We start from the raw sequence: 144,179 nt of genomic DNA, 5'->3' as shown, positions 1-144,179 counted from the left end.
CATGAGACAATAAAAGTTTACAGGGAAGAGAGAGAAAAGCAGGTCACCTATAAAGGTCTAAAAGTCAGTTACACCAAATACTAGAAGATAATGGAGCAATGGCTCCAAGGAATGAGGGAAATGCCTTTGAATTCTAGAATTTTATCCTCAATTAATCATTCAAGAAGAAGAGTAAATTAAGGTATCTTTGACATGTAAGGTTCAGAAATTTGAGCACCCACGATTCTTATTTGTGTGTATTTGAGGATATACTCCAGGAAAATTAAGGATAAAACCAATATACAGGAAGACATAGCTGGGAAACTGTAGGCAGAAAGACTAGAGCTTAAAAAGCCCAAAGAAGGGGGAGGGGATTTCATGTAATGGAAAACATGGTTGAATTGGATAAATTTGACTAAATTGCTTAATATTAAGTAATTAATATTATTAATATATGACTGACCTATCTGAATCTAAGCTAGGTTCAGAATATAGCTGAACCTGTCCAGCCCACAAACTGGTGGCTCCCAGACATCCCTTTGACTTGAAATGCACTGTGATACTTTAGGATGTAAGCAATGTTGCTGCAGTGTCCCAGAGACAGTGTCAGAAGAATCCCTATTTCTTCATGAAATTCAATATAGAACTGGTAGTGTAGAAAAGTTTCAAAAATTCACAGAGATACTTAGTGTTTTGAGGGCTTTCATCTGTAGGCATCTGTGGTATGAATCCATAATAAACTTTCTCTCTTTCAAGAGAATCATTCCTATAAAAGGAACTGCCAGTAGAAGAGAGAGGATGACCACACACCTTTCTCAACATCAGCAAGGAGACCAGAGAGGAAAGCCATGAGATTAATTCTTCCTAAACACCCACTAAATACCTTCTGAAAACAAGAAATCACTAAAGTTTGGGGTAGGGTAGTATCAGGTTAGAACTATCAGTGAAGCAGTGTTCCTGATCAATGAGCCATCAACCTTTAGATTATCAATATGAACATAGCTTAAATCATACTCACAAGCTCATGAAAATAAGGAACATTCATTTTACATTAGGGAATTTATTAAAGATTACATTGCAAGAGTAATTAAAAGGAAAAAACATATTTTTCCTTCTCAGATGATGGCAAAAAAAGCATTTGATAAAAATTAAACACCTGCTCCTGGCTAAAACTCTTAGAAAGCAAAGAAAAGGATACTTACTTAGGAACAAAAATCATAAATCCATACCTAATATGATACTTAATGAAACACTGGAGTCATTCCCACTGACATCAAAAGCAAGACAATGATGTGGACTATTTCCATTATTAGTTAGCATTTTCCTGGAAGTTCTATCCAAATTTAATAAAATGTTGAACAGAAAGGGGTAGAAAAATTATCATTTTTTGAAAATATAAGATTATGTGCCCAGAAACTCCAAGAAAAATAGACTTAAAATTCCTAGAATCAGGGCTTCCCTGGTGGTGCAGTGGTTGGGAATCTGCCTGCTAATGCAGGGGACACGGGTTCAAGCCCTGGTCTGGGAGGATCCCACATGCCGTGGAGCAACTAGGCCCGTGAGCCACAACTACTGAGCCTGCGCATCTGGAGCCTGTGCTCTGCAACAAGAGAGGCCGCGATAATGAGAGGCCCGTGCACTGCGATGAAGAGTGGCCCCCGCTTGCCACAACTAGAGAAAGCCCTTGCACAGAAAGGAAGACCCAACACAGCAAAAATAAATTAATTAATTAATAAACTCCTATCCCCAACATCTTCTTTAAAAAAAAAAAAATTCCTAGAATCAGTGAGAGTTGAGCATGTAAAAATTTTTTTAAATTAACAGATATCTACATTTTTATATAAAACAATGATAACCAGTTAGGAAATACAAAAGAAAAAGTTTTGAATTACAATAGTGTCAGTACTTTTTACTTTTTCTATGAGTAGGCAAAACTCTTATAATGAAAGAAAGGTGATAACTGTACTGAAGGAAAAATAACTCAGTGAGATACAGTTGTGATTCATTGTGTGCTCTGCCCAACATGAATGATGAACAGAAACTGTGATGTAGGAAGATCATCTAAGGGTGTATGTATGGTGAACCCGAGGGGGAAGAGACCAGAGTATGAAATGCCAGCAAGAGTACAGCTGTGGCAAGAACTAAGAAAAAAAAGAAGGGGGAAAGTGAAAAGGAGAAACATCTTTGAGAAAGAATTGATAGAATTTTATGAGAATAGAATAGAGACTGAAAGGGAGAAAAGGTCTAAGGTGACCGCAAGTATTTCTTCTCCCTGATGGACTGGAGTATGGAGTGGGAGAAAACCAATGTGAGGAAACAGGAAGAAAAGCAGATCATGAGAACCAGTTCGGATATAGTGTGTTTCAGAAGTGGTAGGGTGTTCTTAACAAGTTCAGGGTATTAGATATGCTGTTTATGTCGATGTGTAAGTTAGGTACGATGATAGCTGCACTTAAAATACAAACCTCATGCAGCAAGTAAAAGAGCCTTCAAAGAAAGAGGGCAATAGACAAGGTGGTGCCTAGATGCTAGTGATAATGAGAAATAGAGGACTGTATACTCAAATATTATACGTTTCAAAAGGAAGAAGCAATTGTGGTCTGTAAGACAAATATGGGGGCTATCGATTAACAAAACAATTGTTATTTCAAAAAATATTGTATTTTAATACAAAATACATTATGATTCTGGTTTAAAAATGTAGTCTCCATATGACCCAAACAATTGTAAGTCTCAAAGTCAGTCTGTTTTATAATTCTATTAGATTAGACACTCCTAGAGGGATAAGGGTAATTCTATTTGGACTTCATAAATTCTATATTCTATAGCGCAGGGCTACATTTCCTTCTGAATCGTAATGAAGAAAATCTGGCAATGCAAGTCCCGCGTACTTATAATATCTTTGAGTCATCACAGCAAAAACTCACAAAGTTATTTAGCACAGGTGCTTCTGAAGTTGAGACACGTTTGGGGAGTTCAAAGTGCCTGTGGTCCTCAGACTCTTACCTTTCTCCTGGAGTGATTCTGTTCTAAAGTTAGTACACAGAGATATAACATTAATTGTGCCATATTTCTGGGTGACCCATTAGCTGCTAGGAATTTGTTGTAGAGAGCCAAAGCTTTCCAAAATGTCTATATTTATTTGGTAGTTTCTATATTTCTTCATTTAAAGAAAATTTAAGAGAATATGGAATCACATGGAAATCATATGAATGGATTAAAGTCTTATACACCACATACTATTTTGATATACTCCTAACACTGAAAGTAGAAACTCCCTTGTCTATGTTCCTAAAACCTAAACCTATCTTTGCACTTAGATGATACTATATTTAACCACATCTAACTTTTATACTATACTGAAAGACCCTTGGGGCAGGGACAATGTTTCATTCATTTCTATATTATTGTTTACAAAAACACTGTCTTGCTATCGTAAGCATTCATTAAATATTTCTCAACTCAGTGGATGAATTAATCAAGTTGATAATTTTAAAGTTGCATTCTTATGAAGCAATTCAGTAAGAATCCCTAAGATAAACTATATTAATTATTCAATTTACTGAAATGTAGAGTTTGATTAAGGAGTTTTCTGGCTACCTCATCATTCTAATTTCCAAATATCATTTGGTTTGAATCCCAGTTTAGAAATTCTTTTTGTATCCTGCTTTCTTGCCTTGAACTCTTCAAGCAAGAGCAATGTATTAAGGTGTTTACTTATTTTATAACTACTAATTTTGTAGACTCTCAGGGTTCACTATTCTTGGCCATAACTTTTAGTTGTAAATGATATGAGATAAAGATACAAATTGTGAAGGAGAAAGAGATTTGAGTGAGATTCTATGCTATGTGAGTCATGAGAGTCAATGACGTCAGATTTTTGTAGAAAAAATATTTTTTATATATATATATATTATGAACTTATATAGTACTGAATGAGTTTTCTTGGTATTTGTATCACTCTGAATAAATCTGACTGTCCATATGCACAAAATGGAGGACTTAAGTTTGAAATTCAGTTCAATAATCGTTCATTCAGCGCCCATATGGGAAGGTCTGTGCTGGGTGTCATGGTGTGCAAAGATGCAAGCCCTGTTAGAGCTTAACGTTTATTGGGGAAATGGGGCATGTGAATTACAACTAAAACTAATAAGTAATACAAAATGTTCTATCTCTGTGACTATGAGTTGTTTAACATCTATGATCCTGAATTTACTCATTTACAAAATAATGAAAGTAGTAGAACCTATTTCAGATTATTTTTATGAGAACAAAGTAAGATAATTTATATAAAGCTCTTAGCATAGTACATGGCACATTAAAATCACTCAACAATGATATCTATTACTAGTAATTATTTTAAATGATGCAGAGAGAGGTGTCATAGACAAGAAAATGATTAGCTCTGTTTGTAAGATTAGGGTTTGGGGATTGAATCAAACAGGGAATAGTTTATGGAAGAAGGGATATAAATTTTAAAAAGATGAAGAGATCACAGACACCCAGGTACTAACATTGGGTTTCCCACTTACTAGCTATGAGGTTCCATAAACTTTCTGAGACTGTTTCCTCACCTGTAAAATGAAAATTATAATATATTTTATAGGGCTGAATGAGGGTTAAATAAGACAATGTATGTGAAAGTATTGCATGACTTATAGCAAGCATTGACAAAAAGGAAAGAAAGAAAGGGAAAATAGGGACTTCCCTGGCAGTCAGTGGTTAAGGCTCCACGTTTCCAATGCAGGGGGCATGGGTTTGATCCCTGCTAGGGGAACTAAGATCCCACATGCAGCATGGTGCGGCCAAAAAAAAAAAAAGAAGGAAAATAATAAATAATAAAAGTGCTAGAGTGTTGTATCAGTTCTCTACGACTGTGTAACAAATCACTCCAAAACTTAGTGGCTTAAAATATCTATTATTTCACAGTTTTGGTGAGGAATCCAGGTGCCATGTATCTGGGTCCTTCAGCTCAGGTTCTCCCACAGGAGAGGACAATTGCAAGAGAACAATTACAGTGTTGGCTTAGTCTGCAGTCTTTACAAGGCCCAACTGTGGAAGGATCCACTTCCAAGCTCACTCACATGGTTGTTGGCAAGATTGAGTTCTTCACTAGATATTGGACTGAAAACGTTAGTTTGTCGATGGCTGTTGGCTGTAAGCCACCCTTAGTTCTTTGCCAAATAGGCTACTCCATAGGACTGCTCACAACATGACAACTTGCTTCATCAGAAGGAAGAGCCAGAGAGAGAGAATAAGATGGAAGATTACAGAGTCCTGTAATCTGATCACAGAAGTGATTATCTCCTCACTTTACCATATTCTATCTATTTGAAGCAAGTCATTAGGTCCAGTCTTTACACAAAGGGAAGAAATTACAGAAGGGTTGAATGTCAGAAGTCAGGGATCATTGGGGGTCATTTTAGATGTTGCTTACCACAGGTGTTCACACTGAGGATGGATGTTTATAAACATAGTGGTTAGGTGCACGGACTCTGGAGCCATACTGCCTGCGTTCAAATCCTGCCTCTATTACATGATAATTTGTTATTCAGAACAAGTTATTTAACCTCTTTATTCCTCTGTAAGGGTAGAAGAAAATAATTCCTACAACATTAGGAATAAATAAGTTAATACATGTAAAGTTTTTAAACAGTACCCAAGACAAAGTAAACCCTCATAAAATATTAGCTTTTGTTGTTGTTGTGCTCGTTATTGTTCTAACTGTAGAAAATAGAGGCAACATGTACCAAGTCACAGAATGATGGAAAATAAAGGAGAAAAATGACTCAAGTGAGCCTATCTACTCTCGTAACACATCTCCCCAAGTCATCATGGGAAGACTTGTTGTGTGGATCAGGCTGGCTGCTTGAAACAAGGCCTGCAAATTGGGAAGTGCATTATGTTTTGTTGTAACAGGAACTCATATGGGGGCAAGGAGGCAAAACTTCCCCACTACCGGGTGATGGGATGAGCCATATCACCATAGGCAAAGGAGAGCTTTCCTGGTAATACCTCTGAAGCAAGTCCACAATTTTAATTAAATAGATCAAATCAGAATATTGCACACTCCCAACCTCCTCCTTCAGAATAAAAAAATCTAGAAATATGGGAGAAGAAGTTGCAGTTTTTATAAATGGTAAAAGCTGTTAATTCTGCAGTGAATTTTATACATGTTTTATCACAGCAGAGAAATCGTGTTATTTCCAGCTCTTCTTTTTATTGCTAGTAAGCCTCACAGAATTACAACCAGTGAAATATTCCCCATTTCTCTTGGGTGGTAATGAATTTCCCAGTGGAAAAGGAGTAATTTCTTGTTCTCACTACATAATAACTCAAATATTTGGCCATGTTGTAGCATAATATTTTTAATTGTCTAGTCAAGATGGTGTCTTATATGCTAAAAAAAATCTAGATATAGTTCTTCTCTACACTAACAGAGAATTGTATAGGTAAAGCGGACTCTTCACATGAAATAGCCTAATGCTCTCATTTTTTTAAAATAAATAAATTAATTAATTTATCTTTGGCTGTGTTGGGTCTTCGTTGCTGTGTGCGGACTTTCTCTAGTTGCAGTGAGCGGGGGCTTCTCTTCGATGTGGTGCACAGACTCCTCACTGCGGTGGCTTCTCTTGTTGTAAAGCATGGGCTCTAGGCATGCGGGCTTCAGCAGTTGTGGTTCATGGGCTCTAGAGTGCAGGCTCAGTACCTGTGGTGTACGGGCTTAGTTGCTCTGTGGCATGTGGGATCTTCCCAGACCAGGGATTGAACCCATGTCCCCTGCATTGGCAGGCAGATTCTTAACGACTGCGCCACCAGGGAAGCCCAGTTCATGTACTTCTAATGATAACATCAAGCCTGAGTCGGGCCCTCTGCCAGATCCTTCCCATTTCTATAATATCTCACCTAAATCTCACTCCAAGTGTTATTATTATCACCTTTACAGAGGAAGCAAGTGAGGCTGGGAAATGCAATTGTCCAGTGATTTAATTTATATATTTATATATATATATATATATATATATATATATATATATGGGGTGGGGTCAATATGGCAGACCAGGAGGTTGTGGAATTCAGGTCTCCACACAACTAGAGCATTTACCAGGCACTGGTGGGGGACCACAGACACCTAAGGGGATGGGAGGAACCCCCAGCAACCAGGTAGGACGTGAGAGGGAGTGAGGGGCAGGAGAAATGGACATGAGGTGGAACAGGTCTGGCGCCCCTGAGAGGCAGCTGGGGGAGGGGAGGGGATCCCATGCCTGGAGGGGAAAAGGGCGGGGGGGACCACTGGGAGGGCAGAGGATCAGAAAGGAGCAACATGGCCAGCTTTTACCCTGCCCACTTGGGCCCTGGGAGGCCTGCTGAGATGCTCTCCTGATCCTCTGCCCACTGAGGTCCCCTGCAGCTGCGGGGGTCCTGAGAGAGTGGGAGGGGAGCAAAACTAAAGGCTGGACCAACAGGACCAGCAACCCTGAGGGGCGGGGGGGGGAGGGGGGAGTTCCCACACCCGGTGGGACCCACCCACAGTTCAGCGGTGAGGGGGGAGACACTCGGGAAAGTGGAGGAACAAAAGGGAGCACAGCCAGCACTTTCCCTGGCCAGTTGGGCACTGGGGAGCCTCGTGGGCTCCTGGGCCTAATCCTCTACCCTCAGAGGCTCCCTCCAAAATTGCAGAGCCTAAGCCCCACCCCTACACACCCACCCAGTGCCCTATCTCTACAGGCTGCACTCTAAGACCCCCCTCTGAGACCTCTCCAACAGGGCTGGGCCTAAACCCTGCCCACACACCCTCACCCAGGGCCTTACCTCCAAACTCAAGAACTCCACAATCCTGAGACCCGCCCCCCCTCAGAACGTGCTGCCTTTCCCCTGCCATACAAGTCCTAAGCCTAGGCCCTGGCCCGTGCTTAAACGTCACCCCCACCTAGGCCTCATCCCCATCCTAGATCCCACCCCTGCCTAAGTCCCACCCCCAGCCTAAGCTCTGCCCCCCACAGCCAATGCCTTTTCTGGCCTTGCTTTTTTTTCTTTTTCTTCTTTTAGGTTGTGGTTCTGTTTTACCTTATTGCTGTTGATTCATTTATATTTTTATTTTTTCTAATAAATCGTTTATTTTTCTAATTTTATTTTATTCTTTATACTTTGTTATTGTTCTGCTCTTTTTGACACGTTCCCTTTTTTTCCTTTCTTTTTTCTGTTGTGGTTCTGTTATACCATGTTGTAGTTTCAATTATAATTTTATTCTTCCTAATATATTTTTTATCTTTCAAATATTATTATTATTTTTTTTTTGGCGGTACACGGGCCCCTCACCGTTGTGGCCTCCCCCGTTGTGGAGCACAGGCTCTGGACGCGCAGGCCCAGCAGCCATGGCTCACGGGCCCAGCCACTCCGCGGCACGTGGGATCCTCCCGGACCGGGGCACGAACCCGTGTCCCCTGCATCGGCAGGCGGACTCCCAACCACTGCGCCACCAGGGAAGCCCCAAATATTATTTTATTTTTTATTCTTTGTTATTGTATTGCTCCTTTTTTTTCTTTTCTTTTGTCATGCCATGCGACTTGCAGGATCTTGGTTCCCAGACCAGGAGTTTGGCTTGAGCTCCTGTGGTGGGAGCACCAAGTCCAAACCACTGGACTAACAGAGAGCCTCAGAGCCCACGGAATATTAACCAGAGTGAGGCTTCCTGGAGGTCCTCATCTCAGCACCAAGACCTGGCTCTACCCAGCTGCCTGCAAACTCCAGTGCTGGACGCCTCAGGTCAAACAACCAGTAAGACAGGAATACAGACCCACCTATCAAAAAAATAAATAAACAACAAAAAAATATGTTACAGATGAAATTGCAAGGTAAAAATCTACAAGACCAGATAAATGAAGAGGAAATAGGTAAACTACCTGAAAAATAATTCAGAGTAATGATAGTAAAGATGATCCAAAATCTTGGAAATAGAATGGAGAAAATACATGAAATGTTTAACAAGAACCTAGACGAACTAAAGAGCAAACAAACAGTGATGAACAATACAATAACTGAAATTAAAAATACTCTAGAAGGGATCAATAGCAGAATAACTGAGGCAGAAGAACAGATAAGTGAGCTGGAAGATAAAATGGTGGAAATAACTACCTCAGAGCAGAATAAAGAAAAAAGAATGAAAAGAATTGAGGACAGTCTCAGAAACCTCTGGGACAACATGAAATGCAACAACATTCGAATTATAGGAGTCCCAGAAGAAGAAAAGAAACAGAAAGTGTGTGAGAAAATATTTGAAGAGATTATAGATGAAAACTTCCCTAACATGGAAAAGGAAATAGCCACCCAAGTCCAGGAAGCACAGAGAGTACCATACAGGATAAATCCTAGGAGAAACACACCAAGACACATATTAATCAAACTGACAAAAATTAAAGACAAAGAAAAATATTAAAAGCAGTAAGGGAAAAGCAGCAAATAGCATACAAGGGATTCCGCATAATGTTATCAGCTGACTTCTCAGCAGAAACTCTGCAGGCCAGAAAAGAGTGATAGGATATATTTAAAGTGATGAAAAGGAAAAACCTACAACCAAGATTACCTAGCAAGGATCTCATTCAGATTTGATGGAGAAATTAAAAGATTTACAGGCAAGTTATGAGAATTCAGCACCACTAAACCAGCTTTACAACAAATGTTAAAGGAACTTCTCTAAGCAGGAAACACTAGAGAAGAAAAAGCCCCACAAAAACAAACCGAAATCAATTAAGAAAATGGTAACAGGAACATACATATCAATAATCACCTTGAATGTAAATGGATTAAATGTTCCATCCAAAAGACACAGACTGGCTGAATGGATACAAAAACAAGGCTCTCATATATGCTGTCTACAAGAAACCCACTTCAGACCTAGGGACACATACAGACTGAAATGGAGGGGATGGAAAAAGATATTCCATGTAAATGGGGATCACAGAAATGCTGAAGTAGCAATACCCATATCAGATAAAATAGATTTTAAAATAAAAACTGTTACAAGAGATAAGGAAGGACAAAACATAATGATCAAAGGATCAATCCAAGAAGAAAACATAACAATTATAAATATTTATGCACTCAACATAGGAGCACATCAATACATAAAGCAAATGCTAACAGCCATAAAAGGGGAAATCAAGAGTAACATAATAATAGTGGGGGACTTTAACACCCCACTTACACCAATAGAGAGATCAGCAATACAGAAAATAAATAAGCAAACACAAGCTGTAAATGACACAGTAGACCAGATAGACTTAATTGATATTTATAGGACATTCCAACGAAAAGCAGAAGAATAGAGTTTCTTCTAAAGTGCACACGAAACATTTTCCAAAACAGATCACATCTTCGGTCACAAATCAAGCCTTGGAAAATTTAAGAAAATTGAAATCATATCAAGCATCTTTTCTGAACACAATGCTATGAGATCAGAAATCAGTTATACAAAAAAACTGTAAAAACACAAACACATGGAGGCTAAATAGTGTGCTACTAAATAACCAAGAGATCACTGAAGAAGTCAAAGAAGAAATTTAAAAATACCTAGGAAAAAAAAAAAGAAAAAAAATACCTAGAAAAAAATGACAATGAAAACATGACAATCCAAAATCTATGGGATGCAGCAAAAGCAGTTCTAAGAGGGAAGTTTATAGCAATTCAAGCCCACCTCAAGAAACAAGAAAACTCTCAAATAAGCAATCTAACCTTACACCTAAAGTAACTAGAAAAAGAAGAAGAAAACCTGAAGTTAGTAGAAGGAAAGGAATCGTAAAGATCAGAGCAGAAATAAATGAAATAGAAACAAAGAGCAGAATAGCAAAAATCAATAAAACTAAAATTTGGTTCTTTGAGAAGATAAACAAAATTGGTAAACCTTTAGCCAGACTCATCAAGAAAAAAAAGGAGAGGACTCAAATCAATATAATTAGAAATGAAAAAGGGGAAATTACAACTGACACCACAGAAATACGAAGGATAATAAGAGACTACTACAAACAACTATATGCCAATAAAATGGACAACCTGGAAGAAATGGACAAATTCTTGGAAAGGTACAACTTTCCAAGACTGAACCAGGAAGAATTAGAAAGTATAAACAAACTAATCACAGGTAATGAAGTTGAAACTATAATTAAAAATCTTCCAACAAACAAAACCCAGGGCCAGATGGCTTCACAGGCAAATTCTATCAATCACTTAGGGAAGAGTTAACTAACTCCTATCCTTCTAACACTCTTCCAAAAAACTGCAGAGAGAGGAACACTCCCAAACACATTTTAAAAGACCACCATCACCCTGATACTAAAACCAGACAAAGATATCACAAAAAAAGAAAATTACAGACTAATATCACTGATGAACATAGATGCAAAAATCCTCAACAAAATACTAGCAAACAGAATCCAACAACAAATTAAAAATATCATACACTATGATCAAGTGGGATTTATCCCAGGGATGCAAGAATTCTTCAATATAGAGAAAACAGTCAATGTGATATACCATATTAACAAAATAAAGAATAAAGACCATATGATCATCTCAACAGATGTAGAAAAAGCTGTTGACAAAATTCAACACCGATTTATGATAAAAACTCTCCAGAAAGTGGGCAAAGAGGGAACATACCTCAACATAATAAAGGCTATATATGAAAAACCCACAGCAAACATCATTCTCAATGGTGAAAAACTGAAACCATTTCCTCTAAGATCAGGAAGAAGACAAGGATATTTGCTCTCGCCACTATTATTCAACATAGTATTGGAAGTCCTAGCTATGGTAATCAGAGTAGAAAAAGAAATAAAAGGAATACAAACTGGAAAAGAAGTAGTAAAACTGTCACTGTTTGCAGATGACATGATACTATACATAGAAAATCCTAAAGATGCTACCAGAAAACTACTAGACTAATCAATGAATTTGGTAAGGTTGCAGGATACAAAATTAATGCACAGAAGTCTCTTGCATTCCTATACACTAACCACAAAAGATCAGAAAGAGAAATTAAGGGAACAATCCCATTTACCATTGCAACAAAATGAATAAAATACCTAGGAATAAACCTACCTAAGGAGGCAAAAACCTGTACTAAAAAAACTATAAAACCCTGATGAAAGAAATCAAACATGACATAAACAGATAGATACCATGCTCCTGGATTGGAAGAATCAATACTGTGAAAATGACTATACTACCCAAAGCAATCTACAGGTTCAATGCAATCCCTACCAAATTACCAATGGCATTTTTCACAGAATTAGAACAAAAAAATTATATAATTTGTATGGAAACATGAAGGACCCTGAATAGCCAAAGCAATCTTGAGAAAGAAAATTGGAGCTGGAGGACTCAGGCTCCCTAACTTCAGACTATACTACAAAGCTACAGTAATCAAGACAGTATGGTACTGACACAAAAACAGAAATATCAGTGGTACAGGATAGAAAGCACAGAGATAAACCCACTCACCTATGGTCAACTAAGCTATGACAAAGCAGGCAAGAATATACAATGGAGACAAGGCAGCCTCTTTAATAAATGGTGCTAGGAAAACTGGACAACTACCTGTAAAAGAATGAAATTAGAACACTCCCTAACACCATACACAAAAATAAACTAAAATAGATTAAAGACCTAAATGTAAGATTGGATACTATAAAACCCTTAGAGGAAAACATAGGAAAAACACTCTTTGACGTAAATCATAGCAAGATCTTTTATGACCCACCTCCTAGAGCAATGAAAATAAAAACAAAAATAAACAAATGGGACCTAATTAAACTTAAAAGCTTTTGCACAGCAAAGGAAACCATACGCAAGATGAAAAGACAACCCACAGAATGGGAGAAGATATTTGCAACAAGACAACCAACAAAGGATTAATCTCCAAAATATACAAACAGCTCATGCAGCTCAATATCAGAAAAACAAACAACCCAATCCAAAAATGGGCAGAAGACCTACATAGACATTTCTCCAAAGAAGATATACAGATTGCCAACAAACACATGAAAGCATGCTCAACATCATTAATCATTAGAGAAATGAAAATGAAAACTACAATGAGATATCATCTCACACCAGTCAGAATGGTCATCATCAGAAAATCTACAAACAATAAATGCTGGAGAGGGTGTGGAGAAAAGGGAACCCTCCTGCACTGTTGGTGGGAATGTAAGTTGATACTGCCACTGTGGAGAACAGTATGGAGGTTCCTTAAAAAACTAAAAATAGAACTACCATATGACCTAGCAATCCAACTACTGGGCATATACCCTGAGAAAACCATAAATCAAAAAGACACGTGTACCCCAATGTTTATTATAGAACTATTTACAGTAGCCAGGACATGGAAACAACCTAAATGTCCATAGACAGATGAATGGATAAAGAAGATGTGGTCCACATGTATAATGGAATATTACTCAGCCATAAAAAGAAATGAAATTGGGTCATTCGTACCAATGTGGATGGACCTAGAGTCTGTCATACAGAGTGAAGTAAGTCAGAAAGAGAAAAACAAATATCGTATATTAATGCATATATGTGGAATCTAGAAAAATGGTACAGATGAACCTATCTGCAGGGCCGGAATAGAAAGGCAAACATAGAGAACAGACATGTGGACTTGTGGGGGAAGGTGAGGGTGGGATGAACTGGGAGATTAGGTTTGACAAATATACACTACCATGTGTAAAATAGATAGCTAGTGAGGACCTGCTGTATAGCACACCGAGAGCTCAGCTCAGTGCTGTGTGATCGCCTAGTTGGGTGGGATGGGTGGCGGGAGGGAGGTCAAAGATGTGTGTTGCTGATTCACTTTGCTGTGTAGCAGAAATTAACACAACATTGTAAAGCAATTATACTCCAATAAAAATATATTTATATATTTATATATATATAAATATATATACAAATATATATATATATATTTGGCTGCCCCATGTGGCTTGTGGGATCTTAATCTTAGTTCCCCAGCCAGGGATTGATCCTGTGCCCTCAGCAGTGAAAGCACAGAGTCCTAACCACTGGACCGCCAGGGAATTCCCTTTAATATTTTCGAGCCCCTTCCGTATGTCACTATGAGAGGCATTGGGTTTAGGGTTGTGAGATAGACCTAGTTTCTGTCCTCAAGGAGTTTGTCTTAGTGTAGAGTTTGGGAGGGTAAATAAACCAATAAACCAATAAATATGTTCATTCAAATCGTGATAGGTGAAGAAAGCAGCCAGAGAGCAGTGGTTAACTGAAGGAGGAAGGGAGGTCAACCCGAAACCTGTCTTTCTGAAAGAGTAATACTTAAGCTGAGCCTGGAAAGGTGAGAAATGGTCAGTCAGGAGAAGAGGGGTGGGGGGCGTTACAGAGAAGGAACGGAGCGGACAAAGGACCTAAGACAGGAAAGAATCTGACTGTTCGAAGAACTGGAAGAAGTCTGCTCTGGGCTGAGTGACTTGCCTGAAGGCACTAAGATACGTAGCATAGTGGGAGACACCCAGGTTGCCGGGCTCTGATATCCATGCTCTTCCTTCACTGTGTCCCCAAGTGAACTAGATCCCAGGCAAGGGGGGTAGGGAGTAAAAGGACTATAATCCTAAATCTTTGAGTGCTCATAAGTTTACCTCCTAAAATTCTTAAGAGACAACAGTGATCCTAACAAAAATCTTCACTTTTACAACTGACCAAGAGGAACAAACAGCCATTAATGTGGTTTCCTCACGAACACAAATTCCTAACATGACTGTAAAGGAGAACGGGCTTCCTTTTACATACCTCTATACACTGTATACACTATACAAGAGGTGACAACAACAGCAGAGTGACCTTCTCCTCTCTCCCTGAGGCACACCCGTTCAAGATAATGCTAGTTCCTCAAAATTCAAGGCTGGGGCGACTACTATCAAAAAATTTTTGGTGGGCTCCCCTGGTGGCGCAGTGGTTGAGAGTCCGCCTGCTGATGCAGGGGACGCGGGTTCGTGCCCCGGTCCGGGAAGATCCCACATGCCGCGGAGCGGCTGGGCCCGTGAGCCATGGCCGCTGAGCCTGCGCGTCCGGAGCCTGTGCTCCGCAACGGGAGAGGCCACAACAGTGAGAGGCCCACGTACCGCAAAAAAAAAAAAAAAAATTTTTTTGGATGCCCAGTGGCAGTTTTGGTTGCAAGAGTAACAAGTGAGTTTTAACACTGAGGAGAGAAGAGCATGAATATTTCTTGACTACCTATGCTCATATCATCTCACTTTCTCCTCACAGCAAACTTAAGATATAGGTCTTTTAAAAATGTAGCTCAGAAAAAGTAAGATTTATTTTACTCAAACTGACACAAGTTAAAATTTAAACTCATGCCTAATTTACTCCAGGTTATAGTTTTTACATTTTCTCAATACAACTGCATTTTCTGAGGTAAAATATTGGGGTAACATGGCAGAGTTCACAGCATGGATGGGGGAGGATTACATTGCATATTACAGTAGACAAATAGCCTCCTGTTTAGTAATCCCTTTGTTGGGAACATTAACAAGAGAAGGTCAGTGATGGATTATATTCCACCTAATTGGCTAACAACTGGATACATTTGATATATCATGATTATTGGTGGGTGATTATATCTGGGCAGTCATAGATAAAATGGAGAGAAACCCTGTGCTATAACTTAGCATTGAAATAAAGGCTCCCTAAATTCCAATCTGCAAGCAAAGGCAGATACAACAAATCTCTTAGGACAGCCTCTGGTGTAGGCAAACAATCTGGCGCTGAGGCAAACACCCCCATACATCCCACATTTGTGTTCTGAGTCAAAATGCTATGGGGATATAAATTCCTGCCCAGCAGACTCTGGGGCTCCGTGCTTGCTTTCAGAGATCATTTTATAAGGTGCTGCCCCAATTCTCCTTTCCTACACTAATGGGCAGATTGCCTTACAAGTACAAATCATTATCAAAATAGACCAGGGATTTGACAGTACCTTTCATCAGCAATTTCAAATGCACTAGCTGGACGCTAGTAAAATGAATCAACCTGTTCCTAAAAGCAGGTGAGCTGAGCTACAAGTTACCTTCTGGAAAAGGCAAGTGTAAATGAGGCCCACCGTCCTCTGAACTGAAGGAAAACAAAAAAGCATTTTAATGTAGAAAGGTGTTATTTTTCTCCATTCCACCAAGCAGTTCTTAAAATTTAGATTTACTTTTTTTTACCCTCTTTTAGCTTTCTTACTCATTTAAAAAATGCCAGAATATGAGTGTTAGATTTAAATAACCCCTTAAAAAGTTATATAAGTAGTTGCATTACAGGAATACCCAATTGAGACTTTGCAAGTAAAAGTAAAAAAAAAAAAAACAACAACAATACAATGAACATTTCTGAGTCCCATAATATGCCAGGCACTGTGCTATGAAGTTCACATACGAGCCTGAGTGTAAATGGAATGTTTACTGTTATCTGAGCATCTTGGCTAAAATTACATACTATTCATTAACAGACAGTGGGAGACAAGTCCCTCTGCATTCTGAAGGGAGCAGTAAAGGAGGCATATTAGTGGCCACACCAGCCCAACCTTCAACTTATCACTCCATTCAACTCATGTAAGGTCAGGTGGAGGAGAATTGTCAGGCTAGTTGGCAGTGTGTCCACTGCTTCTCCCTAGTGGGAGAGAGGAGGTAGGTGGTTCTCGAATGCCCACCAGTTAAGAGATGCAGAACAACAAAATGTAAACTCACAGACATCTAGAACACTGGAAAAAAAGAAAAGATGGACATCTCCCTCCAAGACTGGATGCTTGATGACCTAGATAAATCCTTAGGCCCAGCTCAGTGCTGTCATGAGAGTACAGTGTGGGGATAAATGCCTTAGGACCTTGACATGTATCCTCTAGAGTTCTGTCCTAAATCAAGATTAGTATCTTCTTTCCATCAGAAAATTCTGACTGTGGGAGGATGACTAGAGATGCTTTAGAGTCTAAGACAAGAAGAGAGGGTAGCAGTGATTGTGCATGTCCACATTTGTCATGGAAGAAATGAAGGAGTCTCTTTGGGTCAGTTGGATCCCACAGAAGATAACCAGCTTGAGCTGTGTTACTGAGACTCCCCAAGACAAAGGGGTACTATAAGTATCTTGGGGTGAACTGCTATACAAGAGGTAGACTGGTTAGTGGATATGACAGGCCAGGTGTCAAATGCATCTTCTACATCAGTAGCTGCCCAGTATGGAAGTCTAGGATGGGCATTTAACCACTCATGGTTAAAACCACTCACGGTTTTGTGCCTTACACAAACAGAAACATTTAAACATTTGCCAAGACAGAGGGAATGACAAGTAATACAAGCCAAGATAGAACTTCAAACAGGACAAGATAAATAAAAAAAAACTTTGACCATTTTCCTCCTCTTCTTCTTAACCCTGGAGGAGTTGGAAGGTGAAAAGTGGGGGAGTTTGGGAATGAAAGAAATATTGAGGAATGCTAAAAGGAGAAACCATGCTATCTCCCCAATATAGATGGAATGGAATGGAGACTGAAGTTTAGAATTTAGATTTAAGTCTAGATGAAACATTTTAAATGCCTGAAATTTAATCTTTATGATCAAAATGGAATTGATTCCTATTAAAATGAGCTAAAGTTGTAAAGTCTTGCCTAAATATTGTTGGAATAAGGGAAGTACAACAGAGCACATCTGAAGACTGCAGAAAAATAAAACATTGATAGTTTCTGATTGATCCAAACCATCTTCGCCCTACTCAATAAATGTCATGTGTTACCTTATATCGACGTTACAACATTCCTACTACATAGGGTTGAAAGCAATAAAGAAATTCATTCAAGGTCACATGCTTTGTCAATGATTGCTCTAGGGTTCACACTTAGGTCCTTCTTATTCCCGATTCTCTTCTTTTCCCATTACACAGTGGAATCCACAAAAAGAGATATGAAATAAAACCTGGTATATCTAGAATTTAGGTCTATGTGGGCAAGTGGTTAAGAGATGTATTTGGAGAAGTAAGCAAGGAAAATCATAAAGAGTTTATACATTATGTAAGAAGACTTTATTCTGTCCTCATCTTATTCTTTCAATAAAACAGAAATGGAGGTGGCCTAGGAATGGGGACAGGAAGAGAGAAGGGCCAGATATGGCAGAAGGTGGGGGGACACTCCAGGAAGAACAAACAGCAAGAGCCAATGAGACATGGGGATCTCCCCTTTCTACCTTTTCTTCATTTTTAACTGAAATGCCATCCCCACCCTGCCCTTACCCATCACATCCAAAGTTCATATTTGCAGTGAAGTTTTTCTGACCTTCTCAACCAGAGTTAGGGCTTGTCTCTCTAATTTTATAGTTCATAGTACTTTACTTTAAACCATATTGTTATTCTTTTTTGAAATTTATTTATTTGTTTATTTATTTATTATTTTGGTTGTGCCAGGTCTTATTTGGTCTTTGTTGCGGCATGAGGGACCTTTTTTTATTTTTTTTTTTAGTTACAGCATGATGTGGGCTTCTTAGTTATGGCATGCCTGTGGGATCTATTTCCCTGACCAGGGATAGATCCCCGGCCTCCTGCGTCGGGAGCGCGGAGTCTTATCCACTGAATCACCAGGGAAGTCCCCATGTTGTTATTCTTTAATTTTATGTCCTCTTCTCTGTCTTCAGATCCTGTTTAAGCAGTAGTGACTATGTGTTCTATCCATCTTTGAATATCCTGTACCTAGCAGAGTATCTGACACATGGTGGACTTGTTGAACATGAGAATGAATGTATAGGGATAGGGTGGGAGGAAGGGTGAAGACATGAATGTAAAATTACTGAGGCAATTGAATTCATTTTTAAGAAGCAAAATCTCCCTTAAGAATTCAAAACTAATGAATTCAGATATTATTCCAGGAAAAGCAGGCATATTTTTGAGAAAGAGGCATTAATAGGTTTAGTTGGTTGATTGGTTGGTAGATTAAAGTTTGAGAATCATGGAGTAATGCAGCATCTGCACATGTCCTAAAGCTTGGATGATGTGGTCTCCTCTGTCAAGACACATTTGAATTAAAAATGCTCTGCATGTAAATAAGTTAATTTAATATTCAGTTATATGTTGTGCTGGTCAAAATAATTCTCTTGAAAGATGTTCATGTCTTCATCTCTGAGCCCTGTGAATATGTTATGCTACACGACAAGACAGAATTAACTTGACAGATGAAATTAAGTTTGTTAATCAACTGACCTTAGAATAAGGAGATTATTCTGAATTATTCAATGTGCCCAATATAATCACAAGTGTCCTTTGAAGTGAAAGAAGGTGATAGAAAAGGAAGTCAGAGTCAAAGAGATATTAGAAGATGCTATGCTGCTGGTTTGAAGGTTGGGGGGCGGTGTCTGTAAGCCAGAGGATGCAGTTAGGTTCTGTAAGCTGAAAAAGGCAAAGAAACAAATTCTCTCCTAAAGCTTCCAGAAGGAACTTTGGTTTTAGCTCATTGAGTCCCATTCGGACTTCTGACCTCTAGAACTGAAAGATAATAAATGCGTGTTGTTTTAAGCCACTAAATGTGTGGTAATTTGTTACAGCAGCAATATGTAACTAATAGAGACAGTAAATTCCACATTAATGTAACTAAATGGTAATGCTTGATGGAAACCTAAAGACAAGAAAATAGTCATTTTCCATATTACTAATTGATTTACAAAGTTAATCACGTAAGAGAATCTCAAAAAGAATTTGCACCGCAGGTGGCAATGTGTGTGTGTGTGTGTGTGTGTGTGTGTGTGTGTGTGTTTCCTTTATCAATGGTTGGCCATTGCCTATCCAGAATCCTCCTCTCTTTCTTATCTATAACACCGAATCTAAACTTGAGGACCTGGCTATGCTGATTCCAGATAATGGTATCCTTTTCTTTGCTGTACATGCAATCACTAACTCACTTGCTGTTTTTGGATAATTCTTTCGTTATCTCCAAATCAAAATCCATATTTTTAGCTGAACATCAAAGCCATTTTCCAGCTCGCTAGGCCTTTTCTTTGTTTGGCTCTAAAAAACAATTCCTGGAATAATTGGAATCCATTGTGTATATAGAATAATGTGAAGAGATGTCCCCAAACTAGGTCATGCTTTATTACCATGTGCATGAAGCTAAATTGACTGGCCTACTCCCAGTCCATCCTGAGGACAAGTGTCCAGAGAAACTGGAGGAAAAATGGCAAACTAAAGCACATCTTGGTAGAGTGCACAACTAGGCTCAGACTCTATCCCATTTCGTAAGGGGGCCCTAGGAGAGCTAAAGGAACTGCGTTACTTTTGCAACATCTAGGTACATAATAACTGTTTCTGTTTGTTCTGATTACCTAAAATCCAACCTATCCCAGAACAAACTGGATATCCACACAAAGCGTGCTGACTCATTTCTTTTCCTTCTGTGCAGTATCTCACTGATGTCATTTTAAGTCCTCTATGGTCTTTCTTATTGTCATTATAGCTCCCTGAGAACGTTTGTTCTTACTCTAGACAGTAACCTGTAACATTTTGTCATGGTTTAGGTTGGTTTGTGGTCCTGTTGGGAAGCCTTATTAATCATTTAGGTTCCACAAAGTACCATCTCTTTTTTTTTTTTTCCTTTTGCGGTACGCGGGCCTCCCACTGCTGCGGCTCCTCCCGTTGCGGAGCACAGGCTCCGGACGCACAGGCTCAGCGGCCGTGGTTCACGGGCCCAGCCGCTCCGTGGCATGTGGGATCTTCCCGGACCGGGGCACGAACCCGCGTCTCCTGCATCGGCAGGCGACTCCCAACCACTGCGCCACCAGGGAAGCCCCACAAAGTACCATCTCTTGAGTTGGGTTGAATAAAAAGGTTGGCAGGAAACGACCTGAGCAGAAACATTCGATCCCGTTCCTGCCTCTCACTTCACACACATGGCCACTCTTTTTTTCCCATAAGCATCTCGAATGTGCAACTTACAGCTCCCTCTCCATCTCTTTCCACCAATGAAAGACACCATCAAATTTAAAATGTTAGTATCTCCTATAACCAAGTGCCCACATTCATTCTACGTGCAATAAATGGTGAACCCTCAGATAGTACCCGTTCTAGAGTTTGCGGGAAGAGAACAATTTCATGACAGCAAAATATATGAGCATTTTCCCCAACACGCTTCTGACCTTTACACTGAGACAGGCATTTTGGTGGTAATGAAATCCTTAGTCTCTATTGACAGGAAAAGCATCTACAAATGACAGTTTTTATGACACAGTAAATTGTCCCAAATGCAGCTAAGCTAGTAGTACTCTTGTCAAGTAGAAGTCTCAGAATTGAGCTTAACTGCCAATAAAATCTTTAAAAATAAAATAAAGTAAAAACAGTAAAGCCATCCTTGGCACTTATTTAGCTTTATGCCATCTGCTCTGAGGTTCAAATACCGAAAGATGCTTTATGCCTAAAGAAATTGCTCCTTGCCATGAATGGGATGGCTGAGTGCAAGGAATGCCACTTCCTTCGTAAAGGCCTCTACGAGTTTCCACTGAAAACAAGTCAGTATAACATCACTCTATGTGTGTCTCCCATACTGCACTTTATACTTTGGTTATTTATATGATGTCTTATCTCTCCTGTTAAACTTAACCTTCCTTTTTGGCACAGGGACTTAAAGAGTGATAGTTGTGATGGAAAAATAGTTTTGGCTGTATGCTTAAGAGACACTTGTGAGACTAGGCTGAACAATTAACTGAATACTTAGTCTTCAGGAGATCACCGTGACTTCTGAGACTCACTTTATCCTGTTTCTGTTATAGGTTATTTTAGTCAGAATTGGGGGAGCTACTCTGGTGTCCCTTACCACTCCGTGATGATTTGCATTTACTTTTCATTACAATGTCTTGACTTAACTTTTGTTTTTCTAGTTGACCTATATAATCTGTACTCTTCTGTTGCTACAGGACATGGTGGAAGACCCCATTATATCTTTTACATGATATAATTAAATATGAATTAAAACCTGGACTCCTTAGTATTTTGTGGTGTATGCTGGCGGTCGCAGGATGAATCCCCAAGGAGAGAGTATCAGAGAAGATGTCTGGGGAAGAATGTCTCTGGCAGATATCCTAGCGAAAGGCCTTTAGCCCTATTACTTCCAGTTGTAATGCTGATAGGACACAACTAAAACTCAGAGAAGACCAAGGAATGTTACAGTGAGAGAAATTGCTGTTCCTATTGTTCTTGCAATTATTTTAATCACATATGCTTTGCTCATAATTGAGCCTTTGGACTGGGCAAGGTGAATTCTTAACTTAGTTCCCATGGTTCAGTCGACTGTTAACAAAATTGCTTTATCCTCCATAAGCCAGAGAGGTCTCTGCCTTTATTCTAGTTCCCCCAAAGGCCACGGTTTTCAAAAAGACAGTCCTTATCATCCATGTAAGATATGTTTAAGGATATCTATTTGCAGAGTCTTGTTTTTTGGTGTAGTTGCACTAGTATCTGATTTTTTAAAAATGACTTATAAACTATTAAGTGCAAAATTAATTTATTGGAGGTATTATATTACTTGTTTCTGTTTCTCTCATAGTGCTTCAAACCTTGAACTTTAATATGTTGGATAAATAAACAAACAGATATATACAAATGTTGTTTACCTTTTCCTATAAACAGGCATTTTCACACACCACAGAGCACTTAGTATCATTTGAGCTATTTACCTTAATTATCACTTCCTTGACCTCCCTGACTAGGTTAAGTTTCCCATTTTAAATGTTGTCATAGCAAACTGCATTTTTCCTTTCTAGCACTTTACACAGATCTAATTAATTACTTTGCTAGATTATCATTTTAATAAATTATCTTTCCTACTAGATTGTTTGCACCCAAAGTACAATAATCATATTTAGCTTGTTATGACTAATAAGATTCCAATATACTGTTAAATATTTATTGAATGAATAAATACATGTACAATTTGACTCTGCAAAATAGTGAAAGAAACATATGGTATGTTGCTTCTATTTTTGTTTTGGGATTTTATTAGTCTTTGAAATACAATTAATACCTCTTGTACTTACCAAGATGTTCATCACACCTGCATGAAGTCCTAGTAGGAGAAAAACAACCTCCTAGCATGGCATGTAAATCTTCATGAACACATCCTGAACCGGCCTCTGCAAACTTTGACTTCCCATCCTGCTTCTAATTTTCTAGCCACACTAGGCTATTATTCTCTAAACACTTCACACTTTTTTGTTCTTCTGTGAACTACTTCAAATTCTTTGTGGAATAAGGAATATAAATAAGTAAGTGAAGTTATTTAGATAAACTGGTGTCCTTGTTAAGCCATTTCCTCTGCTTTCCTTCCCTCCTTCTCTCCGCTAACCTTGAAGGTCTAGCTCAGATACCCTCTTCTCTGTGAAAGCTTTTCCTGATATTTAGCCCACACTGCCCCTGGAAAACCAGGCAGAATGATTCATTCCCTTTTACTTTTCCATGTTTCCATGGCACTAAGATGCTTCTATGTTTTAACACATCATGTCATAGTCTGTTGTTAATTAATCAATTTCTCTCTCTCTCTCTTTTTCTCTCTCTTGGTTGAGAAAGCCAACGACAAGAAGGTGTTGTATCTACCACCACAGTACCAACCACAGTCATGGGCACATAATGTATGCTCAATAAATTACTGAAGCACCATCATCCATCCAGGACTAAAGGCAGAAATGTGTTCCTCATCTTTAACCCCTCCCTTTTCCTTATCCCAGCTGTTTCAGCACATCCAGTTATTCTTCCTCCACAATAGACCTGTCGTCTATCCATCACTCTATCTCCTCTGTCTCCACCCTGGTCGAGGCCATCATTGTCACTCACTCGGCATACTGCAATTACCTCCTCATTGATCTCTTCTTATCCACGTCTATCCATTTCAGACCATTCTCTGCACAGCAGCCAATGCATTTCCCTGTGTAAAACACCCTGTGTATTTCACTAAGAATAAAGTAAACTTCTTTGAATGATCCGACCCTCACATCCTGCTCCAATATCACCAGTGCTCATTGAAGTCTGGTGGCACTGGCCTTCTGTTGGCTCCTAGAATATGCCAACTTTTTCTCTATTAATGAATTTTTCCCTTTTGTTCATTCTTCCAGAACTGCACTTCCCCTGGCTATTTGCATCTTTGGGTTCTTCTCATCTATCACATAATAACTAAAGTTAATCTCAGAGAAGAATTCCTGATCACCCCACCCAAAGTAGGTCCCCCTGTTTAAGACCATAAACTCTGGGGCAAGATGGCCAAAGTTTAACTCTCAGGTCTGCCACTGACTCATTGGGAAAGCTTGGACAAGTTGTTTAATCTATCAGCCCCTTAGTTTCTTCATCTATAAGATGAAAGTGCTAATAGAAATACTATAAAAAAAGTATTAATTTACTTAAAATGCTAGAAATTAATTTACATTCCTAAAATAGAGTACAGATTAATACATTTTTTTGAAAAAAGTACTCGACATAAGTACTCAATGATTATTAACTATTATTATTGTTATTTACCACCATATCCTATTTATGTGTTTTATAATATTTATCAAAGCCTACGGTTATTGGCTTTGATTATTATTAGCATTTTCACAGCCTATAACTATTACTCCCTCTTACTGAATTGTTCAAACTGGACAGTTCACTTCCTTCTTTGTGTTTCTACTGGACACGCCCAAACTCCGTTCATAGTACCTATATGACATGATGGTATTTCCCTCATCTTCTAGACCAGGACACCTTGCAGCCTTATGCATCACAAGACCTTTATAAATATTTGTGCAATAAATGACTAAACAAATGAACCCTGATATAAGGAACAAACATTCTAATAGAGGCCACTGTTTTAGTGATCTATTACTAGTGGCACTATTACTACAAACTTGTCTAAGACAATACATATTTTGGGTTTTGTTTGTTTTTTTGTTTTTTTGCGGTACGCGGGCCTCTCACTGTTGTGGCCTCTCCCGTTGCGGAGCACAGGCTCCGGACGTGCAGGCTCAGCGGCCATGGCTCACGGGCCCAGCCGCTCCGCGGCATGTGGGATCTTCCCGGACCAGGGCACAAACCTGTGTCCCCTGCATCAGCGGGCGGACTCTCAACCACTGCGCCACCAGGGAAGCCTAACAATACATATTTATTTTCTCACAGTTTCTATGGGTCAAGAGTTCAAGCACAGCTTATTTGGGTCTTCTGCTTCAGGGTCTCCCAAAGCTGCCATCAGGGTATCAGCTAGGGCCGTGGTCTCATCCGAGACTCAAATGGGGAAAAGATCCACTTCTATGCTCACATGATGTTAGCAGAATCCAGTTCCTTGCAGGCTGTTAATGGATGGTCTCAAGATTCTTGCTGGTTGTCAGCTAATGGTGGACCTCAGTCCCTTGTCACAGGACCTTCTCCATTTAGCAGCTTAGAGCATTGCATGCATCTTCAAAGCCAACAAGGAATAAAAAAATGTCTCAGCAAGGTAGGTGTTACAGTCTTATGTAATGTAATTATGTACACATCATCATATACACCCCTTTGTCTTTGCTGTATTCTATCATTTAGAAGTAAGTCATGTCCTGCATATACTCTGGAGGAGGGGATTATACAAGGGTGTGACCATCAGGAGATAGGAATCATGGGACAACCCTAGAGACTCTCTGTCACAGCCTCCCTGGGAAAGGAACAGCATGGGCCGGAGGAAATGATTCTGGAGTCTGAATAATTCAACATAATGAATCTAAACCAGGCCAAAAAAGAGATATCCCAAACCAAACAAGCTAAAAGTCTTTCAAGTTCATTATCTAGTGCTCATATCTGTGTAGATAATCATGCTTAATTTAGATACAAACAGTACCCAGTTTTCATTCCTTAGTGTGACAGAGAAATCATTATTATTTATCAGTTTTAATCTATAATAAAATTCTGTATTAATCTATAATTGTTTTATTTTTATATGTATATTTTACATTTACTATTCAGAATTTTGTTTTAATTTAATGAAAAACAACTTTATAGTCTCTGGTGTGGAGCTATAAACAGGGAATTTTCTCCCTTAAATTAGTTTTTTTTAAAAAGAGCACAAACCAGGTTCATCTCTGAGAGAAATAATTATTTGGCTGCTCCTTAATGGGTCCACGTAGGTATAGTTCAGAAGTACCCTGGCATTTTAGGGATGGACCATACAGACACAAGAAGCTCCCAGTCTCCCCAGCTTCCCACCCTGGCCTCCCCGTGTCCTCAAGTCCATTCTTCATGCCTATATCTCCATTCCTGCCCTGCCACTAGGTTCATCAGTACCATTTTTTTTTTTTTAGATTCCCTATATATATGTTAGCATACGGTATTTGTTTTTCTCTTTCTAACTTACTTCACTCTGTATGACAGACTCTAGGTCCTTCCAAGAGGGAGGGAATATGGGGATATAGGTATGCATATGGATGATTCACTTTGCCGTATAGCAGACACAAACACAGTACTGTGAAGCAATTATACTCCAATAAAGATGTATTAGAAAAAAGGAGGGCTTCCCTGGTGGCACAGTGGTTGAGAGTCCGCCTGCCGATGCAGGGGACACGGGTTTGTGTCCTGGTCTGGGAAGATCCCACATGCTGCAGAGCGGCTGGGCCCGTGAGCCATGGCCGCTGAGCCTGCACGTCCGGAGCCTGTGCTCCGCAAGGGCAGAGGCCACAACAGTGAGAGGCCCGCATACCGCAAAAAAAAAAAAAAAAAAAAGGAAAAATGAAAAGGAAAGAAAGGTCACAGTCTCTTGCAAACATGTAGGCACATAACAGTCTCAATCATACCTTTCAAACATAACCTTTGTGCCTAAATGCCAACTACTATGTGATGATCAAGTTGCAACTGCTAGTTTCTATATTAAAGTCCAGAATTTTAAAATAATTCAGGGGAGAATCCAATGACCAAATAAATGAGAACTTTTGTTAAAAAGAGGTATTTTCTTGGGAGAGAGGAATTTAGTTTCAGGACTTCTAAAAAGATATTTGTCCCCAGAAACCTCTTACTAGGGCAAGCACTAAGTTAAATATCCCTTCAGGTATTACTAAAAATAGAAATAACACCAAATAGTAACCAAATAGCTATTGCAGTTCAGAGGATATGCTGAGGATGAACAATACTGGATAAAGTGTGCATGTTTATATTTATGGGTGTATACTTAACGGGTGTGTGTTTTAATGGTCATTTAAAAGTCTTAATTCCATCTAGATATACCATGTTAAAATGACTGAATTTTTCATAGTATGTCAAGTCAGTTTAAACATCCTAAGATTTCTTCCCTTGGTTCCCTGGATATTGAAATGATGTTTATACTATAAAGAATGGTGGAAACATAAAATGTAGCGTTGAAAATGCCCCGGGCTTAGAATAAGGAGCCTGGGATGTGACTTCTAACGCTTCCACTAATTAGTCTTCTGATTTTATCAAACTCCTCCTCTGAATAGTAGATGAAGAATTGAACTTCAAAAATCACAAAGGCCATTTTCTGCTCTAAAAGGCGACTGATAACACTTTATACCAAAAGTTATCTTGGAAATACTCAAACATCATATTTTGAAATATGTCAATATTTATGAAACTGCAGAAGTTGTCCCACACATGCATTTTAAAACCTCCTTATCTGATAAATTCCATGACTCACATTCACTGTAACAACACGGTAGTAAGAATTCTTTTTACTTATTTATTTACTTTTACTTTTTCCCAAGTAAATTTTCTTTCCCTACTGCTGGCTAATCCTTTCAAATAAAGTATCTTAAAAAGGAGTTTTCCTTATAACCAGCTCAGAAACACTTTGGCATCAAATTCCTTGGAGAATATCAGATATGGGATTATTATGTTTTACTTTCCTCCCCACAAGGCCATTGCAGGGTAATTTAGTAGAGAATAACCAGCAATGCCCATGTGAGTGGGTGTTTTCTTGGCATCTTCACTGTGGAGTAAAAAATTGTGGAGGCCCATAACAGCCATCTTAGGAATCAAGGTGCACAAAAGGCTTATCACTAATGTATTGAAAAACCATTCTATTTCATCCCCTAAGAAAACAGTCTTTTTTTTTTTTATGTACTTGTCATCTGCTTCAGAACCGAAAGCCAAATAGCAGAATTTGACATAAAGCCACAGAAAATTAGTCCTACTAATTGAATGGCCTTTGACACACAGAAGTAGAGCAACACTTGATGCTCAATTTATAAACGCGAAAATTATACGTACAACCTGTGAAGAGACACAACCCAATTTTTCTCCTATTCTAAGGTTGCTTAGACTGTATATTCCTAAACAAAAGAAACCACTAATTGATACACAGGAAAATTACTCTTGCTTCAAATAAACTATATGACTAGCAAGCGAGACTTAAAAATACTGAAATGCTTATGGTGTACTCTCAAGATAGACACCGAAGATCAAGTAACTTTGAGAAAATGAGTCCCATTTAACTTAGGAACATTAAATTCACAGGGTCTAAATAAAATGTAGATAGGTCAACACTGATAATATGCATTTATAGTTAGAGAGATCAAACATCTCACTTTACACCTCCTGCTGAGAGCACCCCCTTTTCTCCCCAGATGTGCCCATGTTTGATTGCTAAAATATATGGTCAGCCTGTTTACAGATACCAAAGTCTTACACGCCAGTAGCTAACAAAGGTTAGAAAACATTCTTAGGCATTGATTAGATGTTTTCATGAGCTACTTCTTCATTTTTCCAATTGTTAACCTTTATGTATAGTAGCACAGAATGTCAAAATTACTCATCCAGGAATCTATGGGGAGAATCTACTCATGAATATGGAAATGGAAGATTACAGTAGTGGGTCCAACCAGCGATCTTCCTGCTCCAGGACTGTTCTCATCATGGATGCTGAAGCAGATGTTGCAAATTGGCAGCCTGTGAGCTGAAAAAATCCATAGACACTTTTCGTGAAGCTTGGAACATTTTAAAATTGGCAGATTTCATATAAAATACATATTGATATCTGTCAACATTGACCCAAATTCCCACAGGGCAATAATAGGCGGGACCTAGATAGCAGCTTCGACTTGTGGACAGGGTGCTCTCTGCCATATGACAGTCCCCATGTTTATCCTACACCCAAGCTTCTCTGCTCATTAAATTACATGCCTGGTTCCTATGGGCCATTGAATTTGCTACTTCAGGGTTAGAAAACGAGAGTAGCAGTTGCTGCAATGTTTGCTTCATATCCTAAAGCTATTCCCTTATTTCTTCCTATTTTACCAGGCTTTAGACCTTTTAGTTGTGTGTCTTCCTTTTATTTTTAATTTTTTTCCTCTAAAGAGTAATATTCTTTAGACATTCATACTAAACTATTTCACTCTTCTTACTTCTCTTGGACATATCTAATCATACCTATGGCCTCAATTCTTAGTGAATATTTAATAAATATATGTATCTCTATGCCAGGCTTCTCTTCTGACCCCCCAGGCCAATATATCCAACTATATAGATGACATTTCCATTGCAATATCCTATAGGTACTATCAGCTAAATAGGTCCAAAAACTTATTCATTATCCTTTTCACAAAAACTGCCTGTTTTCTTGTATTCCCCATTTTAGTCACTACATTATCATCTACCTGAAATAAATCCTTGACTCTTCTCTTTTACTTCACTTCTCCTGTTTTGTTGAACCTACATCCCTATCCTTATTTTGCCACACATACTCATGCCTATTTCTATTCTCTTAGTCAGTATCCTTATTACTTAATTGGACTACTGCAATAGTATTTTAGTTAGTTGTTTTCCCTGTATGTAATCTCTCTACCATCTAATCCAGTCTTGATATGCCACCAGATTGATTTTTTTTCAAGTCACAGATATTATTTTATTCCTTATACTTGAATTCATTGAATTCAGAATGAAAGTCCAATTCTCTAACACAAAAAGTCATTCACAACTTAGTGCTAGTCGGCCTCAAAGCCTATCACTCTATCTTGCCATGTGAAATAGTTCCCTGGAAAAATTATGCCAGTCTGTACTTTTGACAGTGATGTGAACTCTTAACAGAGGCAATTGCTACTTTTCCTTGAAGTCTCAGGCCAAGCAGTACACACAGGAAGCCCTACCTTCTTGTCCATTTTGAAGTTAGGTGTTCTCATACTATATATATTCCTCCACCATAGTACATATTATCATTGTATACGCTTTTTTTTTTGCTTGTTTATTTATATGATTTTCAACTGGACTCTCAAAAGTCTTAAGAGACAAGAGTGGTATCTTATTTATATTTGCATTTCAAAACATTTACCAGAGTGCTTGACACAGAGTAAGAACTCAATATAAATATTTTCATTTGATTGATGAATAGGTATTTTAACATTAAATAGTTCAATGGTCTTCGAAAATTGGAAGAACTTACTTGACGATGCTACTTAAGTCTGCCAACCCATTCTCTGAAAATGCTAGCCTATTTAGAGTTCCCTTTTAGAAAAACAAAAATCCTAAAATTACTTCTTTAAAATTTTAGGAGTGAGGATGGTGCCTTTACTCATATGATAATATTTGTCAATAATATTTATAGGCCCCCTACACATAACAAAAGTGATTTTATAGAGATAAATCATATATCCATTCTCAGTTCTTATTTTTACTGACTGAATAGCTCTAACTAGTTTTTTTTTTTTTTTTTTTTTTTTGGTACGCGGGCCTCTCACAGTTGTGGCCTCTACCGTTGCAGAGCGCAGGCTCAATAGCCATGGCTCACGGGCCTAGCCGCTCCGCGGCATGTGGGATCTTCCCGGACCGGGGCACGAACCCGTGTCTCCTGCATCGGCAGGCGGACGCTTAACCACTGCGCCACTAGGGAAGCCCTTTTTGTTTTTAATTTTTGGCCATGCCCTGTGGCATGTGGGATCTTAGTTCCCAGACCAAGGATTGAACCTGTGCCCCCTGCAGTGGAATCACGAAGTCTTAACCATTGGACCACCAGGGAAATCCCAGCCCTAACTAGTTTATGTTCACCCATGCAAGATGATCTCTTTACAGTCATGCTTTTTCTCAACTCTGGCTTTAGAGTGGTTATGGCGCCTGCAACCTTGGATTATAAACTTAATCTGGTGCACTTTCTTTCTTTATCCAAAAAATGTCATTATATAAAACGAATCTAAGCTGAAGCAAAATTGCTTTTTACTCTCATTGTTTTGTAAAATAAAACTTAAAATATGGGGTTGAGGATAAGTGGTCATCTGAGTACATTTTTCAAAACAACACTTTGAAAAATGTAGCTCAAATTTGATTCAGCCAAAAACGTTAAGGAATATTTATTCTTCTCCTTAAAGTTCTTATCATGGTTTTCCTTTAACCCAGTAATACTTACAGTCTAACATTTGTTGTCTTGAATCTCTTGACATGTTTAGATGAGTACTGTATCCTAAGTAGGCATCTTTCTGGCAATAAAATTGGTAATTAACAAATATCAGATCTTACAGCAGCCTTGGTAAGCAAGTATTTGGGTAGAGAGAGTGAAAGATGAAAGGGTATCAAGAGTTTTATAGAAATTTTCTCTATGCCCTTTAAATTTATGCTATTTAGAACGTTTTCAAAATAACATGACTTAGTATCTTTTAATCTAAACCTTGTATTGTAGGCTGACTAATGCCTCCTTGGTGAGGTCCATGTTCTAATTCCCAGAAACTGTGAATATGTTGCCTTACAAGGGAACTTTGCAGATGAGATTAACTTCAGGATCTTGCTACAGGAAGATTATCTTGGATTATCCAGGTAGACCCAGCATAATTACAAGGATCTTTATAAGAAGGAGGTAGGAGGGTCAGAAAGCGTGAAGGCAATGTGATGATGAAAGCAAATATCTGAGTGATATACTTTGAACAAACAGAAAGGGGCCATAAGCCAAGGAATGCAAATGACCTCAAGAAGCTAGAAAAGGCAAGAAAACAGAGTCTCCCCTAGAGCTTCCAGTAGGATCCAGCCTGCAGACACCATGTCTTTATCCCAGTGAAACTGATTCCAGACTTCTGGCCTCCAGAATCGTAAGAGAAATAAATTTCTCTTACAAGCTGCTAAGTTTATGGCAATTTTTACAGTAACAATAAAAAATTAATATATCTTGTTTTTTCTTAAAAAGTGTGTTGAAATAAAACTTGTATAGCTTGTAACTTAGTATAAAAATTATAAATAAATGACTTAGAATAATACCATGACCTGATTTTTTAAAATTAAAATTTGAACATTAATTCAAGTGGCATTGAATGTCTAATGACATAGGTGGCACACGCTAACAACGGGAGAAACTTCAAAACAGTATCATGTAGAATACATACTTCGGAGTGAAAGTCATAGTGCTTTATGCCTGGCCGTACTGCTTACTAGCTGAATGACATTGTGCAAGTTATTTGCCTTTTGTGTGTGTCAATTTTCCCATCTGTAAAATTAAAACATTAGCTACCATTAATAATGTTATAGGAATTAAATTATAATAATGACAACTTAAACATAAATAGTAATTTTTATGTGCCAGGGAGTGTTCTAAGCTCTTTCTATCTATGAACTCAATTGATATTAACAAAAACTTTATCATGTAGGGACTATTTTTATTCCCATTTTACAGAAGAGGAAACTGAGGTGTTTAGTAACTCTTCCAAGGTCACATAACTAGTAAGTAACAAAGGGAGTATTCTAAACCAAAGTTTGGTAGCATACTCCATGCTATTAACCACTGCATTAAACTTGGGCCAGTACCCATACAAAGAGCATAACTAGCTGCATTATTAAAGTTCCTTATGTCTGAACTTAAGAGTTCTTTACCTTTTTCACCTAAACCCACTTTAAGGAAAACATTTTCAGAATCACAGAGATCTTTAAATAATCCCTGCTAGGTTGATCTCCAAGGTCCTTACGGGCTCAATGAGCCTATAAAATGGTCACTGTCAGCTCTCAAAGGTGTTGGGTGGTCAAAGTTCCCTATCCAAGGAGATAAAACTCTTGTATGTCCAGATGTTTTGATTAACTGACCACTTCTATCCTTTCCAGGCCACTGAATCTATAATTAATCTACCCAGAGAAACATTTTTAAAAATCTTAATTTAAAATATCATTGTTCCAAAGGATAAAAATGATTTGTCATTGGAAAAATACTTGTTCATGAATTAATTCCAGCTTGTCTTTTCTAGAAGTATGCTTATTTTAACATAAGTCAAAAGTTCCACTTCAGTACAAGATGTAGAAGGAAAAATACAACCACCCCTAAAAAGGTCTTAATGGGATTTTTAGCAGTTTATTTTTATCTTCAAAGGAACTGAGAGAATATTTCTAAAGGAAAGCATAAAATGTTTCCCATTCTACCCAAAGCATTTGTATTTTCAGAGTGGCACTTTAGCCCACTGAGTTCGTATTAATTTTCAGTGCTGTGAGCAAGAATGGCAGTGTATATTAACACCTCATCTATAAAGGGAATGCTGAGGCCTTTCTCAAGGTATTAGTCACCGCACCTTGGGAACACTGTTGTGCTTCTGCTGTTGGCTTCAACGCGGAAGGATGCACATGCTTTGATTCTTAATGAAACATGCATATGATCAAATTCGTCACCAAGAGCCCTGAAGCTTCAACAACTTTTCCCAAGCTCAGAAGGATTTTCCAGGCATCTTCTGTTGTTTAAACACCATTGTTCTATCCTGTATAAAACATCACTTCCCAAATAGAATGTTGGAAAGAGAATTATAATGTGAAGGAGGGAGGTCTTTCTTAAAGGGTTTTGTATGTTTAGCACCCTTATTAAGATCTTCAAACCTGATATTCCCTAAGGTTTCGTTTTCACAAATCAGAATTTAAAACTTCAGTTCAGCTTATTTGTCTCTCTCATTTTCTAGGTTGTAAATTATTAAGGGTAAAGACTATATCATATTCATTTTTGTAACCCAAGCACTAAGAATTAAAGATTCCACCATAAAAGTCATTCAACAACATTAAGTGTAAAGAAGAAAGAAACCAGAATCAAAGAAATCTCCCTTCCTTAGGTATTTGCTATCTATTAGATATTGATTTATATATTCTCTGCCTAAATAAATATTCAGATCTTTCCAGTCTAAAAAATATTCATAAGCTTTCCTTAACACTGACAACTTTTTGGTTGACTCAGTTCCATTTCCTTTTCCTTTCACTATCGAATTCCTGAAAAGAGTAGTCTCTATTCTTTGGTTTTTTTCTTCAAAATGTGTTCACTTCTTAGCTCCTGCCAACTGTTTCCTTCTCTCAATTTTCTACACAATTGTTCTACTCAAGTTTACCAACTACTTCCTGGTTATTATTTTTATTTCTACTCCTTAATCATTATTTCATAACATTTCACACTGTTGCTCACACATTTCTCTTGGAACTATTTCCTCTTGGCTCTTCATCTTTGCTATCTCAGCCCCCCCTCACCCCGCAACTTTCATAAAAGAGCAATCTTTCTACTGGTATCTTTAAAGCTCTTACTTCAGTCTTTTGTTCTTACTCTGTAACCTCTCCCTTGGCAATCTCATTTATCGTTTTCTATCTCCTGACTTTTTCTACCAAGTTTCAATGCCATATTGTGAACTGGCTACTTCTCCTTTGCCTCTCCCAATTATAGAAGCTGAAACATTAAAATATTCATCTTGCATAGTCCCAGTGCTGGTTTTATAAGTGACAGTCTTTGCTGACACACCTTTTCAGCTTTTTTTTTTCGTCCTTCTCCCTTTTTTTGCTCTAAATATGGATGTGATGGTTGAAGACACAGTGGTCATTTTGTGGCCATGGAGACAAAGGCTAGGAATGGTGGAACAGGAAGACATATAGTACTTGTGTCCCAATGTAAAAGGTGAGGATCACTCAGCTTTTAATCCAATTCATGTATTTCAAAGCCTTTCAATCCGTAAGGCTAAAGCAAAGGCTTGAATAACAAAATCAGATTAACACTGAAGCACTTACACCAAGCGCAAAGAATTTTTCACACAAAGAATACAAAACTCAAAGATCTTTCTGTTTTGGATTGGCTACCCAAGCTGGGGATTGTGTACTGCAGATGAGTCCCATGTCATTAGTCCAGTACCCATACAGACCAAGTGAACATTTACATATGAAAAATTGTATGCTGTATCTTCAGATTAAAGCCATATCCAAGCTTGTCTCCTTCTTTTTTTTTTTTTTAATTTCTTCACTGATCAAACTTGTCTTCTTCAAAGGTTGTGCCACTGACTACAATGAATGCTACAGATTATTTGTTTTATTAGTTCATAAATTCCTTCAACAAACATTGAACACATGCCATTAGACTATATGCTAGGTAGTGAGGATACAGAAATGAGTAAAGCATGGTCTCCTCAACCACAGCGGGCAACTCACTTTAGCTTATGTAACGTATTGATAAAGTGGTGAAGGAGTATTATTGACTGAACGTTGATGTGCTTGTGTAAATTCTGGGCTTAGTGGATGACCATACATAACCCAGTACTGCTAAGGGAACTTCATATTTCCCCAACTACATTGATTCAGCCCAGATACGTTTAAATTTACTATTTCTGTTTAGTTGTTTTATGAGAACATCAAGTTCACATACCAATAAAAAATAAAGAGGTGGGTTGGGAACAGATTTGGGTCAGAGGAGAAAAAGCAATTGTTATTTATGAAGATTGATCTATCCATTTATCTATCATCTACATATCCTGTAACTTCTTGGGGTCGGCGTATTTCTTTACTCAGTTCTGAATATGAAGAATTTCAAAACTTCCCACTACTATTCTTTTCATTTTCTTCATCTCTGTATGAAATAGATTTGCTGTCTCCACTGAGTTATTAGATCTTGCAGACAAGCTCACTAAAAAATGTTGTCAAGAGAGGGGAACTTGACTATACCATGAACTCTCTCTATATATCCTCAGCCTGTTAATATAGTGGCTCATACTCTAGAGGGAAAATGGCCGGATTGATATGCTATCTTCCTTGCATAGTTGTCCATGTATGAATTTATCTGTCTTCAAGTATTAGATGTTGAATCAGAACAAGAATGAGTATTGCATAGTAATTAACAATTGCAGGTGAAACTTTATTTTTGATGATGGAAATGACAATGATGGTCATCCCTAAAACAAAAGACTTATGATTTGTGATTATATAACCATCTCATTTGTTTACCTCTTCCATAAAGCTTGCCCAATGATGGCAGTTCCAAGTATTATTTCTCTTTTCTGACTTCATGGCACCGATTTCTTATAACTCGTCATTGACAACCATAGTTACTAGCACTTCTCTTCAAACCAATGAATATATATTCATTGTCACTTTTAAGCAAGGGAGTTTGCTAGGCACTGTGGGGAATATGGGTTGACCAATTAAGGAGTAAATTGACATATTCATAAAATATTAACCTAAAATGGATTATGAAATATGATATAAAATATACAAAAGGGGGCTTCCCTGGTGGCGCAGTGGTTGAGAATCTGCCTGCCAATGCAGGGGACACGGGTTTGAGCCCTGGTCTGGGAGGATCCCACATGCCGCGGAGCAACTAGGCCCGTGAGCCACAACAACTAAGCCTGTGCGTCTGGAGCCTGTGCTCCGCAACAAGAGAGGCCACCATAGTGAGAGGCCCGCGCACCGCGATGAAGAGTGGCCCCCACTTGCCACAACTAGAGAAAGCCCTCACACAGAAACGAAGACCCAACACAGCCAAAAATAAATTAATTAATTAACAAAATCCTACCCCCAACATCTTCTAAAAAAAATAAAATTTACAGAAGGGGCACTTGACTTTATAGAGAAAGACAATGCAGAGTCAAAATGTACACTTAGAAAACACATTCATTGTAGATATGATTCCATTTCCTGAGAGCTTTACTCCAAGTATATTTAATCTTATGTTAAACACAGTCATAAGTAACTGGTTCACTTGAAATTTGGACTGGCGAAAACTCATGATATCTAATAATACTCAAATGCTGTCCCTTTCTAAGGGTTTCTATTTCAATGAATAGCCAAGTTGGCACCAAGCCACTTTCTCGTCTTTTATTGCACAATTGTTGGTAGATTCCCTTAGGCACGATCATCTGGGAGACGTTTCTGCCTTTGTTATTTTCACATGCACATAATGAAAAATCCTCTAGAATTTTAGATATAACAAGTGTTTCAGTTCCTTGAGCTAAAGGAATCCAATAGACATATACAAATACACACACACACACACACACACACACACACACACACAAACACACACAGATATACTCACACATTTATATATAAACACCCACTCCCACATCACACCTTATTTCCTAGTCCAAAGAAGAACAAGTAGAAGATACTCAAGGAGCACATCAGGAGACAGAAAAACTGCAACAACAAAAAGAGACACAACCACTAAAATATTGTCATTAGGAGTTACTAAAGATAAAGGACATACCAGTCCCTGTTTTATAACATTGACATTTACGACCACAATTTTGAACCACCAAGGAAAATGTAACTTATGGTCATTGTTATGGTTACAAAGTAAGGGAGAGGTATGTGTATAACACTTCAGCTAGAATGCCATCAAACTATTATAAAATTAAGAATACTTCACTACTCAAAATAATAAAAATTACTTATAATATTTAGGAGATTATTTCCCAAATTTTCCACATAAAGGAGGTTTTAATATACTGCCTTGAGCTTATCTTATCATTTTGAGTTTTTACTGCTCTCCTGTGTATTTATAGCTTGGCCCTCTGAATTCGATTTTGAGCTCTCTGGGCAGGAACTAATATATATTTACATCATTCCTCTTTAAGAGAAAGTATAGAAATGTTTATTTTTTAATATTCTCTTACAGAGATATAAAAACATAAAACCCGTATTTTATATTATTTTAAAGCACAAAACTCTGAAATAAACTCCAGTTCAAACATAAGAGAGAATACTTTTTAATCATTAGATTAAGGCTGCTCATTCTCAGTGACATGAGGGTGAGATTGGAAATAGAATATCATTAAGTCAATGATTTAGATGAAGGATAATAATTTGCATTTGTAGTGCAGAGCACATTTCATTCACGAAGAGGATGAGTAACTAGATTTGTTTTCCTTCCCCATAAATTACTAGAATTCAAGTGGCATAGTAATTATGAGTGGACTGACTGCTTTTCATGTTTGCCACCTTGGTTTTCAGAGCTACTTGCAGCATTTAATATAGCATTTATGTGAGCTCCCAAATTTGGGTTTCAATGATACTTTCCACGTTTTGAAAAAATCCAACTTTAAGTCAGTTGTACAGTAAAATATTTGGTCCCAAGTATCAACTATGTGCTTTGTTTATATAGTTTAGGCTGGGCTTTTTAAAGGCCTGAGTGTTTAAATAACGTAATTTATGAGATAAGTTTCTCTCTACCTCCTTAGTACAGTAAGGAATGAGTGAAATTAGAATATTAACAGAGACAAAAATTGGGTCATCAATGCATAGATAACCCCTTTTGTAATCCAAAGACATTTTCCAAAAGCAATCAGAACATGTTAAGTTTTGAACTGAAATCAAATTGCTTGATTTTCCAAGGTGAATTGAATGTTTAAGAGATATTTGTAAAACTCTGCCATAGTTTTTCCCCTGTATATTTTACCAGAATTTTACTTTGTATCCCAAAATTGCAATAGCTTTTGGATTTGAGTTCCTGGGGTCAGTGAGGTGGCATTATAAAACATATGTGCAATAGTGGCATAAACTGAGGTGCACCTGCAAAAGGAGGTAACCATCTCTTGCTGCTCTTAGGTCTCAAATTATTTCTCAGCTTCTCTGAAAAATAAAGAGCAGCTCCACGAAGGTTTGTTTTAATTTCCACTTTAGTTTCCAATGGACATCCTTCATTATTATGTTACTTACACATACGCTATACCACATAGCATGATTTAAAAATACATTAATATAGAAGCTATTGTTTTACTAAAATAGGGCTTTGTGACATGGGCATTTCTCATTATTTACTTCTCCCTGTCTAAATATATTATACATAATTGACTCCTTTTATAGAAACACTATTTTCCTCTTTGAAGCCTGAGATAGTAATTTTCAAATCTCTCTGAGATCTGCACATCTTAGTCAATGGTTGATATCAGTTAAAGTCATTATTGGGATAAATCTAAAGATGAAGACCTAAACTTGAATAAAAGAAAATCATTACAAGAGAATCTGTTCTCTTAAATTCACTGAAAAAAATATATAAAATTTACATTTTCCTATTTTTTTTAACGTTTGGTGAGAAAAGAGAAATACATGAGTCCAAGAGGAAAATCTTTTGAAAATAAACTTTGTGCCAATAGGATAATAATTTGAATTAAGTAGGATTAACACTATCAAAAGGTGATGTTTAAATGTTAGTTTTTAAAGTGTTATGTAAAAAATCATGATGTATTGACCCTAAGAAACCATCCAAAACAAAAACAATAAGAAAAAATAGAATTGTAATTTCATCTTTAATGAAACTAGAACAAATTTATAACTCTCAATATATAAAAAAGGGTTGCAAATGCAGTGAAGATCAAACAGGTAAGAAAAGTGTACCTGCAGCTGCAGATTTCGGAAAATCAAAGGCATCAGAATATAATTCTCCAAAGTTGATGGCACACCATGAGGGGATGAAACTAATGACTCCTTGTTTTATACAACAGGAATGAAATTTACCAGTCAGCAGTGGAATCCCCAGAAGCTCAACTTGATACCAACCTAAAGCACAGGGAGATGGGCTGAAAGAGAACTCAAAACTACACCCACTATTTGCCCAAAACAGTATCAATAGAGTGAAGGTTAGATACTCTTTAAGCCAGTATCTTTGGACTGAGAGGGAATAATGGCTTAAAGAACTCACTAACGGTCAATGCTCTGTCTTGGGGAAGTTAAGTTTAAATACTTCCCAGCATAGAACACAGTCCTGGCTTTGAAATAACACAAAAGCCAGCCCTTTGCTGTCTATAAGAGAGACACCTAAAACAGAGTAACACAGAATGACTGAAAATAAAAGGCATATCTGGAAAAGAAAAACCACTCCTCCCCCCAAAAAAGCATGGGTTACCCTTAATAACAGTTCAAGGTAAACAGTAAAAAACAAGTCAAAGAAAGGTTCTATAAAATGATAAAGAGTAAAATCTCCAATAAGTACTTTGGAATATTTATTCGCCTAATAACATACGATCCAAATACATAAAATAAAAACTTAAGAAATGTAAGGATAATTGTCAAAAGTACCTTAGAAGTAGGAATATTTAATTTACTTCACTTTGTCTGAGATAAATCAATGAGTTAATATATGTTAAAAAGCAGATGATCAAAAGCAAACTTCACATGCAGATGTGAAAAGTGTATGAGCTCTTAAAATTAAGGCCTCATTTTTAAGTGCTCATGGAATATTCAAACACACACACCTAAATTTTGCCTATATATGAGTAATAAAAAAACCTATAAAGAATTTTTTTGAAATAGTACTAAGACAGTTATGGTAAGTAAAGTAAGTCAGACAGAGAAAGACAAATACTGTGTGATTTCACTTATATATGGAATCTTAAAACAAAATATGTAGAATTTTTAAAAACAAAATAAACAAACAAACAACAAAACAGAAACAGACTCATAATACAGAGAGCAAATGGGTGTTTGCCAGAGGGGAAGTGGGTGGGGGGATGGGCAAAATAGGTGAAGGGGATTAAGAGGTACAAACTTTCAGTTATAAAATAAATATGGGGGCGTAGTGTACAGCATAGGGAATGCAGTCAATAATATTGTAAAAGCTTTGTATGGTGACAGATGGTAACTAGACTTATTGTGGTGATCATTTTATAATGTATAAAAATATCAAATTAATATGTTGTACACCTGAAACTAATATAATGTAACTCATTTATACTTCAATAAAAATAAATTAAAAAAAACCTCGTCAACCATGAATTACAAGCCCGATAATAATAATAACAAAATACTATCTTGACATTTTATTACTGTTTCTTAAACAACTCTTCTGTCAAAAAGAAGATAATATTAAAATTATGACATATTTCAAAATACTTATAATGAAATAATAAATATCAAATGATACGGGTTATAGCTAAAGAAGTATTAGAAGAAAAATCATAGCCTTAAAACATATTTATAAACAGTATAGGATAAAAATAAATATAATAATCATCCAACTTAGAATGTTTCAAATAAAGAAACATAAATAAACTAAGAAAACAAAGTGAAGGCATTAACACCAATAATTAATAAATGAAGAACAGAAAATATAACATATCTAATAATTTGTCTTAAAAATACTTTGCTTAACCTGATCAAAAAGTGAGCAAACACAAATGCATAAAATCAGTAATGGGGAGAAAACCACAAATGAAGAGGAAATTAAGGGAGTCATAAAGGGACTAATTTATAAACTTCATATATATAAGCTCTAAAGTAGATAATTTTCTAGGAAAAAATAATTACCAAAACTGACTTTATACCTTATTTCATGGGAAAATATAGCTGTCAAAGAGCAATACCACCTCCAACACACCCCCTCATGCCAGGACTAAAAGTTGCAAGGAAGATTTCTAGCAATTATTTAAAGAACAATTAATGGCAAAGTCATTTCCAGAACACAGAGAAAGAAGCAATACATTTTCAATTTTTTAATAAAACTAACATAACATTAATATCAAGACCACACACACACACACACACACACAAAAACAACTACAAGGAAATTTCATCTGCGAATGTCAATGTAAAAGTCTTAAATAAAATACTGACAAACAGAATCCAACAGAACATTAAAAAATTAACATAGGGTCCCTTTGGCAGCACGTATACTAAAATGGGAAACATACAGAGATTAGCATGGTCACTGCACAAAGATGACATGGAAATTCATGAAGCATTCCATATTTTTCTTTTACAAGAGAACTCCCATAAGTGCATCAGCAAATCCCTCAACAGAAACCTTGCAGGCCAGGGGAAAGTGTGATGATGCCTTCAAAGTGCTGAAAGAAAATGACTGCCAACTAAGAATACTTTACCAGAAAAGCTGTTTTTCAGAAATGAAGGACAGATAAAGACTTTCTCAGACAAACAAAAGATGAGGGAATTCAACACTGGACCCGCCTTACAAGAAATGCTAAAAGGAGTTGTTCAAGCTGATATGAAAGACACTAATTAGTAACATGAAAACATATGAAAATATAAAACACACTGTTAAAAGTAAGTATATAGACAAATTAAGAATATTCTAATACTCTAATATGGTGGTGTGTTAATCACTTAACTGTAGCATAAAGGTTAAAGGATAGAGTATTAAAAATAAATATAGTTACAATAATTTGTTAATGGATATGTAATATAAAAAGATGTAAATTGTAACATTAAAAACATAAAAAAGGGAGAGGGAAGAGTAAAAGAGAAGAGTTTTTGTATGCAATCGATGTTAAGCTATTATCAGCTTAAAATAAACATATCTGTAAGATTTTTAATGTAAGGTAAACCATAAAGCAAAACCCTATAGTAGTTACACACAAGATAAAGAGAGGAGAATCAAAGCATACCAGTAAGGAAAATCATCAGTTAACAAAGAAAGACATGAAGGGAGGAAAAATGAGAGAAAGGAATTACAAAACAGCCAGAGAACAACTACTAAAATGGCATTAGTAAGTCCTTATCTATCAGTAATTACTTTAAATGTAAATGGATTAAACTCTTCAATCAAAAGGCATAGAATGACTGAATGGATATATGACAAGCATCATATCAAGAGTGAAAGGTTGAAAGCCTTTTCTCTAAGATCAGGAACAAGAGAAGGGTGCCCACTATCCCTACTCCTATTCAAGGTACTACTCCTAGTACCAGAAGTCCTAGCCAAAACAATTATGTAAGAAAAAGAAATGAAAGACATCCAAATCAGAAAGGAAGAATGAAAGTGTCTGTTTGCAGTTGAAATGATCTTATACATAGAAAATGCTAAAGATTCCTCAAAAAATGTTTTCGATTCAGTAAAGTTGCAGAATACAAAATCAACATACAAAAATCAGCATCATTTCTACACACCAACAGTGAACTATCTGAAAAAGAAATAAAGAAAACCATTCATTTACAATAGCATCAAAAATAAGAAAATACTTAGGAGTAAATTTAACCAAGAAGGTGAAAGATCTACATATCAAAAACTATAAAACACAAATGAAAGAAATTAAAGAAAACACAAATAAATGGAAAGATATTCCATGAGCATGGATCAGAAGAGTTAATATTGCTAAAATGTCCATATTACCTACAAAGCCATCTATAGATTCAATAATCCCTATGAAAATTCCAATGGCATTTTTCACAGATATAGAAAAAACAATACTACAATTTATATAAAACCACAAAAGACCCTGAATAGCTGAAACAATCTTGAGAAAGAACAAAGCTAAAGGCAAAACATTGACAGGGGAATGGATAAAGAAAATATGTATACATTATATATATGTATACATATAATACATAAATTAATTTAAAATATATTTGGACATGTATATGTGATATAAATATTATATATATAATATTTTATATACACACACAATGAAATATTATTCAACCATAAAACAAAAGGAAACCCTGACCTTTGTGACCTGGATAAACTTGAGGGCACTATGTTACATGAAATAAGTCAGACAGAGAAAGATAAATACTGTATAATATCACTTTTATATAGAATCTAAAAAAGCCACACTCATAAGAACAGAAAATAGATTGGTCAATTCCTGGGGCTAGGGGCAGGGAAAATGAGATCTTGGTCAAAGGGTACAAACTTCCAGTTATAAGAGGAATAAGTTCTGGGGATTTAATGTACAACACAGTGACTGTAGTTAACAATGCCATACTATATACTTGAAAATTGCTGAGACAGTAAATCTTAAATGTTCTTACCATAAAAACAACAAAAACATGGTAATTATGTGAGGTGAAGGTTGTGTTAACTAACCTTATTGTGGTATTTATTTGGCAATATATATGTGTATCAAATCATCACATTGTATACCTTAAACTTAAGCATTGTTATGTGTCAATTATAGCTCAATAAAGCTGAGGGAAAAAAGATTAATACACGATAATCCACGACCTGGGATTGATACACTCAAAAGGAATATCACAAAACATCATGACAGATGCTAACAATATATTTGATAATGTTTAAAAAATATATGCTTTTTTTTTTTTTTTCAGTACACGGGCCTCTCACTGTTGTGGCCTCTCCCACTGCAGAGCACAGGCTCCGGACACGCAGGCTCAGCGGCCATGGCTCACGGGCCCAGCCGCTCCACGGCATGTGGGATCTTCCCAGACCGGGGCACGAACCCGTGTCCCCTGCATCGGCAGGTGGACTCTCAACCGGTGCGCCACCAAGGAAGCCCTTAAAATATATTCTTTAAAAAAATTTAATAAAAAAGGAATAGAAGAATACCTTGTTAACATTATAAAAATGCATATCTGACAAAATAAAGATCATATTTACTGATGCAGCTCTACCAGTATTCTCCTTAAGGTTCAGGGAGAAGAAATTTTTGCCCACTATTATTTAACATTTTTCTAGGTAAAATATGGAAGAATACATAATGGGTTGTTAACATGGGTTATTTAGGGTGGAGAGATGCTGTGGAATAGGGGAGAAAAAAGGGGGAAAAAGGAAGGCAAATAGAAAAAAAATTTCTTTTAAATCTACAAGGAGCATGCATATGATTATGTTTATGTAAACATGTATCAGCATATCTGTGTGTGTGTGTATATATATATATATATATATATATATGCACACATAATCAAGTTAAACTATCCTCAAAAAGTAATAATAATAACCACAGAAACTGCTATCATGTTTTGTAGCAATGCTTCTCAAACTGTACTGGTGAAAGGCCAATCTTTTATTTTCACTTTATCATGGTTAGATAATTTTAAACAATACAATAAAAATGAATTGCTAAAAGAGTGTCACAACAACAATGGATGTCACAAACAGTCAAATTGCTCTAAAAGTTTCTAAATGTTTGCTTTTAATTTTTATTCTTATCTTACTAGAGACCAGTATCAGTCTATGGGCTGTTTTACACAAAGGAAGACTCAAAAAATGCAAAAACATTCTCTTCTCTTGGACAGAAAGATTCAACTTCAAAATGAAGCTAATTCCCTTTAAATAAATCTCTATATATTATTAAATCACCTTAAAAGTTCCCAAGAGTTTTTGGAGCTATATAGATTCCAAATTCACATGAAAAAATAAACCAACTGATTTTGTCAAAGATAACTCTGGAAATGAAGACCAATGATGAGGGATTAGACCTACCAGCCATGAACATATTTTAGATCTACAATAATTGAAATAGAAAAATAATGGTACATGAATAGACACACAAATCAGTGGAATTATAATAGAAAGTCCAAATATAGATGCAAACATTTTTAGAAATTTAATTTAGATAAAGTTGGCCCTTCAAATAAGGGATATATTAAAGACTGGATTATTAAAAATTAATGTTGGGACAATATGGAAGAAAATAGACTGGATTTGTATATCATTTATTATAGAAATTATATCTTTATACAAAATATTTTAATTTAAAATATTAATCCACAAATTCTCTAGGATAAAACATAGGGTTTTTAAAAATAATCTCAGTGAGAAAGGCCTTTTTATGTAAAATACATAAACTAAGAGGTGATTTAAGAAAAGGGTGGTAAGTTTACCAACACTTTAAAAAATTTGCATAGTAAAACAAATACCTTAAACAAAATTAGACAGTAAACTGCAAACTGGGAAAAAATTGCAACTCATATCACAAAAGTTTCAATTATTTATATGTAAGTAATATCTACAAATCAATATAAAACATAATAACAATGGAAAAAGTAATCAAATGCTATTAAGAGTACACAGAAAATGATAAATGAATAAATCTTAAACATATGAAAAAATGCTCATCTTTACCCTTAAAAAGAGAAGTGTAAATTAAAATAATAATGAATTACCATTTTGATCTTTGGCAAAAATCAAAAAGTTCAGTAAGGCATTGTGTTGAAAAGAGCATGGGAAAAACAGTACTCTTATTAACTGTTAATGGAAATATATAGCATTATATAGATAACTTGTCAATATTTATTAAAAATTTCAAGATTTACATACTCTTTAAATCAGTACTTCGATGTTTAGGAATATCCTTTAGATAGAATCCCACATGGTAAAAATGATATTGTATAAATTATATTTATTGAAATATTTTTATCATGAAAATGTTTGGAAAAAAATAAAATCCCTTAGACAGTGAATTAATTAATTTAATGAGGGCACATCCATGCAATGGAATATTATATGGCTAATAAAAAGAATGAGGCATTTCTCTCTATATATATCCATATGAAATAATCTCAAAAATATATTGTTCAATGATAAAGCAAGGCAAGGTAAAATATGTAGATAATGCTAACATTTATGTCTCACAACGTGTACACACATATGTAATATATATTTGCATATATGTAAGATGTATCTTGACAGATTACATAAAAATAGCATCAGGGGAGGGAAACAGTGTGGCCTAGCAAAAGAGGTGGAAGAGAGACTTAACTGTAGACACTTTTACAACTTTTGGATTTTTACACCATATTTATGAATTAACAATTTAAAAAAACAATTTATTAAAACACATAAAACATAAAATATATAAAGTAAAAGTAATAATACTATAAGTAAGGCTTTTATATAATATAAATTAAGTGATATTCTCTCTGAAGGTGGCAGTTTCCTCATCTGTATAATAATTTTGATCCCTGTGGGCCTTTCCAACTATAAAAGTTCATGTCTATGTTATGGAATGTTCTTGAGAATGACACATGTATATTATATTTTTGGATAACAACATATATTATGCTGAGGGAGTTAGTTATGAAATAATTAACTTCTTGTTGTATTTTGTAAATGTCAATCAAAGCAGTTCAAATGCAATAAAAGCTCAAGTGAGTTAAAATTAAAATCAAAATTGCAGTCTTGAACTTGGTACTGTTTACCCAGAATTTTTAGCTGGCCTCTAATTATTTGGGTTCTAAGAGAAACAAATCTTATCAGATATTTGAATTAAAAGGATTTATTTGGACATGACCAGAATATGTTACCAATATTATATATCTGTTGGAGAGTAAATGAATGAGTGAGTGGGTGAGTCACAAATAAATGTACCTTATTATTAGGAAAGGCAAGGTAATTAGTTGAATCAAAGAACAGAGTTAAGGGGCCATTCAGGATCAAGATTCTGAATGAACAGAGCTCCATCCGGCCTCCCTTCAGGCCCCTGGGGATCAACCTCAAGTCTTTTCCAATGCTTTAAATTCTTTTAATGGTTTCTGTTTGTTGTTAGGATAAAGTCCATATTTCTTAACATGGCATTCAGTGCTCTTGTGACATTACTAGTGCTTACTCTGGAGACTCATTTCACATTACTCTCCTTCTTCCAATCCATACTTTAGCCATTTTAAACTTTCACTTCCTTGAATGTACCATGTTCTCACTTCCTTCTGAATCTTTGAACTTATTTTTTCCTGTGCTGACCCTCAACCCACTTCATTTCTCCTCTGGCTTACATTATATTTTGGTTTCAATGTTAACGTCAATTCACCCATGAAACCATTCCTGATCCCCCTAGACTATTCAAAGTCTCCTTTTCCTGTGTCCTCATCCATAGCATTACATATACCTCTTATCCTAATGTCACAATTTAATATAATTACCTGTATAATCATCTTTTGCCTCCACCAGTCTAAGATCTATGAGCACGTGTCTCATTTATTACTCTTTCTCCAAAGTCTAACACAACTGTCTGTCACTATTCTATTTCAAACTGCTGCTCCTAACACACACACACACACACACACACACACACACACACACACAAATAACCCACTTTCTTGCCTTACTTTTCTCCATAGTTTTTTTTTTTCATTTAACTTAATGTATTTTAACTTCTTCATTTTATCATCTGTCTTCTCTCACTGTTATGAAAACTCCATAGGGCAGGGATTTTTCTCCATTTTGCTCATTGTTCTCTCCCCAGAGACTAGTACAATGTCTGGCACATAATAGACACCCAATAAACTTTCTTAAATGAACAAATAACTGAATGAATGATGACAGATGCTCAAGAAAACAACTGTGTTTTGAATGAATGCATCATGCCAACAGGCAAGACTGAGAAGTGGTCTATACTTAAGATGAGTTAGTTTGGATCCTCAAGGTTAGCAAATACCATATTCCCACTGAATCAATAACTAGACCCTCCTGGAGAGCTAAAAGATGGTTCTACTCCATATCTTCACCTGATTCCACTTTAAGGTTAAAGCTTTGGTCTTATTCCTTTTGAACCCTCAGCTGCACCAGCACAGTGCTTTGCATATACTACACAAGATACTCAGTAAATACACGTGGAAAAAAGTAAATGGAATCACCAATACACTTTTGGTATTGTTATAATTTTAGGAGTTACTGAAATAGAATGATTGCCTATAAGAAAGTTCGGTGGGGAGGAGGTAATTCTAAACTTTGGCCCTGGCTGGAAGGTTCCTTGAGGGCAGCTCATGTCCTCATAATTCCCACACAAACACTGGAGAGGCTTAATGATAACATAAGTCTGATTTTGACTGTATACAGTTAGGGATACCTATAAGCAAACATCCCACTGAAGGTTACAAATCATGCTGAAATCCAAGGCTGCTCCCATTGACTGGTGAAAGAATTAGGGAAGAGGAGAAATTGATTCTGAGCTACCACACCAGGCACAGTCAAGACTCTTGTTTGATTCTTTAACCAGTTTTTACTGGACACTGAAAAGAGAGCATTCATCACTAGAACCCAGGTTTGGAGTGTCTTCTTAGCAATGAGCAGAAAAGAGTTATTCTTCTCACACTTCCTATCAGCTCATTATAGTCAGCTGGAATCTCTCTCATTCCAAAGTTCCAGATGCCTTCCCTCTGAGAAGCAGAAGGGAAGTTGGAATTTTACAGGAATTTTAACCTGTAAGTTACTAATTACAGGTCAAAATTTGCTTTATCCACAGTTAAAACAGAATATCCTTCTCTTACTCCTTTCCCCTATTGATACAGGCAGTCCCAACTGAGAAAGAGTTAAGACAATATATTCCCTTGAGACATCTCTGTTTCCTGCCACCTCTATTTCAGAAGTCAATGGATTTCATAAGACGTTGCCCGGAGTTAGCCAGTAGCACTTCAGTAAATGCTAGATACACTTATTTTGGAAGGAAAAGTTTGGAGAGAATTTGAACTGAATTGCCCAGAATAAAGGGATTCACAGAGTTTATTGACTTCTAAAGAAAACACTGCATGTTATGTATCATATCCAAGGGGTGTTGAACTAAAAATGATGAGACATTTGCCTGAGTCTTATTCTTGATAGTTTAAATTTTTCAATCTATGGAGAATTCTTACCAGTAATTATTCAAAACCAGCTGCCATAGGAGCCATTGTGACCCTATTCCCACCCTTGCAGGGAACACTGTGGTTCTACGTTGAATCTGGATATTTGCTTCTAAAGAATGCAACACCAGTACTGCTTTATGCCTAGTCATGAAACTAGCACTTTCTGTCAACTTCTCCACAGTTCCTAAGGTGTGAAAATTGAAATAATTGACATCACAATACCAGACAAAAGAACTCCAGAACTGAATAAATAGCACATTTGTGTACCCCAAAGCACTATCACATTACTGAGATATGATGATAAAAACAAAAAAGAATTTTTTATAAGTACAGATATGATATATAATTAGGCACGATCTTTCTGACCATAGATTACCATGCTTTGCCATTCTTCCCAAACATGTCTCTGGCCAATTTTCCATCAGAAAACCCTTTCGAAGGCACAAAGGAGAAACAGCAGAGAAGTATGACATAAATACATGCATGTGTATGTACATATATAAACTAACTAACTTTGAAAGGGGACCAGGTAACACAGTCAAACAGATGAAAATTCTGGAGAGAACTCTGTATGTGAGGACAATTCCCAGGGAAAAAAGATGATGAGTTGTTAGAAATAGCCTGAAGGTAGAGGAGAGAAGACATCAATCTATTGGCCCTGGGATGTAGTATAAGATACAGCTGAGAATGGTAGGATTTAGAGCAAAATGTCTCAAACAAAGAACTTTATAAATTCTAAAAGTAAATTGACCTTTAGCTCCCATCAGGAAGATATTGTGTAGCTTAAATGTTATGAGGTTCCTTCCCTGTCTTAGACAATTTTGGTCTCTTTTGCATTTTTTTACTCTTCAATGTCATATCAAATCCATGTGGCAGATTAACCCTGAACAGTTGAGAAATTATTTCTTTTGCAAGTTTGAAATTCACTGATGTTATGAAGTTTTCACTATATATGTTAAGTGTTTAACACCTGTATCATTGCTAGATCTAAAAAAAGAATGTCAACATCTGATGTTTTCATTAAAAAAAAATAATTCCTGAATCTAAAATAATGAAAACCAAAAAGTCCAAAGTCAGTTTTATTTTAACAACCATGGAAAGGGTGCTAGTAGTCTTTCCCAGTGAATCTAAAGGTTCATTCAATTCATTGACAATGAGTGGGGTAAATCTGAGGAGTTTCTATAGATTACCCTCTGAGGGTAAGCAAACCAATACTGGGTGAACGATGATGCAACTACTGGGACAAAATTTGCCTTTAAAAATCCAGCCCAAGACTTAATGTCTTAAAACAACAAAGATTTGTTATCTGTCATGATTCTGAGAGTTAATTGGGCAATTCATAGTGGGCCAGTTCAGATGGGGCTGAATGGTGTTGGATGGCCTCACTGACATGACTGATGATTGAATCCATGTTAACTACAGTGATGGAGATAACTTGGTCATGTATCTTTCATCATCCAAAAGGCTAACACAAGGTAATTCATGTGGTGGTGGGCTCAGTGCTCTCTAAAATAGCAAGAAGATAAACTCCAAAGTGAAAGCACTTTTCAAGACTCTGCTTGCATCACATTTGCTAAGAACCCTTTGGCCAAAGCAAGACATGTGGCCAACCCAGAAGCAAGGGGTAGAGAAACAGACTCCACCTCTCTTGATAACAATTGAATTGTTAAAGGCATGCATACAGGAAGGAGAAAAATTTGGGGTCCTTTGGCAATCTACCATAGGAACAACAGAGGAAGGATGGCTTGTGAAACTGACCTCGTTCTAGGTACCCTACAGAAAGCCAGTGCCCAAAAGTTGTTTTAGAAGACTTTTTATGGTTTCTTGGTACCGGAAATTACTCTAGAATTAGAAAGATATTTTCCTGCCGTGATTCAAGGACATTTAACAAGTCATTATCGTTCCAAAAACAAACTTTGATGTGTTGAGTACAAACATAGCCCAATGGAAGACAAAGGAAATCTCCTGGGTAGGGAAAAGATGCTGTTAGCTAGTTGGAACCTAGCAACTCCTGGACTGTAGTCTTTCCATCTGGTGTCACTTGCCCTACATTGTGAATCCATCTAGTTTAGGCTTGAGATGTTAAAGAAAGATCTAAATACAAAGTCTCACTAATAAAATAGAAAAACAAAACAGTACTAAAGAAATATGTTTATTTGGTCACAACAGCTGAAACTGCTATTAGGTTTAGTAACATACCCTAATGAATTTAGATTTTTGACCCATTTAGGATCCTGTATTCTATAAATTTTAAAAGACTACTTAAATAGTAGTTCCTTTACCGTTAACAAAATAATTCATGGTTAATGGTAATTTCTTTACCATTAATAATATAATGTTATATTCATTTACCCTCTATAATATAATTCACAGTTTTAAACCTCAGACTGATATCATGTTTTTCTGTTGTTCAAAGAATAGTCTTTATGAGCTCAGGACTTTCTTGGATTGATGACAGAGGGTGATCAGCACATTCTACAATGAAACAAAGAGATCCTTCTACATCTCAACATTCATAATGAAAGCCAGTCAAATTTGAAAATATTTTCTTTCACTTCAATCAGATTTTACTGGATTTGCTGCTTTATGAGTCTATTCCCATCTGGTCTAGGTTCTTTCTAATTTTCTAAAATAATTCCACTAACAATACTTTTCAGTCCCGGAACTTCAAAGAACATTAACACTTTAAGAAAATGTAATTAACCTCTAGTTCAGAGATATTTGAAAGGTTTATCACATTTGTTGACTCAATTTAGTAGTTGCTGCCAAAACACTGTATTGAGAAGGATTCTGAGGTCATGTCTGGTCTCAGGAGAAAAGAATACAGTGATTGATTAATGACGTCTGCTACGGAAATTAGCATAAAGACAATGGAATTTATCTTGCTCTAAATCAAACTTGCCATTTTAAAGACTGAGGAACAGGCAGCAAAAGGGACTTATCCAAGGTCTCACAGCATTCAATGATAAAAAAGTCCAATCTAAGAACCCATCATGACTTCAAAGCCAATATTTATTTGGACATTTGTCATTCTTCAGCTGACCATAATCCACTTCCCACTATTTTTATCAGTTCCTCACTGCGTGCCAACATAGTTGGAAGACAATTCCCAGTGCTTGCTTCCTATGGCTGTTCCTCTCTCAAACCACAGTAGCTGGGACCTTCCTCTACCACTCCTGGCTGTACCACAGAAGAAGCCAATGAGTTAGGCTTTGTTGATCTGGCCTTTGTTCTTGACCTCTAAATCTTGGATGGATAGTGCAAAAAATGAAGAAATGTAGGAGAAAACAGATGATTCCAACCACCACAAGAACCCATGAATCATACAGTTGCTGTGGTATGACTTTGACTATGCTTCCTGCAGCCTGGCCTGCAACGCTCCATTTTCTAAGCCTAAGGCTACCAGCCAATTGTCAATTATGGGCATCCCTGCTATTTGTCCAATGCATCTCCTGTTGGCTAAGGCCAGAGATGGTTTTTGTTGCTTCAAACCAGGGACTCTGAATGATGTTTTACTCAGCTCCACAGTCATGAGGAAGTATTAGGTTTCCTAATACTTTCCTCAGTCAAGTCATACATTTACACATATGACCTCCAAAATTAAATAAAATGTGTTCCATTGAAAAAAATGGAAAATATGGTCATTTGACAATTAAAAACATCTACAACCATGTCATCTCAGATGGTGGAAACAGCACAATTATTCCACGGTGTTGATCTTCAAGTTTCATCAACATCATCTTATTCTTTCAAAAATAATCATGAAAAAAAGCAAAAATTAAATAACTGAAATGAAACAAAGACTTTCTACATTTAAAGAGAACTGCCTGGGAAAAATTCCCTTACTTTTCTCTACCCTATCTATGTTCATAATATATCACATTTGTTAACTATAGGCTGTAAAGAACATGTGTTTCTAAGATTAAAGGCTGGTTTATAGACCTTTGTTCATGTAAGATGTAGCAAACTCATAAAACTCTTGCTACATACAAAGTCTGCGCTAATGTATTTTTGGCAAATACTACACTCCTAAGCCCTGGTTTACTTATCTGCTGTCAGTAAGAAAAGGTAAGAGGACATGCTGTCCTGGAAACTCATAATGTATTTCCATCACGCTGGTATCACTTTGGGGCCAATTCATAGAGTATATATTACTCTTCTTGGCTATTTACATTAAGACTCCATTTAAAAAAATTTTTTCCTTTAGCCTTTCTGTCTTCATTAATGAAAAATGCTACATTAAGAAATTTCTGCTTGGTTTTCCTTCCTGTTTCATATAGAGATTCATGTGTAATCTGCAAAGCAGCCTGAAAAGAATGGCATAAGCAGTCAAAATATTTACATATTTTCCTGTAAAATATTTCATAGAAAGATTTAACAGGCATAAGTAAGCTATGACAAGCACGTTCACTTATCTGAATAGAAATACTTCGAGCTGATTTCTTGGCACTGAGAGGAAAGCTGGTTAAGTGACATCTCCTTTTATGGAATGCAATGATTAAACCCATGAGTTGTGCTTACCTTCTCTAAGAGGGTCAGTTTGATAAGGAGTTGTTTTCAGTAAAGCTCAGTGTACTATACCTGAAATCATAGAATATGTCACTAACATCAGCAAGTAAAGCAAAGCTAAACATTGAAATTAAAACAAAAGAAGAAATGAAAAAAGAAAGCAAAAGCAATAAACCATCACTACCAAAAACAAACATAAGATTGTATGAGAGTGTAGTAATATATAGATGAATAATTTCACAGAAAACTGAGAAAACAGTGAGTGCTCATATATTAAGAAATATCTTACATTTGAAGATGAGAAATAGGGTATCTCAAAAGAGGGTTTTAATGAAATGATTTTTCTATAGGCTAAATGTAGGGTGTTTTTTTTTATTGTTTTTTTGTTTTTTTGTTCTTCATGAATTGTGAGAGAAATATAACTGGAGAATATTGCCATGATCTCTTGCAAGATCTTTCTTCAATAAAGAGAGGAATGAATGGGGAAATTTATTGATCCCAAAAAGTAAATGCCCAAGCTCAGAAACCCCTGTCTACTTCCCAGAGGAGCAAGCTGTAATTTCACAAGCTATGTAGAAGGCTCAGAGATTCTCCAATGCTGAAGTCATCAGCATTTCACATCAGAGACTATGCTGAAGGGTGTAAAATGATAAATACTGGGCATCCAGAAGCCCAGATTCCTAACTCACCATGATGACCTGAATTTCACCTCTATTTCCCACTCTTCTTTACCTGGCAGTTGAAGATAAGTCCTTTCTCTCAACATTGATTTCCGAAGTGAAATGAGTAAAAAGTTGATAGCATTTGCATGGTACCCTACTTTGGTGAGGAGTGGTAACTTGGAATAAAAATGCTGGATCCACTTCCTATTATGCCAGAAAGAACTGGCTGCCACAGCCTCCTCACCAAGACTACCATAATATATAGCTTATTGCAGGCTTCCCTGGTGGGGCAGTGGTTGAGAGTCCGCCTGCCAATGCAGGGGACACGGGTTTGTGCCCCGGTCCGGGAAGATCCCACATGCCGCGGAGCGGCTGGGCCCGTGAGCCATGGCCGCTGAGCCTGTGCGTCCGGAGCCTGTGCTCCGCAACGGGAGAGGCCACAACAGTGAGAGGCCCGCGTACCAAAAAAAAAAAAAAAAAAAAAAAAAAAAAAAAAAAAAAAAAAAAAAAAAATATATATATATATATATATATATATATATATATATATATATATATATATTGCTTATTGGTAAGAAGCCTCCTTGTTAGCAGCTCTGATCACAGAGGTTTCATTCTAATTTATTTCAAATTGCTCAGCTTGGAAATACATAGGCAATAATTCCTGTCTAGCAGGATTTCAATAGCCTCATGAATTCTACTTTTGGAAAATATTCAAACTAAGATATCCGTTCACATTGTTCACCACCTTATACTCATTTACACAGAATAAGATGTCAAACTGAGTATCTTAGAAGATACAGTTCTGGTTGTCCAGCATTTGGATTGATTCTCTGCCATTAAAAAAAAGAAGAAGAAAGAAAGAAAAAAAAAAAAGGGTGGTCAAGTGAGACAGGGCTTCCATCTTAACCCAACTGCTAAGGATTTAGAGGATGACAATCTGCCCATTCCAACATGACTCTCAAAGGAGTTGATGGCAGTTGTCAATTTGCATCTTCAATTTAATTTGTTTTTCAAGGCATTTTTAAACCAAATGGAGTTGTCCCAATTTTTAAAAGTTTAAATGTGCTTTTCTTCCTGAGTTTAGAGATATCTGTTAAATTTTTTTAATAAAAGAGGATATTAAAAAGCAATATGCAAATATTGAACTGTGGTCAAGATTTTTTAAAAACTGAGAGGAAAGAGAGAATCATATTTCTCTGAACTTTTCCCACCTAAACTCCTGCATTCTGCCCCAGAAATAATAAGATGGATGGACTATTCTGGGCTATAAAAGAGAGTCGACTATTGGGAGACATTTCAACTCTTTGTTTGAACAAGATAAAATATTTTTATAAAAAAATCTCTATCAATTTGAAAGGCAGTATGTATATAGGATCAATTTAGAACATGGAGCATAGAGTTTGAAGTTACAGAGACTGGGGCTCTAATCCTAGCTTTAGCAAGTCATAGCTGTGTTACTTAATTCTCTGAGACTCTTTCTTCATCAATAAAATAGGACTAATAATAGTATATATTACATGAACTTGTTGTGAATATTAAATGAGATGTCAAATGTAAAGTGCCTACTAGTTTATTTTGGATAAGGCACTTAAAAAGTTTTAGTTTTATCAGATAGCTAGATGACAGATAGCTGAATAGGCCAATAACTGTTCTCATGAACCTTTGCCATGGCTGCATACCTACTTTCCCTGGGTACCTAGGCTTTATTCACTTTATCTCTCCTGGATTGCTGCCCTCCAAGTGGTAAGCTCATTTACTCTTTTGACATTTACTGCCAGCCCTCTGTGTACCAAGCACTGTGATATGTGCCCAGAAGGCAGAAAGAGCCAGATGTAGTTCCTGTCCTCAAAGAGCTTTCAGATGCATGTATGAGAAGGGGCCAGTGGCGGAGGGATGTTGACAGTATTTACAATGTATACAACGATGAGTCATGATAGGGATGTATAGGAGTGACTAATCTGCCTTCTTTGGGGTGGGGTGGAGGACATAGCTAACTATATGGAGAAGACTTCTACTGAGCCGAATATGATTCAGGAATTAATTCCCAGCATAAGGAGCAGCAACACACAAAGACAGTGACCTCCTGCAAGAACAAGGGGGTGGATGTGCTTAGAATTCAGGGAAGGTTCAGGAAGGCGGTAGCAAGTGCATGGATGGGATATCATCTAGAATTACTGAATTCAAAGCTAGAATTAACTTCATGGATAATAATAAAAGCAATAATAACAGCAATAATTATAAACCATTTGTTATGTGCCTGGACATTTTTACATATTAACTCCTTGAATACTTAGAAGCACTCTGTGATATAAATATTATTATGATCCTCATTTTAGAGAAGAGAAAACCTGAGGTATAGAAAGGTTAAGTTATTTCCCAAAGGATATCCCATCTAGTAAAAGTAGCAGAATTGAGATTCTGCTACTTTTAGAGAAGAGAAATTTTAGAGAAGAGAAAACCTGAGGTATAGAAAGGTTAAGTTATTTCCCAAAGGATATCCCATCTAGTAAAAGTAGCAGAATTGAGATTCCAACCCAGTCAGTCTAGGTCCTGAGCCAGAGTCTCACACACAATGGTACTCTGGTTCTTTGTTTTTGTGTTTTCAGTTAAAGTAGCTTGTACACAACAAGAAAAATGATTGGAGCCCTTGGTGAGTGAGTGACCTCCAGCTAGAGTGGGTTTATCAGCACTACCCTGACAGGCTGCCACAAGAGAAACAAAATTACCTAATTGCCTAGCTGTCTGTAGTTAACAGTAACATTAAACCCTTGTGGCTAAAATTAGACCACAGAGTGTGCTCATGATGGTTAACCAGCAAAGACAGGAAATAAAGCCCAAAACACAAACCAGTGAAAAACAAGGTGTGAAGGCTTTGGCATAACTTCATGCTCAGTGTATCTGTGACCCCTTGGAATCAAACATTCCTTCTATGGGCACCACACAGGTATGCATCTATAAAATGGTGGAAATTCCTAACTCAGAATGCTGTGAGGATCCAATGTCAGGTGTTAACCCTTAGACTGAGACATAGTAAAGAATGGTTGTTAATATTTTTCCTTCCTTTATTCTTTTTTTTTACCTCTTTCCATTTTTTACTTTTTTCCTTCCTCCCTTCCTTCCTTCATCTTTGTCTTTCTCCCTCCCTCTCTTCCTTCTTACTTTCCTTACTCTTATTCTTTCTTCTTAATTACCATCAGGTAACTCTTCCGCTTCCCTGAATGGTCTTTTGTCATTGCATCTAGTAATAAAACTTTAGTGACAAAAATAGGGAGAAATACACTAATTCTGAGAATGGTTGATAATTATTCACTGGACAACTGGATGACTTAGAAAAAATTGTGATGTTCTAATGTCATTTTAAAAGCTCAGAATCATGGTCAGTATTGAGCTACAGACATTCCCACTATGAAATATGCTAGCCTCTCAAGATATCAGTTATTGTAATACCACACCCTTGCCCTACCACTCAAGGGCAACTGTTTGTTAACTCATATAATAAGATTACTCTTTAAAAAATAATTTCAACAGTGTTACAATCATAGATTTCAGGGTTGAAAGGTATCATGATAGGAATGCATCCCAGAACTTAGACAAGCTAAGTAGTAGGTCTGAGCTAGAAAAAAATATACATTCATTCTGAGAGGACCTCTCTTTACCTTAAATTTATATATACAATTTATTCAGGGAAAAATACTTTTTATGCTATGCTTCCTCCTAGTTTCATACATACTTATTTAATGACCCATGAATATACATTGCATCCATATTTTCATTTATATACACATGATATCAGTGGTAAGAATTTTCACAAAACTAATCTTTCCAAGTTTGAAAGAAACTGTTTTGATACCAAAAGAAGTCATAATTTATCTTTTTTTTTTTTAACATTCTATCCATTAGCTGTTTGTCTTATGAATGAAAGTATGAAGCAAGTAGGTAATGTATTCATGTGCCATCTCCTTGGGTATATAAAGGTTAAGAAAAATTGATTACAAACAAATGAGATCTATGACAAAGGCAGAGGAGTAAGGTGAGCAGCCCCCCAAATTAATCAGCATATAAATTAATCTTGCTCCCAGACAAAAAGTAGAACAGGAAGCACTGTCATCAATAATCTACTATGCCAGGACAGTCTCCAGGACGAATACTAATGAGTATAAGCAAATAGTAGCTAGATGAGTAATATAAATACTTAAAAAGTTAAAAGTCTGAACATTTTCTAGTCTGTAAACTATACATATTAAAAATATCTTATTATTATTACCAGTAAAAATGCTATCACAGTAATTGATTACCATTTACAGAGTACCTACAGAGTGCCCCATACTATACAAAGAACTTTACATATGTTTTTTTTCTAGTTTCCACGTTCCTTTTGCAAGGTAAGTATTATTACCTTCATCTTAAAATTCCAGCAACTGAACCTCAAGGAGTTTAAGTGTTGTAACTGCAGATCTGTGACAATGAATCTAGGTCTCTCTGATTTCAAAGGCTATACGCTTTCCACAGTGTAGAGAAAGACTGAAATATTTTTCAAAAGCATATAATTTTAGTGACATAGTCTGTTTTTACAATCCTGGTGCTCACTGACCAATTGTTATCTTCAGTTTATCTCAGAAGTTATACATATTTCTTCCAGAAAGTTCCATACTATTTAACTACCTAACTTAAGGTATTCTAGAAATGACCTTCTATAAAAAGATTTGGACAAGTGAAAGATAGAGATGATAACCTGAGGTACAAACAGCTTCTAAGAGGATGAACTCTCTTAAGGAGGAAGGATTCTTTGATGGTGACCTCACTCCATTTTACTTTACTTTACATAAAGGGTGTTTTCCACAGCCCCTCTTATTCTTCCTCTCTGACTGCCCCTCAATTCTCTTCTTCTGTTAAGAACAAGAATATATGGAAATTCTATCATTTCAAGCTGAACCAACATGTATAATTATAAAATTTTCTCAGGAAAAAAGTAGCCATGCGTGCCTACTAATTCTTAAATGGACTATCATGAATTAGGGATGTGTAGGAAATTTGCAAAGTTTTGAAATATTGACAATAAAATTGCATATGCTATGATTGAGAAAGAAAAGGAAGAAATTAATATTGTGTGACTGTGAATAATCTTTTCTCTCTAAATCAGTAAAATACTTTGTAAATTTCAGGTTGCAAAATTATTCAAAACATCCTTGAATAATGTCTTTAAAAAAGTGTTTAATAGTTAGAAACTCACATAACTTAAATTTCCAACATGACACATTATGGTATCTATACATGTAATACTATACTATGTAGTCACCTGTAATGTAGGACTGTATTTATAAACAAGAAATATGCCTACATTAAACTGTTAAGTGGAAAAGTATTACAGGTTATAAAAATATTAAACACAGTATGAGCCCATTTGAAAAAGCATATTAAAAAACACATATTTTTCATTAAGGTAACATAATTTTATAAATTTTGGATATATGAATTGTTTTGATAGTTAAGTCAAAATCTCTTGAATTTACATATTAAAGGAGAAAATTAACATGTGTATTTATTTATTTATCTAGGCTGCATTGGGTCTTCGTTGCTGTGCGCAGGCCCCCTCTAGTTGCAGCGAGTGGGGGCCACTCCTCACCACGGTGTGCGGGCCTCTCATTGCGGTGGCCTTCCCTGCTGCAGATCACGGGCTCCATGTGCCCAGGCTTCAGTAATTGCAGCATGCATGCTCAGTAGTTGTGGCACGTGGGCTCAGTAGTTGAAGCATGCAGGCTCTAGGGCACATGGGCTTCAGTAGTTGTGGCACGTGGGCCCAGCAACTGTGGCTTGCGGGCTCCAGAGCTCAGGCTCAACAGCTGTGGCGCACAGGCCCAGCTGCTCCGTGGCATGTGGGATCCTCCCATACCAGGGCTCGAACCCGTGTCCCCTGTGCATTGGCAGGCGGACTCTCAACCACTGCGCCACCAGGGGAGTCCCGGGAACAGTCTCTTGTGGGTTCCCCAAGGCCTCTCCAAGCATCTTCTCAATGTTTCTCATTATGGCCACTTTCTGATGGGCTTTGCGAGGATATTCAGTTCTCTTAGGGATGGGGGCCCCCTAATACCAGAAGTACACAGTGATGGTAGTGCCCCCATTTAGTAATGACTCTGTGATGCCACCAGTACATTCAGATGTAAAGAACATCACCAGGGCCAACCACTCTTTCGTAACCAACCACATTCTGGAAATTGGGGAACCTCTTGTAGTCAGGATTGTCAAAGTCCACCTGGCTCTGTCTGTCACATGGATGATGAACAGGATATGCGTAGAGGCACTCAAACTGACCCGGAGGGAACAAAATGCATCGCTTGTACCTTTTATCTGAGCAAAGAAGTTCTGTTGCTCATCATAGTGAGCAGGTGTCACATTTCCTTCCATGCCAATAAGCAGCAGGTTACAGGTCAGCTGCCCCCAGCCACGCTTTCCCTGTTGCTTATTAATCCAGTTCCAGTCGAAACCCAAGAAGTCCATGACAATCTTCCTGCTCACAGTGTCATTGAGTGTTTGCTGCAGATACGAGCTCTCTTCACCTCCTCACTGCTGTATATTCTGCCGTTGCTCAACAAACTCATGAAATTTCATTTCTTCCCTATTGGACCTCAGCTTAAAGTTCTGGAAATTAGCCATCTTCTTTTCATCATAGTGCAAGAACTTGTGGGTGCTGGCACTGTACACAGAGAAGTCTCTGTTGTCAATATTTTCTCACAGTTATTCAAGGCCCCATTTTAGGGCAGGATACACAAGATTTGTGTCTGCCAGCACCACAGGCTCCTCATTCTCAATAAGCTCCTCTGCCCCGGGGTTGCTCTGACTGAGATGCGGGATGGGCCAGGTCGCGAAGGTATAACTGAGTAGTTGGGATTCATCCCAGGCGGGGCCAGGGGCTTTGGCCTCTTCCTGGGGTTCTCCAGAGCCTGAGGCTGCAGCCTCCACTGCAGTCACCACCCTCAGTAGCCATTCTTAATACATAATGCATATTAACATTAAATTTTGGCTTGCAAAACCCAAAAGTTGATATTCAAATCCCCCCTTCCCAACAGCTGACAGACTCTTAAACTACATTTATGTTATGTTATGTTATGTTATATATTATATTTAGGGTGAGGGTCCAAGTAACCCAAAATAAAACAGCAATTGGTAAGCTTAATTTACTGTGATTGCATGAAGAATTCAAAAACTTAAAAAGAAACTGGAGAGATTATTTTTAAATATATATGGAAAAAATAAATATGTAGTAATTTCTAAGAAACTTTCTGAAAAAGAGATGAGAGTAAATACCCTACCACTTATAAAATTTACTATGCTGGTTATTGAAATGAAAACAGTATTTCATTAGCATAAGCAAAGACCGGAAACAAAGTAAAAGAGCAGAAGATAACTGAAAAATAGAAGATGGAGTTCAGTGCTGCCCAAAGAATTAGCATTTGAAGAGGAAAAGCCTGGAGAGTGAGGAAGTTCAAAGAAGAAACCCAAAAATCTACATTCAAATCCCCCTTTCCCAACTGCTGACTGATTCCTAAACTACATAAATATATAAAAATAATATATGTTATAAATATATATACATAATATGTAAATTCTATTATATTATTTATAGACTGAGAGTCCAAATAACCCAGAATAAAACAGCAAATGGGAGGCTTAAGAATGAAACTCAGCAGCCACACCAAGAAAACAAAAATTAAAGTTTAATCCCTATGGAAGTAAAGAAGCATTTGCAAAAGTTTTAGTATTTCTCAGCTTTCACCTCAGAAGGGTTCCATCCTAGGATTAAGTGCCATATTCTAGAAGTGAGGACTATGTACTACATGTAAGGGCAAAATTTAAATAGACCTATCTTGACAAAGCCTAAAACTAAGTCTGACCAGGACTGTAGTCATCTGCCAGCCATCTGTGTACCAGATGAAAAACCTTAACACGCTTTAGAGAAATGTCCATCAAGAGAGTCCCTAAAATGTTTCATCCATCAAGCCAAAAGTTATGAGATATGCAAAAACAAAAGCAAAACCCACAGAATCAAATGATTGAAAGTAAAAAAAAAAAAAAAAAAAAAAAAGAAAATAGGCAATAGAAATAGACCTACAGATGATTCAGATATTAGAGTTATTCAACAGGGACTTTTAAGTAACTATGATCCATATGCTTAAGAAAGTTACAAAAAAATTGGACAAAGTAGAAGAAAAGAGAAAGAATTTTAAAAGAGGATTATAATTTATAAAAACTGGCCAAATGAACATTCTAAAACTGAAAAATAGAAAATAAGAAATGAAAGATCATAAGAAGTAACAAGCTCAGAATTAATGTGTTAAATCTACGAATAACTATTAGCTACTGGCAGACACTCTTCTAAGAGAAAGGGGTAAAATAGTGAACAAAACAAAATCTCCTTCCCTCTTGAATCTTATGCTCTAATGAGGGAAACAGAATATGAACAATATAAGTAAATAAATCTTTTTCAGAAGATGACAACTGAAGGTGATATTACAAGTGAAGGAGACACTAAAAAGTTAACACTTGAATGAAGGAGGTAAAAGTAAAACACATATAAAATCTGAAGAAGGGCCTTCCTGGCAGAAGGAATAAAAAATGTAAAGGCCCCGAGAAGGTGGTGGTTTGTCTGCTAAAGGAAAAATAAGGAGCTTAATGTGGTTGTAATAGTAGGAGATGAGATTATTAACCACTGCAAGGACTTTGGATTCTACCGAGTGAGATGAGAAGGTAATACAGAGCTTTTAGTGTAAGTGTGACATGATTCAACATCTTGCATTAGACTGTAGGAGTTAAGAACAAAAGTAGGTAGAATACTTTGGAGTCTATTATAATAGTTCAAATAAGAGATGATGGTGATTGAACCAAGATGGCAGTGGTGAAGAAAGTGAGAAATATTTATATTCTGGATGTATTTTTAATCAATGGCCAACAGGGGATATAAAAGTTAGAGGGGACTTATACGTGACTCTGAATTTTTTGCCTGATCAACTGAAGGAAAGGAGTTGCCACTAGTAAATGGAAAAAACTGAGCATAGAAGGTTTAGGGATAGGGGAATATCAGGAGTTGAGTTTTGGAAATGTTGAGTAGGAGATAACTGTTAGACATCTAAGTAGAGATGCCAAGAGCCAAGTAAATATTTGGGTACATGAAACAGGAATTTGGGGAAAAGATCCAGACAGGATCCAAATTCAGGAATTTGGGAATTATTGACACATAAATTGTATTTAAAATAATGAGACTGGGTGATATTTCCAAGGTGCAATAAGTAGAGACATGTAAAAGATTTAAAATTATTGTTCTCTGAAAAAGAAGAATAAAACAAGGATAGGACATTTGTTTATGGAAAATACAATGGTTTGCTGTTAGGAGTCTCTTTTTAGATACCTTCTCTCATTTTATCTGATAGTACAGATCATCTAGATAGAATTTTAACACTGAATGATCTTTTAAAATTGAGAGTCATCTTCAGAGGATGCTAGTGAATCAAATTATTTGACAACTGGCAAGTAAAGAGGGAAGTAAAAATCAGGCATCTATTCTGCTTTTCCTATCAAACTTTATCATGTAGTAACCAAATGATAAGTAAGAGGAAAGTTTTCCTTAATAAAAGTATTCCAACTAATAATACAGAGGAAAACTGAATTAGAATATCATCATTTGACATCGTCTAATTATTAATGGATCTAGGCATTGAGAATCAATTACAGCTAAATTATAAAAAGAGAAAGAAAATGATAACATGGGCCTCCTGATCCAAATAGCCCCATCAAAAAATAAAATAAATCTAACCTAAATCTTCTCAAACCACAAGGTCCAACTACCAATTCACAGGAGATTCAAAAGTCTGAGGGATGAGCTAAGTTGATTGTTTACAGGGGAGGAAGGAAGAATTGGGTTCTTCTGAAATGACATGAGCAATTTTGATAAAGAAGGTAGCATTTGAGTTAGACTCTGAATAGTAATTATGATTTCAAAAAGAGAAGGGATTTAAAGGGTTTTTTCATGTTGCGGGAACAATCTGAGCAAAGACAGGGAAAGCATAATATATCTGTGACAAGGCCAATCAATTGTCTGGGTGGCTGAGGAAGAATCTTAGCAGAATAGTGAAACCTTGCTTGAAAGTGAAGATGGGAGTGCGTGAGTTTATGTGTTTCCCTTAACTGTACTTTCTAAATTTTCTAAAATGAACAAAGGATTGTTATGTAATTATATTTCTATACTTACATAAATTCAAGTTTTTAAAAATGTAATTTAATAGAGCTTTCAGTCAACTAATGGAAGACTTCAAATGCCATGATCAAGTTATTTTACTTTTCCCCTCACCAATCCTGGTTGTGCAGCTAAAGATACACTTGGCTGTAACTCTGTTCCATTAAATGTTGATGCTAAGGGTGTCACCAGTCATAAATTTTAGAAAAAATCAAGTAGCTTTTTCAGGAATGTAAAAATCATTACCATTACTGAAATGTTCAATTTGAAGCCCAGTTTGAGAAATACAAAATTTCTACTTTATCTTCAGGGAAGTCTTCCAAGCATACTTAATGTTGATGCCAATAAATTTTAAAATACACTGTGAATATAAACAGAGTAAATACAGTTTGTATAGGTTCCAATTAAGACATATTAAAGCTATAGCTTGATTTCCAAACTGTTCTTCGTTCTGCCGATTGGGGACAATTTAAAACCTGACGATTGATAGAACATGGCAAGCTAGTCAAATGGAATGAGCAGAGAGAGATGTGGGAGCGAGGATGAAAACGGATGGAGTGATCATCTAAGAAGAGGGATAATTTAAAAGACTTGAGAACTGTAAGGACTTAAGAAAAACTCAGGGCTCTCAGTCTCTGGTTGCTGGCAGAGGGAGGCTAAGGTAGGGCTCAGGCAGCCAAAGCAGGTCTGCTTAGTCCGTTACCCAAATTGGCTAAGAGCAGACACACTTCAAGGGGTATGAACAATTTTTAACTGAAAAATGGAACTAAGATGTGTTCAAAGAAATGGTGTCCGACCCAAGAATAGTGTTTAAAATCAAGAAATCTGGGACTTCCCCAGCAGTCCAGTGGTTAAGACTCCACACTTCCACAGCAAGGGGTGAGGGTTTGATCCCTGTTCAGGGAACTAAGATCTTGCATGCAGCACACTGTGGCCAAAAAAAAAAAAAAAAAAAAAAAAAATCTGGGTTCAAGGAGATGTCAACTAGATGGAGAAACAGGATAGGGATCTCAAAAGGAGACAAAAGAGATCATCCAACCTTTGAAGCCAGCAAGGATGCCAAGAACTTATTCTTACTGGGTTTTTCTGTAAGGAAAGCAGTTCTGCTGATATAAAGAGGCAATGCCAGAATAAACCCTTACATTTTACCTTAATATGTTCTATCTTGGGAAAATCCACCCCAATTTTGTGCTTTTTCAACCCTTCTTACCGTTATCAATCAACACAAACTTGATGCCAAGTAATTAATATGTATCTATATTTCTCCAAACATATGTTATTTGTATAATATGAAATTATTCATGGACATTTGCAGTGTATTTCCTGTTGAGGGCACCATACATTCATTCATCCAACAAATATTAATTGGGTACATACTCTTTGTAAGCTCTTGTAACTGCTGGGTGTAGAGAGGTGAGTAAAGCTAACTTAACCTCTGCTCATTATGGAACACAGTCCAACTGAGAGGTGTGAGCATTAAATAAATAAGATGGTAACAAATTCAAGGTAGAGATTTGGAACAATGGGGTGTGACAGTTAGTGACTGAGTGGCTACTTTAGGTTGGGGTGGTCAGGAAGATCTCTGAAGAGGTGGCATTCAAGCTGCATCCTGAATTGTAAGAAACAGCCCTAAATGAGTGGGTTTCAGTGTCTAGATGACAGACAAGGAACAAAAAAAAAATAATTAGGTTTTGTGATAGGATACCTTGGAAAATGTTTGGGAAAACCACAGGTGTTTGAGTCAAATCTCATATTTACTTTGAGCTCCTCTTTTCAGAAGCGTTTCTAAAAGAAAGATGCCCAGAGGGAGATTTTTTTAAAGTTTGGAATCTTCTCTAAGGGAGAAGTATCAAGAATGACTACTAACTTGAAATGAAAATGTAGATTCTGCAGGGCAAAAGAGATGAAGCCATCATGTTTTTATTGTACAAGCTGAGTTTCACAGGTGAATTTGATACTTGCTAACTTCCCCCGCATGCCCGAATGAAATAAATGAGAAATGCAGGAGATGAAGGTACAAATCCAATTTCCCTTTTGCAACAAGACAGAGTCAGTAAGTCTTTGCTGCTTTCTTCATTTGAAAACTCATCCATATTTTATCTTCCTTCATAAACAATGTTTAGATAAACCCAGTGAATAATGGGGTTGAAAGGAAATTTTAAAGGTCGTCTTGAGTATACCCCTGGCTTCAGGCAAGATTGCATTCATGCCCACCCAAGAAGCTCTCGTCTTTTCTGTCAGGTTTTGTTTCGGATAATGTTTATTTTTTCCAGGGGGGAGTTGGGTAGGGAGGACAGTAATGAAGAGCATGTTTGCCTTAAAAGTACAAGCAGAGTTATTTTTAATGTAGGATCCCTCCTCTCCCTGTTATGCCAGGGGCAGAGTATTCTCCAAATGCCTTATACACTTACTTTCAGCTCTAAATGTATTTGTGCAAATCTCATGAATCATCAAGGCTTTTGAAAATATTTATAGGGAAAGAAACTCTACCCTTTTCATTAGAGTGAGTTAGACTCACATTTGTATCTCGCTATTGTTTAAGGAGAACAATGGATGGGTGGATGAAAGAGAATGTCAGCTGGATCAACAAACAGCTGTTCCAACAGAAGTCCTGCTACCCTATACAGCAGAGCAGTACTAATTGCTGCCTTCTCTGGAGTCTCTAAAGATGCTCGATCGGCATTTAGTACCCTGTTTACCTAAAATCAAAAGTTAAGGCTGAAATGAGACCTTCATCATTATGACTACTTCACCTCCAGAGAGAAAGCTGTAGCCCTTTAAAACTTTCTTTATCTGATCTCCCAAGAAGACTCCACCACTTTCCAAGGCAATATATTCTAGTGTCCTCTTCAAATGACCTAACTGAAACTTATAACCGGGTGGTCTCATGTCCAGGCTTTGATGGAAGCCGGGACTCTCATATTATGTGTAAATATATACTCCTTATAATATTCATAGGCCCTCGCAATATTATTTTCTCTAGGACACAGAAATCAAATTTCTTCTGAAGGCAGTGAGGTACTGGGTAAAGGTTATAGGAATTGGACTCAGTTCCGGATGAGAGTCTTGGCTCTTCCATTGACTAATTGGATGAGCAACTTATTTGAGACCCAGTTTACTCAACCTTCTCAAAGGGTTGCTGTGAGGATCAAATGTGACAATGCATAAATCATTTATAACAACATGCCTAATCCATATTAGATGTCAATTTTTATCACTGCTTACCCACCTTTTTCCTTTATCAATGGGTGTTTTTCAAGTTTTTATATGTTGTTTAAGTCATAGACTATAGATAGAAGTTCAGTCATCTAAGAACCACAAATAATCCAGATAACTTTATACTTCATTACCAATTCACATGTGTTTTACTTAATTAACAATAGAGCATGGGGATTTCCCTGGAGACCCAGTGGTTAAGATACCCCGCTTGCATTGAAGGGAGCGCAGGTTCGATCCCTGGTTGGGGAACTAAGATCCTGCATGCGTGGCACAGCCAAAAAATAGAAGGAAAAAAAATCAGTTAAAAAAATGAAAAAAAAACCCCAATAAAGTATGAAGCTTATGAATTCATATTTTGTTTATGATCGAAAATGATCTACAAATTCTTTTCTGGGATCTTCTTAAAGCTTGTCCTGTGTAATATACATTCAGAGATTATTTTTCTTTTCTTTACATAGTAATTATAAACAGTATTGAATCACATCTTCACATTTCTCAAATTCCTAAGATGTTTTAAATATAAATCCTTTCCTTTTGAAGTCAGGCAAAATATTATTAGCTATAACAGTATTGCTGGTCACCATTCTGTCATCTAGATTATAAATAAAAATAGTAAATAGGGCCATTGTAAGTACCAATTTGGGTAGGACACAATATATTTTGTGGATGCAATGATGAAAAAGGTGCTTTCAGACCAAGGTTTCTTCTACGTATGAGTCATGCCACAATTTTTTTTTTTGTCTTGCCTATAATGTGCCAGGCACTGTGGCAATAAACTTGAATGACATATTCTTGTAGACTTCAACTTAAAGAGGGAGAAAAAATTGCAAGCTTGTAAGTTACAACACCACTTGACAGATGTTAAAGCACCTGCACAAGCAAAGTGTCAAGAAGCAGTTGAGATGGGATACTTGAGGTAGTCTAGATGCAGCATGGTATAACGGATTTACCAGTCACAAGATTCTAGGCACAACTGTGTGGTTCTCAGTCTCCTCATTTGTAAAGTGGAGATTTTTTTTTATCAGGGGAATTATAGCACTGTGTTGTCAGGGTCTGTTATGGAGTCCTTTTCTTTCCAGAGATCCCAGATCTCTGAAAAGAGAAAGAAATTTCAGACAGCTATCACCCCAAGTGTTCTGATTCAAGATCATCTGAGTCTCTAGTTTCTGACCTTAGGATAAAGTGCAAATTCTCCACCAATATTTAACAGCTCTCCACTACACTCTTCCATGTTTCTCTCCTGCCTCATGATTCACTACCTTCCCCAGACGAAGAAGGAGGCAAAAGCACTCTAATCAGAGGAAAAACATATGCAAATAAAATCTCAGAGACATGAAAAATTGTGACATATTAAGGAAAATTTGGAAATTTAAGGTAGCTGAAAAAGATGGGAGCCATGTAAAGGGCAGCAAGAAGTGGTACAGACAGGTAGGTTGAGGTGAGATAGAATATCAGGATAAAGAAGAAGACAATTTTCTAGGCAACAGAAAACTAAAAGAGAGAATTGACTCCTCAGTTCTTGTTTTCTTTTCTTTTGGATAGAAGCAAGTTCTCATAAGATTTTTTTTTTTTTTGAAGATCATGCTGATAGTGGTGGGGAAAGCGAACTGGAAGGGTTAAGAGGTGGAGGCTGAGAGGTCAGACAGTCAACTAGGGAAGAGCTCCAGGTGAGGCATGATAAAGGTCTGATGAAAGTCTATGCTAAATTAATCTCCTTATCACAGGGCCAGATAATGAAGTATTTTGGCAAATGTCTGCAATCACCAAATTAACATTATAATCTGTCATAACAACATGTCTTGGAAACACAGGTCTGGGAGGGGCCAGAAAATATGTTTCCTTCAACTTGCCATGTGATCTCTCAATCCTACTTTGGGAAGTCAGTTTTCAGAACTCAATTCTTGGGTTAAATGTGACTGCCTAAATTTACTGTCCAAATTTCCAAAGATGATACATAATCTGATTAAATTTTTTAATAATTCCTTTAACTATTACATTTTCCTGGAGAGCCCTACTCCATCCATCTCTTGACAATGAGACTGAATCCAATGATACTATAATCTCAGCTCAGTTTTAAGTGCCCTGTGCTTTGCTAGCAAATTGCCTACTCAGAAACCAACACCAGTTTTAACCCTATTACAGTCTATTGTGGAGGCTCTGTTATCTTCACTTGCTATACAGCAGATGACTATTATACACCACGGGACTCCTGAACCTGGGACTCCTTTCAGATAAAGAAATATAACCTGAGGTGTCTGCCATATTCAAGGCTCTGTCAGTTGCTGATAAAGCTAAGAGGATATACAGATCATCACAGCCATTTCATTCCTCCTGAAGTAGTAGTCAAATATTATCTAACAATAGGCTACTGGGATTAGACAGTAGATGGCTTGCTGTGATGGTCCATCTTTGCCCTGGCCCAGGAAGTACCTCTTCTGGCAGTTTCATGCCAGTGGTGTCAAAACATTGCATGAGTCTGTTAAGATTTACCCAAATATTTACTGTTTGCTATTTATTAAAATGAAAGCCTTCTTTTTTAACCTTTCCCTCTATTTATCTGACGTTCTCTCTCAATAAAACACCTACACATTCCTCAGGAAAAAATGTCGATTTAACATTTTCCACTACTAACCTTCAGGACAGCTACAGATGTCTGACAGCATGTAACTTAAACATTTCAGTGGCACTTAGCATATTTTCTCAAGGAGCAATTGGTGGAAGTGAAAAGGAAACAATATACTTTTCAGTAAGCAGTCTATACCTAACTGCCTACATCTCTCCCTCTCTTGCCCCCTTCCTCTTCTGGGAGGTTGCCGCGGTGCCAGACTACGTGTATTGTGAGTGCTGCCGTTTGCAGTTTAAAATGAAGCACATACCTATTACAGAAAATCTGGGAGAGAATACAGAAATGTAGGAAGATTGAGAGAAAAATTGATCTGTAATAAATCAATAATCATTACTTTGGAACCGTTCCATACAGTATTTTTCCTATGAATAAAATTTTGGAATTTTGGTGTATTTTAATTTGTTATAAGTGTGTTTGTATTGGTAGGATCCACATTAACTTGTTATATACTCAGGAATCTTTTACTTGCTAGTGACAAAAATCCAAACTGAATAAGCTTAAGAGAAAAAAATGTTAGAAGAAAAAGGCTCTTTCATGTAACTTAGAAGAACAGGGGTTGATCAGGTATTTTTCTCAATTGCTACAAATAGGAAATATTCACATAATGTGGTAAGAAGAGGGAGAGTACTTTGACATCCTCCCACTTAGAATCCCAGAGGAATGAGCTTTCTTGGCTCCCAGGGAAGGACTCTGGTGGACCTGGATCAGTCGCTATGTTGGGGTAGACCCCTCTCTCCCTTAAAACTATAAGAAGTTGGGGAAGAGCAATTTCCCAGAGAAAGGGAAGCTCCTGTTTCTAAGAGCACAGCCAGGAGGAATAGTGGATTGTCGCAGTCAAGAGATGAGTATTTTCTAATGTCAAGAACCATGAATTTTCTACAAAGTAAGAATATTCCTTATCCCAGGAAGAAGGAGAGTAGCAGAACTTTATGAGGTGCATTTCAATGTATACCTTCTGTCCCTCATAAAAGATTTTTAGTTTTATTTCTTTTTTCTTGCCACTTCAGCTGTGAATCTCTGTATTGGTGAGCCAATGCTATAGATAAAGATGTTGCATTCCCTCAAGTGTGTTGGGGTAGAAAAAAGATTAAGGATCAATTGTTCATCCACAAGTAATGAATCAAAATTTAAATATCAATTGCTCTATTGCTGGAGATTTAGGTTGTCTCCATTCTTTTACCATTTTAAAAATGCTACTTAGAACATAAAGAGCTTTCTAGATTTAGAATTATATAAGACCAATTTCTAGCAGTAGAATTACCAGTTCAAAGGGTATATATAGTTCACTTTAAGGCCCTCAGTCCATTAAGTATTACTGAAACAGTATTTCAGTGATGCAGTTTCCTAATGCTGGCTGGACCAGCTGATTTATTTTAGTGTTAATTGTCCAATGGTCTGCATGTATCAGCTCATGTATTTACAGTTGTTAGCACTAAGCGCAGTGCCTTGCATATGAAATGCATTCAACAAATGTTTCTCAATGATGAACAAGAAGATGCTGGTGTTGAGAGTCCAGGGATTTTCCTAATTAATCTGTATTTAGGATGAAAGCATGAAAAGGAAATTCCTTTTATACAAAAGCAGGACGCTGAGACAAATGACTGGGAGAGTAAAGTAACTCACCTCATTCATTAAGTATAAAGGGTAATTCAAGTTTTACCTGCCTGTCTGCTGCTTGCAGGAGCTTAGCCTACTCCATGTGTCCAAAGAAGATTAAACAAACCAGTATTTATGGAAAGAAGCCATTTGGTGCATATAGTGGAAAGAACTCCAGCTCTGGAGTCATGAGACTTACTCTCCAGTGGAGGCTCTTAACCACCCTGAGTGTTGGTTTCCTTATTTGATCAATAGAGGTAAGAATGTCTGCCACGGCTGCCTCTCAGGGCTGCTATACAGAATGAATAGGTAATGCATGAGGAAGTTCTTTGTAAATTGTAAAATCCTGCACAAATAAATTATTCTTACCATTATTATTGCAAATTCAGAAGAGTTGCTTTTAAATGATTTGAGGTTGTACATCTCTTCGGAATGTAATTCAAGTTATGAGCTCTCTCTCCCAAAAAAGGGGCACATACTTTTTTTTAAAATATCTTTTATTTTATTACTTATTTATTTATTTAGGCTGTGTTGGGTCATCGTTGCTGCACGTTGGCTTTCTCTAGCTGCGGCAAGTGGGGGCTGCTCTTTGTTGTGGTGCGCAGGCTTCTCATTGTGGTGGCTTCTCTAGTTGCAGAGCACAGGCTCTAGGCACATGGGCTTCAGTAGTTGTGGCACGCGGGCTCAGTAGTTGTGGTGCACAGGCTTAGTTGCTCCGCGGCATGTGGGATCTTCCTGGACCAAGGCTTGAACCCATGTCCCCTGCGTTGGCAGGCGGATTCTTAACCACTGCGCCACCAGGGAAGTCCAAGGGGCACATACTTTTAAAAATTATATACAGTTTCAGGCTGTTTATGAAATACCACAAACTCAGGGGTACATGAAAATAAAACACAGTATGCTCTCCCTGCTCAGAAGCTACTTGCACTCTAGTCAGACAGACATACATACATTAAAAAAAAAAAAAAAGAAAGAAAAGGAAAGAAAGAAAAAAAAAAGAGAAGCAAACAGGATGTGGTAATTATGGATGACTGTAAAGAAGAGCTATCACTGGAAGTCTAAAGCCATGCAGAAAGTCATCATGGAGGGGGCTTCACGTGGGATGGTTCTTGACAAAGGGCAAACTATGTACGGTGAAGAGCTATCTGGTACACAATGGAAGATAAGAAATATACATACTGTATTATGTCCAGGCACTATGCTGGGTCTTGGACAATAATACAAATAAGTTAGACATATTTATTAATCTTAAGAAGCTCCTGATATAGAAAAATATAAATGAAGAACAAATAAAGAGAATGTGATGTGATAAAGTGTAGTACTTTTTCTGGGAGGGTGAAAAAAGGTTTTCGAGAAAGTGTCATTTGAGGTCGGTTTAAATTGTGGATAGAATTTAAGTAGAGATAATAGCATTTGGAAAGAAATAGCAAAGAGAAACAGTATGTTACTATTACTGGATCATTATGGGGGTACATGGCAAATGAGGCCATGCACAAGAGAGTGGACCTAGAGTGCTTTTCTAAGGAAAAGGCACTTTATCCTGGAGATAAATCCAGACTTGCTTAAGGATAAGAATAACCAAATGTTTTATTAAAAAACAGACTCTCAACGCCCACTTCCCAAGATTCTCATTCAGAGGATGAGCAGGAATCTCTGTTGTTTATCGGTGTCCTGGGGGAATTATTATTTTCAGGCAAGTTTAGAAAATAATACTGGAAGTAAAAAATATTCAATGAGGGGTTTTCAGCTACGAAAAGGTATCTTCAGTCCTGGAATTTGGAATCATTCCTTTGATGGCAGTGTGGACAATTATTAGATGAAGTTTGAAGCAGGAAAATATTCTGATGCCCCATAGTAACCTATCGCAAGATGTAATAGCTTTTTTATATCTTGCTTAATCCTTACTCTATTTATTCTTGCTTTATCCTAGTGGAGATAACCAATAACTGGTCATGACCCTCTTTATCAAAGCCCATCATTTCACATCTAAGTTTCCTTTTGGATTACATTTGGTCTTCATAGACTTAGCCTCTGTTTTCTAAAGTTTGATTTTAAGAACAACTCATTTTAATTCATTCTTTGGTCTCCTCAAGTTTTCTCCACATTTACCAAGTTCTGGAGCTTATTTACAACACTAAGCCAATTTCTTAGGAATTTCTGCACTCTTTTTATGGCTTGAAATTCTATTTACACTCATGTCTCAAACAGCTAAATAAAAATGATGACACACAGTCAACCAATTCTGTCATTTATTCATGCAACAAATATTGCTTGACTATTACATGGTAGGCACTATACTAGGTTTTTGAAACACAAAGATGAATACAAATAAAAGTTTATGCCTTTCTGAAGTCCACAGTGTAGGAGTGGGGGGAACAAGAAGTAAACAAAGTTGCCCCCCAAAAGTATCTTCTTTTATAATAGATGGAAATAAAATATTTTGGAAGCACAGAGGACAGAATTATCTAATGCTAATTTGTGGGATCAAGGAAAGTTTCACAAAGAAGATGACACTTGAAGGAATAACAGAAAGTTTCAAAGTATATGGGACTGTAATGACTGCACCCTCAGTGTTCTATAGCATCCTTGGGTTTACCAGCTTCTTTAGTTTATCCCCAATCCCTGTTAAACATTTCCCTAGACATTCATGATCATGTTTCCTTTTTGTTTCATAGTTTTATGTCATAGCTAGGTAGGATGACAAACATTTCCCTGGGTTTAAACCAGGAGAATTATACAAACTCACCCAGGTTCAGTTGAACATTCTGTAACTATTGCCTGAGTCTTGCTTTGGAAACCAAACCTGAAACCGGATAATTTTCACATGGTTTCAAGCTTCACCATCAACAATTCACATGATACCAGGCTCAATTCATGTATAATATAAACAGGTGTAAAATTTCAGCCACAAGTCACTATAGACATATGTTGGATGGGCCTTGAGCTTGGCTTCACAAAAATTATTTGAGCTTCCAGAGAGAAAGTATTTCCATTTGTCATCATCACAGGTATTCTCCCTTCCAACACATATACCAATAGCCACTGGTCTAGTTGTAGAAATAACACTTCCTGATTTGCAAAGTTCAGACAACAGATGACTGTCCCCAAAATGACAGCCTGGTATGTCGAGGCATAACAATGGCCAGCCACAAGTTTGGTGGAAACTAACAAAACATTTTAGAATAATGGGAGATGATGAAATGGATCTGCAATGAGGACTTAATATGCCATTTTTAAAAACCACTAACATATGAGGAAACTTTCCAACTTACAACAGTGTGGAAAGTAATGCAATAATATGTTTGATTAGAAAGTACTTTAGGATGTATTAACGTAAGCACTTAGCAAGTCTCACAAACATACCATTCTGCAGTGAGCATATAGATTTTTTCAAACATCCAGTTCCACTTAAGTTGTGCTCTAGCTGATTGCTCTAAATGCAAGGGCAGTTCTAAAAGCTCTTTCATGTACAGTAAATTCAAACCCTTTGATCCCATTTTGTTTTGATTTTTTAAATGGAAATAAACACTAAACACTTAAATCTCTGTATTTCTTCATAAGCTGTGCACATTAGCCTGGTTCTGAAAGTATCTTTCCCTTTTGAATCCTTGTAAAACAGTCATTTAACACTATATTCTTTCCCTCTGATTCTCTGGGGATTTTTATTTGCTTTAAATTCAAAGTGCAAAAGACTTCATCAGATAATAAATCAAGAGTTAACCTGGAAAGATTTACGTTTAACTAGTCTCTTTGGCAATGTCTGAGTTCAGCTGTTCTGACATGGGGAGCAACATTTGAGATCAAGGTAGAGTTAAAAAAAAAAAAAAAAAAGCAAGACCCAGGGAAGAAAAGGAAAGGAAAGGAAAGAAAAAGTCTTGTTTCCTTAAATAAAAATAATAGGAAAGTGTGGTAAACCTCAGAACTTTTATCAGGACTAAGTACCACAGGTGAGTTTGGGAAAACAGGAAGATAGGTAAACAACAAAAATGAGAAAAGTTTGCAATTGTAAAAGTAAACATAGGTTTATCACCCTTGGACAGAGCCTCATCAGAAAATGCACAAGGAGGCCTGGATCACTCCCACTGCAATCTAACCATTAGCAGAATGCACACTGAGAAGAGAAGGCAGCCTGGAGGTAGCCGGCATCACCCACGCTGGGGCTTACCTGCAGCTTTTTATAAAAATACACATGCCTGGGGAGAGCTTAAAGATGGCGGAAGAGTAAGACGCGGAGATCACCCTCCTCCCCACAAATACATCAGAAATATATCTACATGTGGAATTGCTCCTACAGAACACCTACTGAACACTGGCAGAAGTCCTCAGACCTCCCAAAAGGCAAGAAACTCCCCACGTACCTGGGTAGGGCAAAAGAAAAAAGAAAAAACAGAGACTAAAGAATAGGGACGGTACCTGCACCAGTGGGAAGGAGCTGTGAAGGAGGAACGGTTTCCACACACTAGGAAGCCCCTTCGCGGGCGGACACTGCGGGCGGCGGAGGCAGGAAGCTTCGGAGCGGCGGAGGAGAGCGCAGCAACAGGGCTGCGGAGGGCAAAGCAGAGAGATTCCCGCACAGAGGATCAGTGCCGACCAGCACTCACCAGCCCGAGAGGCTTGTCTGCTCACCCGCCGCGGGGGGCGGGGCTGCGAGCTGAGGCACGGGCTTCGGTCGGGGCGCAGGGAGAGGACTGGGGTTGGCGGCGTGAACACAGCCTGAAGGGGGCTAGTGCGCCACGGCTAGCCGGAAGGGAGTCCAGGAAAATGTCTGGACTTGCCGAAGAGGCAAGAGATTTTTTCATGCCTCTTTGTTTCCTGGTGCGCGAGGAGAGGGGATTAAGAGCACCGCTTAAAGGAGCTCCAGAGACGGGCACGAGCCACGGCGATCAGCGCGGACCCCAGAGACGGGTATGAGACGCTAAGGCCGTTGCCGCCACCACCAAGAAGCCTGTGTGCGAGCACAGGTCACCATCCACACCTCCCTTCCGGGGAGCCTACACAGCCCACCACTGACAGGGTCCTGTGATCCAGGGACAACTTCCCTGGGAGAACGCACGGCGCGCCTCAGGCTGGTGAAACGTCATGTGGGCCTCTGCTGCCGCAGGCTCGTCCCGGATCCGTACCCCTCCTTCCCCCTGGCCTGAGTGAGCCAGAGCCCCTGAATCAGCTATCCTTTAACCCTGTCCTGTCTGAGCGAAGAACAGATGCCCACAGGTGACCTACACACAGAAGTGGGTCCACATCCAAACCTGAACCCTGGGAGCTGTGCAAACAAAGAAGAGAAAGGGAAATTTCTCCCAGCAGCCTCAGGAGCACCGGATTAAAGCTCCACAATCAACTTGATGTACCCTGCACCTGTGAAATACCTGAATAGACAACGAATAATACCAAATTGACGAGGTGGACTTTGGGAGCAAAGATATATATTTTTCCCCCTTTTTCTCTTTTTGTGAGGGTGTATGTGTATGTTTCTGTGTGTAATTTTGCCTGTATAGATTTGCTTTTACCACTTGTCCTAGGGTTCTGTCCATCCGTTTTTTTTTTAATTTTTATAAATTTTTTTCTTAATAATTACTTTTTATTTTAATAACTTTACCTTATTTTATTTTACTTTACTTATTTTATCTTCTTTCTTTCTTTTTCTCTTTCTTTATTTTCTTTTCTTTTCTCCCTTTTATTCTGAGCCGTGTGGATGAAAGGCTCTTGGTGCCCCAATCAGGCATCAATGCTGTGCCTCTGAGATGAGAGAGCCAACTTCAGGACACTGGTCCACAAGAGACCTCCCAGCTCCACGTAATATCAAACAGCAAAAATCTCCCAGAGAACTCCATCTCAACGCCAAGACCCAGCTTCACTCAACTACCAGCAAGCTACAGTGCTGGACACCCTATGCCAAACAACTAGCAAGACAGGAACACAACCCCATCCATTAGCAGAGAGGCTGCCGAAAATCATAATAAGGCCACAGACACCCCAAAACACACCACCAGACGTGGACCTGCAAACCAGAAACACAAGATGCAGCCTCATCCACCAGAACACAGCACTAGTCCCCTCCACCAGGAAGCCTACACAACCCACTGAACCAACCTTAGCCACTGGGAACAGACAACCAAAACAACAGGAACTATGAACATGCAGCCTGCAAAAAGGAGACCCTAAACACAGTAAGTTAAGCAAAATGAGAAGATAGAAAAACACACAGCAGATGAAGGAGCAAGGTAAAAATCCAGCAGACCTAACAAATGAAGAGGAAATAGGCAGTCTGCCTGAAAAGAATTCAGAATAATGATAGTAAAGATGATCCAAAATCTTGGAAATAGAATAGATTTAATACAAGAAACATTTAACAAGGACCTAGAAGAACTAAAGAGCAAACAAACAATGATGAACAACACAATACATGAAATTAAAAATTGTCTAGAAGGGATCAATAGCAGAATAACTGAGGCAGAAGAACGTATAAGTGACCTGGAAGATAAAATAATGGAAATAACTACTGCAGAGCAGAATAAAGAATAAAGAATGAAAAGAACTGAGGACAGTCTCAGAGACCTCTAGGACAACATTAAATGCACCAGGGGTCCCAGAAGAAGAAGAGGAAAAGAAAGGGACTGAGAAAATATTTGAAGAGATTATAGTTGAAAACTTCCCTAATATGGGAAAGGAAATAGTTAATCAAGTCCAGGAAGCACAGAGAGTCCCATACATGATAAATCCAAGGAGAAACACGCCAAGACACATATTAATCAAACTTTCAAAGATTAAAAACAAACAAAAAAAAAACATTAAAAGCAGCAAGGGAAAAATAACAAATAACACACAAGGGAATCCCCATAAGGTTAACAGCTAATGTTTCAGCAGAAACTCTGCAAGCCAGAAGGGACTGGCAGGACATATTTAAAGTGATGAAGGAGAAAAACATGCAAGCAAGATTACTCTACCCAGCAAGGATCTCATTCAGATTTGATGGAGAAATTAAAACCTTTACAGACAAGCAAAAGCTAAGAGAATTCAGCACCAAGAAACCAGTTTTACAACAAATGCTAAAGGAACTTCTCTAGGCAGGAAACTACAATAACAAACCCAAAACAATTAAGAAAATGGGAATAGGAACATACATATCGATAATTACCTTAAATGTAAATGCAGTAAATCCTCCAACCAAAAGACATAGACTGGCCCGTATATATGCTGTCTACAAGAGACCCACTTCAGAACTAGGGACACATACAGCCTGAAAGTGAGGGGATGGAGAAAGATATTCCATGCAAATGGAAATCAAAAGAAAGCTGGAGTAGCAGTTCTCATATCAGACAAAACAGGCTTTAAAATAAAGACTATTACAAGAGACAAAGAGGACATTACAAAATGATCAAGGGAATGATCCAAGAAGAAGATATAACAATTGTAAATATTTATGCACCCAACATAAGAGCACCTCAATACATAAGCAAATACTAACAGCCATAAAAGGGGAAATCGACATAACACAATCATAGTACGGGACTTTAACACCCCACTTTCACCAATGGACAGATCATCCAAAATGAAAATAAATAAGGAAACACAGCTTTAAATGATACATTAAATAAGATGGACTTAATTGATATTTATAGGACATTCCATCCAAAAACAACAGAATACCCTTCTTTCTCAAGTGCTCATGGAACATTCTCCAGGATAGATCATATCTTGGGTCACAAACCAAGCCTTGGTAAATTTAAGAAAATTGAAATCGTATCAAGTATCTTTTCTGACCACAACGCTATGAGACTAGATATCAATTACAGGAAAAAATCTGTAAAAAATACAGACACATGGAGGCTAAACAATACACTACTTAAGATCACTGAAGAAATCAAAGGGGAAATCAAAAAATACCTAGAAACAAATCACAATGAAAACATGACAACCCAAAACCTATGGGATGCAGCAAAAGCAGTTCTAAGAGGGAAGTTTATAGCAATACAATCCTACCTTAAGAAACAAGAAACATCTAAATTGAACAACCTAACTTTACACCTAAAGCAATTAGAGAAAGAAGAACAAAGAAAACCCAAAATTAGCAGAAGGAAAGAAATCATAAAGAGCAGAAATAAATGAAAAAGAAATGAAGTTAATGATAGCAAAAATCAATAAAACTAAAAGCTGGTACTTTGGAAAATAAACAAAATTGATAAACCATTAGCCAGACTCATCAAGAGTAAAAGGGAGAAGACTCAAATCAATAGAATTAGAAATGAAAAAGGAGAAGTAAAAACTGACACTGCAGAAATACAAAGGATCATGAGAGATTACTACAAGCAACTCTATGCCAACAAAATGGACAAGCTGGAAGAAATGGACAAATTGTTGGAAATGCAAAACCTTTCGAGACTGAACCAGAAAGAAATAGAAAATATGAACAGACCAATCACAAGCACTGAAATTGAAACTGTGATTAGAAATCTTCCACCAAACAAAAGCCCAGGACCAGATGGCTTCACAGGCGAATTCTATCAAACATTCAGAGAAGAGCTAACACCTATCCTTCTAAAGCTCTTCTAAAATATAGCAGAGGGAGGAACACTCCCAAACTCATTCTACGAGGCTACCATCATCCTGATACCAAAACCAGACAAAGATGTCACAAAGAAAGAAAACTACCAATATCTACCAAAACTACCAAAAAAGGCCAATATCACTGATGAACATAGATGCAAAAATCATCAACAAAATACCAGCAAACAGAATCCAACAGCACATTAAAAGGATCATACACCATGATCAAGTGGGGTTTATCCCAGGAATGCAAGGATTCTTCAATATACGCAAATCAATCAATGTAATATCCCATATTAACAAATTGAAGGAGGAAAACCATATAATCATCTCAATCGATGCAGAAAAAGCTTTCGACAAAATTCAGTACCCATTTATGATAAAAAACCCTGCAGAAAGTAGGCATAGAGGGAACTTTCCTCAACAAAATAAAGTCCATATATGACAAACCCACAGCCAATATCTTCCTCAATGGTGAAAAGCTGAAGCCATTTCCACTAAGATCAGGAACAAGACAAGGTTGCCCACTCTAACCCCTATTATTCAACATAGTTTTGGAAGTTTTAACCACGGCAATCAGAGAAGAAAAAGAAATAAAAGGAATACAAACCAGAAAAGAAGAAGTAAAGCTGTCACTGTTTGCAGATGATATGATACTATACATAGAGAATCCTAAAGATGCTACCAGAAAACTACTAGAACTAATCAATGAATCTGTTAAAGTAGTAGGATACAAAATTAATGCACAGAAGTCTCTGGCATTCTTATACACTAATGATGAAAAATCTGAAAGTGAAATTAGAAAACACTTTCATTTACCATTGCAACAAAAAGAATAAAATATCTAGGAATAAACCTACCAAAGGAGACAGAAGACCTGTATGCAGAAAATTATAAGACACTGATGAAAGAAATTAAAGATGATACAAATAGATGGAGAGATATACCATGTTCTTGGATTGGAAGAATCAACATTGTGAAAATGACTCTACTACCCAATGCAATCTACAGATTCAATGCAATCCGTCTCAAACTACCACTGGCATTTTTCACAGAACTAGAACAAAAAATTTCACAATTTGTATGGAAACACAAAAGACCCTGAATAGCCAAAGCAATCTTGAGAATGAAAAAGGGACCTGGAGGAATCAGGCTCCCTGTCTTCACACTATACTACAAAGCTACAGTAATGAAGACAATATGGTACTGGCAGAAAAAGAGAAATATAGATCAATGGAATAAGATAGAAAGTCCAGAGATAAACCCACACACATATGGTCTTCTTATTTTTGATAAAGGAGGCAAAAATATACAGTGGAGAAAGGACAGCCTCTTCAAAAATTGGTGCTGGGAAAACTGGACAGCTTCATGTAAAAGTATGAAATTAGAACACTCCCTAACACCATGCACAAAAATAAACTCAAAATGGATTTAAGACCTAAACGTAAGGCCAGACACTATCAAACTCTTAGAGGAAAACATAGGCAGAACACTCTATAACATAAATCACAGCAAGATCCTTTTTGACCCACCTCCTAGAGAAATGGAAATAAAAACAAAAATAAGCAAATGGGACCTAATGAAACTTAAAAACTTTTGCACAGCAAGGGAAACCATAAACAAGACCAAAAGACAACCCTCCGAATGGGAGAAAATATTTACAAATGAAGCAACTGACAAAGGATTGATCTCCAAAATACACAAGCAGCTCACGCAGCTCAATATCAAAAAAAACAAACAACCCAATCTAAAAATGGGAAGATCTAAATAGACATTTCTCCAAAGAAGATATACAGATTGCTTACAAAGACATGAAAGGATGCTCAACATCACTAATCATTAGAGAAATGCAAATCAAAACTACAATGAGTTATCACCTCACACCAGTCAGAATGGCCATCATCAAAAAGCTACAAACAATAAATCCTGGAGAGGGTGTGGAGAAAAGGGAACCTCTTGCACTGTTGTTGGGAATGTAAATTGATAGAGCCACTATGGAGAACAGTATGGAGGTTCCTTAAAAAACTACAAATAAAACTACCATATGACCCAGCAATCCCACTACTGGGCATATAGCCTGAGAAAACCATAAGTCAAAAAGAGTCATGTACCACAATGTTCATTGCAGCACTATTTACAATAGCCAGTATATGGTAGCAACCTAAGCGTCCATTGACAGATGAATGGATAAAGAAGATGTGGCACATATATACAATGAAATATTACTCAACCATAAAAAGCAACGAAATTGAATTATTTGTAGTGAGGTGGATGGACCTAGAGTCTGTCATACAGATTGAAGTAAGTCAGAAAGAGAATAACAAATACCATATGCTAACACATATATATGGAATTTAAGGGGGAAAAAAAAGGGTCATGAAGAACCTAGGGGCAAGACGGGAATAAAGACACAGACCTACTAGAGAATGTACTTGAGGATATGAGGAGGGGGAAGGGTAACCTGGAAGAAAGTGAGAGAGTGGCATGGACGTATATACACTACCAAACGTAAAATAGATAGCTAGTGGGAAGCAGCCGCATAGCACAAGGAGATCAGCTCCGTGCTTTGTAACCAACTAGAGGGGTGGGGTAGGGAAGGTGGGAGGGAGGGAGATGCAAGAGGGAAGAGATATGGGAACATATGTATAACTGAATCAGTTTGTTATAAAGCAGAAACTAACACAGCATTTTAAAGCAATTATACTCCAATAAAGGTGTTAAAAATAAATAAATAAAATTTAAAAAATACACATGCCTGGTCACTAATCTGAAAATCCAATTCTCAATTGTAAAGTATAGACTGCTCCCAATACTTCTACCACAATAATCTGTATCTTTAAAAAAAAAACAAACCTATATTTTTAAAAATAATACCTACAGTAATTCTCTCACTAGCCATTGTTGAAAACAGTGCTTGACCTTCTGCCTTCGTGATGTCTATAATCTTCATTAGTGCTACTACAGGCTACCTACAGAGCCATACCAGCCCCTGGATGCAATGAAATATCTAAATCTTTGTCCCTAGATGTATTAGTTTCCTAGGTTTACTGTAACAATGTACCACACACTGAGCACCTTGGAACAACAGACATTCATTGCTTCACAGTTCTGGGAGTCTAGAAGCCTGAGATGAAATTATAGGTAAGGAAGTATCCTTCTGGAGCCTATGAAGGTGAATCTGTTCCATGACCCCCTCCTGACTTCTGTTGGTTAGCGGGCAGTTGTTGGCATTCCTTGGATTCTGGCAGCACAAATCCAATCTTCACATGGCATTCTCCCTATGTCTCTCTCTCTGTGTCCAAAGTTCTACTTTGTATAAGGACACAGTCATATTGGAATTGGGCCTACCCTAATAACCTCACCTTAATTTGATCATCTGCAAAGACCCTATTTCCAAATAATGTCACATTCACAGGTGCTGGAGGATAGGACTTCATTATCTTTTGTGTGTGTGTGTGTGTGTGTGTGTGTGTGTGTGTGTGTGTGTGTGAGAGAGTGGGGGACACAATTCAACCCATAACACTAGTTCCTTTACTCATTCAGTCAACAAGTATTTATGAATCAAAGTCTATGTGCTAGGAACTGTCCTAGGCAATAAATATGCCAAAATTATCAAGACAGCTTCAAGATAACTGAACTTTCTATAAGGTGTTGATATGAGGATATATTATAAAAATAATAAACACACTGCATTCCTGGGAAGAAGTAGCTTATTCATTTCATTAATTCATTGATAATTTCTATCACGTATAATATTGTATTAGGAGTCATATATGGAGAGATAAAGTACACACACACACACACACAGAGGATTGTCTATTACTGTGTGATACATACTAGAAGACAGGAATATGTATTATGGGAAAACAAAGAAGGTACATGTAACTGAAGCAGAAGGAACCAGGAATTGCTTCCAAGAGGAGAGGATACTTGAAATGTGTCTGGAAAGACATGCTGGGTTAAGGGATGAAGAATTAAGCGTGTTCTATGAATAGAGGCATAGAAAAGAACTTATATTGAATATAAAAGCAAGAAGACAGGAAAAAGCATGAAATATTTGGAGAACTGTGAATGAATCCATTTGTGAATGTGGACAAGGGGACTTGAGAGGAGAATAGGCCCTGAACATGGAGTCTGACCTTCATCCAGGAGGTAATGGAGTCAGAAGAAGGGAGTGATGGGATTGGATATGTGTTTCATGAAGCTCATTTTGAGAAAAGTGTGAATAATGGGATAAAGGAAGGTAAGGCTGGAGGTATGAAGGCTACTGTGATAATCCATAGAAGACAAAAGGAGGACCTGAACTAAATCAGTGGCCACAGGCAGAAAAGATAGAAGGAAGAGCTTCAGGAGATGTTGAGATCAAATTTACAGTGACTAATTAAACATCTGAGGAAACTTTCAACTGGGGGAGGCATGAGGGAAAAGGATAAACCTATATCACATATGTTATCAGAGAATTTAAATTTTGTTTCCTACTTATGGATGCTTTGTATACTTGCTCTCTGCCTGAAATGTATTTTCTTCCATTAGCAAGAAAGAGCTCATCATTAAAGTTCAGTCCAACATCATGTCTAGAAAGTTCCCCAGTGCATCTCTCCCTACGCCATTCTCATATACCTTTTCTGCCCATATTCTTGTGAACTTTGTGTATATATTTCTTGAAACAGTACACTCTTACCCCACACGGTGATTCAATCATTTATAGATACTCAAAAAATGTTGATGGATGAATTTATATGTTTGATATACTTTCCGCCTGGGCCATATAAGTTTGGCAATTTAGACGGTATCCCATTACAATGAATAAATTAATAAAATCTAAACACTGTATTACTGGAAGAGTTAAGTTACAATTATCTGAAAAGCTGGATAATTCTAGCTAAATGTAGCATCGCTCACTCTTGTATTTGACAGAAATTAATTAGTGTTATTACTTAGTTAGTGTTAATCCTGGAAATAATTATAGCAAGACTTTCGCATCCCAGTCCCTTAGTCTTTATACTTCAAGCTGGAATGCAGGAGTAGGAATACTTTAGTACAAATGCAAGTGGACTGGACACACTCTTTCAAAATATAGCAGTAGCAGCCACAGCACCATTCTCCTTTTTAAATATTTTTCCTAGCACACCATCCACAGGACAGTGGCTCCCTGTGTGCCCCCATGTTTCTACTTTAGTTGGACCTTCACTGTGTTTATGAAGTTAGCTGTTGAAGAAACTACAACACTCTCCCAGTGGTTAATGCTGGAAACACAGCCAACCCAGCTTCTTTAAACTTTGGCTCCGAAGGCATTACAGGAATCTATGAATGAAATGAAAATGTTTTGAAATCCTAGTCTCTTTAATAGCCCAAGCAATCATCAGTAAATTGCAGACTTTGCAGGTATAATTTTCAGTAAGGGTCAGGGAAATTCATTCATTAGAATTACGGGAGATAAAAATTTAAACGTCTCTGTAATATTTATAGGAAAACTGTCATCAGTATAAAGCGGCCTTAAATCACATGCATTCATTATTAAGCACTCCTCTACATTTCTGAGTGAAGTTTCTAATGGGATGAAATCTCCTCAGCTGCAATAACATCATGACTGTCTATTTATAGCCAAGTTGTCTTTGGTTATGGAAGTGCATTTTTAGGTTGGGTATTAAAGCAGGTTTTCCCTTTGAAGGGAGACATCTAACTTGCAATGACAGTAACCCATTACTTGGTAAACAGGAGAGTTCACTAAAATTGGAAATACCTACTAATTATAATTATGTAACAACTGGCATGCAAGCACAGTACTAAGATTTGTCTGAAGTCCAGTCTTTGAGTTTTATTATGTTTTGTTTCTAAGGGCTATGGTTCCACTTTCTATTTTAAAATGGAAAACAAAACAAAACAAACAAACAAACAAAACCCACAGAAACCAAAAAGATTTCTACCTGTATGAGGAAATCAGTTTGAATGTGTTTCCTCTTTACCATTAAGCACTCTGAAGGTCAAGTAGACCATTCTCTCTTTATATCATTAAAGATCAATTATCACTCTTGATGTTAATTTCCTTCCCACACACACCTGAGGCTTTGACAATAGTAGCCTCTCATAACTCTCACTAATAAATTGAGTACATGCTGTTTAAACACCCAAATCTGAAGACACACAATGTATCTGTTCATTTCCTATTCATGAATGATATCACCTATGTAATTATTTGCTATTCAATTTGCAAATTGTACCTTTTGCTAAGAAAGCCTCAGGGTTCAACCAAATCATTAATTATGATATGTAAAATATTTAAAGCCAGTGACAGGCTAGTGAAACATAAGAAGAACAACACAGCGGGAGCAGAGCTTAAAAATAGCAATAGGCAGCATTCTTTGCCTGTAATTCTCTGTCCCAATTACACAGATAATTCAGGCATGAGTAAGGATAATTGAGTCGTTCCTCCACTTTGTTCTAAGTTGTAGATCTGGCCAAATATCAGCATCCATCAGGGCTGACTGGGATCTTCTTTTAAATATGCCCAGAAGCTAACAAACGATAAGTGAAAAGAATAATGAAATGTACCCTCAACAAATGGTAGGAAACAGTCACTTTCATACAATAGGTGTTTATTCAAGATATAACTTTCTTTCTTAGACCAATTTAGCAGGATTCTGCTAAAACTTTTATCTCATGGAAGAATTTAAGAGCCAGCAGCCCAATTCAAGAAATTCCAAAATGTGTAACTATAAAAGAAGAGAAAGGTAGATTGACTGGCCAGACTATAATGAAAACAATGGGAACCAGAGGATCTAAACTATAAACTTTGGAGAAACGAGATCAGTAGAAGTTAGACAAAACCCTCATGAGGCTTTTGGAGGTTGTTGATCAATCTGGATCTCATGATTTTATTCCAAATGATCTGATGACTCAAAACAGGAACCCTACGGACCCTCTACCAAAGAAGGCATCTATACAACAGTCTGGTCAGGTTGCCTCAAAATAAGGCCCATGATGGGTGAACTGAGGGGGAAAGACTGCAAGTCAAGGAAGATGCAAATAAAATCCCTTTTTTGCATGTAACATTTTCTGAAAAACAAAATGCGTGGGTAATAAGACCACTCGCCTGTGGTAACTTTTCTCCCTTTACACTCGAATGGTGCCTAAAACTAAGTTAACAGGAGTTCTTATAAAACCGACAAAAATGATGTTAAAGTGAGAATTTTTGAAAGGGGATAAACCTTTAATAGGCATTGAGCCTATGCTGGGCCTAAGCATGAAAATCTTATATAATCATCGCGAAAACCCTGTGAGGTGGGTCTTATATACGAGGAGCTAGTCAGAGCACTGAGAAGATTTAAATCACAGGATTCCAGAGCCCTCTATGCTTAAAGTAATGGCTTTTACAAAAATTAGTTCTCTTTTTCTATCTAATATCTGACACCAGATTTTTATTGGCAGTTATTCCCCTGGCAAGGGATAACTCAAGCATACTATATCAGTAATTAAATCTCAGAACTCAGTATGTCAATGTTCACTGCATTTAACTTTGGTTTTCTACCACAGTCTGCCATCTCCCCGTGAGTGTAACCAGGCACACAGGCACTCAGGCCTCCACGCCCACCTTGATTATCCCCTTCTGTGCATGCAGCTGTCAGCACCCCTCACTCATCTTAGCATCCTAGTACATCATCCTAATACTGAGATGCTTTTGTTGGTTTATCATAATTCAGGTCTATAATGTTGTCAGCCTTTTAAAAAGCTCTTTCTCTAGAATGAATCTTCTTCCCTTTTCTTAAGAGATTCTTTATACTCATTGTTCAAGGATCAGCTATCAACTTTTCATAGAGGTTAGTCTCTCACACACTCTGAGGGTTTTGCTGGAGGGTTAGTGGATGAAAGTTGGGGTGTGCATGGGATAGGCCCTGAGGTCCCGTGTTATATAAGAGAGAACCAAGAATCCATGCAGACTGGGGTCTCTGTACCATAACTTTATTCATGCTTTGCCCACAGCAAAGGTTTATAAATTTAAGTAAAATATAAAGTTCCAGAATTATATCTCTATACCAATGTGAAACTACAGACCATTTAATATGCTATCTTCCTCCCATGTCTTACTCTCCATTTGGAATTAGTCCCTCACCTGAAAATTTCCCTATATAAATGTTTCTATGTTAGTGCATTCTGCAGCTTTTTTTTTGGCATTTGAAAATCAAATCATAGCACACTGTAAGTCTGGGAGCCATGTGTTTTAGAGAATGAACACTTCTAACTTAGGGTACATCAAGTCACAGCTACAGCTGACCCACAGTACATAATTGTCAAATGTGTTTGACAAAACCCATTATTATTCACTATGTAATGTGTGAGCAGTAAATCCTAAAAATGTTTTGAGCCACTTGTTTTTTAACTTAATGCTGGGAAAGTTTAGATGGAAATGAACTATTCACTACAGAGATCTTGTGTACTCCAGCCACGTGTAACTGGGGCCTTTCATTCTTTTCTCATGGTTGTGCTGTTGGTCAAACTGATTCAGAGTTGGATATCTCTCAGCTCTCTTGGTAGCACTGAAAGAGGTATTTAGTCTCCAGTTACAGAGCTTGGCTCCACCACTGGCAACAGAGATCATTCTACAGAAGGTGGTACCTCTTCCACCTACCAGCTCTTTTAAGTCCCCATCAGGGCTGGCACATTTCACTCTGGCTCTGAAAGTATGTTTAAAGTCTTTAAGTGAGAATCTTTGCAGGTTTCATAGGATGGATCTTAGCTTCCTTGGTATACAATGGCTTCCTAGGTGAAGATACAGTCAGAGAACACAGGCAGCAGTGCCTCACAAGAGATACAAAAGGGTTTGGTGATAACTGGAGCCAATCACGTGATAGGCAAACCAGAAAGAGAACTGAGCCTGACACTCAGGCTAGAAGCAAAAGCTTCTGAATAGGCCTGGGAAGGGTGGCAGAGGGTTTATTGCGAACTGTACAGTGACTGGAAATAAGTACGACAGGTGCACTTGACGGTATATGCATCAAAAGGCCAATGATCTGGTGTGCCTGAAGAAGTATCAAGAAAGAGCATCTATTTGGAAATATTGCTTGGAAACTGTTTTCATCTACCATGAGTATGAGAAAGTGCCTGAAAAGCTGGCACTGATTGAAAACTTTTCAAAGAGTTTTACCAGTTTGGCCAAAATCAATTAGAATTAACAATTCTCTCAAGGTAAAGCCAAATTGACAAGGGAAATGTAGGAGAATCTAGGTAGAACAAGAATTAATGTATTGAAAACTTTCTCTGCACATGTACACACACACATGTACACACACATAAATATTTATGAGACTTGAGAACTAAAAAGCCAAGTGATATTTTTTAAATAAATATTTTAGGCAAAGAAATAGTCTGTATTCTGATTCAGCTTTTACATCTTTTGAAAACCATCCTATACTTCTCACCACATGATATCAAAATTTCTGCCACTCTTCTAAAAGACACCTGTAGCACTGTCCTGTTGATTATAATATTTTTATTCTCCATTTAGACCATTTGTATTTTTCAAAAGAAGTGTTTATGAAGTCTATTATATAAAGATATCCTCCCTAAATACTATATCTATGTTTATTCCTCAAAAATAAAAGATATATTTGAGGAATTTTTTACACTTACAAATTCACATCTCCAAATAAAACTGTAGCATATTGGGTCTTCCTTATTACTCTCACTTCAGGTTTATTAGAAAAGCAAAACTACATCAGACAAATGTCTGCAACTATAACACTTACCATTGTGAAAAGTCGTGTTGACCCTTAATTATTTTCTTCTAGCCTGCTCTTTTCTAGTGTATATCCAAAGAATATCCTCAAAGCCCTCAAGTAAACTCCTGAGATGGACGTCACAAAGAACCAGCATTCCCTTTCACAACCCATTCTTTCACACTGAATGAGATAATTTCAACTTTATAATATTGTAATTTCATACTATAGATCTCGTGTGATTTCACCAGTGTTCTGGTTTCTACCTAGACAAAGTACAGAAATATATTGAAATCAGAGAAAAAGTAAATAAATAATAAATGTGAAGATATCTACCCCAAGAGTCATGAGGATTAAATAGGATTACCTATGAAAACACCTTCCACGATGTTAAGTATATTGAAGGTATTCCGTAATTTCCCTCCCCATTATTTGCTTTTAACAATGCTCTCTATATGTTTATTATCAGAGGCAGCATACTCTAGTGACTAAGAATATTCACTTTGAAATCAGAGAAATCATATCAAACCTTGATTCTGCCAGGTGACATTGGACAAGCACTTAATCTCTTTGAGGCTAACCTTTATTTTTCTTGTCTATGAAATGGGATAATGCTTACTGCCCAGAGTTTTGGTGATTATTGAATGGAATAACACACTTAAAGTCCCTAACCCAGGCACTTGCCCATGGTAGATGCTCAATAAATTGTACCTATTATTTTTGTCTTCATTTTTACCCCTAGTGCCCCTGAGATCATTATCTGCATTTTATACCTAAGGAAACTAAGGGGAAAGAAGTTAAGGGACTCCCCAGTTGCTAGAAAGAGGATGAGGAAGACAAGAACAAGTATCTTTTGACCTCTAGCTAAGCCACCTCTTTCCCAAAGGAGAGATGCAATCATGGTGGTCGAGATACGTAGACATCATCTGGACCACATTCTCTATTCCTGGAAAAACCAAGGGACTCCAGGACAGTAAAAAAAAGAGCCTGAACTGCATTTAACACATTAAGTTCAATAAGTGAAAGCCCACTACTCATTTAATGAATGGATTTCAGCAAGGTACATATTGAAGGGGAAAATTCACTATAACTTTTAGTCCACTGTGTATTTAGACTTGAGGAAGAGCCATGTTGACTCCTTTAAACAAACTTTACAGTCAGCTGATGGAATATCCTCCTCAATGTCATTCAGGTTGATTGCTTGACAATCAACCTGAATATTTGAATATTTAGATCTGAATATTTAGATTTTCTAAATATTTCTGAATATTTAGATTTTCTAAATATCTGAATATTTAGATTTTCTATAATTTTTCTCTTGGTGTGCTTTTTTCAGAGTTTCTTATTTAGTTCTCACCCCAACTAATGTGGATATGAGAAGCTGTATCTGAATTATTTCCAGTACAGCCTAAAAGTGGACAAGCAAATGCCATTCCTTAGACTTCTACTATGAGCTGATCCCGTGCTTGGCTTAATAATAATCACATCCATTTTAATGAAGTAGCATATGTAAAACACTGATTTTCACATCATTTCAAATTTGGTATTAGCTGTGAGTTCACTGAGTAGGCAGATAGTAAATTTCCCCAGTGAAGATGTCAAATAACAAATTATATAATGGCAAGATCCAAGTATCTATTGATTCAACAAAACTACCCAAGCATATCTACACATCATTCTTTAACACAACCTTATCCCTTTTTATCACAAGCTCGTAAATTACCTTAGCATGCACCAGGGTCAAATAAATCACTTTTCTAATGGTTGGTTTCAAAAAACTATCAAGAACACAGACTGAAGTTAAGATATATGTATCCATTCCTACTAAGTTACACCACAAGTATTTAACTCCCAAGAGTAGATCTAATCAAGCATGCTTGGCTATTTTTAATCCCAGCCTGATAATTATTTTAAATTGTGTTCATTTCATGCTACCAATAGATTTTTTTTCTGTCTTTCCAAAGCAGTGAACACCCTGGACTAGCTCTGCCACAACTTACCTGGACGACATTGGGAAAGTCCTATCATTGCTCAAACTTCAGTTTCATCATCTCTAAAAGGAAGACATTAAACAAGATGACCTTTAAAGACATTTTCCAGCTCTAATGCTCTTGGATTTTGCCTCTATTGAGGAAGCCAAGAATAAACTATGGAGGTTACTGGGAACTCTAAATCTACTTTTGGCTCTCTATATCCTCTTAAGGTCTAAGCATAGTTTCTCTAAGGCTTTATAGACATGCTTCATAAGCTCATTGAAATCAAAAAATTTCTCTTATGTGTAATATGATATAGAACACATAAACAAAGCAGTGCTTTGAGTAGCATTGATGAGAAGGATAGGTTTGGGGGTCAGATAATCTGAGATCAGAGTCCAGGCTCTGTCATTCAGTTGGTCTATGATCTTGGGTGAGTCAATATCTCTAAACATCAATTTCCTTATATGGGGCTAATAATACTATTTACTTTATGGTTTAAGTCTTAAATGAGAAATTGGGCATAGAGTTCTTAATATGGTTCCTGGAACAAGAACCTAATTCAGAATTTTCTTCATTTAAAAAAAAAATTTTCATACCTTTTCTTGTTAAAAAGAGAACTTTTTTCCAAGTCTTTTTCAGTCAAACTAGTGAACACATTCCTTTCCAATTGGAAGCCCCCACAATGTATCCCCAAAAGTAAAGTGTTCTGGTTTCTCCCATGTTACGCTTTTACACGGAGGCTTGTAATACAGAAAATGTTGGGGGAGGACTCAGCTTCAGAAATGGTTCTAAACATGGTAGAGAACTGTCCCATAGACCCTTGAATTTAGGGTAGAACAAGAAGTTATTTGAGCTAATTATGGCTTGGAAAACCTTCCCCCATTTTACAAAGACTTAACATACATCCAGCAGATATTTAATGAGCTCTTACTCTGTGACAGCAATTCTGGGTCCTGCCCTCATAAAACATATATTCTAGTAAGTAATTAAGAGAATTCAGAGGAGTATGATGCATGTACCAAGGTGAAGTTCACTGTAATAGGAAAGTGCATGGAAGGGACACCCATTCCCAACTTCACGGGTCAGGTAAAGGCTCATGGAGACCTAAAGAATGTGTAGGAGTAGTCAAGGAAGTAGAGAAGGATTGTTCCTGGGAGGAGAATTAATGTATCCCCTATTTTTACTGTCCCATATTCCCCTTTTTGAAAGAACTAAACTCAAAAAATTTCATTTTATTATCTAAACAAATGATTGTCCATTCATGTATTTAACATATATTTTATCAAGAATGTCCTACATTCCAGACTCTGTACTCAGTGAACAGAGCAAAACAGTAGTGAATAAAGTAACAAATGTCTTGTTCTCTTCAAGCCTAATTTCTAAAGCAGGAGTCAGACAAAGCCTAGGGACTAGACCAGATAGAGTCTAGAAGACAGAGACATATGCTAATTGAATAATAAACAAATAATAATATAAGTTTAAAAAAAACTACATGGGAGATAGGCACTTAGGACAATGACTGCACACGGTAGGGTAGAAATGACAAAGTGAGAAGATTCACAGAAGACATTGCTAGGGAAGGTAAAAATTAACTTTGCCTATTTTGTCAGAATTATGGGATCACAAAGACACAGAATACAGGGACCAAATCTGAATCAAATGGCTCTCTCTCTCCCTCTCTCTCTCTTTCTCTGAAGATATAACTATATATATGTTATAGACTGAAATGTGTCCCCTCGAAATTCATATGTTGAATTGTAGTGTGATTGTATTTGGAGATAGAGCTTTTCAGAAGATAGTAAATAAGTTAAATGAGGTTGTAAGGGTGTAATCTTAATTCAATAGAACTGGTGTCCTTATAAAAAGAGGAAAAGACACCAGAGCTCGTTCTCTCTCTCTCTTTCTTTCTCTCTCTCTGTGCACATACAGAGGAAAGGCCCTGTAAGGATGCAGTGAGAAGGTGATTGTCTGCAAGACAGGAAGAGAGGCCTAACCAGAAACCAACCCTGATGGTACCTTGATCTTGGACTCCAGCCTCCAGAACTGTGAGAAGATCAATTTCTGTTATTTTAACCACCCAGTGTGTGTAGTTTGTTATGGTAGCCCCAGCTGACTAAAACACTGTGTATGTATCTATCTGGATATATAATTTGTCTCCTATTCCCCATACCTTTGCTTGACTTCTCCTGTTGGCTACTTTAATGGGCTGGTCTGCTTTGGGTCGACTGATGACCTGCTCTTCCATTAATGTGAGTAACAACCCGTTCCCAGCCCAGACTGTGGCCAAAGCAGCCACCAGCAGCTGCAGGAGTTTGTCTTCAAATTGAAGTCATCTGAGCCTCTGTTTACTTACTGCCTGAGGGTGCATAAAGGGAAAAGGGGAAAAATGAAAAATAGACGAGGAAGAACACCATGTCCTGTGTCCAGGTCAAAGTGTGGACACCAAAGGATTGTTAGCAGAATTATTTTCTGAAGTCAGCACGTTCTCTCTACCAAGGCAAGAGAAAGGTAGGAGAAAACCTTCATCTTTATATACCTTCAGAGGGATGAAGTAAAATAGCTTTCTTCAAACCCAAAAATACTCTTGAAAAGTTTAAAAATAAAACCTTCACTTCCTGCCGAAGACAATAATAATAAAATGGTTGTGTTTATTAGATCCTTTCTATGTTCCAGGCACTGTGCTGTGTACATTAACAGAGGTTATCTCATTTAAAACAACAACAACAAAAACAGCTAATATTTATAACACTTAAAATGTTTCCAGAACTGTTCTAAACACTTCTCACGTATGATCGCATTTCATTACATACCTACAAGGTAGGAGGACAAGTCCCATTTCATAAGGGTACTGAGGTTTATGGAGAGCACAAGTAATTTGTCCAAAGTGCAACAGCTGGCAACCTGCAGAACCAGCATCCCATCCCAGGGAGCCTCTCCAATCCATGGCCTCCATGACTCAGCAGAAAGTGGGAAAGGTAAAGAGAAACTCAGAACATGGTCACACCACTCCTTGTTAGGAGGCTAGATCCAGAAAGAACTACCAAGAACACCTCATTGAAACCTCTCATTCTACAAGAGAACAAACGAAGGGCCAAAGTTGGGAAAGTGACAAAGTTAGGAATGGCCCCCAAGTTTCCTGATGGGCTTACCTGTCCATGTGAAGCACACAGCTCCTTGCAAGACAGAACCTGACTGGACTCACAGTACACAGCAGGAAAGGCGGCATTGCTCAGTGAGATCAGAGGCCTGAGGAAGAGCCATCAGTTTCTCTTCTCTTTCTATCTCACATAAAATAGCATCCCCAGCCATGTTATCTAGGACCTGAACACTGCCACATGATCCAATCAGTGGGGAGCATTGAAAGGGCTTTAGTTTTAGAAGGAATCTGTGTTGTCTATTAACATGGAAAGATGGGTTATTGGACACCACAAAATACTTGTGAGCTTGGAGGGACAGGAAATTAAAGACAAGCCTGTTTTTACTATTTGAAAGCAGATGCCCTTGTATCATTCCCTCCTTTTCAACTCTTTGAGTTTCTTGGGTACAGAGGTGTTAGCAAGTTTTGCTATCTGTTCTGATGTTATGGGGCCCAGAGTTAGTGTAGCTCAAGTGAAATTCTAGGGAGAATAGCCAGGAGAACACTTCACTTTATTTGTTTGTTTGTTTTGGTGTTTCTTTACAAGCCCGAGGCCTGGGGATATAAACAAGAGGAACACCCATTCATTGTTGCTCCCAGCCCTGGCTTTCTAACTTGCCAGTGACTCAGCACCATCCCCCTTTAATAGACTAAGCCAGAATACACTGGGGCTTACAGATGGTCCTAAGACTCGCCTCCCTGAAGCAGCTTTCCTGCCCTGGTTCAGGGAGGTTCTGGGTACTGCATAAATGCACCAGTGTCACTAGGAATTTGCCACTTTCGATCATAAAAGCCATAAAATATTTCTTCTCTGCATTGATTCCGAAGACAGATTCAAAAGTACATTTAGAAACAGACATGTAGCTTTTTTCTGCCTTTAATAGCTCCCCCAAACTGGGGGCCAAATATAAGATTTCTTTTCACACTTGGCCAGATATAAAATGACATAAACAGCTGAAAATACTTTGGAGAATTACATGAGTCCCTTGAGGATGGATGTCAGAGTTTGCCACTAATTGTGTCAAATTTTCTATTGCTTTGCAAGAAGAGCATTTTCAAAATAATGAACATTTGTATTGAGGGTTAGCTGGAAGAACGTTTATTGTTGTTGATGATGATTGGTTTTTTTGTACTTTTAATAAGCAGAAGGTTGTGTACATCCAGTCTGTTAAAGAGACCCTTTCTGACCTCAGTATATCTTTCAAAGCAGACACATCAACCCCTTTCAAAAATATCCTTGTTTACTTTTCTCGGTAATCCACTCAACACTAGCCATGCTCTGGAAACATGTTTTTGAAAAAATAAACTAACAAGAATGAGTCAAATTGATAAAAGCCTACAAAATATAATTTCAGAAGGCAGAACAGAAGTTTGAAACTATATCCTCAAAGGCTGTAAAACAGTAAAGAGAAAACCCTCTTTGCACAACAAAACAAATTAATTTACATACTTAAAGGATATGCTAGGCTCAGAATATAGATAATCTCTGCTCTCCATTGCCTGGGGACAAACTATATGAAATGTAGAAGCTCTCTGGTGAGTTTAATACTTTTAACATATTATTTGCACTAAAGAAGTTTTGAACACTCCCCAAATCCCGAACATTTGGTGGAATTTGGTGTGCTCACAGCTGTGGTTGAGTTCTTGTTTTGCCTGGTAATGCTGTGCAATTCCATATGTTATATATGTCAAAATTGAAGATAATTTTTCTTTTGATTCAATAAACAAACAAACACTTCTTCTCAAGGAGGGAGTTTTACAGAATTGGGCAGACTGAAGCTTTGTGTGTATTGAGAAGTATTAATAATCTGATAAAAACACACCTGTGGATTCTGAGTTGCAGCACACAGCACGCAGATGTATGAAGCACCACCACCCAGGGTATGTTTTATCGGCTTAGAAAGAGCAAAGTAGTTGCTGACGAACCCTGTGTATGGAGGCTGAGAATGGATTTCATCTCAAGAAATAAAGATCCTTCAGATCATGGAAGTAAATGAAATTTCAAATGTGCAGTTAGACATTACAATGAATATCAGACTATCACATGACCTCTTCGTGTGAGCCCATCGAAAATAGTGTGGAGAAAAAGAAATCTAAGTTTGGTTTTCTAAGGGCTCATCCTAGCTCTGCCCACCAGCTGTGTCTTTGTGCAAGTTTCTTACCTTCCTCAACTAACTACAGATAATCATAGTACCTATACTCTGAGATGAGAGGAAGATTAAAGGATACTTTTATTTAAAAATGTTCATCATGGGGATTGGTTCAAGATGGCAGAATAGAAGGACATGCTCTCACTCCCTCTAACGAGAACACCAGACTCACAACTAACTGCTGAACAATCATTGACAGGAAGACACTGGAACTCACCAAAAAAGATACCCCATATCCAAAGACAAAGGAGAAGCCACAGTGAGATGGTAAGAGAGGCGCAATCACAATAAAATCAAGTCTCATAACTGCTGGGTGGGTGACTCACAAACTGGAGAACACTTATACCACAGAAGTCCACCAACTGGAGTGAAGGTTCTGAGCCCCACATCAGGCTTCCAAACTTGGGGGTCTGGCAACAGGAGGAGGAATTCCTAGAGAATCAGACATTGTAGGCTAGTGGGATTTCATTGCAGGACTTTGACAGGACTGGGGAAAACAGAGACTCCACTCTTGGAGGGAACACACAAAGTACTGTGCATATTGGGACCCAGGGGAAGGAGCAGTGGCCCCATAGAGACTGAACCATATCTACCTGCTAGTGTTGGAGGGTCTTCTGCAGAGTTGGGGGGTGGCTCTGTCTCACCGTGAGGACAAGGACACTGGCAGCAGAAGTTCTGGGAAGTACTCCTTGGCATGAGCCCTCCCAGAGTCTGCCATTAGCCCCACCAAAGAGCCCAGGTAGGCTCCAGTGTTGGGTCACCTTAGGCCAAACAAATAACAGGGAGGGGACCCAGCCACACCCATCAGTAGACAAGCGGATTAAAGTTTTACTGAGCTCTACCCACCAGAGCAACAACCAGCTCTACCCACCACCAGTCCCTCCCATCAGGAAACATCCATAAGCCTCTTAGATAGACTCATCCACCAGAGGGCAGACAGCAGAAGCAAGAAGAACTACAGTCCTGCAGCCTGTGGAACAAAAACCACATTCACAGAAAGATAAACAAGATGAAAAGGCAAAGGGCTATGTACCAGATGAAGGAACAAGATAAAACCCCAGAAAAACAACTAAATGAAGTGGAGATAGGCAACCTTCCAGAAAAATAATGATAGTGAAGATGATTCAGGACCTCAGGGAAAAAAATGGAGGCAAAGACCGAGAAGATGCAAGAAATGTTGAACAAAGATCTAGAAGAATTAAAGAATAAACAAACAGAGATGAACAATACAATAACTGAAATGAAAACTACACTAGAAGGAATCAATAGCAGAATAACTGAGGCAGAAGAACGGATAAGTGACCTGGAAGACAGAATGGTGGAATTCACTGATGCAGAACAGAATAAAGAGAAAAGAATGAAAAGAAATGAAGACAGCCTAAGAAAACTCTGGGACAACATTAAACGTAACAACATTCACATTATAGGGGTCCCAGAAGGAGAAGAGAGACAGAAAGGACCCGAGAAAATATTTGAAGAGATTATGCTCAAAAACTTCCCTAACATGGGAAAGGAAATATCCACCCAAGTCCAAGAAGCCTAGAGAGTCCCATACAGGATAAACCCAAGGAGAAACATGCCAAGATGCATATTAATCAAATTGGCAAAAATTAAGAACACAGAAAAATTATTGAAAGCAGCAAGGGAAGAATGACAAATAACATACAAAGGAACTCCCATAAAGTTAACAGCTGATTTCTCATCAGAAACTCTACAAGCCAGAAGGGAGTGGCATGATATAGTTAAAGTGATGAAAGGGAAGAACCTATAACCAAGATTACTCTACCCAGAAAGGATCTCATTCAGATTCAATGGAGAAATCAAAAGTTTTACAGACAAGCAAAAGCTAAGAGAATTCAGCACCAAGAAACCAGCTCTACAACAAATGCTAAAGGAACTTCTGTAAGTGGGAAACACAGGAGAAGAAAAGGACCTACAAAAACAAACCAAAAACAATTAAGAAAAAGGTAAAAGGAACGTACATATTGATAATTACCTTAAATGTAAATGGATTAAATACTCCAACCAAAAGACACAGCCTGGCTGAATGGATACAAAAACAAGACCCGTGTATATATGCTGTCTACAAGAGACCCACTTCAGAACTAAGGACACATACAGACTGAAAGCGAGGGGATGGAAAAAGATATTCCACATAAATGGAAATCAAAAGAAAGCTGGAGTAGTAATACTCATATCAGATAAAATAGACTTTAAAATAAAGAATATTACAAGAGACAAGGAAGGACACTACATAATGATAAAGGGATCAATCCAAGAAGAAGACATAACAATTATAAATATATATGCACCCAACATAGGAGCACCTCAATACATAAGGCAACTGCTAACAGCTCTAGAAGAGGAAATCGACAGTAACACAATAATAGTGGGGGACTTTAACACCTCAGTTACACCAAAGGACAGATTATTAATGTGTCAGAAAATTAATGAGGAAACAAAACAGAAAATTAATGAGGAAACAAAAGCTTTATATGACACAGTAGACCAGATAGATTTAATTGATATCTATAGGACATTCCATCCAAAAAGAGCAGATTACCCTTTCTTCTCAACTGCAAACAGAACATTCTCCAGGATAGATCACATCTTGGGTCAAAAATCAAGCCTCAGTAAATTTAAGAAAATTGAAAGCATACCAAGCATCTTTTCTGATGACAACGCTGTGAGATTAGAAATCAATTACAGGGAAAAAACGTAAAAAACACAGACACATGGAGGCTAAACAACATGTTGCTAAATAACCAAAAGATCACTGAAGAAATCAAAGAGGAAATCAAAAAATACATACATGCAAATAACAATGAAAACACGATGATCCAAAACCTATGGGATACAGCAAAAGCAGTTCTAAGAGGGAAGTTTATAGCTATACAAGCCTACCTCAAGAAACAAGAAAAATCTCAAGGAAACAATCTAACCTTACACCTTACAGAACTAGAGAAAGAAGAAAAAACAAAACCCAAAGTTAGCAGAAGGAAAGAAATCATAAAGATCAGAGCAGAAATAAATGAAATAGAAACAAAGAAAACAATAGCAAAGATCAATAAAACTAAAAGCTGGTTCTTTGAGAAGATAAACAAAATTGATAAACCATTAGCCAGAGTCATCAAGAAAAAGAGGGAGAGGACTCAAATCAATAAAATTAGAAATGAAAAAGGAGAAGTTACAGCAGACACCACAGAAATACAAAGCATCCTAAGAGACTACTACAAGCAACTCTATGCCAATAAAATGGACAACCTGGAAGAAATTGACAAATTCTTAGAAAAACACAACCTTCCAAGACAGAACCATGAAGAAATAGAAAATATGAACAGACCAATCACAAGTAATGAAATTGAAACTGTGATTAAAAATCTTCCAACAAACAAAAGCACAGGACCAGATGGCTTCCTGGGTGAATTCTATCAAACATTTAGAGAAAAGCTAACAATCACCCTTCTCAAACTCTTCCAAAAAACTTCAGAGGAAGGAATACTCCCAAACTCATTCTATGAGACCACAATCACTACACTGTAGTAAAAGATACTACAAAAAAAGAAAATTAAAGACCAATATCACTGATGAATATAGATGCAAAAATCCTCAACAAAATATTAGCAAACAGAATCCAACAACACATTAAAAGGATCATACACCATGATAAAGTAGGATTTATCCCAGGGATGCAAAGATTCTTCAATATACGCAAATCAATCAATGTGATACAACATAGTAACAAATTGAAGAATGAAAACCATATAATCATCTCAATAGATGCAGAAAAAGCTTTTGACAAAATTCAACACCGATTTATGATAAAAACTCTCCAGAAAGTGGTCATAGAGGGAACCTACCTCAACATAATAAAGGCCATATATGACAAACCCACAGCAAACATCATTCTCAATGGTGAAAAATTGAAAGCATTTCCTCTAAGATCAGGAACAAGACAAGGATGTCCACTCTCACCATTATTATTCAACATAGTTTTGGAAGTCCTAGCCATGGCAATCAGGGAAGAAAAAGAAATAAAAGGAATACAAATTGGAAAAGAAGAAGTAAAACTGTCACTATTTGCAGATGACATGATACTATACATAGAGAATACTAAAGATGCCACCAGAAAGCTACTAGAGCTAATCAATGAATTCGGTAAAGTTGCAGGATACAAAGTTAATGCACAGAAATCTTTTGCATTCCTATATACTAATAATGAAAAATCTTAAAGAGGAATTAAGGAAACACTCCCATTTACCATTGCAACAAAAAGAATAAAATAACTAGGAATAAACCTACCGAGGGAGACTAAAGACCTGTATGAAGAAAACTATAGGACACTGATGAAAGAAGTTAGAGATGATACCAACAGATGGAGAGATATACCATGTTCTTGGATTGTAAGAATCAATATTGTGAAAATGACTATACTACCCAAAGCAATCTACAGATTCAATGCAATAACCATCAAATTACCAATGGCATTTTTTTATGGAACTAGAAGAAAAAATCTTAAAATTTGTTTGGAGACACAAAAGACCCCGAATAGCTAAAGCAGTCTTAAGGGAAAGGAAGGGAGCTGGAGGAATCAGACTCCCTGACTTCAGACTATACTACAAAGCTACAGTAATCAAGACAATATGGTACTGGCACAAAAACAGAAAGATAGATCAATGGAACAGGATAGAAAGCCCAGAGATAAACCCACACATATATGTCACCTTATCATTTTTCTTTTTTTTTTTTTTTGCGGTACGCGGGCCTCTCACTGTTGTGGCCTCTACCATTGCAGAGCACAGGCTCCGGACGCACAGGCTCAGTGTCCATGGCTTATGGGTCTACCCGCTCCGTGGCATGTGGAATCTTCCCAGACCGGGGCACAAACCCATGTCCCCTGCATTGGCAGGCGGACTCTCAACCACTGTGCCACCAGGGAAGCCCTCACCTTATCTTTGATAAAGGAGGCAAGAATATACAGTGGAGAAAAGACAGACTCTTCAAAAAGTGGTGCTGGGAAAACTGGACAGATACATGTAAAAGTATGAAATTAGAACACTCCCTAACACCATGCACAAAAATAAACTCAAAATGGATTAAAGACCTAAATGTAAGGCCAGACACCATCAAACTCTTAGAGGAAAACATAGGCAGAACACTCTATGACATAAATCACAGCAACATCCTTTTTGACCCACCTCTTAGAGAAATGGAAATAAAAACAAAAATAAACAAACGGGACTTAATGAGACTTAAAAGCTTTTGCACAGCAAAGGAAACCATAAACAAGAACAAAAGACAACCTTCAGAATGGGAGAAAATATTTGCAAATGAAGCAACTGACAAAGGATTAATCTTCAAAACATACAAGCAACATACGCAGCTCAATATCAAAAAAACAAACAACCCAATCCAAAAATGGGCAGAAGACCTAAATAGACATTTCTCCTGAGAAGATATACAGATTGCCAACAAACACATGAAAGGATGCTCAACATCATTAATCATTAGAGAAATGCAAATCAAAACTACAATGGGATATCATCTCACACCGGTCAGAATGGCCATCATCAAAAAAATCTACAAACAATAAATGCTAGAGAGGGTGTGGAGAAAAGGGAACCCTCTTGCACTGTTGGTGGGAATGTAAATTGATACAGCCACTATGAAGAACAGTATGGAGGTTCCTTAAAAAACTAAAAATAAAAGTACCATATGATCCAGCAATCACACTACTGGGCATATAACCTGAGAAAACCATAATTCAAAAAGAGTCATGTACCACAATGTTCATTGCAGCACTATTTACAATAGCCAGGACATGGAAGCAACCTAAGTGTCCATCAATAGATGAATGGATAGAGAAGATGTGGCACATATGTACAATGGAATATTACTCAGCCATAAAAATGAATGAAACTGAGTTATTTGTAGTGAGGTGGATGGACCTAGAGACTGTCATACAGAGTGAAGTAAATCAGAAAGAGAAAAACAAATACCATATGCTAACACATATATATGGAATCTAATAAAAGAAAAAAAAAGATCTGAAGAACCTAGAGGCAAGATGGGAATAAAGAAACAGACCTACTAGAGAATGGACTTGAGGAAACAGGGAGGGGGAAAGGTAAGCTGGAAGAAAGTGTGAGAGTGGCATGGACATATATACACTACCAAACGTAAAATAGATGGCTAGTGGTAAGCAGCCACATAGCACAGGGAGATCAGCTTGGTGCTTTGTGACCACGTAGAGGGATAGGATAGGGAGGGTGGGAGGGAGGGAGATGCAAGAGGGAAGAGATATGGGGACATATGTATATGTATAACTGATTCACTTTGTTGTAAAGCAGAAACTAACACACCATTGTAAAGCAATTATACTCCAATAAGGATGTTAAAAATAAATAAATAAATAAAAATAAAAAAGCAAACAACCTAATCCAAAAATGGGCAGAAGACCTAAATAAACCTTTCTCCAAAGAAGACATACAGATGGCCAAGAGGCACATGAAAAGCTGCTCAACATCACTACTTATTAGAGAAATCCAAATCAAAACTACAATGAGGTATCACCTCACACCAGTTAGAATGGGCATCATCAGAAATTCTACGAGCAACAAATGCTGGAGAGGGTGTGGAGAAAAGGGAATCCTCTTGCACTGTTGGTGGGAATGTAAAATGATACAGCCACTATGGAGAACAGTATGGAGGTTCCTTATAAAACTAAAAATAGAATTACCATATGACCTAGCAATCCCACTACTGGACATATACTCAGAGAAAACGATAATTCAAAAGACACATGCGGGGCTTCCCTGGTGGCACAGTGGTTGAGAGTCTGCCTGCCGATGCAGGGGACACGGGTTCGTGCCCCGGTCCGGGAAGATCCCACATGCCACGGAGCGGCTGGGCCCGTGAGCCATGGCCGCTGAGCCTGCACGTCTGGAGCCTGTGCTCCTCAACGGGAGAGGCCACAGCAGTGAAAGGCCCGCGTACTGCAAAAAAAAAAAAAAAAAAAAAAAAGACACATGCATCCCAATGTTCATTGCAGCACTATTTACAATAGCCAGGTCATGGAAGCAACCTAAGTGTCCATTGACAGATGAATGGATAAAGAAGATGTGGTACATATATACAATGGAATATTACTCAGCCATGAAAAGAAACGAAATTGGGTCATTTGAAGAGACATGGATGGATCTAGAGACTGTCATACAGAGTGAAGTACATCAGAAAGAGAAAAACAAATACCGTATATTAACTCATATATGTGGAACCTAGAAAAATGGCACAGATGAACTGGTTTGCAGGGCAGAAATAGAGAAACAGATGTAGAGAACAATCGTATGGACACGGAGGGCGGAAAGCGGAGGGGGGTGGGAGTGGTGGTGTGATGAATTGGGCAATTGGGATTGACATGTACACACTGATGTGTATAAAACTGATAACTAATGAGGACCTGCTGTATAAAAAAATAAATAAAATAAAATTCAAAAAAAAATAAAACCTCTTGAATGAAAAAAATAATGTATAAAAATGTTCATCACAATATTTATATTATTAAATATTGAAAACTCTAAGAAGTCCAGTGACACGGGATCTATCTAATACACTATCCATGCAGTATTATATTATAATTCAATCAGTGTTTTCACCTTATAGATCACAGTATAATTTGCAACCATATATTCATAAACTTATACATTTAATAAAAATTACAAGGAAACACACCAAAATGTTGGGTTTGTGTCTGGGTAATGAAATTTTGAGAAAGTTTGATTTTTCTTTTTATTTCTCACATCCTCTATAATGATCTTATAATATTTTTTAAAATCAGAAAAAATTACCTTATAAAATGAATAAATTAATTTTGCTTGCCAGAGACAAAATGTGAAATTTGCAGAAATAGCCCCTGAGCATTGTAGGGACTACCATACTATGCAGGTTAAAAGACAGACCTTATATCTGAATCTTTGCTCTACTGCTTACTGTCCTACCTTATGCAACTATGCAACTCTGTAAACTCCTGTCCCTGTTTCCTCTTCCATGTAAAAGAAAAAATAATAACTACCGCATGAGGTTGTTGTGAAGGTAAAATAAAACTATACATGAAATCTCTTTGCATACTGCTTGTCACAAAGGAAATGCTTAATAAATATTTAAGAGATATTCCACATTCAACTATACTGTAGCATTTTAAGAGCTTGGGAAGATCTTCCCTTAAGCATCCTTCTCCATAGTTTTATTTCCAATTTAAGAAAAATGGTTCAAACTTGAAAATAAGGCAAAAACGTTACTGCACACCCTTTCAAAGACACACAGAACTATTGTTGAACAAACCCACATAAGTGTCCATTTTTTGATCTAAGGAAAGACAACTGTGTTTGATTTGTAATTGTCTATTTTTTTTAACATCTTTATTGGAGTATAATTGCTTAACAATGGTGTGTTAGTTTCTGCTGTATAACAAAGTGAATCAGCTATACACATTCTTATATCCCCATATCTCCTCCCTCTTGCGTCTCCCTCCCACCCTCCCTACCCCACCCCTCTGGGTGGACACAAAGCACCGAGCTGATCTCCTTGTGCGCGGCTGTTTCCCACTAGCTGTCTATTTGATTTGTAATTGTCTCGATCAGGGCCTGGGCTTGGTAAAGTTAGATCTTAACTTGTACAAGATGGACTGCAAATTATTTTCGTCCAGTAGAGATGTGAATAATTTCTGTTCAGTAGGAAATATAGCTCCAAAAGTTAAGATATTATTATACTGCAGGACATTAATCAGTTTGGAATCCAATTTTGCAGCCTTATTTTAGCATTCTTTTTTCCACTGACTCTATATATATATATTTTTTTTTCTCATTTTCTCCTTTGAACTAGGTTTACCATCCTGCTGGTTCCCTTATTAATGAGGTAAATAAATCTTCGATACGTGATTACTGTATGAGGACCATGTTTTTAACTTACTGAAAATTATACTTTAACACTGATCTTGGACATTTTTTTCATTAGTGATTTAAAATATATAAACAGACATTCACCCTTGTAAGCATAACATATATAGTTTTATTAGTGATAAATATAGCACTGGAAAAGGAAGATGCTACATGGGATCTTATATCAGTATGCCCGGGTACTTTCTGTGGAATTTTATCCCTCATGATGAGATACACAGGAAACATGTTTTGGAATGGAGAACTGGTGGGAGGGAGCTGATAAATGATGATTTCAAAGATGGAATTCAATCCAGGAAATCCATTTGAGACACAGTGCCTCTTGGCCTGTTAGAGTACTGTGGTGCACAGGTGGGCAGGGAGGAGAATGGTGTGGGTGAAGGGTGTTGGGAAAGGAGTAGGTACAGTGAGAGAGGGTGTATATCAAAGGCAATCGTTACCGATTTCAAAATTTAGCCTGGATGTTATCATGCCTCAGGTACGAACGTTCTGTGGACCCACAGCGGTGTCCAAGAAATTTTTAGGCACAAAGTCAGAAGGGTTTTCATAACAACGCTGAGATGATATTTGCTTTTTCACTGACTGTGCAAAAGTAATGGTGAGTAACGCTGCTTGCAGCTTGACATGACACTAAACACTAAACCAGCGATCATTACAGGCTTTACCAAATGAACTCACAAAACGAAGGCCAGTTTCACTTAATGTCCTTGATGAAGCAGTAAAAGTTGCTAATCTTATTAAACCTCAACCCTTGAATATGTGTTTTTTTTAATATTCTTTGTGACAAAAGGGGAAGTATGAATAAAGCACTTCTGCTAAATACTGAAGATGTCTCAAGAAAAGGTACTGTGTGATTGAGCTGCCAGCTGAATTTGCTGCTTCTTTTTCCATGGAATGTCATTTTTAACTGAAATAATGACTGACAAACTATGGTTATTCAGACTTGGGTATCTGGCAGATATTTTCTCAAAAATAAATGAAACAAGCCTGTCACTTCAAGGAAAACAACTGTCAGTGTCTAATGTCAATGAGAACAATTCCACTTGCAAACAATTATTAGAATTTTAGAAAAGTTGTATCCACCACTGTGAGTTTGATAGGTTCCTCAAACTTAAAGACTTTTCTAGTGAGATAAGTGGGGCAATGTTTCATGCTGTGCAGTGGAATGAGTCAACATTCAGAAGAGCTACGTAATTCAATGAGCTGATATTTTCCACAGGACCATTGAATGATGTTACAAAATTATGCCTGGTAAAGAAAAGCATGCACTCAAAGATAGACCAGTGGATTTTAATACACAAGATACCACCTGTCAAGTTTTGGTGTAGCATCAAAGAAGAATGTCCTCAATGATAAATGTAAAGTCTTTAAAACCAGTTATAGCTCTAGTGGAACAGAAGAACAATATAGCAAGAGCAGAGCTTGTAAATAGCATTTGGCATTAGGCAAGAATATCCACAATGACCTGAAAAGGCTATTGAAGTATGCTTCCCTTTTCTAACTACACTATCTGTGTGATGCTGAATCTTCTTCTTATATTGCAATTAAAACCATGTATTGCAGTAGGTTGACTGTAGAATATTTTTTTGTTTTTGAAAATATATCTATATTTTATTTTTAAATGTTATTTATGTTAACAGGTACTGTGTTTAGTATTGTTTTAAAATTATTTAAAAATAATATGTATATTTTAAATTTCTACTTCAGAAAGTATCAGTACATATGACCTACATTTAAAAAAAGCTCTTTGGGTTCCTCAATAATTTTTAAGGGTGTAAAGATGGTCTTGGAAACAAAAAGTTGGAGTAGTTCTCCTCTAATGTACTGAAGCAAGAAAGATCTATCCATGCTCAATTAGGTTTTTCATCTAAAGAACAAAATAATCTTTAAACTGACAGCATGAAATAATAAGAAGTTTAGGAACTTGGGGCATTATATAGTTTGGGAATGATTTCAAGTATAAAAGCTCTGTGAAGTTTTCACAACAGGTTGGAAGGCAAACAATAAAACTATGGTTTGATGAATAATTTTTATTTGTTAAATGTCTGGTAATAGCTCATATTAAGTCTTCCATTTAAATAGACACAGTGCTTATTTTTAAAAGTATTTACTTTATGAGTATCTACATAAAAGGCTATCCTTTACAATACTGTTGATATTAACTCTATTTCTGTGTATTAATCTATGACCAAACACACAAATGTACCCAAAGTTTACACAGATGTCGGAAATAGGAGGCTGAGGGGCTACGTTTGATTTTTGGTTGGCTCCAAAATGGAGGCAACATCTTTATCAACTTGGTAATGGATATTTTAGAAAATCATTAAAACTCCTTTATTGACTTTATTTATTTTGATGAAATTCTCATCACAGTAAAGAAACAATATTTTGTTTAAATGCCAGTTAAAGTTCTGGAAAGCTATAGGCAAAGTCTCATCCACAGATTAGCTCTCCTGATATGTTGGCTATCACCTTTTAAAACTGATTTTTATGTGTTCTTCAAAAGCTAAGAAATAATCCCTCAGAATCTGAATCCAATATGTTGACCCATGTTGACTGAAAGAAAAAAAGTGAGGAAAAACCACAAGGGTACCCAACCTCACATTGATTGAAAATGTCTTTTCACATTTTCCATTGCACAGTTCAGTTTTCAGTCAAGTGAAACTAAAAATGATGATGATGATGAAGAAGAAAGGAAGAAGACTATGAGATGGTGGAGGAGGAAAATGTAGGATTTCTTATTCCTCATTTTGCAAGTAAGGACATTACCAAATAAACAACTCTTCTGTCTTCTATTTCCACTATTTAGTAAAAGAAAAGGCATTTTAACATCACGAAAAGTGTGAAGGATACAATTTCAGAATAAAGGGCAGTCTTTCTTAAGATAAGCTAGCTAACAAACTTATACTGATTGGATGGATGGATAGATAGATAGATAGATAAAATGTGTATGTATAGTTATGTACTCTATGTATACACACACACACACACACACACACACAGCACAGTGCCTGGCGCTAGAAAGTGTTTGATAAAATGATTATTATAATTAGATTTTTCATAGTTAGCTTTTTGTAGAGGAAGGAATAGCAGGTATAATGTTATCAGGAAAAGGTGGTTGTAATTTAGAAATATGTATGAACTTCCTGGATTTTTGCTTCATTTTATATTCTTTCACTTCAGAAAAAGTTTGAAATCATGGAAGAGAAATCTTCACGTTTCCCATGAAATCTTCTAAACGGGCCTCCAGGAGTACAGAGTGAGGAATCTAAAATAACATTAAATGATATTTCCAGATGTACCTGTCACTCTTTGAGACCTTGGACTTATGTCAAAGCAAGAGCTGTTTGTATTTCCTTTAGAAATACTCTCTTCAAGAGATTACAGTCAAGCAGAAAAACTTGCTCAGCAATGAAATTAGCAATAGGTCCTCAACTGAATCACAGTAGCAACCCTGTGTAAAAATAAGTTGATAGTAGACGTTTAATCAGAAAATAAACGTTCCATACAAGTCCTTGAAGTTACATGAATTTAGCACAATATTCTAGCCCAGGGAAGTCAAATAACTTAAAACAAATGCCTTGACTTCCCTCTCCCAAATCCACCTCAGACATCATAATAACCGTGCCTCCCTTTTCCAACCAAGTGCAGATAAAAGGACCTCAGAACACCTTTTTTTATTTGACACTTGAGGATGACACCACTAACCGACCAGATTAGGCAGAAGGGATGAAACTCATTTGCTATTCCTATTTTTAAATTTCTACTTCAACATCTATAGATAAAGTTAGTGAGGACTTTTACTCAAAAATTTTCATCTACTCATTTTGTACATATTTATTGAGTTCTTTTTGTGTAGTGAAAACTTGGCTTAGGTGCCTGGAATATTGAGGCATTTAGGATGAATTGACCTCAAAAAGCTTACAGACCGGTGGGAGAGATAGAAAATAAATTACTAATTACAGTATAGGATGCTAAGTGCTGAGTGAAGTATACTAAAGATGCTGTGACGACACAGAGGAGAGATACCAGGCCCTTTCTGGAGAGAGAGTTTTGGAAGACTTTTAAAAAGAGATGGCCCTTGTCTGAGTCTTGAAGGACGAGCAGGACTTCATGAAAGTTAATGGAGGTTGTAGGAAAATGCATTTTAGAGAAAGAGAAGAGCATTTGTAAGTTTATGAAGTTATAAACCATAACGGAAAATTCTGGGATGCAAAGAATTGGTAAGACTTGGAGGAGAGGCATTGAGACAAGTCTATAGAAGGAGTGGTTTAAGTCACAAAAGTTTTAAATGTTGAACCAAGGACAATATTAAGAAACTACAAGTTCCTCCATAATTTAACAAAATTCAGTTGTGTCCAGGATTTATACATAAGAATCAAACTTTTCCAATAGGTTTAAAACAATAGGTTATACATAAAACATATATATAATTATATAGACTATATATAATATAGATGTAGATATACACATAGATATAGATACAGATATATAGCTACCTTAATACTGATTTACAATATTAAAATGAAACCCCAATCTATTCCACTGATCTGCCTGCATGCCCTGATCATGCATGCAGATATACATTTATCCAGATTTACCTGTAATTTTTTCATTTTGTGGAGGATAGTGGTGCTGGTGTAACTCTATACTAATAATACAATTGATAGGAGCTTCAAGTCCCTCTTTAGCAGTTTTACACCAACCCCTTTACAGATTCTACATTGGGATTTTTACTCATTCTAAAGTAATTTAGGCTTCATGATGTAAACCAGAAGAGAAGAAATATACCCTGTAATTATCAGTGTTATCATATCTCTCTTGGAGTTAGGAACCAAATGATCTGGAGCTATGTCCCTGGCTAAGCCACTTAACAGTACTGAGCATCCGCTCTGTATTTTTTTAAATGAGGCTAGGAAAATGTCCTAGTAGAGCTGCTGTAAAGATTAAATAATCATGATTCTTAAGACAACACTTTATGAGCTCTCCTCTCAAAGTTGCACCTTTGTGTAAATTATAATTTCATCCTTACAGTTTGTCACATTAAAAACTTTGGATTTGCCCTTAACTTCTTTCCCTCTTTCTCTCACATTCCATGTCTGGTCAGTGAGCAAATCCTCTTGAGTCCATTTTCAAAATATATCTATAATCTCACCCTTCTCACCTTCTCTATTATTATCACTCTGATCCAAGCCAGTACCATCTCTCACCTGATAATTCAACAGCCTCCTTCCTCACACAGCAGCTAGAGTGGCCCCATTAACGTGTACACTAGATGCATCTCTCGTCTTTTCAAAATGCCCATCCTGCTCTGCACTAAAGCCCAAGTCTTCACCATGATCCACAAGGCTCTACCTGTTCTGGCCTCCTGCTCTCGTTGACCTTATCTCCCTAACTCTCTCTCTTGCTCCATCAGTTTCAATCATCTGGACCTTCTTGCTGTTTTGCAAACATGTCAAGGATGATCCTTCTTCAGGGCCTTTACCCTGGCTATCTTCTTGGACTAGAAAACTCTTCCCCCAAACAACTACAAGACCAACCCCCCTTACTTCATTTCTCCACTTAAATGTCACCCAATCAATGAGGCTCTCCCTGGCTGATTTGTATAAAACAGCATTCCCCCCGACAAGTGGCCCTTTGTCCCCACTGTCCTGCTTTATTCCTCTCCCAGGCCTCGTCTCACTATATGTGATCACCTTCAGGGCAGTTCTACACTCCTTTCAAGCATGCGCCAGCATCATACTCCCTACACTCTTTGACGTTAGGCACAGACATAAGACTCGCCTTTGCCAGTGAGATGTGGCCTATGTCTCTTCTTGGTAGGAGCTTTAAGAGTCATTGCAGAATTCATCATGTTTCTCTTGAAGATCATGGCATATGGATCAAGGTGGAACCTCTGTCCTAAATGCCTATGTAACTGTGAATTGCAGAGCCCTTCTGCTAACTTGCTTTAAATCTGTAGCATAAGTGAAAAATAAACTTTATTGGGTAAACCACAGAGATTTGAGCTTATTTTTTTTTTACTGCAGCACAACCTATACAATCTTAATATATTACCTGAAACATGTTTACTTTCTCATTGTCTGATTCTGTCATCAAAACATAAGTTTCATGAGGGCAGGACCTTCATATATTTTGTTCACAAAATTGTGACACATACTGCATATCCAATTGATTGAATAAATCAATTGGTTGAATAAATGAACATATGGATGTATGACGTCTTAATATGAGGCAAGCATTTTTCTAAGTGCTTTGAAGCTATTATTTGATTTCCACACTACTACCTTATAGATCCATTTTGCAGATAAGGGAACTAAGACAGAGAAGGACATAGTGCCTGGCACAGAGTAGAAAATCAGTAAATGTTTCCTAAGAAGAGGGAATAGGAGTGATTAGTATTCAATTCTTTCACCAAATAACTGCTCAACTAACGATGGCTAAAGAATTTGGATAAATGTAGTATCAAAGAATCTAGTGATGCAACTTAAAAGATGACTAACTTCTACCCTCATTGTTCTCTAAAAATGTTGTATTATTAAAAAGATTTTTGAATTATTCTAATAGACTATCTATTCACATTCAAATTAATATTCACCCATAATATTCAGAGCCTTTCTACATGGGTATGTATTTCATTTTTAGGCTAAGCTTATGACAGAGGCAGAATGAACAAGTTAAAAAAAAATCAGTTGAGGTGTCAGGAAGGTAGATACCCCTGGATTTGAATTCCAGCTTGGAACATTACTAGACCTGTGACCATAGATAAGTGACCTTAATACCTCTAAGTGTACATTTCTTCACTATAAAATAAAGATATTAATATCTATTAATAACATCACTGTGAGAAATAAATAAAATTATGTATATAAAGTGCTTAACAGAAAGTTGATCAATAAAGGGCAGTAAAAAGATAAATAAATAAATGTCAGTTCCTTCTCCCTGCCCTGCGCTGCTCTATGGCAGTGTTTCCTAAAATGTATTCTGGGAAACACTAATTCTGTGGAATTTAAATAGTTCTTACAAGAAAAGGTGTTTGTTACAATCATATATTTGGGGGATGTATAGCATTATTCCCAGCTGCATGTGTTCTGCAGGTACGCTGCTGGGGGTGTCCATCCCATTTACTAGCTGTGCACTATGGGCCACTTTCTTAACCTCTTGGTGACTCAATTTTGTCATCTGTAAAATGTAGATAATAATTTTAACTAACATTTAGGAAGATTTTAGGTATTAAATGAGATCATCTACATATTGGATAACCATAGAATCTATCATCCAAACCAGGACATTTTTTCCCAACATTTTATTTTGAAAAGTTGAAAGAACTTTTATCCACCATCATTCATATATATATATATATATATATATATATATATATATATATATATATATATATATATATATATATAAAACAAATGCTATAATTAACATTTTTCTAGATTTCTTATCATGTATATCCATTTATCTATCCTTCCCCCCCACCCCTGGGACACTTTTGAGAGTGAAAGGAGATAATACTTATGCAAGAATAGATAGGTAATATTGGGACTTTCCCAGACACACTTGGATATATGGTCTTTCTATGTATAATTTACCTAGGACAGTAATTGGCCATGGTAAACACACAATAAATGATAGATATTATAGTTTCTAGTTAAGTTCTGAAAATTCTGAATTAAACAGAGACACATAGCATTTTGTCCTGCAGCGACAATCCTGAATAACTTTCTGATTACTCAATTCAGTAATTGTCTGAGATTGCCTCCATATGACTGCAACTTTTATTTTATAGCAACTTAAAGATTACATGATATTTAGTGGTCACCATGGCATCTTTTCCCCACCCCTGCAACCTTGAGAAAATTAATAAAACCTAAAGGCCATCTTGGCTAAGAGGCATAAAATGATATCTGCACAGTTCATCACATTGTAAAATAAACTCCACTTCTGTTTGCAAAGTTTCCTAACTGACCACTCAGTAGTTGCCCCACTCAAATTCAGCTTCCAGAATCCAGACACTTGTTTGATTGTTTGCAGCTGAGTGGTTTATCGGGAGGATTAAAGAATGGGTTCACTAGCTGGGTTTGTAGACATCAGCCAATTTGGCCAAGGAAAGATATGCTTACAAATCAGTGTGTTGTAGAAAAAAACAACAAAAGTAATAATAAAATGCAAATACCGTGTGTTAAGAACTTAACATATGCCAAATAATGTGTTCGGCACTCCACATGGAGGATCTCTGGACTTGACATCTAAAACCGTGTTTATGTCTCTTCCCTTACAATCTGTGATCATGAGACTTTTACTAGGTCGCTTAACCAGCTCATTTATAAAATCTGGACAAGAATACCTGACCACCCTGCTTCTCAGGATTGGTGGAAGGATCAAATATGATACTGCAGATAAATGTTCTCTGTCAACCACAGATTGCTATACAGAATATATTACTGTCTGTTGGCTATTAGTTCTCTACGAGTACCCAGAGTCTATGGAGTCTACTAGCTCAGTAATAGATGCTAATAAAAAATATTAAATTTGTAAGTCCTGGGAAATTTTTACCTAGGAAGGGAAAAAATATGTTTCTTTATCATAATAAAAATATAATAAATATATAATAAAGAAACACACTTTTCCCACAACATGTAGCACTTATGACATATCAGCTTGAGGTTTTAGGACCTTGGGTAAGTCCTATGCTCCCTAAATTCTTCATCTTTAAAGTGGGGATACTGTCACCTACAATAGAGGGTTGTTATGAGAATTAAATAAGACAGGATATGTAAATGCAAGTTATGAAACTGAAAGCATTACTCAGATATGGCATAATTATTCTTTGTATGTACCTGAATAGTCACAGTTTCTGTAATGTAGATAATTTAGACTCTAGAATTTGTTATAATTAGCACTTAAGAAGCTCCCAGAATGGATATATTTTATATTCCATTCAAGAAGGCATTTCACTTAATTTTTAATAATCTGCAGCATTTCTAGACAAATCTAAGCTGGGCTACAAAGAAATGTAGCATATCATAAAATGATCTGCAAATGTACATTAAATATTTCAAAAACCTCCCAAAGTAATGTTTGTAGCCTGATCCCATTTAACATTACTAAGTGACACCAGTTAGAAATATCCCGCATCCCACACAGGATGTGTAAAATTCTACTGGCTGAGAGATCGTGTTTGCAGGATAAATTAAATATGAGACATAGTGATGTTGTCTTGTGTCCCCACCCAATATGTTGTTTTAAGTTTATGAAATATGCTCTCAGCAGAAATCCATCCTGCAATGCAAAATTAGCTTCTGGCCTGTGACTCTGCAGGCCTTTGCTAATAAATACCTTTATAGTCGTCTTGTACTGAAATTATAACTCGTAAAAAAGAAAGAGAGAGGGAAGTTGGGAAAGAGGAGAGAAATAGAACAGATAAAAGCTGTAAGAGTTTTTGGCGTATAAATTTAAAATATCCTCTGAATGTATTTCCTTCTTTAGTCTCTTATTTCTGCTCCAGAAGGGGTCTGACACGGCAGAAAGAATGCAACTTTCGGCACTAGAGTTTTGAGGGTTTGAATCCCATCTTCATCTCTTAACCTTGAGGCCATCTGTTTAACTCCCCACCCCCAGCCTTATCTATACAATGGGTGTTGCGACTGTTCTTCCTTGCTAAGAAGCTCAAGGTTAAGTCATGAGAGATCCAGGCTACAGTCAGCAGTGAATGAATCTTGATGAATGAATATCAGTTACCTTCTACTTCTCTCTTTTTTCACTTAGTCATTAGCTCATTCATTCATTCTTCTTATATAATGTAAACAAAGTACAATACTTGAGGACACAAATACTAATTTTGTTATTTACTACTTGTATGAATTGCCTCTGAACCTCAAACTCTTCATCTGTAACACTGAGTTCCACGGAAGTGCCTCTGAGCTGCCCTAGGGATAAGGGTAGGGTGACTGAAGGAGGATGGACACATGGCAAAGTTCAAAGCTCCTACTCTCTACCCTCAACCACAGATAGCAGCTCTACATTTATCCTCTTATATAGGTTGAGATTTCCTGCAAGATATTCTTTTTAAGAAATAATACCATTGATATGAAATAAAAGAAAGAAAACCTCGGGACCAGCCAAATAGCTAATGATAACTTTCCATTTCTGTTCTAATTTCCAATGATTCAAAGTATTCTTTGGGGGCTTAGTAAGTGTGCAATCCTAAAGACTCAGTTTTTCAGTGAGCTACAGAAACCATGGAGCTTCAAACAAGGTTCCTACTCTAAAGGAACTCACAGTCTCATAAAGAAGCTGACACATCTGCCCATGGACTGTTGAAAAAGCATGAGACAATACAAGTGCCACTGTGGATGGTATAGTGGCAAGCTTTGGGGACTCAGAGATGGGAATGCACCCCAAGGCCTGGCATAGTAAGGGATTTAGGCTGGATGGGAAAGGGAAAGGACTGGGGTTGGTAGAAAGGAATGGGAAGGCCATATGCAGCGTGAATACAGCATAAGCAAATGTGCAGAGTGAGGAAAGAACATGAAAGGTATAGGAACCTCCAAGAAACAAGCCATTTCCTACTAGACAGAGATGAGTAGAGATGTTTTATAAGGGCTTGAATGACAAGCTGAGGCATTTGGGCTTTAGTTTATAATAATTAAATCCACTGGGAGTTGTTCTGAGTAGGACATGATTAAAAACCATGTTTCAGGAAGCTATATCTAATGGTGTTGAGAAATTTGGGGTAGAACAACCAGGATTCCAGCCGAAGGATATTTTGGTAATCCTCATCTGACTTTGCAGCATTTGGCATTCGCAGCATTTCATCTTTTCTTTGATATACTTTCTTCACTCGTCTTACTGGAAAAACTACGATTTCCTGGTTTTCCTTCTCCCTTATAACCTGGTCTGGTTTGCTGGTTCCTCCCATCTCTCCAGAGTCCCGACCACAGAATGCCTTGGGGCTCAGCCCTTGCACCTCTTCATTTTTCTATCTACATTAACTCTCTTGATCATTTTATCCAGGCTGGTGACTTTTAATACCATCTATACGTTGATGAGGCCCAAACTTAAACTTCCCACCTGAACCTCATTCTGGAATTCCATATTGTTGTAAGCAACTGCCTACTTAACATTTCTAATAAGCATCTTAAACTTAAGTACCTCAAACATACTCCTCTTACAAAATGGAAAGTCCATTTTTTTAGCTGCTCAGGCCAAAACCTTGCAGTGATCCTTGAATATACTCCTTTTCTCACATCCCATGGCCAATCCATTAGCAAACTCTCTTGGGCCCTACCTCCAGCAAGACCCTGGACATTTTTCCCAACCTCTACCACTCCTACTCTGGTTTAAGCCACCATCATTTTATATGGAGTTTACTACAATAGTCTACTGTTTTGTTTTTACTTTTAACCTGCCCTTTTAAAGTCTATCTCAATCCAGCAGCCAGAGTAATTCTCTTCAAACATAAGTTAAATCATGTCTTTTCTCTCCTCAAAATGCTATTGGAGCATTTTGGCATAATGCTTTGGCATAAAAGCCAAAGTTCTTACAAAGGTCTTCGGACCCTTGTTTACTTGGTCCCTGTCTCGGCATCTCCTACTTCCTATCTTACTCATTCTCATCTCAGAGTTTTGCTGTAAACTGCTCACTCTCCCTGGAATGTTCTTCCACCAGATATCCACATGATTTGTCCCTGACCCTTTTCAAGTCCTTATGCAAAGATTAGCTTCCCCTATTATCTACTTAAAGTTGTAGCCCTCATTCCCCATATCCCCTATTGACTTCCCCAGCTTTATGTTTCTCCATGGCTCTTACTCTGCCAGTATATGCTGCTTCTTCTTCTTTTTTTAAGTTATTTATTTTATTTATTTTCTGACTTATACTAGAAAGTAGGCTTCATGAAGGCGGGATTGTGTCAGTTTTGTTTGCTCCTGTAATCCTGGTGTCTAGAACAATGACCACAGTAAGAACTCAACAAATACTTGTTTGGTGAATAAATATTTTTAAGCTGATAAAGATTTGACTATGGTGAAAACAGTAATTTGACAGAAAGAAAAGAAAAAGCCAAAAGGAAAGATAAATGAGGAAAAAATTAGAAGTTCTAAGTGGCCTGCTGGAAATAAGTGAAAAACGGGAAAGACTGAGGTTGTCACCCTAGCAACTCATTGTCACTCATACTTCTTATTGTAGGTACATAAAACTACCATTCACATTAGGTGTCCCCTTCTGTGAAAGTAAAAATTACTTAAAGGAAGAGAAGAAAGCCTCCCATATTCCATAAAAGATCACCTTTCATAAGGCATATCCTCTGCATGAACTAAGGAGAATAAAAAGTAACTTGGCACTTCCTAATTTCAAAAAGTTTTGCATATGTTTTCAAGAGACAATTATCATCCCCATTGTTTGGGAAGCAAATAGATCTGAGTGCTAAATGACTTACTTAAAGATAACATAACCATTCCTTGAGCAAAAGGGAGCCTGAGCATTTTCCTGGTATTTTTGGTACCTAGGATAGTGCTTGGCATTTAGTGAGCACTTATTACATCCTTGGAGAATTGAGTAGGACTAAAATGCACAGAGAAAGTTAAGAATTCAGTCTAAATAACAACATCGAAATGCTCTGCCCTTCATTACTCTGGTGGTTTAACAGGTAAGTGTCATATTTTTTCAGGTGATGTCATATGCTACTCAGTCTGTTGTTAACAAAGGGTTTTGGTAACACCTAAAATTTATGCTAAGTATAGTACAACAGGGAGAAATCAATTATAATATGTTCTATAAACATAAAAAGAACCTGATGAATTTGTATTTATTTATTTAAAAGCATGCAGTCTACTGCCCTCAAGAAACCTCCAGTTCAGTTGGGAAGGCAAGAACTGCATACCAAGGAAAAAGTATTTAAAAATCCGATACATTATCTAAACAAATTATTTAAAAGATGAGAGAGACAATAAGTTTAGGTAAAAAATAAATCAGTCCCCTTTGGGGAAATAAAATGGAGGAAGTTAGGAACTGATGAAGTGGCAGATGGGGATGAGGAGGGTAAAGGAAAAGAACATTCTAGATGGGAGGATCATCAAGAAAGGATATTCCAGAATACATCACAAACAATATAAGGGAAAAATATGACTCTTCCCCAGTTCTAGAGGAAGGCACAATTTCCCAGAAGATACAATGGCCAGCACTTACTTGAGAAACAGCCTCTGGATCCTCAAGTCTTGCCAGTCCCCTAGGAGAATAGACGGCAGTCAACTCAGTTTTAACTTCTCCATGTTACAGGGAAGAGCCAGAGCCACAGAGAGGCAGAGAGGAAGCAGCTCTCTGAAAGCCCTCGTGTACACTAAAGGAAAGAAAATCATTGAGGAGGGAGAAAAGGAGAGCTGAATACCTCTAAATCTTGACGTTCCTCAGCAAAGCACCTTGCTTTAATACAAATTAAATCTTCACAAGTTATACATATTTAATTTACTGATTCAAAGATGAGTCAGGAGAGGAAAACAATAGTTGTGAACCTTTCAGTGGTAGAGAGAGATGCTTTCTAAAGTTTCCCAAAGCCTGTCCGAGGTCAGACTCATCCTGAGTTTGCAGGAATGCAAAGGATTTGTATTCAGAGATATGGCTTGATGAAACCAGAGTAATCAAAATTCTTGTGTAGTAGATGTCACTAATCAATAAGAGGGGATATAAAAAGTCACACTCCTCCCTCCCTGTGCCAGGAAGGAGGATGGCAGTCCATTTCCGGATGTATGCCACAGCCGGCAGAGTGACTCATCCTGGGCCAAAATACCACTGGGACATGAGGGGAAAAGGAAGAAATGAACACTGTGACAGGCCAAGAAAGCAGTGGCTACCACAGTCAATCTGAAACAAGCCTTTTCTAACAGCTACAATGATAAGGGTTTTGCTGAATCAGAGGCCCTTTGAGCTGAAAGGGGCTTCAGTACAAACCTGTCACTTTACGGACGAGTGTACTGGGTCCCAGGAGAGGATATGACTGATCCCAAGTGAGAAAGCAAGTGAGGGGCAGAGCTCAACTTAGAGCCAAAATCCCCAGAATGGGTCTTCTGTACCACACATTACATACTTCATAACAATTGCGCTAACGATGAAAACATCCTAACCAGCTGTAGTCCAAAAACCATTTGCATGTTGGTTGTTGGAATATAAACTACTGCCTTTATAGAAATCATGGTGTGTGATGACAGTTTGTGGAGCATTGATGGGTATTTAAAGGGACTGGAGCTGGGCATGAAGGGTTATGATGATAGTTTCCAGGTTAGCCTCAGAGGTTTCCTAATTCATAGTCTATTGGAAGAATAGTTCTACAAATAAAATCTCATTACCATCAAACCCCTTCCATCACATTTCTATGGGATGATGCAGTTGGAATACTGGTGCAGGAGGCAGGCATGTACATCATACCCTGAGAGCAATGCCAACCACTCTTCCCAGAGTATCTTGGGAGACTGAGGCTCTGGTTGGAAGAAGGGTAGAGAAGACAGCCATGTGTTCTAGCAACATGTTGAACCCCACATCAATAGGAAAGGCAAGTCTGTCAGGCCCTAGCTGTCCTGATAAGAGGGTAAAAGAGAAGCCCACCAAGGGGAAGAGCCTGGCTATGCCAAGTTCCTATCCAGATGTAGGCTTTATTAGTAAGTCTGGTTCTCCAAAGCCAAGTGTTTGACAGTGCATGAGTTTTGCACTGAGCTGCATTCTTTCACATAGTCCAACTTAGAAACGAAAGCTAGTTTGTCAAATGGCTGGGAAGAGTTGGGTCTAATGTTACTAACAACAACAATAAAAAATAAAAATAGCTAGATTATTTACCTCTTATATGTTAGGCAGTATACTAACCATTTAATATATGTTATAAATAGTCTTTACAACACATTTTATGTCGATGATATTATCCCCATTTTATAGAAGATGAACCTGAGGCTCAAGGGAATGCAACAACTTATTCAACATAGCTATTAAATAAGAGATCTAGGATTCTAACTCAGGACCATCCGACTCCAAAGTCTAGTCATCCAAACACGCCATAAAGTAAAGCCACTCAGGCCATATTGGATTCTACCAGCCAAATGTCATTAGCCTCGGGTGTCACTGAGATGCGATGTGGGAAGGTTAGGATGTGACGTACTTTCATTCATCAAATATTTATCAAGTGACTGGCTATAAGGACCCACACATTGTGGGAGGTGCTAGAACAATAAGATAGGCAACGGCCCTGCCCTCATAAAGTTTCAAAACCTTATCTTTGCCAAATGTATTCTCCTAAAGTCATTGCTCTTTGTTATCCTGTATTTACAGAGGAAGAATCTGAGGCTTAGAGAGTTTAAGAAAATCGACCAGAGTATCACAACCAAGAAGTGGTGGAGTATGATTCAGAGCCAGGTTCATCTGATTTTGAGTCCATGCTTTTCCTCTCACATCCCATTCCCATTCTGGAAGCTGAATCTTAGTGGTCATAAAAGCACCAGGTCATATTTCATGGAGGAGCAGAGTGCATGAGGGAGTCTATTTTTAGCTACCAGAGGAAATGCCTCTCTAACTTCTAAACAGGCCCACTATTCAGGGAAGGTAAGGCAAGCACCAAACTACAGAACAGAAAGACAGACTCATCTTGGAGCAAAAGAGAAGAGGCAATAGAACAAGACTTCTTAGAGAAGAGGGGACACAAGATGGCAGCTAAAACCCACCTCTGAAGAAACAGTGAACACATCTCTGCTAAAAGGACAGTAGAGCTCTGTGTCAGAACCTCCCTACCCAGGAGCCTGCAAAAGGAATCTCCTTGATCCATTGTAGCCTCCGAACTCAAGGCACTAAACCTCTGAACCATGCGCTTGACTGCTAAGCACTGCTCTGTGGCTTCCAGTTTGTTTGAAACTGTGGTATTATTGTTGGTGTTACATCTTCCTGAGACTGGGGGCTCTGTCTTCCATTCCTCTGGCTCTCCATGAAGAGTAGTTTGCACAGAGTAAAGGGACATACTCACTAAATATTTGTTCACTGATTTATACACTGGTCTTTTCACAGATCAGTCAATATGTGGAGCCAGATTATGCTCTGAATAGAAATACAGAGGTGGCCCATCAGTGATTAGACTATAATGCTTCCCACTTATCTAAAGATTTATGGCAACATCATCTGTCTGAAACATAGCCACAATGCAGAACTTGAGAGGGGGAAAGTGTGGAAGAGAAAGAAAAACAACTCTCACCAAGGCCATGTGCTTTCTGCCCCGGAATGAACTGGAGTCAACCTCAGATTACCATAAAGGGTCAGAGGACTTCAGGATTTTACATGTTTTTGTTCAGTACTATGGAAAAATTAGCATTGGTGTTGGTTTCCCAGACACAAAGTTTAGTATCGGCAAATAAGAATAAGAAGTGGGAGAGGAGTGATCAATATTGGAATAGAGAAAACAGAGAGCTGACAGCCTATCAGGTGGATAGGTGACAGAAATGGTAAAAATTACTTTGACCAAAAAATGCTAAAAATTATCACTTAAAGCTGAAGTCATTTAGTATTGGTACAACTAGTGTTCTGTTCCACTCAGTCATATCTGAGGCTATACCTTTGTACAGTGAATGTTAGAGTATTGAAGGACCTTAGAGACCTTGTCCAACCAGTTCATTATTTAAGTAATAAAAATGAAGGCCAGAGAAATAAGTATCTTGTCCAACATCATCCTGCTAGTTACTAAACTTCAATAAGCTTTTTGCACAAATACACTGCACTCTGGTATATATTTATATAAAGAGAAAGACACAGAAAATTTAAGAAGTAAAATTCCGTCTTTGCCCTCAGAGGCTCAGATTTGTTCAGCTGAGCACTGATACTGCTGTACAATCCCCTGGCTAACACTTCTCTGTCTCAGTGTGGATCCAGAAGGGACTGACACCGCAGCAAGGACAACATTACAAAGAAATGGAAAGGGGTCACGGAGATATCAACAAGGTCTAAATTCCTTGCAAAACCGATGTGATCCACATCTGCAGCATTTCACTAATCTAGGCTAGTATTTCTAACCTAAAGGAAGATAGGGTTAGCGGGGTTAATATGTTTCATGTATATTTAGTGATCCGTTACTCACTCCCCATGACCATGAGTTCTTTTTAAGTGCTCATGAACCACACATTTAATTATCCACTTTGGAATTCTGCTGGCAATTAATGTGACCTTATTTAAATTATACTTTCCAGAATCTATTTTCTCTTCTGTAGAGAGAACTAATACAAAATATGAATATGAGGGATTCACACAGCCATCAAAGGTTTGAGGAGGGCACCACCATCAGCACCCCCCCCCAACAGCAAAAGTGAAGGGTACTGCCACCAATTGCCAGCAGGGGGCAGCAAATAGCAGTTGAGGATGGGAATTCGGGAAGAACCCTTGAAAGAAGGATGGGTAGAGATTTGGGGTACCCAGAACACTGTAGTTATCTCAACACAGAGAATGAAAAAGAAAAACTAAGAAAACGGAAACAGAGTTTATATATGTACCCCAAACTCATAATTTAGGTAGTGGTGGAACTAGAAAAGTTATATTTATTGAACTCCATCTAAGAAGGCAGAAAAATGTACCAGACACTGGAGGAACATTTTCACTGAAAGTAATTAGTCTTTGTATTAAAGTTAATGAGTATGAAGAATTGACTTTCTGTTATCCAGAAAACTCACTTTTCTGGAACACACCAATTGCCATGGTCACCATTTAAGTGAAGTTTTGCTCAACTAAGATTCTATATATGTGTATGCAAGTATGTGTATGCCTGCATGATAGGGGAAGGAGGGGCGAGGAAGGGAAAGAGACACAGAGAGAGAGAGATGGTCTGCCCCAAACCTATTTTCCAAGTTTCTCCACAGTCTCCTTAAAAATATATTCTTCTTAACCTAAAGGTGTCCACACTTCATCTGAACTCTGAGATGAATTTCTTTAAAAAGTTTTATGTGATTCCATCCAGCTACTTTTTCAGCTACATCAGGATGAATAAAATAAAATTTTCCATTCTAAAAAAAGCCTGAAATGATTTTTTTTTCTCTCCACTCTTCTAACTTAACAAATAGTAGAGGCTAGGAAGTTCAAGGCTGGCAGAATCTTAGTGAACCTGGAAGAAGGAAATCCATGCCAAATATTCAGGAAGACAGTGGTTAAGTATTTTTAAAATTATGAAAACTTGAAATGATAGGTCTCCACACAGGAAGAACACTTCATTCTCAGGGTTGTGGGGACCTTTCGGAAAGTCAGTTCTGCTGAGATGTTCCATGGTTAGGGTGTCAGCTATTCCAGTAAAGCCAAAGTGCTGCTAAGAGAAAAAGACAGAGATGTTAAAAAGACAGAGATGTTAAAAACAAATACTTTTAGGGAGGGTTTTCAGCTGTGGATTTGCTGTGATAAATTGCCTTCATTTGCTTTCCTGAAATTATGAAAGCAGAAGCATCCTGGTCATTAAAGATTTAGGGAGTTGTGGGAAAGGAGCAGAGGTGAAAGGGAATTTGAAATTGTTCAAAATAAATCCTCAATGTGCCCTTCTGTCTTGTCTCCCACCTCTTGCCAGGTCCTCTACGTTCTAACCACACTCCTTTTTCTTCCCAGACTGTCACAGCTTTCTTGTCTCCCTGATTTTGCTCTTGCATCAGTGTATAATGCTCCCGCCCCCAACATACAGCACTCTTTCTGGCAAACTCCAGAAACTCCTACTCATATTTCAAAGGCTACTCTGAATATCACCTTTTCTGGAAGAATTCCTTGATTTTTCTGAGCTAGAAATAATCACAGAACTCTAAACTCACCTCTGTTATAATACCTAAAATAAGTTATTATAATTACCAGGATATGTCATCTCTTCATTTAACTGTAACTTCTTTGATGTCAGGGACTCTGTTTCATGAACCTCTGTATCATCAGCATTGTATCATGTGGTGTGGCTCATAGCAGATGCTTAATAACTTGTGAAATTAATGAATAAGTGATGGTCTATTAATTACTTCATAGAAGTATACAACAATACACATTCTAACAACCAATAAGTCTAAAATATATTGGTAATATTGTGTATTTTAATATAATGAGAATTAATACTCAAGTATTCTGAGTAGACATCATTGCATCGTGAAGTACTGGATGGCTTTTCAAAGAAGATTCTGTTGTATTCTTGAAAATTTAGTATTCTAGGATTTAGAAGACTGATGTGACCACATCCAGCCAAAATAGAATATTTAGATATACATGAGGAGCATCACTAGAGAAGCAGGATGGAAACTCATTTGCAGAGATGGCCTCAAATCTATATGCATCTAATAAGATGAAGCTCTTATGTCGCCCAGACTCCCCTCTCTCTAGTTGAATTGATCAGTTCCTTCACAAGCCTTACTTACTTCCCTCTACCTTTGCACCTTCAATACTTTACTGCAGGGTTTCCCTGGTGGCGCAGTGGTTGAGAGTCCGCCTGCCGATGTATGGGACGCGGGTTTGTGCCCCGGTCCGGGAAGATCCCACATGCCGCGGAGCGGCTGGGCCCTTGAGCCATGGCCGCTGAGCCTGTGCGTCCGGAGCCTGTGCTCCGCAACGGGAGAGGCCACAGCAGTGAGAGGCCCGTGTACCACAACAAACAAACAAACAAACAAACAAAACTTTACTGCACTTACCAGTTTGCCTCTCTATCTCCTCTCCTAGACTTAATCTAGCACATATTGGGAGCACAATAAATATTTAATAAAGGAAAAATAGTGACTGGAGAAGAATCTGGGAAGGCAACAGTGTCTTCTGTATTCTCCGAGTTAGGAATCTAGGCAAAGGTTGTTATCATGATCTTTGAATAAAAGGGCAGTGAGTGGAACTTTGGCAAACTCTTTGAACATTTGTCAGCAAAGCTTTAAGATTCACCAGTAGTACATGATCTACCAATTGGAAAAGCTTGAACGCTCAATAGCTGTGTTAATGAAAACAGAGGCTTATCCAAAATAAACTGCCAGAACCAAATAGGACAATAGGGTATTTCATCATAAAGGGTGAACTTGGGCAAGTCATTCACATCTCTGAGCCTCAGTGTTCTCACATATTAAGAAAGAGCTAATGATAGTAAATTTTCAAAAGGTTTATTGTGAATTAACTGAGATAACCCATGTAAAGTAAATAGCACAGGGTCTGAGCACTCAAGTACTAGCTAGCTTTATTGACAACAGCAACAAGAATAAACCTCAGCTCTGAGAATGACTATAATAACTGGCCTGCCTTAACAAAACAATGTACAGTTATTTCAGTTTGATAACCCTCAGTGATCTAATTCCAGTTGCCTGTAGAGTGTTTCCTTGGGATCTGCTGGACTTGAGGTGACTTTTCTATTTGTTTTGATTTTTTCCATTGACATGAACCAGGAGATTGAGACAGATCAAAGAGTTTCATGAGTCCTTTATTTTCTATCAAATGTGATTCCAAGTACCACCTTCTTTAACTCCTCCCACTGATAGAAGGTGGGAATCTTCACTAGCTGGCATTGTTTACTGGGCAGTACTTGGGAAAATAGTAGACAGTACACACGGAGGTTTTGTCTGCAGCTTACAGCTTGAGCCATTCTATAAAGACCTCTCCAGCAACAGAAAGGGCGCTATCCAACGCTTTTCAAAACTTTCCTTGGGGCAAGGATTACGGACCCATAAACTGGATTTGGTTTTCAGGGACTATCACCTCCTATGGTAAAATTTTATTACAACTTCCCTTTAACTTACTTGCTTCAGGTATTTTGAACTCAAAGAAACTAATTTCTCCTTAATCTATTTAAGGAAATAGACATACTGAAACGAGCCTAAACAAAGGCACCTAAAACAGGGAAAACAAGATACGTTCCACGTTCTTTTTCAGTGTAGTTTTAAGCATATTATACAGAAAAAAACCTGTCTAGCTGAATGTATCTGTTAAAATGGTATTCAACTGCATGTAGCAGAGATTGGATTATAGCAGCTTAACCAAATAGGGCTTGGTTTCTCTCCTATAGTAAGAAGTATGAAGCAGGCAACATAATGCCCATGTGGCTCTTCAAGGATCTCCTCAAATATTCAGGCCCATTCTAGTATCTTGCTCCACCGTCCATAGTATATGGCTTTTGTCCTCATTGTGCAAGATTTTTTCTGCCGACATTGTTTCTGTGTTCATGGCAAAAACAGGGAAAGACAGGAAAGGAGTGAAGGCAAAGTTTCTTGCCATTTGAAATGGTCCCTTTCGGTCAGGAATAGAATTGCTTGCCCAGAAGCTGCTTGACCCCCACTAGAATTTTGCTTGAATTTCATTGGCTGGAACAAGGTCCTATAGTCTTGCCTAGCTGCACAGGATCAGGGGAGGTGAACATTTGTAAACAAACACATTAACACTCTTTACCAAAACAGAGTTCCAGTGATAAAATAGGAGGAAGAAGGGGTATAGTGAAATTAGATAGGCAGCTAATAGTACCTCACACACTTCAGAACAATAGTAATCCATTTGTTCCTGAAGAGGGGAAAAATTATCACAGTATAAGAGCTACTCACCCAGTTTTCCTAGGATCTCCAATAACGCCAACCCTCGCTTCACGAAAGAATGTCTATGTGGTGCCTTTCCCTTATTTTGACATTCATAATGCTGCCCCTCTCCTCCTGGGAAGGCTTTCCCCCCAAGTTCTCCACTAAAATCTTTCTCACGCTTTATGAGCCAAATCAAAAGCAACTCTGAAGCCTCCTGCAAACACCCAACCCTGCTCCATTCACACGGTCAGTCAGCATAAACGTTCCCATCCTCTCCAGTCGCTGCAGAAGAATATACTAACATGTTAGCTGCATCTGGGTTTTATTATAATCACTTGTTCATAATTAATTATTAATAATAAATATTTATTGAGCGCTATGTTTAGTACTGTGTGCTTCATATACATCATTTTATTTTACCTTCACAACAACACTTGGAGTAGTCTATTCTTATTTCCATTTTACTGATGAGTGGGGGACCTCAGTTTTGAGCCCAAGTTAAACTGACTCCAGTGTCTGAGCTCTTCATCACTCTATGATTCATAAATGTCTCTCCTAAAATAATTAGCATCCTTTTTGAAGGTGAAGACTACTTCTTAAATTTGAATTTCTTCACTATATTCTTCATAACACTGAGCTTTGTTCTCTACAGAAGCTCAACTAATGTTTCATTTTACAGATAAACAAATTGAGAGTGAGGGAAGTTATTAGTCACAGAGCCTGGGCAAGGACCATGTTTTTTTTCCCCCTGCTCCCAGTCTACTTATTTTACACTACACCATAATGAACTATCCAATCTTTCAACAAATATTTATTAAGTACCTATCACCAGCCAGGCAGATGCTACTTTTTGCCTGGGTTGAGAGTCCTAGCCTGAAGGATTACAATCTTATTCACTGGGAGAAAACAAAACAAGATCCTGGAAAGGATGAGATGAAACGTTTTCATCTTTCAGCTTGAGGCTGTGTGAAATTGTTACTAGTTTGGGGTCCAAGGGAATGCTGGGATGAAATGCATCAACTTTGAGGTCATTTATCATTTTGTGGGTTTTTCTGCCCCTGGTTTCTCCTCTGCTCCCTATAGACTGTTTCTGATGTCATAATAGCAAAGCAGCTCTACAGAAGACATATCTGGAAATCCTCCATTTTTGCTCTCCTGGATACTGAGTCACACCGCCTCTCCCCCCAGCCTCTGGATAAGAGGACCTCACAAGACTTTGGGCATGTCAGAATTGTCATTATTTGCTATGCAACTTTATTTCCAGGCGCTGCAGCCTTTGAAACCCTTTGCAGAAAGAACTTCAGACAACTCAAGCTTTTATGCCAGTGAAAGTGTAAAGAGAAGCCTTTGCTCCTTGCCTTTGGGTAAGCCAAGCTCTCCATCCCCTCTGACATCCCAGAGTGCCCCACCAGAGGGTAGCTTGCATTGAAATCCATCTGTAAAAACTCTTCACCGCAGGGGATCTTGCTGACATTGAAGTAGGCATTGAGATTATCTATTTCTTCAGATCTGAATTAAATGTCCAGGTATACCGATGCCTCAGTGAGAAGGGAGGAGGAGAAAGTCAGCATGGCCAGTGGTTGCTTGTGGCTCCCATCAAACTCCCTACAGAGAAAAGGACAACCTGGCCAGGTGTGCTAAATCATTACGAACATGGCCTCCAAAGCTCCTGTTGTGGCCATTACATAAGTGATAAAAATACACTTCCTACCTCCAAAGCATGGACAAACTCTTTACTTCTTTTTCCTGGTCCTTTTTTAGAGAAGCTGAGGTGATAAAAATGCAGACTTATTGAATTATACATGCTTCTAGAAACACGTTTTAACAGAAATGCTCTTTGAATCTTCATGTCCACTTTTGAGAATACAGGGGGATTTACGCAAGGCCAACGAAGATGATTTCTTTCAAAAGATCCAGCTTAATTTTGCACTCACGGTGAGGGAGAGAGGATAAATAAGATGTCTAAAGAGGAGAAGCTATGTGTGCCCTTAGAAGATGCCTTTGGTACCTCTTTTCACATACCCTGGCTCACCCCTGATTTCAGCTGCAGCTGTTGTGAGCAATTTCCAGAGAGCTGAGACTCACGTCCCTCTGCAAGCATCCTTCTTTTCAGCTCTGCCTGACAACCTTCTCTGAGGCCACAGGAGTCCATTCTACTGGAACTGCAGCCTAGAAATACAGGAATTATCCCTCTGGGGGTAACATTTAAGCAAGAGAGGCAGGAGCTGGTGGATAAAAACATGTACCAGCCTCTTTCCTTCAGATGGACAATTCTGAGGGACATTCTCAGACCTCTCAGCTGCCCTGGCATCTTCCTGAATAACTTACCCTGACTTCGGCCTTTTTTCCTTCCCTGTCTCTCTCTTCCAGATTCTTCATTCCTGCTTCCTGCGACTACCTCCTAGGCTCAGAACTCCCTGCCTTAAGTTTTTTTTTTTCAAAAGAATCCAAATTTAGATACTACCTATAATCATAACAACTGGTCAGTAGATTTAGATCAGTCATCTGGATAGATTTAGTGCAGGAGAAAAGAAAAACAAGTCATACTCATCATTTGACAGTATATAGTTTAGAAAAAAAAGTTTGATTAATTTTCCAGTCATGTTAACAGCACTTGAAAACAAACTATAGGTGTTGTTATACTTTAAACAACTAGTCTAGCATAACAAAGGATTACGTAAAATGTATTAGCATGAAGATTGCATGTACTAAGCCTCCCTGGCTCCTTTCTACTCTTACCCTTTCTAACATAGACCTTTCTGCCAGGCATAATGTCCTCCAATTTGGTGGCCAGGCAATAACAAAATCATGTATCCTGAAATTTAACTGATTTCTATATGTAGACATGTTCTAGACTATCAGGGTATTTGTAATTCCAACAAAAATTGCAGTAGGCCTCACTTTGCCATAATCAGGCCTTTGTCACATGCTGGTTCATGGTTTAGGACTCAGATTCAGATGCAACCTGTCTGACAACATGTAATAACAGACTGGTTAAGTGCAGTTCAGCTGCACATCCATGATTATCCTCATCTAATCCTGACACGGTACAGAAATATTGTGATTGTCCTATTTGTCTTATTTTGTTGAGTCAGAATAAATTGAACATGGAATAGATTAAAAATCTGTCACTAAGGTCTTGGTTGTCCCTAGTTCCTCCCCTCTATGTCCACCTGTAAATGACATTCCATAACATTTAACACAACTTTTAATAATTTTATTTGCTTTTCCTACATAACTAGATGTGTGTTGAGGGACAACATTCTTCATTTGCAGCTGGCGCTCAATCAGTGGACGCTGAATGATAATTTAATCCATTAAATAGTCAATAGGCCAAAATAGAGGGAGAGTCTACTTGAAGACTTGTGAAATCCCAACTAAGTTCTGAACAACAAAAAGAGTCGAAATTGTTGTATTTCTCATCCTCAGAGTAGGAGACAAAGTCCCCAGAACTGGGGAAGTTTCTCAGTGAAAGTCCCATTTCCTCCTGTCCAGAGCTGCAAATATGTGTTCTCATCAAGTCCCAGAGTCAGCTCCCAGGCTGCTGAGTGATCCCACCCCTGGCCCTCGGAGCCTGTCTGTCTGGGACCAAGAGTTAAGTTAAATGAAGCCAATTGGCAATCCAGTCTGCTACCAGCATTAACAGCTTTGTTCTGTCAAAATGGTTCCTCTGCTTATTTCTACTGAAGATTTATTTCCTTAAGATTTTGCCAGTCTGGCCAAATTTGCTGAGCTGGGAAATGCTTGGAAAAGACGGAAGGAATGTTTTAACTCTGCCGTTGTTGAATTTTGTCTCCACTTAGAGAATCCAGTGGTACACCCCAAAGTGCAATGTGTTCACAAGCTTCTTGTAGCCTCAGTGTAAAGTCTGCTCTTGTGCTCAAGCTACCAATTCCCAAGCAGGATTGCAAGGGCCAAACAGCTCACAAATCATGACGTTTCATTTTCTCGCTGTAACTTAGTGCTCGCCATAGCTCAGAGCTGAATGAACTTTGCATGGCTTATTTCACATGATCTTCAAAACAATCCCATAAATTTGCTCTATTCTTATTACCTCCCTTTAGGAAACTCAGCTGACAGAAATTAAGGGATTTTCCCCCAGATAATACAGTTAGAAAGAGGTGACAATAAAGCTGGGATATTTATGAGGTTTGGGTGTCTGGTTTAAGGTGTGTCTTTTGATCGGATTGGGTAAGGATTATGACATAATATTATACTTTAGGATTGGTAGATACAGCAAAACAAGAATTTCAAGGCAAGGGTTTCAAAGAGTCTTGGAGAATAAATAATTATTTTATGCTTCCATACTCTTAGAAGAATAAAGTCATGTTAAGGTAGAACAGGGAAGTGTGTGGAAGTGGATGGTTTGGGTTCTCATCAATGTCAGACAATTGGTCTTAACTTATTATTTGGAAAATATGGTTACCGGGTTTATCCTCAAAGGATCAAAGAGTATATGGAGGTAGACATTTCCCAGGCTGAAGTCCTACCAAGTGAAAATTAGCCACTTGTGATTAGAATCTATTTGAGTAATAGCTTCCAAGTTCACACCTACTACTCTGCCTAAACTTACCTATGAACCTCCAGTATGAAGATCCTTCAAAGCAGAAAAATCTCTCCTAGACTTAGAGATTGAGAAGGAGTAGACTCCTGAGGAGAAGGAAGAATACATTCTGTGCATTCAATCCATTCTACTCACTGAAGATTCCCAGACCCTAGAACTGTGCCTGCCATGTAAGATGTACTCAAAGAAGATTTGTTGACTTCGTGTTGAATGAACAGTAAGATGATGATAATAGTAAAAGTTGATACTAATATTTAATGAATGCTTACTCCATAGCAGCTATCAAGTTAAACATTGATATAGATTATTATATTCACTTCATGCAGCCACCCCAAGAGATGGGTACTATTTAGTTCCTATTTCCCAGAGGACAAGATAAAGTTAAAGACAAAATTAAAATACCCAAAGCCCACAAACAAAAACTCAAAGCCAGGATTGGAACCTAAGTTCTAACTGTAGAGCTGAGAATACTGAGGCCGGCATCTTACTTGCCATGCTGTGAAAAGAAGAAAGCGAAAGCATATGAGATTATGAGCTGGGAAAAAGAAAATTACGGAGTGGAGACCTGACTCTAGAATTTGTATAAGTGTTTGGAGTGTGTGTATATTCCCAGCCTCGCTGTTTCTATCATAACATTTTTTTTTTTTAGGTTTCCTTCATACTTTGTACAAACTTTTATTGTTATGACAAACATAACAGTGCAAGGCAATTCCTGTTTCATGAGGTCCTTCCTACTGGAGCATAAACTCTGAGGGAAGGAATTTATCTCTGTATTCCTAGGACCTGGCACAATACTGGGCACAGATTTAACACTCAACAGACATGTCTGTTGAATAAATATGTCTCTCTCATATTACATAGCAATAAGTGCTTTAAATGCTTTTTTGGGGGGCTTGAAAGAGTCTAATACATAATACTGTAACTCTTTCCCACCCACGTTCTGAACATATTGAGAAATAAGACAGAATCATAAAACAGATAGGCACCAACATATCATCTTTATAATTGAGAAAGCTGATTTCAGAGAATGTAGCTTATACCTATTGGTGGGTAGGTTATGAGGCTCCAAAATTATCAGACATCTATACAGTCATAGAGAGTTCTGACAAATTGTAGGTTTCTGCAGGTAGGAACAGAGTCTTTTTCATTAAACTCATGCCCTCTTGCAAGCAAGTGGGTTCCCCAGAAGAAAAAGGAGAGAAAAGGACTGAATTATTCAAAAACACCCATCAGATTAGGTCTCTCCTCAGTCCTGGGAAGGAGTCAGGGAGAGGCAGGAGGACTGTGCTGGTGAAGCTCCATCCATGTGAAGGAAAACATGAGGAAAACGGTATCTGTGCTTTCTCCTAACTGTGTTCCGAAACAACAAAGATAGAGAGCATCTTGAGAGTGCAATAAACTGTGAAATGACTCTGATACACCATAAGAAAATCAAAGAAAGGGTGACAAGTTTCTGAAGAAAAAGGAAAGAGATACAGCTATTGAAGTCCTAAAAGTTTGAGGAGGGAAGCAAATGACAATACAGGGAGCCTGCAGAAATGAGGATGAACTCTTCCACTGACAGAATATCTACTTATTTTCCTAATGAGGCTGACAATAAAGAATTACTCTTTCAGGTTTTATATAAAATACATAGAGGATGCCACATCTGCTCCCTCACCATCATATTCTCCCAAGGTTAGAGAGAGGTTTTTATTCAACCTATGGTAGGTGCTGGACTGTATTCTTGAAGGACGACAAGAACCAAATAATCCATCAATCAATCCATCATTTACAAGGCCAACCTTGCTTGTGATACAAATGGTTGCAGATTAGCTCAGAGCTGGTATTTTCTCGCAGGAGTTGCTATACAAAAATTTTGACCACCATGGAAGATGAGTCCCGCAGGTTTTCACAGCAGTGGCTTCAGTTTGGGAAAAGCACTGGTACCATTTACTGGCATTTCAGCAAATAAATGAGTAAAGGAGGAAAAAGCAATTTTATTTTTAGTTAGAAAATCCTAAAACCAGCATCACAGGGAGACTTAAAATTCAACTGTTTCCCTTACTGGAAACTGTCTCTTAAATAATGCAAAGAGAAAGCTGCATGTACATCCTCAAAGAGTGAGTGTTATGAAAAGGCAAAAAGCAGGCCAACAAGATCTAGGAAAAACCCAGTGCGGCTCTGGGACACGCCCAGGCTATGGGGTGGGCTCTGCCTGGGCAGGAGGTTGTGCAAATAAGGGGACCCCAGTGCTCAGGCCAGGAAGCATTCTTATCATTTCAAGGTACAAAAGATGCATGAGAGGACCAGATTCTGAACACATTGGCCTTTGTTCTTAGGGTCTGTTTCTTTGTTCAGAGATTGGAATAACACTTTGAGAAGTGAGACATAAGAAGTCAGCCTAAGAGGGGAAAAAGGAATGTGGATTTGGAAAACTCAAGATATAAATTCTAAATCTTCACTGATTGTCTGTTTGAACTCGGACAAACTCCTTAACCTCTTTGGGCCTCAGTTCACAAATTCATAAAATGGGCATACTAGCCCCTGCCATGCAGGACCATTGAGATGAACAAGTGAGGTAATTATGTGGCAGCATTTTGCACAGTGGAAGGGGTAATAAGACTGTCCACGGTCAGTGTTCAGGGAAGCCTAACAAGGCAACTGCCTAGGAAACCACCTGAATATAGATCTGAAGTCACCACCAGGTCTGCCTTTGACAATAGGGGAAGTTGCTGAGCTTTGATCTGGACCTTCCTTTCTTTCCCTTCTTGTGACCTACTCATTTGTCTCAGCATTTCTATACCACCTTTCTTTCAGGATCTAGTGCCCCTACAGTTTCCCCTTAGCATTTGCCTTGGGTGATAGCATCTTAACTAATTGAGGGAGTAGATTTCCCTTCTTCTTTTCCTCCCTTAATCAAACTTAACTGTTTGTTGTCCCATTGCCTCAAGACCTTTGTCTTCTGTTAGGGAGGGGGGATGGAAGACATACTGAGCAAGCTACTCACTAAATCAGACACTGTATAAACACTATCTAATGCAAGTGTTCTCAAAGTGTGATCCCTGGACCAGCAGTGTCAACACCTCCTGGGAACTTGTAAGAAATGCAAATTCTCAGGCCCCATTTCTGACCAGAAGAATCAAAAACTCTGGAATGGGGTCGGCACTCTGTGTTTTAACAAGTCTTCAAGGTGATTCTGTGAATGCTCAAGTTTGAAAACCATCAATCGAAGGCAACTCTCCCAACAACCCAGCCAGATAAGCATGATTAACATTATACAAGTAAGGAAACTGAGTTTAAGAGGTTAAGCAACTTGCCTGAGGTCACCCTGCTTATAAATAGCAAGGCTAGGATTCAAATTCAAGCCAGTCTGGCCACAGAGCCTGGCTCAAGTCCATGCCACCTCCCACAATACCATAACAATCATGACTGAAAACCGGCATCCTATTGCTCAGGGATAATAGTTGTATCCCAACAGCCACCTGGTATAAGGGCTAGAACACAGGGTGTGAATCACTAGGACAAACATTCAAACCCTGACCATGCCTTTCCTAGCTCTGTGACTGTGGGGATTCGTTCAACATCTGAGCCTTATTTTCTTCATCTGTGTAGCTTTAACTTGATCTTATTTTCACACATTTCTCGTCATTTATGGGAGAGCGCATGACACCGGGGCACGCCTGCAGATAAACTTTTTGTGTTTTGAAGCTCTTTAGAGGCATTCAAGTTCTATTGTCCAAGAAGAGGAGCATAATCAGCTGTTGCATGTAAGGGAAAAGGGGGAAAATCTATAAAATAGATGTGTTACCCAACCCCCATAGCCAGTTACAAACAAATTCAGCTCCTTAAGGATCTGAGCTCAACTGGAGACAACAAGATCGCTTATCCAAGATAAGAGGAAGTGGAATGAACACTTTTGTGTTTAGAAACTGAAAAGGAAAATAGCCTAACCATTAGCAGTTGTAAAAAAAAAAAAAAAAAGTGTTCAAGTCTGCAGTGGACAGAGACTAGAATGGAGTCTGACTTGGTATTTCCCACATGGCTGGAACTATGAAGCTTGACCCCTGCCAAGGACAGATGGACTCAAGGACTTAGAGTTGTCATCTTGGGAAAATAAGCAGGGATACTTTTTTCTTAGCTCAGGTCTAAATGGAAGAAATGTAATCTTTCTCATTCAGTGGATCCCAATTTCCTCATCTGTAAAATAGGGATGAAATAAAATAATGTTTTTAAGATCACATTGAGAAAAATAACATTTATAAATTCAACATCATTGCCAATTCCAATTCATTTTTATTGGCTACCTAGAGAGCTCTGTTGAGAAGGCTTCTGAAGTTCATTGTCATAGTTGATTAGTAATAAATACCATGGACATGATAGAATTGGGTAGGGGGTTACCTTTAAGATAAAATCCAAACTCCTTAACATGGTTTGAAATAAAGTTCTTTGTGATTTGTCTGCTGTTGACCTCTCCAGGCTCATTTCTCCTCTCAATTGTTCAATTCATCCTTGACCATGCAGTGTATAATGTTCATTGCCTCACAGGTGGCGTTACAATACTGTTTCTTCGGTCTGGCATGTTCTTGCTCTCTCCCTCTTCTTCTATCAACCTTCACCACATTCTTACTCACCACGTACATACTGGCGTACACACACATGCACGTCCCATGTTTTGCATGGCTAGTACCAAGGTTATATTCTCCTGCGATATGCTCCTTAACACCCCATCATAGCCCCAAGGTGTGATTATCTGCTTGCCGGTCTTTCCCTTTCTCTGAGCTACGATCTCTTGTGGTCACTGATTGTGTGTGTGCCTGCTGTCACCAATATGAAGCATTACACCCCAACCAGAGCAAGCTAGGTAAATATTGTTGAATTAACCAAATTAAGGTATCAGTGATACATGCCTAAGAGAATCAAGTACACAAAGGAAGGAACTGGAATCTGAATTCTTCTCACACATGCCAGAAGCTGTACGCAATTAAGTTATTACGTTTGTGCCTTAGGTTCCTCAACTTTAAAATGGAGAAATAATAGTACCTGCCTAGCAGTGTTGTGAGTAAATATACATAGGATACTTAGAAAGCACTGGGTACTTAGTAAACACAACATAAAATGTCAGCTACTAGTGTTATTTCTTGTGATTGACCAGTTGTTTTGAAATCATCAATATCTGGACAATTTCTTAATCTTGATCATAACAAAATAATGAAATTTAATATGTGAAAGTTAAGTAATAAAACCAGGAGCAGCAACTTTAGCATCTAATTCTGAAGTCTGAGCTCTCTCCAATAATGTTACATCTGCAATAACCAGAACACCTCATTTCATAAGCACTTAAATATTATGCATGGGGAATCACACAGTAAACTGAAACTGATTACAACATAAAGTACCACACATAATACAACCAGTGCATACTGTTTTATTAATATTTAAACATATGTTGTTTTCTACCTTTGCCTGCTTTAGGCTGGTAGATAAAACCAGTGCCTTATATTATGTACAACACATACTGATACATTAAATTATTAAATAATTGTGATTGTCTATGGTCAATAAATCATTTTCTCATTTTATTTATCATCATCTATTATCACCTGCATTATTGAGATTTTAATGTTCTTAAAACACAATTACTTAACAGTATTAAGTATAGATATGGTACTGGACTGTGGAGGAAAGCACTATAGATATTGAGGTCATGGCTGAAATCTGGTCCAAATCTAACTCTCTAGGGCTATCCGTGCTTTGATGTTCAAATTCAGTATAAACTGAAACTCTGAACTAATGATATGTTTTCATTTCACATGAGACATGTAAAACAGCATCAACTGAGGAGATTGATCACTTAATAAGCTTTAATTCAGATCAAGATTCTCATTTTTCATATGGAAACACAAAAGACCCCGAATAGCCAAAGCAATCCTGAGAAAGAAAAACAGAGCTGGAGGAATCAGGCTCCCTGACTTCAGACTATACTACAAAGCTACAGTAATCAAGACAGTATGGTACAGGCACAAAAACAGAAATATAGATCAATGGAACAGGATAGAAAGCCCAGAGATACACCCACGCACATATGGTCACCTTATTTTTGATAAAGGAGGCAAGAATATACAATGGAGAAAGGACAGCCTCTTCAATAAGTGGTGCTGGGAAAACTGGACAGCTACATGTAAAAGAATGAAATTAGAACACTCCCTGACACCATACACAAAAATAAACTCAAAATGGATTCAAGACCTAAATGTAAGGGCAGACACTATCAAACTCTTAGAGGAAAACATAGGCAGAACACTCTATGACATAAATCACAGCAAGATCCTTTTTGACCCACCTCCTAGAGAAATGGAAATAAAAACAAAAAGAAACAAATGGGACCTAAAGAAATTTAAAACTTTTGCACAGCAAAGGAAACAATAAACAAGATGAAAAGACAACCCTCAAAATGGGAGAAAATATTTGCAAATGAAGTAACTGACAAAGGATTAATCTCCAAAATTTACAAGCAACTAATGCAGCTCAATATCAAAAAAACAAACAACTCAATTCAAAAATGGGCAGAAGAGCTAAATCAACATTTCTCCAAAGATGATATACAGATTGCCAACAAACACATGAAAGGATGGTCAACATCACTAATCATTAGAGAAATGCACATCAAAACTACAATGAGTTATCACCTCACACCAGTGAGAATGGCCATCATCAGAAAATGTACAAACAATAAATTCTGGAGAGTGTGTGAGGAATAGGGAACCCTCTTGCACTGTTGCTGGGAATGTAAATTGATACAGCCACTATGGAGAACAGTATGGAGGTTCCTTAAAAAATGAAAAATAGAACTACCATATGACCCAGCAATCCCACTGCTGGACATATACCCTGAAAAAAAACATAATTCAAAAAGAGTCATGTACCACAATGTTCATTGCAGCTCTATTTACAATAGCCAGGACATGGAAGCAACCTAAGCGTCCATCAACAGATGAATGGATAAAGAAGATGTGGCACATATATACAATGGAATATTACTAAACCATAGAAAGAAACGAAATTGAGTTATTTGTAGTGAGGTGGATGGACCTAGAGTCTGTCATACAGAGTGAAGTAAGTCAGAAAGAGAAAAACAAATACCATATGCTAACACATATATATGGAATCTAAAAAAAAAAAAGTGGTTCTGAAGAACCTAGGGGCAGGACAGGAATAAAGACGTAGATGTAGAGAAGGGGCCTGAGGACACAGGGAAGGGTAAGGGGAAGCTGGGACGAAGTGAGAGAGCGGCATGGACATATATACACTACCAAATGTAAAATAGATAGCTAGTGGGAACATAGTGGCACATAGCACAGGGAGATCAGCTCAGTGCTTTGTGACCACCTAGAGGGGTGGGATAGGGAGGGTGGGAGGGAGACACAAGAGGGAGGAGATATGGGAATATATGTTTATGTATAGCTGTTTCACTTTGTTATAAAGCAGAAACTAACGCACCATTGTTAAGCAATTATACTCTAATAAAGATGTTAAAAAAAATTCTCATTTTTCTCCCACTCCATGGAACAAGACACAATGTCCAGGTTGCCTGCAGAATCAAAAGTCAATAATATCTTATATACCAATAAGAAGTGAAAAACTCAAATGTAGATTTATTACTGTAAATCTACAAAAATTATAGATTGTAAAAAGACTGGATGAATGAAAACTCACGTTGACCATACACAACTGATAAAACCATAAGTTTATACACTTTCACCAGTATGTTTGCTTTATGTAAGTTTCTTAAAAAACGTAAAAGTTGTGTCATTTCACATAAGTCAAGGTGTAAGAGAGAAGCTACCAGTTTCCAAAAATTGATGGACCAGCCCCATAACACTTGAGCAGAAACTATCTGATTGATCTATTTAGCTCCATGCTTAGCAAGGGAGAGGCACATAGTAGACCCTCAGGAAATATATGTTAAGTGGCTCTGAGCTATTAGAATGGAGAATATCTGTTTCCTCAATCAATTCTAACCGGACATGCAATTCATTGCAAAACAGTTTTCAAGCGGCGCTTAATGTCATAAACTGCTCCACTTTCTCCATGGAATGGGTTTCAATTTGAAAACCTAACGAGTCTAAATCCAAAGTTTATCGTTTCAGGTGTGTTTTCCTTTAAACAGCATAGAAGAAAGCAGAACTCATTGGTAAATAAGCATCGCAAGCAGAATTCAACAGAATAATTTCATTTTCTAAAGGAAAATGAGTCAGCACCTGTACAATAGAAAAAACAAATACTGTAAAATAAATAAGCAATGAGGAAGGAATACTGATATCATTCATGGCACCCCAGGAAGAAAGAATATAGAAGAAAGGATGACGGGACAAGTTCACTCCCTCAGAACCCTGCATATGATATTGATACCAGCTCAGCGAACAGGAGGACTGAAAAGGACAAAAGACTTGGCTATTAAAAAGGATCTGTGAGCCTACAGAACCCTGCAGATCTCACAGAATCCACCTGAAAAGGTGCCAAGTAGTGAGTCTGTCACCACACATGCTCCAATGACATATGGCCAATAGGTTGTTGGTAAATATTTAATACAGTGAAATGCAAGACTCTGATGCCAACCTGCTAGGGTTACGAAGAAGTGGAGGCATACTGACAAAAGGCGGGGCCTGCAGGTGACAGTGGTGCTGTGTTACAGAGCTCATATCTGCAGACTAAAATTAAATCTCACTCTATTCATATAACACAACTCCCTGCAGGAGATCTCGCTAGATTTTCTTTTTAGTTAAAGCTGTCTTCTATGGTTCAGCAGGTTTAGTGCAGAGGGAAATTATATTGCTGGACTTCACATCTGTCCTACATACTCTACAGTAACTCAAGTTGCTGTTTGGTCTTGGAATTCCCAATGCCCCAACCCAATAGTAGTATTTACTTTTTGTCAAAGTTGTCACACTCTCCTTATTCTGGTCACATGAGAAAGACTCTGTACTGACTAGTCCAACGTGAGGGAAGAAGACTGATTAGTGATGTATTAATTTTTTATCAAAGATCTGAATTTTGGATGATTAGAACTATAGCCCAATTGACGTATAGTCCTGAAGAAGTTTTAGAGGAAAAGCATACTTCATTTCATTGTGCTTTGCTTTATTGGGTTTTGCAGATATTAAATTTGTTTTTACAACTTGAAGGTTTGTGGCAACTCTGCATTGAGCAAGTATTTGAGCAACACCTAAATAGACGTTTCTCCAAAGAAGATATACAGATCTTCTTCAATGTTGGTCAAACCGCATTTGCTCACTCCGTGTCTCTCTGTCACATTTTGGTAATTGTCACCATATTTCAAACCCTTCACCAGCAAAAAGATTATGACTCATTGAAGGCTCAGATGATGGTTAGGATATTTTAGCAACAAAGTATTTTAATTATGGTAGGTACACTGTGTTTTTAGACATAATGCTATTACACACTTAATAGACTACAGTGTAGTGTAAACAATTTTTATATGCACTAGGAAACCAAAAACTTCATGTGATTCACTTTAGTGCGATATTTGCTTTATTGTGGTGGTCTGGAACCAAACTCTCAATATCTCCAAGGCATGTTTGGTATTCAACAATCCACTAATTTGGAACATTCATCTCTGATTACTACCACCCAATACTATTGACTTACACCAAAAATTAAGATCATAAGGAAAGTAACTGGAGAAGGAGAGAAATGTTAATGAATATTATTAGTTACTATATCTGACTGTGTTTTGTACCAGTCCCATGCTAAATGGAGTTTGTACCTTATTTCCTTTAATCTTCACAATAACTTTGTGAGGTAAGTATTATTATCTACATTTTACAGAGGAGAAACTGTGACTCAGAAAATGTCATCTGTCCCAGTGGAAAAAGCCCAAAGTTAGAACATAGGTTTGTCTGATGAAAGTCTATGCTCTTTGTCATCAAACTATGATGACAGAGTCTCTGAAAAGTCCTCTGAAGGGAAGGGTCCTATGGGATGAGGCAGGTAATACAGATATCAGAGGCAGTAAGACAGAGACACAAGAACTATTTTAACTCTAAAGGAAAAAAAGGATTAATCGCAATTGAAACTTTGTCTTAATATTAAGGATACGATTGGGGGACAGGGGACTGTCGTGCAGCGAGAACTGGCAAAGAAAAGGTGTGTCTCGTGAGACTAGATCGTGACCCAGGGCTGACCATGTGCTGAGGTCAATCCCAGAACAATGTCCCAAGACCAGGTAAAAGAAGTCTGTTATTCGCCTGGAATCAGCCCATACCAGGAAAGCAGGGCCAAGGTTTAGAACAAAGAATGAAGAACAAGAACAGTGATGAGCAAAGCCGAAGGGGGAGAAACGTGAAGTTGGTGAGGGAACTCCTTCCACCAGTAATGAACTTTGATTGTGCTGCAGGGGCTGGCTCTGTGCTTGAAACTATACACTTCATGGTCCTGCCATAAGGAACATCTTCCAAGGTTGCTGGAGAGGGGTGGCCACATAGTACATGAGATTTATCTTTGGGTTCAGTCTTTCCTTGTTTCCTGGGTACAACATAGTTTCAAGACACACATAAATGCATTTAGCTGCTAGTAGATGAAGGCTTTTACTGATTATACCTCTCCTAGTGTCAGACCTTGGCATCTGTTCTGATCTCATTGCAAGGTAAAGCATACCCTGTCTGCCTCTCTCTCTCTCTCTCTCTCTCTCTCTCTCTCTCTCTCTCTCACACACACACACACACACACACACACACACACACACACACACACACCTCATTCCTAGACTAGCTATCCTGGTCAATGCCATCGTCTTTAGGACCAGTCTGATTTATAGTCTCAAGGTTTTCACTGGGATCTCAGCTCCCAGCCAACTAGCAGGGTTGCCTGGAGGTCAGGTGACCAAGTTTGTGTTGCATTACTCATTGTCAAAATTTCAGCCAAACGAGGAACATATGTAAAACTTAGAGACATTCTGGCATCACTCTTAATTAGTAACCACGATCTGAGCATTTGTTATTTAAGCTCATTTAATTCCAGCCAGATTACAGCGTGTTGCAATGCAGGCTGCCTTCTGCATCATCATGCGAGGTTCCGTTAGCAGGCTTCAGGGAAGCATGAAAAGTCACATTTAATCACTTCTCAGAGCAAACTGTCCTGAGATGGAAGTAACATGAGCTACCAGGGGCAGCAGCTCTGGCTGTGGTAGTTCAGTAGGCGGCGCCCACAGGGAGGAACTCCTGGCCAGCACACCTTGGTGACCACAGCAGGCCTTTGTAATTTTCCAACATATGTTACATAATAAACATCATTTGGGAACCATGCTCTTGTGAGTGTGTATACTCATTCATCCAAGTGATCAGAGAAAAGAAATAATATTGTTTCCAATAAAGATGGTGGGGTCAGGAAA

The 144,179-nt window shown here is 37.7% G+C and overlaps 2 pseudogenes; one reads left to right on the top strand and one right to left on the bottom strand.

The window, feature by feature from the left end:
- Positions 1 to 28,786: 28,786 nt before the first annotated feature.
- Positions 28,787 to 122,717, bottom strand: LOC132430293 (hypoxia-inducible factor 1-alpha inhibitor pseudogene; annotated as a pseudogene).
- On the top strand, positions 41,754 to 41,854 carry LOC132430424 (U6 spliceosomal RNA; annotated as a pseudogene).
- Positions 122,718 to 144,179: the final 21,462 nt, after the last annotated feature.

Source organism: Delphinus delphis, chromosome 8, assembly GCF_949987515.2.
Source record: "Delphinus delphis chromosome 8, mDelDel1.2, whole genome shotgun sequence".
NCBI lineage: Eukaryota > Metazoa > Chordata > Mammalia > Artiodactyla > Delphinidae > Delphinus > Delphinus delphis.
This window is presented reverse-complemented; position numbering and strand designations above follow the sequence as displayed.